The sequence below is a fragment of the Sus scrofa genome, chromosome 4 (genome assembly GCF_000003025.6).
Source record: "Sus scrofa isolate TJ Tabasco breed Duroc chromosome 4, Sscrofa11.1, whole genome shotgun sequence".
NCBI classification, from domain to species: Eukaryota; Metazoa; Chordata; class Mammalia; order Artiodactyla; family Suidae; genus Sus; species Sus scrofa.
This window is the reverse complement of record NC_010446.5, coordinates 122,502,414-122,646,012: the sequence shown is the minus strand read 5'-3', so window position 1 is coordinate 122,646,012 and position 143,599 is coordinate 122,502,414. Positions and strand designations below refer to the sequence as shown.

Below are 143,599 nucleotides of genomic sequence, written 5' to 3'. Positions count from 1 at the left end.
TTTTTTTTCCTTTTCCTCCAGTTTACATTTCTGAAATACCTCTTCCTATTACATAAAACCATATTCTCAAAACAATTATGTCTATTGTTGAATGTCCCCAGCTTGTAGAAGGCGGTGACAGTAAATTCAAGCTGCGGGAATGAAAAGAAAGCCGAGAGAGAGAGAGAGAGAGAGAGAGAGAGATCATATAATTCAAAGAATAAGCAGCCAATTCTAAAACTTCTTTTTTTTGCTATCATTTCTGCCCCAGGTTCTGCATTGAGGCAGTGTGGTGTTGCAAAAGAGCCTCGTCTATAATTAGCAAGATCCACAGAATTGCAAAGATCTGTGTGGGAACAGGCGCTCCATCACTTACCAACGGATCTTGCGCAAGATACTTCCTCCCTAGTGTCTCAATCCCTGCATCTGCAAAGTGGAGAAGAGTACCTCCCATACCAGGACCTTTGCACCTGGCACACAACAAGCACCGTGGAAAACCATCCAGTCGGATCCCTTCTCCTAGGTTTCCACGGGCTTTTGAGGAAGGAGTGGTGGGGAACAGTAAGAAGAAAAATGAAGAGTAGGAAATGAAAGGGCACCAACAGGAGGAAGTTTTGCCTGGTGACCTGCCTGACACGGAGGCCCTTCAAGTGCCGCCGCATTGGATGCCACATCTTTCCATCTTTGTGACACTGAGATCAAGCACCAGTCGTTTTTTCCACTCAATATGTTTGATGAGTCACAGGCTCTCATTTTTCACAGGTGAGCTGCAATACCAAAATGATGAGGGTGCCGTGGGCAAAGGCAAAAGGAAACCCACAACTCACTGTGTTGTGTAACTTAGGACTGCTGCTCTGTCTAGGAGCACCAAAAGTGCATCTGTCATTCTTTTTTAAAAAATCTCTTATACATGAATTTAGGTAAAACATAAAATATTTATGATGGGGAGTTCCCTTCGTGGCTCAGTGATTAACTATCCCCACTAGGAACCATGAGGTTGCAGGTTCAATCCCTGACTTTGCTCAGTGGGTTAAGGATCCAGCATTGCAGGAGCTGTGGTGTAGGCTGCAGATGTGGCTTGGATCCTGCATTGCTCTGGCTATGGCATAGGCCACCAGATGCAGCTCCAATTCAACCCTAGCTTGGGAACTTCCATATGCCATGGGTGTGGCCCTAAAAGGCAAAAAAAAAAAATTATAAATATATATATATACACATACATATACACACACATATATATTTGATGCATAAATAGGTTAAAATTGCATATCACAGGAATTAGAAGAGCATATGGACAAATAAAAACACATTTTTATTTTGGGCTAAAATGATATGCAGTATTTGTGTTAGATTTCCATTATTGAAAGTTTCTGGAATAAAAACGACATTACCCATGCATATCTCTTAGCACAGTCAATCTCATTCTTTTCCTTTGCTTTCTTTCTTTCTCTCTCTCTCTAAATGCCAAAACCTGAAATCACCAGGTGACAGGTAAAGCCTTCAGCAGCCCTACCTACCTGGAATGTTCCTCACAACTAGTGCAGTGCTGCATGGTTATCCTTAAGAGATCATTTCTGGAGCTCCCGTTGTGGCTCAGCAGTAATGAACCCAACTAGTATCCATGAGAATGTAGGTTCGATCCCTGGCCTCGCTCAGTGGGTTAAAGATCTGGCGTTGCTGTGAGCTGTGGCATAGGCCACAGTTGTGGCTTGGATCCAGGGGTGCTGTGGCTGTGGTGTAGACTGGTAGCTACAGCTCCCATTTGACCCCTAGCCTGGGAACTTCCTATGCCCAGGGTACTGCCCTGAAAAAAAAAAAAAAGCTAGAAACAATTTCCTAGGAATTGTGGCTCGCTTCCAGCACAATTACTTAACCAGAGACTCGAGGAAATTCAAGAGGGAAATTCAGCAAAGCACATGGTTTTTCAATCTTAAAGGCAGATTTTTAGGAATAGCAGTCCAGTGGTTGAAAGCACCCCTGTCTTAAATGTTTGATTTATCTTAGAAGCTCTTCAGCCTTGAGTTGCTGGATAACCCAGAGCTGGACGAGGCCTCCTCCTTCCTGAAGGACAGCAATCATCAGCATAAACCCCCAACTGCTTTCTCCCTGACCCCGCTCCCACGCAAAGCAGCCTGGAAACATTGCTTGATGATCGTCCTGAGTGAAGCACAGGGAGGAGGAGAGGAGCAGGAAGGGAAGAAGGTCGCTGAGAGCAGAGAAGAGAGAGAAAGGACCAGAAGGGACTTGTGCCCTTCCTGAGTCCAGGAAGCTCTTCTGGCAGCTGAGGCAGCTGAATCAAGGAGAGACAGGCTGTGCCTTGAAGCCCGGAGCGCGGGGCACCCGCAATTCCGCACGAGCCTGATGCCTCCCAGGCAATGTACTAAGGGCTTCCCAGGGCTGGGAAAACCCATCCTTCCCTTCGAGAAAGACGACGACACTCCTATTTCTGGACAAGATCCACAGTCTCCTGCTCCCAAGAACTGCCGTTGAGAATTCCCAACATTGCATTCCTATTCCTGCGGGAAACACCCAGAGCCCTAGTGACCAGTTCGGAGAAGGCAAATCGGATGTTCTACTTCCTACGGTTATAGATGGAGCACAGTCATCTGATAAAAAAAGTTGGCTTTTCGGTAGCATTATTTCACAAGAAGCTTGAGGTCTTTCAAAGTCATGATACATGGGCTTTGATTCACAGCGCCTTAAAAGAATTACACACCAAGACACACGTAGCATGCAAATGCCTTGTAAGCATCATGTTTTTCTAACCATCTTGGTCTGCTGCCCCACTTCCTGCCTTCGTGAACAGGATGTGACCCAACAGGATGTAGCTCTCCGTTGTTTTTCACTCTCCAGCTCTGAAAACCTCTTGTCTGAGTTTGATGACCTGACCATTGACCTCTAGTGACGATGGCCACAAAGGGGAAAACCCACCCTCCAATAATCTGAGCCTTGAGGACTATGAAACGTGCTCTTCTTTCCCTAGGTGACTCGTAGTCCCCGCTCCCCAGACAGGTGAGGAGCAGGTAAAAACTGAACAGCTGATTCGCCATCTGCCTGGATCCCTGACTGTCCTGCTACGTCTCTGCCCAGGCCTTTTGGCCTAAAGGCTGATCATTTTCCGCTGCAGGAGAAGATGGTAGGGATCGTACATGAACTTGCAGCCCACTCCCCATCCCCCGGCCCCCTTCCCGGACACTCCATTTGATCGTCTGAGATCAGCTGCATGTGTGCTCTGATCCTGGTCCTCAGAGCGGGCCCCTTCCAAAGGGCTGTGGTTCATCCAGTTTCAGGTGGGTTAACTGAGGCCCGGAAAGGCTGAGGAACCTGCTCAAAGACACAGCTTTTCCTGCTGCAGCACAGTAGAAAGGGAGCCAGAGTAAAGGAACCCCGAAAGCTGGGAACTGCCAAGAATGGCCAATAGCAGACTAAAGACGGCCACCATGGGAGCACACAAATGACCCTTCTCGACGTCAACCCCCCAGCTCCCCTGAGACACCGACTTGTGGAACACGAGGGAGTCGTCTGTATCTCTCACCCGTGCCAGCCCTCAGACGTGCTCCTCTGCTGGCTTCCCTGCCCCAGGACAGTCCTATGACCGGAGGCTGGTCCTGATGGCCCTCCGAGAGCCTCCTGTGGGTGTCCGTCCTCTCCTGCAGCCTCTCCACATATGAAGCAAAGACATGAAGATGGAGGAGGCAGAGGTGGGGGAAGGCCCCCCAGGCTGGCCTTCTTGGGGTTTCAGAGCTAGAATCTCAGTAGCCAGCCCTCCAGCCAGGGCTCAGGTCTGTAGACCATGCACGAGGCCCCAGCCTGCTTTGGGTCAGAGGGTGAGCCCTTTCTTTAACTGAGCAGATAGCATCAGCATCGTAAAGTAACCTCCGTCCTACTGCCGAGCACACCACTGTCCCCTGTGCCACAGGAAGAGGAGAGAAGATGGGTTTGGGAAGAGGCAGGAAGAAGTCTATTGGGCTCATCTATGGGGAGATGCCCTGAATTGGGGGTTTCAGAGGGCCAGCTAGGTGGACTGTCCAGCAGGCAATGGGAACTCTCCGTGGAACTCTGAAAAACTAAATGGCACTCTGGTTCTCCTTCAGCATGATTTGATTCATGAGAATCTAAACTATCTTGCATGAGTTTCCTTGCCATAAGCCACCACTAAATTAGACTTTAAAAAGCATAACTGTGATTTGTGCAGCTAACAGCTCCTAAGCCAAAATTAGAACCTTGTATAACTCCACACTTCAGATGCAGTGAAATCATACCTTCAGGTGACTATGAAATTTGAAAAACATGAACTGTTTAAAGGGCAAGCAGACTGAAATCCAGCTAAAAGAATTACTGAATTTTCCTGTTGCTTTTGATATATATAATGAAACTGTCATACATGAGCTAGGCTATGAGGATAGCAGAAACACAGGGTTTTAATGGTCTTATTTCTCACTTCATATGATTGTGAAATTACCACTCTCTTCCTGGCACTATAGTCATTTGTACGTTGAGGTTAGGGTACCTATTACACAGGGAGCTGCTGGCTCACCTTCTAACCCCACAGGTCTGATGCTATGCTCTGTACATAACAGGCTTGCAAAAAATATAGAGGACCTAAATAAAAGAGTGACCCTTGAAAGCGACATGTGCTTAATTGTCAGAACTCTTACAATTGAACAAAACATTTAAAAAGTTAATCATATTTCTTTGTTGAAATGCCTGTCGAGTAAAATTTGAAATCAATATCAAATTCAGGAGTTTCTGTTGTCGCTCAGTGGTTAGTGAACCCACTAGCATCCAAGAGGACACGGGTTCGATCCCTGGCCTCACTCAGTGGGTTAAGGATCTGGCATCGCCGTGAGCTGTGGTGTAGGCCAGGAGCTACAGCTCCGATTGGACCCTGGGCCTGGGGAACTTCCATGTGCCATGGGTGCAGCCCTAAAAAGACCAAAAAAAAAAAAAAAGTCGAATTGAAAAGGGAAATTCAAAGCCCAAATGCAGTTTTATAAAGTAACAATCCAGGTATGTCAAGAACAACATCATCATGCAAATGTTTCTCTAATTTACTAGAAACATCTACAGCATTTATTCTCAGCTGCGGCCACAAGTTTTGATACCTGGCCAATCTCTAGAGATTATTGGGTCCAGCAATTAATTCAGGGATGTGATTTTTTTTTTTTTTTGTCTTTTTGCCTTTTCTAGGGCCGCTTCCCGTGGCATATGGAGGTTCCCTGGCAAGGGGTCCAACCAGAGCTGTAGCTGCCGGCCTACGCCAGAGCCACAGCAACAGCAACTCGGGATCCGAGCCACGTCTGCGACCTACACCACAGCTCATGGCAACGCCAGATCCTTAATCCACTGAGCAAGGCCAGAGATCAAACCCGCAACCTCATGGTTCCTCATCAGATTCATTAACCACTGAGCCATGACGGGAACTCCCAGGGATGTGATTTTTTTTAAAAATTCTAACACGCCCTGGAAGTTGAGAAACAATGAACTATAGTTTACTCTCTTCAAAAACAAGATTTTCCAAAATGCTCAGCCTCTTGAGTAACTGAAGAAGACAGAAACAATAGCTTGCCATTATCTCAGATTATCAGATAGGCAAACTAAAAAAATAACGCTCATAGGCAGGCATTGTTTTTTCAAACTGTGCATTACTACTACCCATTCATGGATCATGTAATCAAGGCAGTGAATCATATCTGGTATTCAAGAAATTTTTGAAAAGGAAAGGAAAGAGAGGAGAGAAAAAGAAGTCACTGCATCTAGTCTAGAAAAAATGTTAATGTGTGTACTGAATCACTACAGAAAATGTACATCTTATAGGAAGTCAAGGTGCACAAGTTCAAAAAACACTCTAGAGTGTAGACAAAAACACACTCTCCTGTGCTGTCAAGGGGGAATGCAAATGAGCACAGTTGTTTTGGCAACAGGTATTTAAAGCCTTGAAAACCTTCGCTTTGACCCAGATATGTCTGATCTGAGAATTTATCCTAAGGAAACACTCTCTCAAAGGCATGCTTGCATGTGGGAATGTATATTCCTTTGCTGTTTACAATAGTAAAAAGTTTTAAATAGCCAACCAGATGGATTATAGTCAAATACATTATGAGATGCAATAAAATACAATGCAGCTATTAAAAATACTGACACAGATGAGTTCCCTTGTGGCACGGTGGGTTAAGGATCTGGCATTGTCACTGCAGTGGCCCTAGTTGCTGCTGTAGCACAGGTTTGATCCCTGACCTGGGAACTTCCACATGCTGTGGGCACAGCCAAAAACAAAAACAAAAAAACTCTGACACCGATTTATCTCTACTGACTAGGAATGACGCTTAGATACTTTAAAAAGAAAAAGCAGGTTAGAAGGTTAGGTGCTATAATCCCACTGCAGTAAATGTGGATTTATCAAGATGGTGAAGCCATGAGACAGATGTTAATTGCACAGACTCAGAGCAGAATGCCTGGTTTCCACACCCTGGTTCCACTACTTCCAAGCTGCGTGGTCTTGGCCAAGAAGCTGAACTTCACCAGTGCAGGATACATAATTATTGTACCTGCCTCAGAAGATCGCTGAGAAGGAACTTAGTTAACACATGTAAAATTCTCAAAGCACTTGCTAATTGCTCAAAAACAAACAAAACAAACGGGTAGCTCTCTCTAGACTAGAGAATGAGAAATTTCACGTGGTAAAACCTAACATTCTCTGGGTACTGGGATTGCCAATGAACTTCAGTCTTTAGTTTACACATTTCATACATTTAAAATTTATAATCCAAATGACAAGGCACCACATAAAAATGAAAAGTGTATAATTCTGTGTTCAGATTCTAAAACATCTTTATTTTTTTATTTATTTTTTGTCTTTTTGCCTTTTCTAGGGCCGCTCCCACAGCATATGGAGGTTCCCAGGCTAGGGGTCTAATCAGAGCTGTAGCCACCGGCCTACGCCAGAGCCACAGCAACGTGGGATCCAAGCCGTATCTGCGACCTACACCACAGCTCACGGCAACGCCAGATCCTTAATCCACTGAGCAAGGCCAGAGATCGAACCCACAAACTCATGGTTCCTCAGCGGATTCGTTAACCACTGAGCCACGACAGGAACTCCTTTTTTCTTTCTTTTTTTTTTTAAAATCTCTTTAATTTGATGACTTTAGGCTAAATAAATTTACTAGAACAGGAATGACAAGAACAACATGTTTCAATTCGATTTTGCTTACTTTTTTAAAGAGAAAATGTTTGACAACCCCCCCCCCCCAATCAGGCAAAGAATTCTGCTCTGGAATTCCATTTTCCTGATTTTCAATTTCTGTAACTTCTGTGACTGGTACAAAAAGTCTGCTTCCTCACTCTCTTATCTAAAGGTGCTCTGCTTTCTCTCATTCCATCCGTCTAAGAAAAGCCAACGGACAGAAATCCACATCAAGTTGCCCCCTGATACGGTCCCCCAGCCACTCCCCTGTTCAACAGCCTACCTTAGGCAACTGCCTTTCTAATGAGATAAAGATGCCGTCATGCCCAAAGAAAACAGTTCAAACTGAGCTGTCCTTTGCAATGATTGATCCATGAGTTATGAACAGGGGCCTTACATGGCATTGTGTGTGGGTAGGGGAGTCATTATTAGAGAAAACAGGTAATTACAGAAATGCATAGAAAAAAAGGATGTAAAAATCACCCATTGTTTTTCCACTCAAAATCCATTATGAACAAGCTGGTATATTTCCTTCCCATCTTTTTTTTAAATAAAATTTCACAGGTTGCTGTCATCATCTTGGAGACACAATCCAGTAAACTGCTTTTCCCCCTGGGTTGTACATCATAAGCATTTATCACACTATCATACTATTTTCAAAAACATTACTTTCATGACTGCATAAGGTTTGCTTGAGTGAATAATTTAACCATTTCTCTTTTAAAGGACATTCAGATTATTTGCAAGCTTTAGCTATTATTAGGACTGTGGGAAAAAAAAAACTATGAGCTTCACATATATATAAAATTGTTTTAACTTTTTTCCACATGTAGAGTCAAAAAATAAAATTATTATGTCAAAGGTTATGAACATTTTCAGTCTTAGGATAGATGCTGGCATATTGCAATTGACCCTGTGTCTAATTACTCTCTTACACTGGAGTTGTCACCATAAAGTACACAACTATTTAAGAAGCCCCTGGCAATACAGATTACTAATTTACAGGCAGCTTTGTTCCAAAAAGGATTTGAAACTGTTTACAAAAGCAAACAGCTAAACATCTTTTAAAGGTGGGAGAGTTAGGGTGAAGGATGAAAATAAGTAACAACTAAGATTTTTGGAATACATACTGTGTATCAGGCACTGTTTAAGTCCATCATATGTAATCTTATTTAATTCCCACAGCAAAGAGGTAGTTATTAATATGCCCATTGTACAGATAAGAAAACTGAGGCATGGAAAGTTAGCAACTTGCCCAATTTTGCCAAACCAGTCATAGGGTAATATTCAAACACCAGAATTTGAGCTTTTATGCTATATTTGAGGCCACACAGAGGTACGTTTATTAGGGGTGAGCCAAAAGAAGAGTCTGCCTTCCAGTGGTCTATGCAAGGACGGAGACAGGAGATATTAGGCATGAGAAGATTCCTAGTGTTCAAAAGATAAACACAGAGAAATTTCTTCTAAGTGTAAACATACCTGTTCCATCACACTCTCTCTAGCAAAGGATCATTTTATTTTTTATTTTATTACTCAATGAATTTTATTACATTTAGAGGTGTACAACAATCATCACAACCCAATTTTATAGCATTTCCATCCCAAACCCCAGCCCATCCCCTCAGCCCTCCGCAACCTATCTCATTTGGAAAACATAAGTTTTGCAAAGTCTATGAGTCAGCATCTGTTCTGCAAAGTTCACTATGACCTTTTTTTAGATTCCACATGTAAATGATCACATATGATGTTGGTGTCTCACTGTCTGACTGACTTCACTTAGCATGATAATTCCTAGGTCCATCCATGTTGCTAAAAATGCCATTCTTTCTTTCCTTTTAATGGCTGAGTAATATTCCGTTGTGTATAGGTAGCACATCTTCTTGATCCACTCCTCTGTCCGTGGACATTTAGGTGGTTTCCATGTCTTGGCTATTGGAAATAGTGCTGCAATGAACATTGGAGTACACGTATCTTTTCAAGTCATGGTTTTCTCTGGATAGATGCCCAGGAATGGGGTTGCTGGATCAAATGGTAATTCTATTTTTAGTTTTCTGAGGAATCTCCATACTGTTTTCCACAGTGGTTGCGCCAATTTATATTCCCGAAGGATCATTTTATTTTTAAATGCATACGTTTTAAATGTTTACTTCAGTGACTGCTCTGTCTTTGTTGCTTTATTTCAATATCAGGGCTTGGCATTTTCCCATATGCAAGTTTATTCTTGCATCTGTGTGTCTTCAAGTGACTTGGCCACTTCTTTGCTTTGTCCATTTTCCTCTACAGTCTCTATAATCATACTTTGGAATTAAGATATCAAGGTTTTTAGAAACCCTTTGCAGGAGTTCTCATTGTAGCTCAGGGGGTTATGGATCTGACTAGTATCCATGAGGATGCAGGTTCGATCCCTGGCCTCACTCAGTGGGTTAAGGATTCAGGGTTGCTGTGAGCTGTGGTGTAGGTCGCAGACATGGCTTGGATCCTGCATTGCTGCGGCTGTGGTGTAGGCCGGCAGGTGTAGCTCTGATTTGACCCCTAGCCTGGGAACCTCCATATGCCGTGGGTGCAGCTATTAAAAGAAAAGAAAACAAAAAAAGAAACACTTTGCAGCAAATATGACAATCTCTAATTTTGAAATCAGAAAAATCTGACATTCATTTATGTTCTGCAGTCAAGTTAACTTCCATTATATTTTCTTTCTACCCTTGGACATTTAGTTTTTTGTCTTCTAGAAGTTTGAGGAATATTAAAATTTATACCCACGAAGTTGTTCTGTGATGTATTATCTGTTTAATTCATCAGGAAAGTACTTAGGGCCATGGTGCGAGATGAGAATTTATACTGATTATTTTACTATTTATGTGCATCCTTGTTGCAACAAGGATTAATTTTATTTATTGCTGTTTATTTACTCTTTCTCTGTATAACCACATTGAACTCAAGTATGTGCCAGCATCAGCCCATAGATTGTGCCCAGGGGACAGTGGGATCTTCTATCCCCTTGCTACTTCCGTGCTCCCTCCGACAACGCCAGTGCTCCCTAAATGGCACAGTCTCACCCTGCTCTTCTTCAGAATCCCACGTGGTCTTCTCTGAATATACCCTGAGAAAAACTTTGAGACTTACATTTGTCAAGACTCCTCCCTCACAAATAATCCTACTGGATTCCGTCTGAAATTGTGTCAAGCCTGTGAATGAATTGACGTCACCTTCACGTGGGGGCCTCCTCTTTCTTCCAGCCTCCCTTGCGTTGCTGGGTAAAACTGAGGCTGTGATTTCTGTGCGTCATATTTGGGCCCCTTTCTGCCCCATCTCAGCATCACTCTGTGTGCTCCAGTTTCCTTGGGCACATCCATGCATAACACGAAAGGGTTTTGTTTTCCCCCGGATCAGTTCTCATTTACTGCAACAATCAGCCAACAAAGTGTTGCCTGAGAAGCCGACTGTAAGGAGAAGGGTGGCATTCTTGAAGCCGGCGTTCTAGCTGGTTAATAACCACTTAGACCGTGAGAGCGGTAGGTTCTTTTTTAAGTTACTTGGCTCCACCTTTAGAACGGGAATGGGGACAGCTGGGAGTCCCCAAAGCCGTGACAGGTGTGAGGCAGGTGAAGTGCAAACTTTCAGGAGGCGCTGGCTCCTGCACCCTAGTGCCTCCCTCTCCTCACCCTTGACCTGGCTCCACCCCGGTGGACTGGCTGTGGGTGCCAGGTAGTGACGGCACGCAGGTGGGAGGGGAGCCGCCCCCTACAGCATGGGGCCTGCAGGGGTGGAGCCATCTGTCACCATCTGCCTTAGCCTGCCTGCCAGATGGGCCCCGTCTGTGCTTATCCAGGTCACGGCTGCATTTTGCCAGCCAGCACTGCGGGGGAGCCTGACACCTACTGGCGGGCTGACAGCCTCCCCGAGGCCATCGACTGCAGTTGCACAAACACTGTCTAAACTGGTCGATGGAGTCGTGACCTGCACTCTGGCCTCTGCCACCTCAACTGTCCAGAACAGCCAATGACCCCGAAGCACCCAGAAAAGCCTTGAACATAAGAACAAGAGCCAGTTAAAAATCCAGGAAGAGCTGGAGATAAGCTGATGAAATCAGCTATAATAAAATACATTGTAAAATCGACATCTGGAACCCCAGATGTGTGAGGCCTGATTCTGTAGCCTTTGTAGGCTCTGCAAACGCAAACGGCAAAATAGCTATGATTTGGGGCAAGGAAAATGTATTTAACTGTCTTAGCAATACAGGACACTTTCTCATTGATTAGAAAAGGCTCCAAAAGCAAAGAATCTGTGGTAATAAGATTCAGAATGAGAGGAGTTCTCATTGCGGCTCAGTGGAAATGAAGCTGACTAATATCCATGAGGACACGAGTTCAATCCCTGGCCTCGCTCAGTGGGTTAAAGATCCGGCGTTGCTGTGAGCTGTGGTATAGGTCGCAGATACAGCTCGGATCCCGTGTTGCTGTGGCTGTGGTGTAGGCCGGCAGCTGTAGCTCTGATTCCACCCCTAGCCTGGGAACTTCCATATGCTGCAGGTACAGCTCTAAAAAGCAAAAAACAAACAAACAAACAAACAAACAAACAAAAAATCAGAATGAGAGAGGAAAGGAAAGAGGAGAGCAGAAGGAAGAGGATGTCAGAGGGCAGTAAGGGGCCAGGCGGGGCAGGAGGCTCCCACAGCAACAAGCAGGCCCCAGAATGGGAGTGGCACACAGCAGGCCGCAGCGCCAGGCCAGTGAGGGCTGCACCACTCGGTGTGGGGCAAAGGGGCCGGCCCCCAGCAGGCCCCCCCCCCACCCCCGCCCCCAGGCTGCTCCCTGTAAGTCCCAGGACCATCTCACAGTAGAACCACCCGTGTTCCTCACAGCAATCCTGTCATTAAGGAAGCTGAGCCACACGCCTCCATGCGAAGAGCCACCCACTCTGGTTCATGACGGTGCCATTTGCCTCTGCATCATAAGCTACCAAAATAAATAGAGATGCCCACCCCTAGAGGGGACGGCAGTGTAGATTCTCCAGCTCCCAGGGCCGCCGTGAGCTCTGGGACAGCGGCAGGGGTGCAGGCTCACGTCTGCAAATGCTCTCAGCCAGGAGCCCCCCCCCACCTCGGGCCCACTGGCATCAGCAGTGTGTGTGGCCTGCTCACCGTGGCCTCGTCTCCTGTCTGTTACCGTGTCTTAGAAAACAATTCTGACACGGGCTAGTAGATCAGGTGTGCACAAGTGGGCGTGTGCTGGACCAGCCACCCACGTGCACAGACACAGGCACGTGTGTGTACATACATACGTACATATATGTTGACAGATATGCATGTGGCTGCATCCCCAAGCTTTTTGGCACCTTAAATTGCCTCCAGTGAAAACATGCGAGGAGGAAGAAGATCAGTGGGCAACTTGATGCTTTGGGGGGCATCAGAATGTCACTGGAGCCACGGAAGGCTGCCCGACAACTGCCTGAAGGGCAGCAGGAAGAGCACACGTCCAGACACGGGCCGTGGGAGGGGCCGGAGGCTGGGAGGCCCTCTTCACCACAATGTCTCTGGAGAGCTGGCCCAGCCGGCTCTCCCAGCTCCAAATACCATGTGCTCTACGCCTGCGTTCAGTGTAATGACAAAGAGAACCTCAGCCCGGGACCTAAGAAGCCATCCGCAAGGTTTGCTGAAGAAATCATTTCCCTGCGAAATGTTAAGACGGGGTAGACATTTACGAAGCGAAACCTCAGTTATCTAGAACTGACACTCACCCATCTAGATTTACCCTTTCCTATTTCACACAACAGACGATGGCTTATTGCTGTCATGCGAGACCCATGTTTTCTTTGTTTAACATAGGCTGCAGGTCTTTATTGAGAAATACTTGACATGTACCACATGATCCAGCATTCTCAATCCCAACTGGACAAAACCATAATTTGAAAAGATACGTGCACCCCTATGTTCACTGCAGCACTATTTACAACAGCCAAGACCTGGAAACCACCAAAATGTCCATTGATAGAGAACTGGATAAAGAAGAAGTGGTATATGTACATAACGGAATATTAGCCATAAAAAAATGAAATAATGCCACTTACAGCAACATGGATGGACATGGAGATTCTCATACCAAGTGAAGCAAGTCAGACAGAGAAAGACAAATACCATATGATATCACCTATATGTAGAATCTAAAATAGGATACAGGAAGTTCTCGTCGTGGCTCAGCAGAAAAGGAACTGACTGGTACCCATGAGGTCACAGGTTTGATCCCTGCCCTTGATCACTGGGTTAAGGATCCAGCGTTGCTATGGTGTAGACTGCAGACACGGCTTGAATCTAGCATTGCTGTGGCTCTGGTGTAGGCCAGTGGCTACAGCTCCCATTCGACTCCTAGCCTGGGAAGCTCCATATGCCACAGGTGCAGCCCTAAAAAAATAAAAATAAAATAGGATACAAGTGAACTTATTTACAAAACAGAAACAGATTCATAGACTTAGAAAACAAACCTATGGTTACCACAGGGGAAAGATGGAGCGGAGGGATATATTAGGAGGCTGGGATTAAGATATAGGCATCACCATATATAAAATAGATACTCAACAAGGACCTACTGTTTGGCACAGGGAACTCTACTCAATATTCTGTAATAATCTACATGGGAAAAGAATCTGGAAAAGAATAGATACATGCATATGTATAACTGAATCACTTTTCTGTACACCTGAACCTAACACAACATTGTAAATCAATTCTACTCTAATATAAAATAGTATTTTTAAGTGTCCCATCATGGCTCAGCAGTAATGTGACCCCAACTAGCATCCATGGGATGCAGGTTCGATCTCTGACCTCGCTCAGTGGGTTGAGGATCTGGTGTGGCGTAGGTTGCAGACATAGCTCAGATCCCATGTTGCTGTGACCGTGGCTGTGCTGTAGGCCGGCAGCTATGGCTCTGATTTGATCCCTAGCCTGGAAACTTCCATATGCCGAGAGTGCGGCCCTAAAAATTAGCAAAAAAATAGTATTTTTAAAAAGACATAATTGACATCTAGCACTGTGTGAGTTAAGGTGTACCACATGCCGATCTGATACCTTTATACACTGCAATGTGGTTGTGATTGCGTGAGCTGCCCCTCTATCCAGCCACACAATTATTTTTGTGGTAAGAACATTTAAGGTCTAGTCTCTCAGCAACTTGGAAATACATAATCCATTATTGTTGGCTATAATCATACACCGTGCACTATTAGATCTCCAGAATGTATTCATCTTCTGGTTGCAAGTTCAAGACCCACTCAAGTGCAACTGATTTGTGAAAGATGAGTGACACGTGGAGAAAGAGAACAGAAGGAAGCAGAGCTGTCCTTTAGTTTTCCCAGCACCCAACAAACAAATTAAAATCGCCGTATCACTGAAGTACTACAGAAATTAAGCTGCATTAATATGATTCCAATGCCAGTCTGCAGGAAATCACACACTAGGTCAGAGTTTCCATATTTTTGTGTCCCTAAAATAGTACACAGAAAACACATTTTAAAGACCCATCTGGGCCCCACCTCCAGAGATTTTAAGTTAGTAGGTCTGGGTGGGCCCAGGAATCTGTGTGTTTAACAAACATCTCAGAAGACTCTGTTCTGGGACCCACTGGAGATGACAAAGCAATACCACCTGGCTGAGAGCTCAACAGGGACCCAATATCCACAGGCCCTGAGTCAATTAGCTGATTCCTGGATTAGCACAGGTGCACTCTCCCTATCTGCTGTAAATTAACAGGGGTCTGTTTCACATTTCATTATTAACCTCAGCTTTTTAAAATTACCTAACACTCGCTGAGGCTACTGAAACTATCTCGAGCCCAGGTATAGGGGAGGCTTATAATAACAATTTTTCAAATTAACCATTGTTATCACCGTCTTAAAGATGAGCAAATAAGATTAGAGAGGATAAGAAATTTGCCCAAGATCACGTAGCAAGGAAAGGTCGAACTGGATTTCAACTCCAGAGTCTGCCCAACCCCAAATCGAAAGTGAGCTCCAGACACTAAAGAATGCATCACTTTCAATTCTCAGTCAAAACCACGTTCAGTGATTGTGAAGAGTCTCTAGAGGTAATCAGTTCATTCCAGATTCACAGATTCATAACATACGGAATGTCCTCCATTCTAAGACAATATTAAGATTTAATAAGAAGCAACATCATTTGAGTAACAGATTTCACAGGCCATGAAACTCTACAGTAAATCCATATATTGAGTAAAAGATGCCTCACCATCTTGTAAATGTGAAAATGCAAATTAAATAAAGAAATAAGTACAAGCGAAGAAATCTTCGAATCAGTAGGGATAAAAAGATCTTACAATTTACGGCTGGTTTCCTACGCAGCCACCAGCTGACAGCGCCACCTCCTGTCAGAAAGTGGAACTGCATCAGCCCTCAACGCCAGGGCTTTGCCAGGAGAAAGGGTCATAATCTCTTTATTACCCAAGTTTCTAACCGAGCGAGCGCCGGTACCAGATATAATATGTGGATATGGAATAAAGGAGAAAATCTGAATAAAATTTAAAAATAAAGGAGGCAAACTAAAGAGAATGGAAGGAAAAAAGCGAAGCAGAGTCAGGAGGTGGTGTCGCATCCCCAATCACTGTGTCATTAGCATCTACCACTTGTTAGGTGTTGCGTAGTTGGTGTATCTTATCTGCAACCTTTTTATGATTTGTTTTCTACAAGATTACCCGTTTTTTTCTTTTTTCAGTGTTTTCAAAGACTAAGCTTATGTTTGCATTGATCTCTATTATATTTTCATTTCTACCTCACCTATTTCTGCTCATCTCTGCTACGTGGCTCCTTGTGCTTGCTTTGGCTTCTTACTTTCCATACCTCTGCCATGAAATTTTAAATCACAGACTTTCAGAGCTGGAAGGAAACAGACCCGCTCTCCCGCCTCGTTTTACAAAGAAGCCCAGAGGGGAAGGGCATGTGCCTGAAATCCTGCAGCTGGTAAGAGAGCATCCACATTCTCGATTCCGGCTTCTCCCCTTGCTCACCACCCTCCTCCACTCGTCACTCTCTCTCCTGCCCTGTTCCTCCTTCCCCTGACCCACAAGACAGCAAGATTGTCGGCTGACACAATTCAGAAGAAATAGGCAAACATCTCCCTCAAAAGAACATAAGAACTTAGGAGGAGGGGGCCAAGAATCCGACTGCAGCTGCTCAGGTGGCTGCAGAAGCCCAGGTTCAATGCTGGCCCCGCGCAGTGGGTTAAGGATCTGGTGTTGCTGCAGCTGGGGCTTGGATACAATCACTGGTCCAGGAACTCTATATGCCGTGGGTGCAGCTATTAAAAAAAAATAAATCAAAAGATGTATAAGAACTTAAAAATTAGAGCACATTTGTGCTGGAGGTTAATGATTTTCCTGTTTTTACCACAATATAGCATGTTTAATCCAAAGGGATTAAACAAACATGTTGTTGAGGGAGCAGAGGGAGATGTCAAGGTAATCAAATACAGGACAATTTTATAAAACAAAACTCAGGCTGCCTTCTAGAAGGTTGTGGTTGGATCTATTAAAAATTCTGATATTCACAGCAGTTATTTGGCAAGAAGCAAAAATAGATGGTATCTTAATGAACTGGGTATCGGTGTCAAATGCAAAGGTCGCCTTACATTTTAGGTTAAACAGATGAGCACGCCAGCCGTAAAATGTACTGAATTGTGTGTAAAAAGCACTGGCCCTGAGAGGGTGAAAGAGGAGCTGAGGTCTGACTTCTGGGCTCCCGTCCTGCCCTGTCTGGCCACCCCTGGGATGTCAGGACTCTAGTGGCCTTGAGATCCAGGGCTCTTCCTTTTCTAAAGACTGTGGCTAAGGAAGACTCTGATGTTGGTCACATCTAGTAAGCAGACATTGCTCAGGCGCCCTCTCCAGGGCATTTCTACTCAAAGTTTTCCTTCAGCGGGAGCTCAAAGGCTTTCTTTCGTGTCTTAAGAAATTTGAAGCAGAGTTGATAAGGTCGGTAGGTATGGGCAGGGGCTCCCCGGGTGCCCGGAAATCATTCCATCCGCACTAAGACCTGAACATTTCGGCACAAACTTACCATGTCCTTCAAAAAAAATCTATCTCGAGTTGTGGCGCAGTTAACGAAGACTAACATGAGTCTCGTCCTGCCCTCAGTGGAACGATCGGGTGAGTGGTGTAGGGCAGATCGTCGGATCCGTGCGGCCTGGTAGCGGCACAGCCGACAGCCAGCTGGAACCCATAGCGCAGAGCAAAAAACAACAAAAAAAAAAAAAAAAAAAAAAAAAAAAAAAAAAAAAAAAAAAAAAGTCTAGTCCCTAAGAGTGTGTGCACATGTGCGCACGCGCGCACACACACACACACACACTGGTCCAGTGTCTGAGATACTGATGCAGTGTGATGCGCTGAGAGAGGTCAAGAGAACAGTATTTCCAAGATGTATCCAACCACAAGACATTTTCTTCAAGTAGCATCCACAGGTCTGGGTTAAATAACGCCACCCCCCGAAGAAAAGAAAGACGCCTTTACCTGGAACCTCAGAATGTGACTTAGCTTGGAATGAAGGAAATTAAGAATCTTGAGATGAGACGATCCCGGATCGCTTAGGGTGGCCCTAAATCCCACAATGGGCATCCTTACAAGAGACAGAAAAGGAGAAGCCACTCGACAATCCAGAAAACAAGGCCATGTGAAGATGCAGGCAGGGACTGGAGCGACACAGCCACAAGCCAAAGGATGCCAGAGCCACTGGAAGCTGACAGGAAGGGTTATCCCCTCTGAGAGCCTTGGGCAGAGTGTGCCCCCGCCTGCCAACACCTCGACTGCAGGCTGCTAGCCTCCAGCACTGATGGAAAATGAATTTCTGTGGTTTGAAGCTACCAAGCGTGAGGTACTTGACTGCAGCAGCCGGGGAAACCACTACAAGGCTGATGTTCCTCGGAAGACCAGTCAGGTCATAAACTTCCTCCTCCACCAGCCCCATCAAAGAGCTGACCTAAAGGCTTTCCTAGGGCTTTGCTGTTAGAACGCTCATTATTTATGAAAAGACAAAAAAGAAGAAAATGGTTTCTGAAGACGGGTTGGTGTGGACATAAGAGGGTTTGGTAAGAGGTGCCCAAGAGATGGGTGCAAACGCTTGGTGACAGGAAGCAGGAGTGTCTTCAAGTCACTCACAGGAGGGCTCTGAACAAGTGCAGAACCTGGGAGGGAGGGAGTCTCATGAATACACAAATAACAGTGCAGTCCGAGGAAATGCAAGCGGTAGGAGAAAGGAATGCCAACAAAGGAGACGGAGCAGCCAGCCCCTAGCAACACAGGCATTTTGTCTTTAGAAGGATCTGAGAACTGGGGAGTCTGACTATTCAGTGCTTCCACATTAGTCAGAAAATCTGGGCTCAAACTGGCTGTCTGTGAAAACCAGCCTCAATTTTAAAACCAAGCATGAAAACAAAACAAACAAAAAAACCACCCAAAAAAACAATGGGTGAAAAAAGTTCTAAACCAGTCTATACCACATACCACCATTTGCTAAAAAGCAAACTAAATTATACCCCCTAAAGTATTAAATTATATTCCCTAAAAAGCAAATTAAATTATATTAAGGAAGAAGATACTATGAGGTAAGCATGCTTAAGCAAGAAACGTCTCAGTAAAATTCGGAAGAGTGGTTACCTGAGCTAGAAGGGTTGGCAGGGGATGCGTCCCCAGAGGAACATCATGGAAATATTCCAGCTCTTAGACTGAGAGGTGGGTTCAGAGGGTTCCGCTTAACCTGCCTTTTAACTCATCCATGTGACACGTATAATAACACACGTTAGGTACAATTTCACTATGCCGCACTTGATATATACAAAAGAATATATATTAACACAAATCTTGACATTTAACACAGATAACCTCTCTTAAGGAAAAAAAATCAAGCTGAAAGCCCCTTGGGGCCTGAGGAGAGCTGTGGTCCAAGGATCACAGGCAGGAGCCTGGTGGCGGCACTGAGCCCGTGTCTTGCTTCACGTTACTCTGGCTGCCCCCACCAGGCCCAGCCTCGAGACTGTCTCGTGGCTCTCCTGGCTCTCCCGTGCTGGAAGGACCCGAGCCCCTCCCCTTCCGGCCCACAAGCCCCTCCCCTTCCGGCCCACAAGCCCCTCCTCTTCCAGTTCCCTCGGCGTAGGCAGGGCCAAGGACCGTTCTGTGCAAGTTTTCCTCAGAGTGACACTGAGCAGGAACCACAGAACCACGGGCCAGGCGGCTCCTGAGTGCGGCCCACCCCACTCCAGGCCCGCTCCCTCCCCGGCTCACCCTCCTCCAACCACCTACACTGCTCAGGGGTGTCCGACGGGTCCATGCATCTGGGCCTTCCTGCCGTGGCCTCTGGCTGAAATGCCCTCCCCACCCTTCTCTGCTTCGACACCTCTTAGTCATGCTTCACCCCTCAACTCGGGCAGCCCTTCCCAGGAAGGTTTCGGGGACATCACACTGGCCAAAGAACCTTCACCACGTGTCTCATCACCAGCCCCCAAGTAAGCGTGACCTTGAAGGGGCAAATCTTCTCGGTATTTGTGCCCCTAGAGTTGGCCAAGTCCTGGCACACGGCAAATGCCCCATCAATCTTTGGTGAATGGAGATAAGCTAAAAATAATCAAGGTCCCAGAGGCCAGATTTCCATCCAAAGATTTCAAGGAAAAAAGACTTTTCTGAGCCTCCAACTGCCTCATCCTGAATTACCTCGATCCAGCTCCAAAGGGCTGGGATTCCTTTGCATACATACCTTCCTTGGCTCCCAACCCCTACTCCCTTCCCTGTCTTATGGCAAAGGGCCCCTTGCAGGCCATCTGCCTGTCAAGTGCCTCTTGGGCCATTCCTGGACCAACTACCAAGACCAAATTTCAAACCCCTTTGTATCCGTCTTATTTTGGGCTGCCAATTTAAGGGGAAATCTCCGTAACTGACAGGAAAGGCAAGATGATGAAAGATCTGGACCCACAGACCTGAGGTGATGTTCCTGACCCCTCCAGAGCCTATATTACCTGCCTCTCTAAGGTGAGCCCTAATTCCTGGAAGATAATTGCTATATCACAGTTCAGCATCACAGTATTTTAACCACAGGCTGTCGGGCTATGGTTCAAGGTATGCTGGGAGCTCAGCTGTAGGAGGTGAGGAGGGCACGGAAGATTTCGGGAAGTGGAATGAAGGGTGGAAAACCTGACTCAGGTGCTGGCCCCAAAGCACAGCATCAGTGAGACACACCAGCTGAAGCTTAGCTCCAGCCTTAGTCTGTACCTGGGAGCACTGACCCAAAGTTAAGGGTCAGTCCCTTGAAAGCAAAGCAGGTAACTTGAGTGGTTCTAGGTACATCTCTGGCTGGACTGGGACAGAAGCAAGAGTCCAGCACCTGTGGAGAGCAGCTGGAAGTTAAGGAAGGTACCGCTGGGCTTTGGAAATGAAAGAGATTAAAATATCAAAAAAAAGTCAAGTGTGAGAATCATGAGAAACCTAAGGATAGACGGCAGAAGATGCCGTGTGAGGGAGGGATGAAGAGATTCACAGAGGAGAGGAGACACTGTTACGGTCCAACTGCCATGGAAGTGTTGGTGCCCAGGTGGGGTCTGAGAGGAGGATGGGGGCAGGGAAGCCGTGAGGGCTGGCACTTGGGCTGTGCCAATGTGCTGGGGACACAACCACCCTGCAGCCCAGCCGGGACTGTTGCTCCTGAGGAATGGAGGGGTCAGGCTGAGCCTCAGGTTGAGGGTGAGGGGGGTGAAAAAGGAGAGAAGCCAAGTGGGTTCCATACAAGTACATGCAGGCAATAGGTGTTGGACCTTCCAAAGTGGAGGCTAGGGAGTCTTCTCGGTGTGAGTAACGTGTACAAGTAGAGAATATAGCTCAATGGACCCAACATATACCTCCCCCAACTTCAGCAACTATCAATTGGTCATCAATATTTTCTCCACATCTCCAGCCACTGCTCTTTGCCTTGGATTTTTTTTTTTTTTTTGTCTTTTTAGGGCCACACCTGCAGCATATGAAGGTTCCCAGGCTTAGGGGTCTAGTCAGAGCTATAGCTACCAGCCTACACTATAGCCACAGCAACACCAGATCTGAACCGAGTCTGCAACCTACACGACAGCTCACAGCAATGCCAGATCCTTAACCCACTGAATGAGGCCAAGGATTGAACCCACAACCTTATGGCTCCTGGTCAGATTCATTTCTGCTATGCCATGATGGGAACTCCCTGCCTTGGATTTTTTTAAAGGCAAATCCCAGACAGCATGTAATTTTATAGAAGTCTGAGTATGTGAATCTAAAAGTTAAGGACCCTCCCTTTTAAACCTAACCCCAATGACCTCATCAGATCTCCAGATTCCGTAATAAAAGTTACTTAAAGGTATTAAATATCCAGTCAGGATTCACATTTCCTAGATGGTCCTCTTGAAAGATTTTCTTTCCCTTTGCCTTTCCAGTTGGTTTCATCTAGATCTAAATAATGTCCACACATTGCCGTTAGTTAAAACCCCCCAAAACTCTTGTAATGTTTCACTTCTCTGTCTTTTTTCTTATAATCTTTTTGCTGCTGGTGATGAAATTGTTGACGATGTAAAACACTAGGTCATGTGTCTAAAGATGTTCCCAGTCTTGGTTTTGCAGATGGCATCCCTGTGGTGCCATTTGACTTGTTCCTCTATTCCCTAATATGTATCTTATCAACTGATAGATTCATGTGGACTTTCATGGCACAACTCTTCCAAAGGTGGCAGTGTGTTCTTCCCTGAGAGGAAGCCGATGTCTAATTGTCCTTTTCTGTGATGTTTGGAAAACTGTGAGATCCTAATTTCTATCATTCTTTCTGCCCTTAGAAGGCAAAATACTTTTAGAAACAGAAAGATCCTTCACCAATTACATGATTACCCTGAAGTACCATTGAGGTGGGAGAGACAGGCTATGTGCTTGATTATTTCCCTTTATTTACCAGGTTTTGAAATAATGAGTTTGGCCCCTAGAAGTTTCTAAAGGCAATGAATGAGGTTTTATTTTTATTTAGTATTAAAATTTATGGATATAAGTATATTTGATGTGTTTCAAGGATGGGATATTTATAAGATTTTTTTAAGGTCCGATGCAAGATGGGTCTTTCAATGCAGGGAGGCTCATTAGATTGGGCGGGTTTGTCATTAAATAGTTGAGGACTGGTGGGCACAGCCAGGTTTGAAGTGAGTCCTGAAAGATACAGTCATGTGACAACCCAACTGACGGACCTGTGGTTCTGACGAGGAGCCATTATTCTGATGAGAATTAGTTGGGTAGTCAGTCTATTGTTCTAATAAGTGGGTTTTTAGGAAATTCCCAAACAATAGATATTTGAAAAAAAATAGATATATATTTGAAATATGTATATGGCTTGAGACCTGCCCTTTCAATCTGAAGTTTATTTCCCTCTTTCAACCTTGAATTTTATCTCCATTATGCCTTCAAATATTTCCTCCTCTCCATTTTTATATCATGCTCTTTCTGTTCTAGTTCTTTTCTCGATATTGTCTTTGTCTTTTTTTTTTTGTCATTGTTGTTGTTGTTGCTATTTTTGGCGCTCCGCGCATATGAGGTTCCAGGCTAGGGGTTGAATCGGAACTGTAGCTGCCAGCCTACGCCAGAGCACAGCACACGGATCCGAGCCGCGTCTGCACCTACACCACAGCTCACGCACGCCGGATCGTTAACCACTGAGCAGGCAGGACCGACCCAACCTCATGTTCCTAGTCGATTCGTTACCACTGCGCCACGCCGGGAACTCCTTTTCTCGATATTAATTAGGAAATGTTAAAAATAAGCCACCTTGTTTTAACTTTTCCTGCTGCCTCTGGAGAGTTGCTGAAACTACTCTTTCCAATCACTGATTCCTCTTCAGCTGCATCTATTCTACTCTATATCCCATGTTATTAATAACTGGCATGGATACATATTCATCCCACTACCAAAATTTTCACGTTAATCATTTCTATTCATTATAGTTTCATGATATTTTTCCTGATTCACATTGCTATTGTCAGTCCTCACCTTCTTAAATGTATTATTTCTCATGCTTACTTAAAAATCTTGCTTCATCCGTCCTAGTAATGCAGTTTCGGATGGTATATACATTGTTCAGTTGTTGTTTTATAGTAGCTGTACACGGAGGTCTAGTTATTTGGACTGTGAATTCATGTTCCCTTGGAATTTCAGCTACTCTGATAAATAGGCAAGCAAAAGGCGGCGTGAGTTAGGGTGGGAGGGGACAATGAGGCCAGAATTGAAGTCTCAGGCACCAGAGAACCACTATCCGTCTCTCCCATCCTCTGACACTAAACCAGATCACTCCTCAGCCAGGTTCCTACCCTCAGGGCCAAGCAGGGCTGAAAACGGTAACGCAGCAGCCCTGGGACTGTGGATGCGGAGGAATAGCGACTGAAACGGGCCCAGCTTCAGATGTTTTCTCACCCAAACAGTACTTTTGTGCTGGTCGGCTATTACCCGGAGGATCCCCCCTCCATAAGTGGCTTCGTTGGTTGCTACCATTTCAGTAGCGAAAGGTGGCACGATTGTCCCAGGCCAACGTGGGAGAGAGGCGAGAGCAGAACCTGAAATTCTTTCATCTCCTCTACCTCGTCTTCTGCCGCCACCCCCCGCCTACACGCCCACAGATTTAGGCAGTCCTCAGCCTCCCCGGGGTTTTTTACTCTCGTTTTACCGCCTGGAACCCGCGGTTCCTCCAGCTGCTCTAGTTTCTCCAGGCCAGGCGTGGTGGGAGAGCCCCAGCCCCAGGCCCGCCCTCCTGGTGGAAAGAAAGCTTGCGGAGAACCACCTTGACAGCACCTCGAGTGTCGGGGTTCAATCCCTAGCTCTACACTTTGCTGGCTGCGTGTCCCCGAGCAAGTTACATCGCTGCTTCCATGCCTCAGTTTCCCTCGTCTGTAGACTGGGGATAATGGTAGTTTCTTGCCTTTTGGATTGGTTAAGACTGCTTGTAAAGCAGCTCGAACAGAATCCGGCGGGGTAAGGGCACTCACCTGTTGGCCATATGGGTATAATTCAGCACTCCACCGTCGTCCGCCCTCTGGAAGGGTTTGCAGAGACTTTATGCTTCCTGCTCCCTGCGGGGGCCGCCTCCTAATAAGGCCGAAGCGAGGAGCGCCCCGGGGGTCGTGGCAGGACCAGCGGGAACCCAGGTATCCCGGGAGCGGCACCGCGCGCTGTTTTGAGGCTGGCGGACGGGCAGGTGCCTCTCGTTCCGAGCCGGTTGAGACTTGCGCCGACTGCCCGAGAACCGCGCGGCAGGGGTGCGCGCGGAAGCCGGGGCCCGCCGGGGACGGCGCCCGGGGCGAAGTCCGTGGCGCTCGGAGGCGGCCGCGGGGCGGCGCTGCGCCCCTTCCCGCCGCTCGGCCGCGGGGCCCGGGGCTGGCCTGCCGCAGGCGGTGCGTGGGCTCCCAGTGCGCGGCCCCCGCCGCCGGGCGCAGGATGCAGTGTCTCGGCGCCGAGCACCTGGTAAGGCCCGCACCTGGCCGGGGAGGCGGGGGGAGGGCAGGGAGGCTCGGGCCCTGCACGCACCTGCCCCGCCGGGACGCTTCCGCCTCCTGGATCTCCGAGGCCCAAGACCCCCCCGGCCCGCGTGCCGGAGGCACCTGGCGGGGAGAACTTCGGACCCCCATTCGGGTGCTGGGGCGGAGGCGCGGGAGAGACTGGCCGCCCAGCACCAACCGGGGGGCCGCCTCCAGGTGCACCTCCAGGTAAGGACCTGGCGCCTGGGGACTTCCCCTCGCTCTGCACACAAGGCAGGTGTCCAAAGGCTCCATGAAAACTTGTGGCCACTTTACAAAAAAAAAAAAAAAAAAAAAAGGTTACTTTGAGCAGTCTTCGAGGAAGTTTGGGTTCATTTTCCAGGGTGGGATTCATATGGCTATTCATCCTCTTTCAACGCTCTTGTTTTTTCTGGAAGGTTTCCTCTGAGAGGAGCCCCAGGCCAAGAGCATGGCGACCTCAGATTTACAGGAAATGCACAGATACGGCCTGGTTGTTCCTGTTCTTTCTCTTTTGGACTGGTTTGGTAAGTGTGGGTGCCTGGCAGGGAAGAGGTCAGAGTGTGTGTGTCCGGATATAACTGTCCCAAATGTAAATCGTGTCCCCAGGGCCCTTCCTGGGGAGGGGGCTCCGGGTGGTACCAGGTTAAAGTTTGTGCTGCAGTGAGAGACCTCTGCCAGGGCTGAAGAGTAAACAGCAGTTCTGGGAAATTCCTGTTAGGTCTCTCTGAACCTTCTAGACTCTAAATCGGATCGGCTGGCTTCTTGCCGCAGGCCGCGTTCGAAGGCAAGACTCCCTTAGGAAATGAGAATCACTGCTTGCGATGGGATTGCTACCCACTAGGCCAATGTGTGGTCTCTCTTCCCAGCTCACCGAGGGGGCAGTTCTTTCACCATCTCATCTCAGCCCCTTCAAACAAACAAATAAAAACAACAAACTCCTCTAACAAGGAAATCCAGGATAACCCTGGAAATAAATTCCTCTTCCTTTAACTGAGTGTAGCATGTTCTTGGTATGTTGTGTTTAGCAGCTAAGAGGTAAACCCGCCTTTGCCGTAAACCCTGTAGCTTGGTAGGTAGTGAGATCCCCACCCACTCTAGTGTCCAGATGTGTCTGATGGCCATTTTGGTCCTGGGAGAGTCTCTTTTATACTTATTTTAGAGTTGGGGGAAGCAGCAGAAAAAGGCTCACTCATCTTCAAAGATCCTGTTCATGAAATCATTCTAGATTGAGGCATACTATTTGCTGGGAGGTAAATGATTAATCTCTACAGCCTGACAAGAGCGACAACATAATTACCTTTGTTGAAAAGAATTAAATTTGAATAAATCCTAAATGAGGCAAGTAAGAAGGGCACTTCCTGTTGAATTACCCACCGGTTTCACATAGACAGATGCGTAACAGGCACAGTGGAAGGTTGGGCCTTAACAGCATAACTAAATATTCTGGGTTGCCTCTATTTTGACCCTTAGAGCTCTTCTCTAGGAGCTGGGAGAAATGGTACCTGCCGTACCTCCTCCTAAACTTCTCTGCAGATGCTGGCATATCTTTTTGAGTCTGCATATTAATGGAACCGTCGTTCGAGGTGAAATTTCAAATAATCTACATTGATTATGGAGTTGGACAAAAATGACGATAGACGGCAAGATACTCTTGTCCAGCAGAATTCCTGAGATTCTTTTTCTGGTTGTTGTTGCCATGGTATAGCTTTATATTTGACCCATACAGTGAATGATGCCACAAGTACATGGCAGACGTATCTTCAGTTTTACCAGATACTTTCAGGTTCCTTTCTGACCCCAGCCCCCTTCTCCACCGAGATTCTTTCCTTTGTGTATTTTAAGCCCTTCTTCCAAAACGCCGTTTTCTCACTTGCTGTGAACAGAATTTCAGTACATATCAGCTCTGTTGCCTGTACCACTGAGGGTCACACTCCCCTAAATATAACACGGAAAGAGAAGTGGGGGAAGAAGGAGTAGGGATAGAGGAAGGAAGAATGGAAACCTCAGGAAAAGAAGTGGCATCGTCTTGGTGCCCTTTGATCAAATAAGAACCTAAAGGGGGGGAGTTCCCATCGTGGCGCAGTGGTTAACAATCCAACTAGCAGACTAGAAACCATGAGGTTGCAAGTTCAATCCCTGGCCTTGCTCAGTGGGTTAAGGATCCGATGTTGCCATGAGCTGTGGTGTAGGTCGCAGACATGGCTCGGATCCCATGTTCCTATGGCTGTGGTGTAGGCTGGCGGCTACAGCTCCAATTAGACCCCTTGCCTGGGAACCTCCATATGCCGCAGGTGCGGCCCTAGAAAAGACAAAAAAACAAAAAAAAAAGAACCTAAAGGGGGGAAATATGAGTTATCCTGGGGAGCTTATGCCAAGGAGAAGAGGAAAAAAAAACAGTATACATATATATCTATAAATACATAAATATAAATGTATATATATAAAAAATACGTTTTTGGAGAAGGTGAGACGTACAGAGAGAGGTGAGAAAACAGAGAGGAATCTGTTTCAGCATCTTAGACTGTTTTCCCCACCTAACCTATTACAGCGACTACTAGAGAAGCAGCCCCTGACTGATCAGAATTGCCCCTGGCTGAAGGAGGGAAGCTCAGTGATGCCAGGGAGATGGCGTTTTTACCTGGTGCTGTTTTATGTCAGCATTTCAGGATGTGGGCACGGTTTTCTGCCCTCTGGCCCCGCTCTCACGCGCCTCTGGGTTTTGCCAGGTGTTCATCATGGGCTACTCGGTGGCGGCTGGAGCCACAGGCCGACTCCTCTTCGGCTACGACAGCTTCGGCAACGTGTGTGGCAGGAAGAACTCCCCCGTGGAAGGGGCCCCTCTTTCAGGGCAGGACATGACCCTAAAAAGTAAGTGTTCCAATAAGTCCCCAACCGACAGAGGCTGGGTTTCAAGACTTTGTATGAGTTAGTCATTTTGAGCCTGAAAACTGTTTTCCCACTCAAAACTCTCTCAGCCCATCTCATTAAAAGGGAGGCGTTGTGTGTGTGGTAGTAGGACACAGGTTTAGAATCGGCCAGTCCTAAGTTTATTTATTTTGCTTTTGAGGGCCATGCCCACGGCATATGGAAGTTCCCAGGCTAGGGGTCAAATCGGAGCCGCAGCTGCCGGCCTACACCAGAGCCACAGCAACGCAGGATCCGAGTTCAGTCTGCAACCTACACCACAGCTCGCAGCAACACCAGATCCTTAACCCACTGAGCGAGGCCAGGGATCCTAGTTGGGTTTGTAACTGCTAAGCCACAATGGGAGCTCCCACTCGTAAATTTTAATTCAGCCTCGCTACTTTTCAGCTGTGTGATCTTGGGCAGGGTACTTAATCTCTCTGAGCTTTCATCTTTTAACGCTGGTTCTGAAACATCACAAGAGTGTTTGTAAGAATGCCCAGTTGTATCAGCAGCACGACATCGTAGTGCTGTTCCATGTGGAAACCTGAATCCACGGAATGCTGCAGGCGGTCCATTCGGGCCTGCACGCCATAGGCACGTGGTGACATACTCTCCTCCATAGAGACAACGGGATGAGAGACAGGAGGGGAGGGAACTCCCTGGCCATGATTTTCTCAGATGGAGTTTCTTGTCGTATTTTTGAGACCTGATGATTAAAAACAGCTTCTAGGAAAAAAGGCTTAAGGGTCTATATAGGTCCTGGGAGCGGCGTGGGGGATGGGGCTGTCCGGATGCAGCTGTGCTCCTGGTGGGCAGTGCAGGGCTGGGAAATGTCCTCCGGTTGAAGTGAAGAGTATGTATTTTACGGTTCTCAGTGGCCAAAAGGTAGAAGCACCCAAGGAGATGAGTGGATACACTGCGTGTATGTGTGTGTATATGTGTACATATATATGTATGTATATGTATATATGTGTGTGTACGTATGTATAAAACGGGATATAGTTCAGCATTAAAAAGGAAGGAAGTACTGGAGTTCCCAAGTGGCCCAGCAGTTAAAGGATTTGGCATTGTCACTGCTGTGGCTCGGGTCACTGCTATGGTGTGGATTCGATCCCTGGCCCACAAACTTCCCCAAGCTATGGGCTCAGCCAAAAGAAAAAAAGGAAGTTCTGAGAGTTCCCATCGTGGCTCAGTGGAAACGAATCTGACTAGTATCCATGAGGACACAGGTTCGATTCCTGGCCTTGCTCACTGGGTTAAGATCTAGTATGACCATCAGCTGTGGTGTAGGTCACAGACGCGGCTTGGATCTGGCATGGCCATAGCTGTGGTGTAGGCCAGTGGCTACAGCTCCAATTCAGCCCCTAGCCTGGGAACCTCCATGTGCCGTGGGTGAGGCTCTAAAAAGCAAAAAAAAAAAGTCCTGATAAGGAAGTCCTAATACCTGCCACAACATAGATTAATCTTGAGGATCTTACAAGTGAGGATTTTTTTTTTCTTTTGCCATTTTTTGGGCCGCTCCTGCGGCATATGGAGGTTCCCAGGCTAGGGGTCGAATCGGAGCTGTAGCCACCGCCTACACCAGAGCCACAGCAACTCGGGATCCGAGCCACATCTGCAACCTACACCACAGCTCACGGCAACGCCGGATCGTTAACCCACTGAGCAAGGCAGGGATCGAACCCGCAACCTCATGGTTCCTAGTCGATTCGTTAACCACTGTGCCACGACGGAATTCCATAAGTGAGGATTTATTTAGTGAAAAAAAAGCCAGTCACAAAAAGAAAAATGTTTTGTGACCCCACTGACATGGGGCATCTGGAGTGTGGTCAGATTCATGCAGGCAGACAGCTGAGATTCAGCTGCCAGGCAGGGTGCCGAGTTACTATTACCTGGGCCCAGAGGTGAGAAGTTCCGGGGCGGATGCTGGTGACGGCAGCGCAACAATGTCAGTGTCCTACCTAAGGCCACTTCACATCAACACCCCAGAAAATGCTAAATCTGGAACAGGGAAGTTTTGTTAAGATTCGAGTATGGCTCCCAAACTGCACAACCCCGCTGATGACCCCAGGTAGCCATAGTGCATGTTAAATTATGCTGAGGATTTGATTATGAAAGTTTGCCTTAATTATTTTCACATTTGGTGGCATGTGGATATTGTTTAAGGCCCCCGATTAAACGCAAGGACAGACGTTCCCTGTGGCCCAGTGGGTTAAGGATCCAGCGTGGTCACTGCAGCAGCTCAGGTTGCTGCTGTGGCAGGGGTTCAATTCCTGGCCCAGGAACTTCCACATGCCATGGGTGAGGCCAAAGAAAAAAAAGTACAAGAAATGTGCTACCACCTTCTTCCGTTTCGTCTGTCTGCTAGACACGTGTTTTTTATGAATTCCTGCAACCTGGAGGTCAGAGACATGAGGCTCGGATCCATTGTCCTCTGCGTGTCCAGCTGTCCTGAAGAGCAGCTCAACACCCTGGAAGAGGTCCAGCTCTTTGCGAACACCAGTGGTGGGTACCGAGGGCCAGGCACCCCAGCGGGGCACCTGTGCTCACCTGGATGGGCTAACGTGCCCTGACCTTGCTTCTTCTGCAAGGCGGGAGATCGTCCTTCCTCCTGGCTGCCTTGGCTCGTGTGGAAAAGGCCGTGCACAGTTTCCCCTGAGCTCGTTCAGTTTCATTCAGGTTTATCTGGAATTCATCAGAAACCCTAGCTGTTCTCTGCTCACTGCCAGGGCCTGCAAGGGAGAGGGGGGAGCAGACCGCAGACGTTTCGGCCCGAAGGCGGGGTCAGGTGGAGGGCAGAGAGCTGGGCGCACGGGGTCTGTCCAGCCCCCGAGAGGCGCCCACAGGCTTTGGGTCGAATTGCCAGCAGGTCTGTTCTTTCGTTAAATGTTTGGGCCGTGGATGCTTTCTGTGACCAGTGGGAGAGGCTTAAGTTCCAAAAGCATTTGGTAACTGAAGTACCGTGCTCCGAGCCCGCTTTTCAGATTGATGTTATAAAGATTAAGCAAGCAAAGGAAGGTAAAAGAGATTTGAGGCACCCCTCTGCAAATTTCATCTGCCTATGAAATGGGGTGCTGGATTTTTAAAAAATTATTTAAAAGACTGGGTTAAAAATATCCAACCTGTATAATAAATCATCTTCAAATAACCTTCAAATCCTTTTAGAGCCAATCATATAACATTCAGTTTGGGATTTGGGGTTTGGGAGAGAGAGTGAAAGAGAAAGACCTAAATCTCAGATTGAGATGCTTATTCTTTTTGTCTTTAAGTCACCCCGTTAGAGACCTGTTTTCTAAATCAGTGATTGATTTGGTTTTTTTCCCAGTTTGGTTAAATGATGATGGTTTTCTTTTTTCTTTCTCTCTCTCTTTTTTTTTTTTTTCCTGTCTTTTTAATGCCACACCCTTGGCATATGGAAGTTCCTAGGCTAGGGGTCAAATCAGAGTTGCAGCCCCCAGCCTACACCACAGCCACAGAAACACGGGATCCAAGCCTTCTCTGTGACCTACACCACAGCTCACGGTAATGCCAGATCCTTAACCCACTGAGCAAGGCCAGGGATCGAACCTGTGTCCTGATGGATACTAGTCAGATTTGTTTCCACTGAGCCACGACAGGAACTCCCATGATTATGGTTTCTTATTGGCTCTGCTAGAAAGATAAATACAACGTAGGAAGATGGTACAGTACAGCCTGTGTGTCTTCTGCTTCCAGGGTCTTCCTGTGTGTTTATAGCTTGAATTCCTTCAACTACACCCAGAATCCAAATGCAGACTCCCTGTGCCCCAAGCTGCCAGTTCCTCCAAGGTAAAAGCTTCCGTACATTTTTATCCATTGACAAATGTTACCGGGTACTCGGCGGGAAGGTGCTACTCTTCTGGGTATCGTGGGAAGCGGCACAGAGGAGATCTCCAGTAGAGCCCTGCCTGCGGGGGGCTTACAGTTTGCAGCAGGCCAGGGATAAGCAAGGAGGGACTTGTGAACTTGTGAATATCCATACTGGTTTAGGATGAGGGATTAGGAACCAGGCTAATAAGAGAAAACACAATCATCAGTAAAGATACACATAGTCTTCCAACGACAGCCCCTGAAATGGCAAAAGGTCATATGGGAATTATTACCAAATGAATGATTTTGTTTTGGGAGGGTTGCATTTTTTGGCCACACCTGCAGCGTGTGGACGTTCCCAGGCCAGGGATCGAACCCGTGCCGCAGCAGCGACCCAGGCTGCTGCAGTGACAGCGCTGGATCTTGAACCCTCTGCGCCATGAGAGAACCCTCTGAATTGTTTTATAAAATAGTTGGAGTGTGTTTTTTCTATTCCAACGCTCTATGACGCAGTAAGAATCACATTTTCTTGCAACCAGACACTGTGAGTTTTTAGAGCTCTGCGTTTCTCCGTAAGAAACTGGCCTTGGTGGGCAAGGCCAAGGGGCCACCACTGCTTTCTTCTCGATGAGAATAGAAAACAAGTCTTTTCTCAAGAAAGCCATGCAGCGAACTGCTCTCAGGGTCTCATTCATCCCCATCAAGCAGGGCAGTACCTGGCACCGAGGAGGCCCCTAATAATCAAAGCTGTAATAGTCAGTAGTTGCACTGTCGTGGTAAATGGCTTTTGTGGGAGCCACTGAGAAGGCAAAAGGGGGAAATATAATTAATAACCATGGCCACCATTAGGATGCTGAGGTGTCCTCAAGAAGAACCTGGGTTTTTTGTTTGTTTGTTTGCATTACCACTCTTTTGGAAAGTTTAGGTATGTTTACAGTGAATGAGACCGCTACGCAAAATCCCTCTGAGATCATGACAATGTAAGTAGAAGCAAGGCATCATGCCAGCTCCCTAGTAAATGTTCATCACACTTGAAGAAAGTGAGAAAGGTGTCACGTCACAGCCCCAGGACACACATACCTTCGTACATGCTTATTTGTATCGAACAGAAATAAAAGTCTCGAAAACAAGACTTCTCCTTACTGCGTATGATTCACAGTAATAGTTCCTATTCTATTTCACTTTCTTAAAGAGTATTTCATAATCTTCTAACGGGTTGCAAATGCAACTTGAAAAATGCTGAGATAGCAGGTGCTAAAAAAAAAAAAGGGTAGATTTTAACAGAATAGAAGGAAGAATAGGAGTTCCTGTTGTGGCTCAGTGGTAATGAACCTAATATCCATGAGGATGCGGGTTCGATCCCTGGCCTTACTCAGTGGGTTAAAGATCCGGCATTACCATGAGCTGTGGTGTAGGCCACAGACGCGGCTTGGATCTGGCGTAACTGTGGCTGTGTTATAGGCCAGCAGCCACAGCTCTGATTAGACCCCTAGCCTAGGAACTTCCATATGCTGCAGGTGCAGCCCTAAAAAAACAAACAAACAAACAAAAAAAAAAAAACCACAAAAAAAACCAAAAAAGGAAAGACTATAACCATCCTCCTATACTTCTTTTCTGAAATAAATACTTTGTGTTGTAAGTAATTGAAGAGAGAATTCTGTCCAAAGGAGAATACCATACCATTTTTCTTTATCTTATTTTTAAATTTTTGATTTTTGTTAGATGTTATAAACATGTCTCAGTGAAACATAACTAATTCCAGGAAAAAAAAAAAAAAACCTAAAATGAGTTAGAAACTTGAAAATTATTCGACATGTGGAGAAGAGATTTTTTTTTTTAACGTTTTTGCTCTTTGAGCAGCATCTCCCCATTTCCCTCTTCCCCCGAATCCACGACCACTCTGTTCTCTGCTTCTGTGAGATGGACTCTGGTAGACTCCACATATAAGTGAGGTCATGCTGCCTTTGTCTTCTGAGCAGGATTTTTAAAAAGAACACTGTGACTGGGCCTGCAGAAGCAATTGAAAGAGAGTAGAATTTGTAAGGCCGTGGTAATTTAACCAGAGTTGGATCAACTCTTCTCTTGCCATAAAGGGCACGGTAACTGTAGTTCAGGGGAAGCTGGTGTCTGCATGTCGATGACGATACTGGCAGACATCTCTTGAGCTCTGATCCTTGCCAGGTACTTTTCTAAGCTCTTGACACCTCTTAATTTATTCCGACCTTATAAAATCTCTGTGTGGTAGATACCGTCTTATCCCTACTTTACTGCTGCGAGAGCTGATGCGGGAGCAGGTTAAGGGTGCACAGCAGCAGAGCTGGCATTCAGACCCAAGCAGTGCCTCTATTTGTTTGTAACCCCAGACAAAGAGTCAAGGCTTTGATGGTTTTGTCCTGCCCGGCAGACGGCCTCTTTAGGCTCCCACCAGGCCGCAGGCACAGTCCTTTCCCGTGTGTCACCATCTTTTCTCCTCTCCCGCCAACCCCAGTCCTTTCATCCCTCAACGGAGGCCTTTCCAACACCAACTTTTCAAGTGAAGACAAAACTGCGGATTGACTGGTTTTTCTTGGATGCAGTCAGGGAGATAGAAATAGCCTCAAGGGCTCTGTTTCCTTTCCCTACACAAGCAAGCATTTGTTTTAAGATGGAAATTATCATATTTATCATGGAAGAGCAGTGCCAAGAGTGAAAAGCTTGAAAACATGAGAAGTGTGGCTATACAGCCAAAGGACATTTTCTAAATACCTCTTTTTGACTAAAGCAGTTGTTTCTTCTTTGGGGGTTGACCACGTGGGGTATAACATACCCTTTTAAAGCAACGACTGAATATCAAGAAGGTTTGTGTACCTAGGAATGGGCTTCTAAATGCAGTGAAAAAACACTGCAGAAGATAACAAGCAAGCATATCTTTTTCCTTTCCTTGTTCAATGTAATATTGTGTTTTGAGTCCTCCATGTATTTAAAATCTGAAAAGCTTGAGTTTTCTCCCCCCAGTGAATTCTAGTTCTAGCTGCCCCGTGCATGTCACTGCATCGTTTGAATATATTTAGTATGTAGGGTCATCCAGATATATAGTCAGCTCTCCAAATTACTTCCTGTAAAGTTGAATGGCTTTGCTGGGGGAGACGAAAGCAGAAGTGGGGGAGAAACCGCAATCTGTGGCCAGTAGAAGCACACGCAGCCCGTGGGTGGCTAGCTGGTCGCCTCCTCTCTCCACCACACTCTGGGCTAAGATGGGTCATGCTTTAATTCCCAGCTCAGGGAAATTAAATGCCTAAAAATCGCTGTATCTAACAAACTATGTTGGCAAAATTACGGTCTTAACAGAGAATTGTGTTTGGGCAGAAGAAACAAATAAAATGACACTAAGTCTATATCTGACTCTGTTTCACAGAAACACTAAATGAAAGTCCAAAAAGCATTTTCTTTGAAAACAATTTAGATTCTTCAGTGTTAAGACCATTTCGTGGTAAAAACGAACAAGAAATGCGATGTTTAAAAATTGGAAAGCGACAGGGAGTTCGTGGCGCAGTGGTTAACAAATCCAACTAGGAACCATGGGGCTGTGGGTTCGATCCCTGTCCTCGCTCAGTGGGTTAAGGTCACAGATGTGGCTCGGATCACATGTTGCCGTGGCTCTGGTGTAGGCTGGCAGCTGTAGCTCTGATTAGACCTGTAGCCTGGGAATGTCCATATGCCATGGGAGCAGCCCTAGAAAAGGAAAAAAAAAAAAAAAAATTGGAAAGCAACAGGTAAAATTACTACTCTGTAGGTGATAAGAAAATTAACTGAAAAACTACAAATGTTAAGAAAACTTAGGTGTCAGGGAACAAGATTAATATACTGAAATCTGTAGCATTTGTATGTTTTTTAAAAGACTCCTTTTACCATGGCAAGAAAAAGTACATACAAAACGACAAAAGTGCCTAAAAATAAATTAAAAGAAATGTACAAGAACCACAGGAAGAAAACTTTAATACATTTCTGAAGTATGAAGCAAGCTTTAACACAGACTTCTTGACATACAATGTATGACTCAACATTATAAAGGCATCACTTCTCCCTGCATTATTAAGATGTTATTTCTGTCTAAATTGAGCCATAGGTTTATCATGATTACAATAAAAATAACAACAGCATTTTTTTAGTAACTCGACAAGCTGATTTAAAATTTTTTAAGTGGAGTTCCCATTGTGGCTCAGCACCAGTGAACCTGACTGGTATGCATGAGGATGAGGGTTCGATCCCTGGCCTTGCTCAGTGGCTAAAGGATCCAGTGTTGCTGTGAGCTGTGACATAGGTCGCACACGTGCTCCGATCCTACGTTGCTCTGGCTTTAGCGCAGACCAGCAGCTGCAGCTCCAATTCAACTGCTAGCCTGGGAACTTCCACATGCCGCCGGTGTGGCCCTAAAAATAAAAAAATTATAAGGAAAAAAAAATGTTAAGGGCCAAGAAAAAATTGAAACAATGAGGAAAACCAGCCCTTCCAGTTTTTAAAATATAACATTTAATAATTAAAATACTGTAGTACTAGTTCATATATAGAAAAATCTGTAAAAGATAAGTAGATAATCCAGGAACAGGCCCAAATTCTGATTTTGGTATATAATTTAAAAATTGGCTCCTCAAATCAGTGACAAAAAGACTATTCAACAGGTGGTGTTGGAAGAGCTAGGTGGTGCTTCAGGGGGAAAAGCTGGATCCATACCTTGTGACTTATATGGATAAATTCCAAATGGATTAGGTTTTAATTTATAAAGTGAAACCAGGAAGCACTAGAAGCTGTGGGAGAATTCTTTTATAACCTGGACGTGAGAAAGGCTTCTAGCCATGACTTAAACCTCTGGAGATATATAATGATTAAGTTATTTTTCTGACTGTCTTCCATTATAGGTTATTACAAAATACTAACATAATTCCCTATGCTATACAGTGAGTCCTTCTTGTGTATTTATTTTATGTACAGTAGCTTGTCTCTGTTAATCCTAAACTCCAAATTTAGGTGCCTCCCCACCTTGGTAACCATAAATTGGTTTCCTATGTCTGTGAGTTTGTTTCTGTTTTGTGTATAGATACATATGTATTATTTTTTAGATTCCACATGTAAGTGATACCATGTAGTATTTGTGTTTCTCTGACTGACTTCACCAAGTATGATGTTGTCTGGGCTCCTCCATGTTGACAATATTTCATTGTTTTTTATGGCTGAATAGTATTCTTGTGTGTGTGTACGTGTGTACACACCACATCTTAATAAGCCAGTCATCTGTTGATGGGCATTGGGTTGTTACTGTGTTTGGGCAATGGTAAATAGTGCTGCTATTAACATTGGGGTGCAGGTATCTGTTTGAATTAGAGTTTTCATTTTTTATGGATGTATGCTCAGGAGCGGAATTGCTGGATCTTATGGTAGCTCTGTTTTTAACTTTTTAAGGAACCTCCATAGTGTTCTCTGTAGTGGCTACACCCATTTACATTCCCACCAACAGTGTTCACTGAATATAATTTCCTATGCTTCACAGGGTTCCCTTTTCTCCACACCCTCTGCAACATTTATTATTTACAGACTTTTTGATTATGGCCATTCTGACTGGTGTGAAGTGCTACCTAATTGTGGTTTTCATTTGCATTTTTATAATAATTAGCAATGTTGGGCATCTTTTCATGTGTCTATTGGCATCAATGTGACCTCTTTTGAAAAATGTCTTTGAGGTCTTCCTACGTTTTGATTGGGTTGTTTGAGTTCTATAAGCTGTTTGTATAATTTGGATATTAACGCCTTGTCAGTTGCATCATTTGCAAATATTTTCTCCCATTTCATAGGCTGTTTGTTTTTGGTTATGTGCGAAAGCTTTTAAGTTTGATTAGGTCCAGTTTGTTTCTTTGTGCTTTCATTTCTTTTGCCTTAGGAAATTGATCTTAAAAAAAATATTGCTATAATTAATGTCCAAGAATGTTTTGCCTATATTTTCTTCTAGGAGTTTTATGGTATCATGTCTTATTTTTAGGTCTTTCAACCATTTTGCATTTATTTTTGCGTATGGTGTGGGTGTTCTAATTTCATTGATTTTCATGTAGCTGTCCAACTTTTCCAACACAGCTTGGTGAAGAAATTGTCATTTCTCCATTGTATACTCTTACGAGTTTATTTTTGGATTCTATTCTGCTCCGTTGACCTATGGAATAGTCTGTTTTTATATCAGTACCATGCTATTTTTATTACTGTAGCTTTGTAACATAACATGAAGTCTAAAAGGGTCGTACCTTCAGCTTTTCTTTTTTCTAAGGATTGCTTTGTCAATTCAGGGTCTTCTGTGGTTTTGGATAAAATCCATAAATTTTAGTATTGTTTGTTCTGGTTCTGTGGAAAATGTCATAGACATTTGATAAGGATTGCAATAAATCTGTAGATTACTTGGGGTAGTATGGCCATTTTAATGATATTAATTCTTCTAATCCAAGAGCATGGGATATCTTTTATTTCTTTGAATCATCTTCAGTTTCTTTTATCAATGTTTTATTCTGTTTAATATATAGGTCTTTCATCTCTTTGGCTAAGTTTATCCCTAGGGTTTTTGGGGTTTGTTTGTTTGTTTGTCTTTTGCTTTTTTACGGCTGCACCTGTAGCATATGGAGGTTCCCAGGCTAGGGGTCTAATCGCTACAGCCACAGCAAGGCAGGATCCGAGCTACGTCTGTGACCTACACCACAGCTCATGGCAATGCCAGATGCTTAACCCACTGAGTGAGGCCAGGGGTCAAACCTGCAACCTCATGGTTCCTAGTCTGATTTGTTTCTGGTGTGCCAAGAAGGGAACTCCATATTCCTAGGGGGTTTTTTAAATGCAATTTTTAAATGTGATTTTTTAACTTCCTCCTTCTTATAGTTCCTTATTATTGCAAAGAAATACAACAGATTACTGTATGTTAATCTTGTATCTTGCTTGCTACCTTGCTGGATTCATTTATTATTTCTAGCAATTTTTGTGTGAAGACTTTAGAGTTCTCTATATAGGGTAGCATGTCATCTGCAAATAGTGAATTTTACCTCTTTCCTTCTAATTTGGGTGCCTTTAATTTCTTTTTTCTTGTCTGATTGCTATAGCTCAGACTCCCAATAGTATGTTGAATAGAAGTGTTGAGAGTGGGCAACATGTCTTGTTCCTGAATTTAGCAGGAAGGCTTTTAGTATTTTACTGTTAAGTATTATGTTGGCTGTGAATTTGTTGTAAATGGCTTTTATTATGTTGAGATACGTTCCCTATACACCCACTTTGGTGAGTGTTTTTATCATGAATGAATGTCGAATTTTGTCAAATACTTTTTCTACATCTGTTGAGGCGAGCATGTGGTTTTTGCTTTCCTTTTGTTAACGTGATGTATCACATTGATTGATTTGCACCGGTTGAACCATCCTTGCAACCCTGGGATCAATCCTGCTTGGTTGTGGTGTTACAATTCTTTTTATGTATTGTTGGATTTGGGTTGCTAATGTTTCGTTGAGGATTTTTATGTCTATATTCATCAAAGATATTGGCCTATAATTTTCTTTTCTTGTAGTATCTTTGGTTTTGGTATCAAGATGATGGTACCCTCATAAAATAAATTTGTGAGTGTCCCCCTCCTTCAGTTGTTTGGGAATTTTTTAAGGATAAGTTATTCTTTATGAATAACATATTGTATGCCTGGTAGAATTTCCTAGTGAAGCTGTCCAGTCTTGGACTTTTGTTTTTAGGGAGGTTTTTTTTTTTTAATTATTATTATTACAGATTCCATTTCACTTCTACTGATCAGTCTGTTCAAATTATCTGTTTCTTTTTGACTGGGTTTTGGCAGGCTGTATGTTTCTAGAAACATATTCATTTCTTCTAGGTTGTCCAATTTGTAGGCACATGACTGTTCATAGTATTCTCTTACTATTTTTTGTATTTCTGTGGTGTTACTTGTTATTATATTTCTCCTCTTTCATTTCCTATTTTATTTGGGTCCTCTCAATTTCTTGTTGATGAGCCTGACTAAAGGTTTGTTGATTTTTTTTAACCTTTTCCAAAATCCAGTTTTATTTTTCTTTCTTATTTTTTTAAAACTCTATTTCATTTATTTCCTTATTATTGCCTTATTTCTGCTGACTTGGGGTTTCATTTGTTTTTGTTTTGTTTTGTTTTGTTTTGGCTGCACCTATAGCATGCAGAAGTTTCTGGACCAGGGAGTAAACCCAAGCAACAGCAGTAACAACAAGCTACAGCAGTGACAATGTCAAATCCTTAACTGCTAGGCCACCAGGGAATTCCTCTTTTTCTAATTCCTTTAGGAGTTAGGTTATTTATTTGAGATTTTTCTTGTTTCTTGAGGAAGGCCTGTATCAGAAACAACAAGAAAGCAGGGGAATTTATATGAACTTCCTTTTCAGAACTGCTTTTCCTATATTTCATAGATTTCAAAAGGCTGTTTTCATTTCGATTTGTCTTGAAGTATTTTCTGATTTCTTCTTTGATTCATCATTGACCTATTGGTTTTTTAGTAGCATGTTGTTTAGTCCTTTCCTATTTTTCTTTCTGTGGTTGATTTCTAGTTTCATACCATTGTGGTCAGAAAAGATGCTTAAAATAATTTCTATCCTCTTACATTTGTTGAAGCTTGTATTGTGACCTAGTACATGATCTATCCTAGACAACATCCCATGTAGGCTTGAAAAGAATGTGTATTCTGAGGTTTTTGTTTTGTTTTGTTTTTAATGTAGTATCCTATACATATCAATTAGGTCCAGGTGGTTTGTTGTGTCATTTAGGACCTCTGTTGCCTTATGATTTTCTGTCTGGACGTCCATTGATGTTAGTGGGGTGTTAAAGTCTCCTACTATTATTGTATCATTGTTAACCTCTCCTTTTATGTCTATTAGTATTTGTTTTCTATATTTAGGTGCTCCTATATTGGATGTGTATTTATTAACAAGTGTAATATTGTCTTATATGGATCCCTTTATCATTATTTAATATCTTTCTCTATGGCCTTTGTTTTAAAGACTATTTTGTCTGATATGAGTATTGCTACTTCTGCTTTCTCATTGTTTCCATTTGCATGAAATAGCTTTTTCCATCCCCTTATGTTCAGTCTGTGTGTCTTTTGCCCTGAAGTGAGTCTCTTGTAGGCAGCATATAGTAGGTTCTTGTTTTTTTATCCAATCGACCGCTCTATGTCCTTTGACCAAAGCATTTGATCCTTGACATTTAAAGTAATAATCGATAGATAGGTACTTATTGCTGTTTTATCCTTGTTTTGCAATTGTTTTTATAATTATTCTTTGTTCATTTCTTCTTTTTGTTTTTCCTTTTGGGGTGTGATGATTTTTTTTTGTAGTATGCTTGAGTTCCTTTCTTTTCGGTTTTTTTGAGTCTATTGTATGTTTTTGATTTGTGGTTACCATGGAGTTCAAGTATGTTTACCTATAACTATATCTACTTGCTTTAAACTGATAGTCATTTGAGTTTAAAAGCATTCTAAAAGATCTACATTTTATACTCTCCTCCCCCATACTTTGTGTTTTTGATGCCCTCTTATACATTTTCATGCCTATACTTTTAGTATGTTTTTTTCTGTCTTTTTGCCTTTTCTAGAGCTGCTCTCATGGCATGTGGAGGTTCCCAGGCTAGGGGTCCAATTGGAGCTGTAGCTGCCAGCCTACACCAGAGCCACAGCAACTCCGGATCCAAGCCGCGTCTATGACCCACACCACAGCCCATGGCAATGCTGGATCCTTAACCCACTGAACAAGGCCAGGGATCAAACCCTCAACCCCATTGTTCCTAGTCAGATTCGTTAACCACTGAGTCACGATGGGAACTCCTCCTTTTAGTATTTATTGTAGTTATAATTGCTTCTAAAATTTTTCTGACTGTTTTTTAATCTATGTACTGGCTTATTTAAGTGATCTTAAATACGTCTTTCTAATTGCCTTTCCTACTATGATTTTCCCTTTCCTGGATTCTTGCTTCTTTTCTGTTTAGAGAAGACCATTCAATATTTTCTTTAGGGTACTGGTATTGCTGGATTCTTTTTGTTTTTGTTTGTCTGAGAAATTCCTTATCTCTCTTTCTATTCTAAATGATGTTCTTATGGATAGAGTATTCTCGGTTGCAGGTTTTTCCCTTTCAGGACTTTGACTATATCTTGATACTTCTTTCTGACCTGTAAAGTTTCTGTAGAAAAATCAATTCATAGCCTTATGGGGGTTTTCTTGTAACTGACACTTTGTTTTTCTCTGGCTGCCTTTAGAATGCTCTATTTCTTTAATTTTTGCCGTCTTAATTATGATTTGTCATGGTGTGGGTCTTTTTGAATTCATACTGTTTGGGACCCTCTGTGATTCTTGTACCCAGATATCTGCTTCCTTTGAGGTTTGGGAAATTTTTAGCCATGATTTCTTTAAACATTTTTTCACACGCACACCCTTTTTCCTTCTGGAACCCCCATTATGTATAGGTTGGCACATTTTATATTATCCATAGATCTCATAGGTTGCTTTCATTTTTTTTTTCATTTGTCTTTGGTGTCCTGTTCTGATGGGTTAGTTTCCGCTATTCTGTCTTACAGATCACATTCATTCTTCTGTGTCAGTCTGCTATTCATTGCTTCTAGATTGGTTTTTGTCTTGGCAATTGAATTGTCTATTTTTGACTGATTCATCTTTATGGTTTCTAGTTCCTTTTTACAGCAATCTTTATTTCAATAATCTTTCTTAATAGAATTAGTGTGGTTTTTTTAACCACTTTTTTTTTTTTTTTTTTTTGGTCTTTTTGCCATTTCTTGGGCCACTCCCAGGGCATATGGAGATGCCCAGGCTAGGAGTGGAATCGGAGCTGTAGCCACCGGCCTACGCCAGAGCCACAGCAACGCGGGATCCGAGCCGCGTCTGCAACCTACACCACAGCTCACGGCAACGCCAGATCCTTAACCCACTGAGCAGGGCCAGGGATTGAACCCGCAACCTCATGGTTCCTAGTTGGATTCGTTAACCGCTGAGCCATGACGGGAACTCCTAACCACCTTTTTAAACTTGTAGTATAGTAGACTGAAGAGGTCTATTTCATTATTTGCTCTTTCAAGGGATTTCTCTTGTTCATTTAATTGGGAGTCATTCCTCTGCCTTTTCATTTTACTTAACTCTCTATGAATTTAGGAGAAACGGTTATCTACTGTGATTTTTGACAGTGTTTTTATGTGGAAGCATGTCTCTGTGAATTGTGCGTGTCCAGTATTTTGGTGGAAGGGCTGGTTTAGGTAAGGACAGTAGCCAGTTCTTTCCACAGAGTTTGCTGGACATTATCCTCTTGATAGGGGGTGTGGTCGGTATTGTAATTTCTGGAGCCCATGCAGGATGTGAGATGGGGCTTCCTTTATGTTCCATGGCTGTCACTGCACTGTCAGGGCAGGGTCTGCTCCCCAGTTGTTGGGTTAGAAGCCCTGAGGGTCAGGTTCAGTAGGGTGTCATTTCCCTTGAGTGCATTCCTTGCCCCAAAGGAAGTGATTGCTGAAGCAAATGAGGTTGTGCAATTACAGAGGACTTACATGTTGCCTGTGCAGGCTTTGCTCAGAAGCAGTCCAAGGTCTTTTTTCTCCCTTGTGTTTACCCTAGATCTTGTGCAAGGCTAGGGCTGGGCCACCAGATGTGGCCGCATGAATTGAGGTGGCTGTATTCCCACCTGAGACCTGTCCTGCCTCTGTGGTGGTCTTCTTCCAGGACCATTTTGCCCAAGATCTAGGGCTAAACTGTAGTATGAAATGGGAAGAGTCAGGGCACTCTTGCCAGGAGACAAACCACTATTCCTGAGTTCACTGACAATGACCATGACTGCCCCTGCCCAGCCTACATTCTAAGACTTCGGGGCTGTTTCTGTGTAGCTAGATAAGTCCCAGGGCCTCTCTGCCCAAGATTCAGTGCTTTGCCACCCTGTGCTCCTGTTGCCCCAGCCCAAGTGCACGTGCTGACAGTGACCCCTCTGGCCCCATCCACCCCATGTATGCACGGACAGTGGCCTCCATGGATCGCTTGGATCACATCCGAGATGTCCTGCTCTGTCTCTGCGTAGCTGGACTGAACCTTTGCCCAGTTCCTTCACCAGGCGGTGGTGTGGAGTGAACAAGCCAGAGCCTTTCCCACTTTGGACTGAGAAGTGTGGCAAGGCGGTGGCTTCCTGTGCTCAGCTCTCTGCCTTGACTGTCAGCAAGCCAGCACACACGCACTCCTTGCGAGTAGACATCTCCAGCCCTCCTGTCTGTCTCAGCAGATTTCCCATCAGGCAGAAGGGCTTATCTCCTCCACACAGGACCCCGGACTGGGATGGCCAGATCGTGGCTCACCGAGCTCACTCCCTCGGGTGAGGGTTTGCCTGTGCACATCTTCTGTTCCTTGCAGATCCCTCTCAGGGGCCAAGTCCCAACCTCATGCATTTTTTTTCATCCCACCCACTTACATGGAGATCTTTCTTGCAGCTTTGGTGGCACAGGAGTTCTGCCAGTTTCCTTAGTTTTCCATGAGAATTGTTCCACATGTAAATGTGCTTTTGAGGTGTTTTTCAGGGGAGGTTAGCCCCACATTCTCCTGCTCTGCTGTCTTGAACCCTCTCCCTACAGTCATCACATTTTTTAAGTTTTATGCCCACATCCATGTCATATGGAAGTTCCCAGGCCAGGGATTGCATCCGAGCTGCAGCTATGACCTACAGCACAGCTGCAGCAATGCTGGCTCTTTACACCCATTGCACCAGGCCAGGAATCTAATCTGTGCCTCCAGCAGCAACCCAAGCTGCTGCAGTCAGATTCTTAGGAATTCCCATTCATCACTTTCTTTTTAGAGCCGCATGTGCAGCATATGGAGTTTCCAGGCTAGGGGTCGAATCAGAGCTGCAGCTGCCGGCCTCCGCCACAGCAACACCAGATCTAAGCCACATCTGCAACCTGCACCACAGCTCATGGCAATGCCAGATCCTTAACCCACTGAGCGGGGTGCAGGATCGAACCCACATCCTCACGGGTAGTAGTTTAGTTTGTTACCACTGAGCCACAATGGGAATGCCCTCATCACTTTTTTCAATCTTTTAATAATTTTTGTTTTTTCCATTACAGTTGGTTTACCTCATCACTTTTTAGTCAGAAATTTGATGTGTAGGTATACCTGTACTGGTATGAAATGACATTTTTGCAGAGCTATTCACTGCAGCATTTATAACAGCAGAATAATTAAAACAATGTAAATGGCCGTCAATACCAAAAAAAATTTAAATGGATCTCAATAGAGGGCTACTTAAGTAAATTATGATGTATCACTTAATATAACACTATTGTACTCTTCTTTAAATAAAAGACTATCAAAATAGCAATAGCGGGAAATGTTCTCAGTCTAATAAAGGGCATCTCTGAGAAATCTATAGTTAATATTCTACTTAATGGTGAACTATTGAATGCTTTCCACCTCAGATTAGAAACCAGGGAAGGACATATGCTCCTACCACGTCTGCCCAACGTTGTAATAGAGGTCCTAGGGATTGCAATTAAGTAAAGAACAGAAATAGAAAAGAGGAAGCAGATCTACTTTATTATCAGATGACCTAATTGTTCACATAGAAAATCCAAAGGAGTCTACAGAATGATTACTAGGTGAATTTAGAAAATTTGCAAAATACAAAGTCACACTGCCTCTCTGTATATTAGCAGCAAACAATTAGGAAATAATTTTAAGTCCATGGTCAGCACTATCAAGACATTGCTGAGGGAAATTAAAACACACCCAAATTAGTAGAGAAATATACCTTATTAGCAAATTGGGAGTTTTAATGTTGTTAAGATGTTACTTCTCCCCCGATTATTTTATAGATTCAACACAGCACCCCAATATAATTTTTGCAGAAAATATAGAAAATCTAAAGACCTAGGTTCACAAAAAAAATTTTTTATAAAGAACAAAGTCAGAGAGCTCATACCACCTGTTTCCAAAATTATTATGAAGTTACATTGATGAATACAGTGTGTATTGGAATGATAAACAAATAGACAAATGGATCAGAATAGAGAGCCCAGAAGTGGAGCAACATATGATCAGTTGATTTTTTTTTTTTTTTTTTTCTTTTTAGGGCTGCACCTGCAGCATGTGGAAGTTCCCAGGCTAGGGGTCAAATTGGAGCTACAGCTGCCAGCCTACACCACAGCCACAGCAACACAGGATCCAAGCAGCGTCTGTGAGCTACACCATAGCTCAGGGCAACACTGGATCCTTAACCCACTGGGCGAGGCCAGAGATCAAACACATATCCTCATGGATACTAGTCGGGTTTATAACCTGCCGAGCTGCAGCAGGAACTCTTGTCAAGTGATTTTTTTAAATGAAAGTGGCAAGGCAATTGTATAGGGAAAAGAAGTCTTTTCAACAAATGGTGCTAAAATAAGTGGAAAGACATGGGCGGGGGGGAATGACTTGGTCATTTTGTAGAAGGACTCTTATACCACACACAAAAACTAACTTGAGATAGATTTTAGACGTAAACATAAGAAGCTAAAATTGTAAAGTTTCTAGAAGAAAAATGGAAGGCTATCTTTACCACCTTGAAGTAGGCAAAGATTTCTTTGAGAGGACACCCAAAGCACTATGCATAAAAGAAAAAATGATACATTGGATTTTCTCAAAATTAAAAACATCTATTCATGTAAAGACACTATTTAGGAGTTCCCGTCATGGCTCAACAAACCCGGCTAGTATCCATGAGGGCGCAGGTTCAATCCCTGTCCTTGCTCCATGGGTTAAGGATCCCGCCTTGCCGTGCGCTATGGTGTAGGTCACAGATGCTGCTCAGATCCTGCGTTCCTGTGGCTGTGGTGAAGCCTGGCAGCTGCAGCTCTGATTTGACCCCGAGCCTGGGAACTTAACATATGTTGCAGGTGCAGCCCTAAAAACAAACAAACAATTTTTTTCAAAAGACACTATTTTAAAATGCCCCAAAAGCGCAATAGATTTGGAGAAGATATTCATAGTACTCATATATGACACATGCTTAAATCCAGAACATGTGAAGAATTTCTTTAAATGAAGGTCTGCAGTCTTTTTCTTTAAAAGGACACCTAGTAGATGCTTTAGACTTTGTGGACATTATCATCTCAGATAATGTGTGTAAATATTTCTCCTCCAGAAGATGGAGCTTCATTTCCCTCCCACTGAGAGTGGGCTGGACTGAGGGACTCACTTCTAAAAAGGAATGTAGAGAGAGAAGACTAGCAGCCTCCTAGTGGAGAAACAGGGCAATTACCAAGCACCTTCGCCCAGCGATGGAGGTCGGAGGTCCACGTGGGCCGTGGTGTCATGGCTGCCCTCCTGTCCGCTGATGGGATCAGCCGGGAACAGCGATTCCTTCTGAGTTGTTCTTCCTCGGATCCCATCAAGGGTCATGAGAAAATGTGAGGGTCGTTCTACAACTCGAGAGACGTTTTATAAAATACCTGCCCATGAACCTTCAAAAGCGTCAGTGGCATTTGAACCGAGGAAAAACTCGGCCACCATGACAGACCAAGAGAGACCCAACACATAAGCGCAGCATGGGATCCTGGAACACAGAAAGGAATTAGTGGGAAGTGGTGACTTCCCAGGGAAGACGCTCGTTCAGCTCCTAGTCTAGCATCAATGTCAATCGCTTAATTTTCACAAATGCACCGTGGTTCTGGCAGAGGTTAACATCAGGCAGAGGTGCATGGAAGTTCATGGGAACTCTCTGTACCATCTTTGGAATTTTCTTTTAATTTTATGGCTGCACCCATGGCGTATGAAGTTCCCGGGCCAGGGGCTGAATGCCAGCCACAGCTATAACCTACGCCACAGCCATGGCAATGCTGGATCCTCCAACCCACTGACTGGGCCACGGATGGTACCACACCTCTGCAGGGACCCACGTCAGGTTCAGTCGAATTTTTAACCCATTGCACCATGGCAGGAACTCCCTTTCTTTGCATTTGTTGAGTAACACTAAAGTTATTCTGAAATTAAAAGTTTATTTCTCGAAACACTCTCCTCATCTCCATCTTCCCACACTCTTACATTCATGTGGGTGAGGGGCTTAAGTTTCTCTTACCTCTTTTTTGATGAGCCCTGCATGGTGGGGCCCGGCCCTGCACCATAAATCTCTTTTGAGAATATAATTTTTTATTGTCTTTGAGCCTTAGCCACAGACTCCCATTTAAATTCTGTATTATATTCATATATGCTAAAAATATCTCTCGAATGATATACAAGAAACTGAAATAATTGCTTATGGGAAAATGTAATTTGGTGCCTCAAGAAGAAGAAAAGGCCCTTTCTCACAGTTTATGCTATTGTACCTTTTGGAATCTGAGCCACGTGAATGTATCCGAACTTCAGTTTTCTTAATTTATAAAAACAAGGGTTCGATTGTACTTGAATCAGTCTTGAGCGACTCAGGGACCACTGCTGTGCCACGGGGACTCCCGAGAAAGATCCTCCTCTGTTCTGGGTTGAGCTGCTCCCCGGGTTCCGGAAGCCATGTTTCCTTCCTGGCAGCGTAGTTTGGGGACGGCCTGATGTTTCAGCAAGTCGTCAGATAATTGGGCACGTCTTGGGTCAGGATTATTTCCACGGTTTGGGGCCCGCAGAAGGAAAGAGCAGGACCCCGTGAAAGCGTTGGTGGCTTCACTTATTACGATGAACCTTCCTGAGCAGTTTTACATTTCAGGAAGGGACCTGGCTGGCAAAGGTCCGCTGTCCCAGCGACCCAAGGTCATTATCAACCCCAGCCTCCTTCATCCACTTATCACCCATTTCTCAAGCCCTCACTCTGTCCATAGCACAACCTCAAGCCTTATCTGTCCTCCAGAGGAGAGAATAAAGCTGGTGGCTTCGTTAGGATGGCTTCCGATTGAGCCAGGCTATGGCTCTGACAGTTCTTAGAGAAATGCGTTCCTTGTGTTGCACTTGGTCGTTTGTATCTAAGAAGGGCCAAGACACGAGCGTCAGAAATGTGACTCGTCAGCTTGGGGATTCTGGTCGCCATGGGTCCCCATCATCAGTTTCCCGCCCAGGCGTCCGCTGAACACTGCGGCAGCGCGATGCCTGGCTTTCGGAGGTGCGCTCTGCACGCAGGATGCTAAAGCTGTTTTTATTACGGCAGATCCGATGCTGTTTTGGTCACTGAGAATTTTAAATGAGCCTTTTTTAAGATAAGTAATTAAACATCTCTGTCACTTATTCTTTTATTTTTAGCAAGTCTTTTCCCTTGTTTAACCGATGCGTCCCTCAAACGCCTGAGTGCTATTCCCTGTTTGCATCTGTTTTGATCAATGATGCTGACACCCTCCACCGAATCCTAAGTGGAATAATGTCAGGAAGAGACACCATCCTCGGCCTCTGTATCCTCGCATTCGGTAATTTTCAATTAATTTTATTTCAGTGATTTTCCCAAAGTTTCCGTCACTTACGAATGTTGTGCAATGAAAATTAGCCTCTTGACCTAAATATAAAATCCCCTTTTATGTTTACCTTATAGGTATTCTCGAGTTTTAGGTTCGAGTAGGGGTGGGGGCACAAGAGTGGGGGAGACCAGCTGGCTCTCTGCCAAGAGGCCTCATAGGCAGGGGTCCCCCTGGTGTAGTGACCATGTCATTCCAAGTCCTGCTTCCAGCTCTGCACAAGGCTGCATGTGCAAAGCAGATTTCCAGCTTGTGGCCTGGCCATGAAACCTCTGTCGGAGGGACCAGACACACAGGTCCTCTGGCCAGTGTGCCCTCTTCCCAGAGGCAAGCTACATCAGAAGGCTGCTCAGTGAGCAGGGGAGGAGGGGTGTGCATCCATGTGAAACAGATTCAGAGAGCAGTGGCCTGATGCATCCAGCTCCTCCTGGAAACAGGCCTGCTGGGTTGTAAGCGGGTCAAGGCCTTCAGCTGGATGGTGCCTCTTTCAGGCCTTTCTGGAAGCAGCCCCCCACCTGCTCAGGACCATTTGACTTCCCATTTGCTGCTTCAGCCCAGTGAGCCTCTTGAAGAGTCAACCTCCCCTTTGAACAAGTTAGTGCTCTCCACTGCTGTCGGCAAGAGTCGTGGCCTGCCGTTTACCACCGGTGTTTACAGGGGCTGCCTCCCAACCTCTTGGTTGGAACCCTTTGATCAGCCGTTAACACAATTTTGCCAGTTTACAAACTGAGTTTTCCATAATTTCCTTACCCAAAGGTCACCAATCCTTGAGTGCTTGGGATGCTTAACTAGCCATCGTCATGTAACTTCTGGACTTCTCATGACCCAAATGTGCCAGGCACTGTGCTTGCGCTTAACTCATTAAACCTCAACAGAATCCTATCGTCATTTGTAGGAGAGGAAACTGAGGCTTAGAGAGGCCTGAGGCTTGGCCAAGGTCACATGCCTAGTGCAGGTGACAGAGCGAAGACACAGCCCAGACCTGTTTGATTCCAAACCCATGTTCTTAACCACTGCACTGAAATATCTCTATGTAACCCTGGATTCTTATTTAGAAGAAAATAAAATAGTATTCATAAATTCCTGAAATCCTTAGCATGAACTCATAAGTTCAACTGCCCCCCCAACTGGAAAATAATATGCACATTTTTATGTATACAGTTTATCATATAGTTAGAATCTTAATGTTTTCTTTTCTTTCTTTCTTTTTTTTTTTTTTTTTTTTTCTGTCTTTTTAGGGCTGCACCCGCAGCATATGGAGCTTCCAGGCTAGGGGTCAAATCAGAGCTGTAGCCGCTGGCCTACACCACAGCCACAACAATGCCAGATCTGAGCTGCGTCTGCAACCTATATACCACAGCTCACAACAAGCACAGATCCTTAACCCACTGAGAAAGGCCGGGATCAAACCTGCCTTGTCATGGATGCTAGTCAGATTCATTTCTGCCGAGCCACAACAGGAACGCCAATGTTTTCGTTTTTAGAAAGCATTCATCTTTCATATTTAATAAGACTATCTAGGACACAAAGTTAGAGCGTTACATAAGCTTGGTATGAAATCAAAAGAGTTTGATTTTTTAAAAAAAAGAACTTTAAAAGGTTCATTTGAAATTAAAAGAAAAAAGTTTAGGGTATTAGGGAATAATACCTGCTTTCGTTTTTTTTCTTTTTTTTTGTCTTTTTGCTATTTCTTGGGCCGCTCCCGCAGCATATGAAGGTTCCCAGGCTAGGGGTTGAATCGGAGCTGTAGCCACCGGCCTACGCCAGAGCCACAGCAACGCGGGATCCGAGCCGCGTCTGCAGCCTACACCACAGCTCACGGCAATGCCAGATCGTTAACCCACTGAGCAAGGGCAGGGACCGATCCCGCAACCTCATGGTTCCTAGTTGGATTCGTTAACCACTGCGCCACGACGGGAACTTCCTCGGTTTTTTTCTTTTTTTTTTTTTTTTTTTTTTTGTCTTTTTTTGTTGTTGTTGTTGTTGTTGTTGCTATTTCTTGGGCCACTCCCGCGGCATATGGAGGTTCCCAGGCTAGGGGTCGAATCGGAGCTGTAGCCACTGGCCTACGCCAGAGCCACAGCAACGCGGGATCCGAGCCGCGTCTGCAGCCTACACCACAGCTCACGGCAACGCCAGATCGTTAACCCACTGAGCAAGGGCAGGGACCGAACCCGCAACCTCATGGTTCCTAGTCGGATTCGTTAACCACTGCGCCATGACGGGAACTCCCCCTCGTTTTTTTTCTAATTCAAGAAGAATTCTAGCACTTCCAGAAAGAGGCTTCCTCTAGCCGACTGAACTTGTATCTGCTTCAGAGAGTGGCCTGGGACGTCTTGTTATTTCGTGTGGTGGACGTGCAGGATACTTAGGATCCAAGAAAATCCTCAGCCCGCCCCCTTTTGGACGGTTTAGTCATTACAGCCCCGTCATCGCTACCCTCGCGCCTTGGCGGTTGTTAGAATGTATATGTTTTGCTTACGTTTCCAGCCTTGTCTTTGGCCCTCGTGTTCACCTTCCGACTCGTCAGCACCCTCCTGGTTCACATTTTCATCGCCCTGGTTGTTTCGGGATTGCTGTGTAAGTCTTTCCATTTGATTGCTTTCTTCTCGATTAAAGGAGAAGCCTTTCCACTCAGTGTAGAACTTAAGAGTTGGACTTTTTGAGCTCCGTGAGGTCTTGGGGAGCCTCTCGTCCACCTCCTTCATTTCATAGATGAGGCGACTCGGGCCCAGAGGACATGGGCTTGCTTCTGCCTCACAGGTAAGAGCAAAGCGCGCGCCCAGCCTGTTGTCTCTTCTGCACTAGGCTGCCTCAGATGCACCCGCCTGGTTGAGTGGTGCTGGTTTCCATACCATTAAAAGGCAATTCCAGTGCCTGCTGGAAGCCCTGTAAAGATTTCTTCTGAATTTTCACGTCACCCGTTGGGTACCCACATTGTCACACAAAGGCTCCGGCCAGTCTGAAGAGACGGGGCCCTAAGCTGGGGCAGGAACCCAGAGACCCTGCCCTGTACCCACCATTTCCTCTTCAGTGCTGGATGCCAGGTCCCTCCCAGAGCTGGCGGGGAGAGGGTCCGAGGGGCACCAGCTATTTTCCATCCTGCAGAGGCTGTTTCAGCTTAACCATTGGCATATGACCAAAGAAATCAACCCTCCACCAGCCACAGTGTTTCTCCCTGGATGATCTGCTCTGCCCTCGGCAGCTTGGAGCCCTGCAGCTGACAGGCGCCCCTCCCGTCCTCCAGCTAGTAAAGACGGCTGTGACTCCTGCAGTCACCGTGGATGTGGTGCAGGTGGCATTTAGTACCTGAGTGCTGAGCATTTGCAATGTCAGGGCATCTGACCAGCTTTGCAGGAGCCAAGCCAATACCCAGGCTCCGGCTGGAGTTGTCACCCGCAGAGCTCCCTGGGAAATGGGAGACTCTGGACTCTAATGTTCTTCTCACCATCCTGCCGGTTCCTCCCTGCTCGCACCCAGCCTGTGGGCCAGGCCGACGGGACACACCTGTGTTCCGGAGTCACCTCCCTGTGTCTCCCACAGACACGTGGCCACCCCACATCTGGCAAGTCCACAGGGGACCGCCCTGGCCCTGCCCCGCTCCTCCAGAGGGCGGGTCATTGCCTGGAAAGCCTAGGGACTTGGGACTCACTGCCTGAGCAGGGCCGCCGGTGTGTGGGGAAGGGCGGCCGCTTCATGGCTTCTGGGCTGAGTTCCGCTGGTGTCTGCTTTCCAGTTGTCTGCGGCGTCTTGTGGTGGCTGTATCACGACTACACCAATGACCTCAGCGTAGAATTGGACAACGAAAGGGAAAACATGCAGTGTGTGCTGGGGTTTGCTCTCGTGTCTACAGTATTCACGGTAAGAAACGCCCCTTCCAGCAGCAGCAGCAGTGGCCGCTGTTAACTCTGCAGTCCAAGGCGTTGGATTTTACCCCCAAACAACAAGCACTTGTTTTCCTCTCCCCACAGAATGTGCATGCGTGTTAGCATCATGAGTGCACACACACTTGTGCGTTTCTGGCTTGGCTGAGATGCCCACATAGGGATGCACTGGTGTGGTCAACAAATATGAAGAAGGTCTCACTTCTTTCTGAGTCATTTCTGCCACCTCTGAGGCTGGCTTATCACACTGGCTGATTTGTCGTCTTCGAATACAGTCAAACCACTTCCCCACCACCAGGTGGCTGACGGTGGACACTCTAGAGCAGAGAGGGAGGCAGACCTACAACTGTTCCTATTTTACTGTTTGGGGAGAGGCCCCCAGCCTCCCGCCAGCGGGTGCCCGGCCCTCTCGAGGGTGTAACAGCTCCACTGCCCTGGAACTCACAGAGCCCCTGGTGCCCAGAGCTGCCGGCCGCTGGACTCATTCAGTTTGCTGAGAAGCTGCCGCCGCCTCAGTGAGCTCCCTTGTTGAGAGCAGGTGAACATAGGATGTGGAGCCTGGAGAAACTGGTTGTTGGGGGGGGGGGCACCGAAAATCATCCAGGTCCCCTCCTGGGTGCTGGTAGCAGGGCTGGAATCTCATGCCCTGGAGGGGACTGGAGCTGCCCTCAGGCAGACCTGTGGGCATCTGTTAGTGTGTTGCTCACTAACCCCTTTACAGAGGAGCCACAGCCGGGACGTCCCACAAGCCCACAGGATCTTTGAGCAAATGCAGATCCACTCGCCAGCTCAATTCTCTCCTCTCAGGAAACCCCAGGTTCTCACATTTGACCCAGGCCTTGTATTTTCTCCTTCCACACGAGACGTCACATAAGCTGCATCCCAGGGAGAAGTACACGCTAAAGCTGTTGGGTGTGAGGGGCAGAGGGGCGCAGGGCAGGAGGCTGGGAGAGCTGGCCTCCCCCGAGCCGCCCACCTCCACAGCTCCCCACGAATGGCCTTGCGATGCCAGGGTTGGGGGTGCTCTTCCCTGAGGGTTAGGCTGGCAAAGGAGAGAATGTGGGAGCCGAGGGGGGCTGTTCTCACCTGTGTCCAGGGGGAGCGGGAGGGCTGGTACAGAGGGTAGGACCGCACCGCAGCTCACATACCGTTTATCCGGCCGGTGTGCCACTGCTCCTTACTGAGTTCCTACCAAGTACCGGTTGCTGATGAGCTTATTCTCAGAAGAGCCCTGGCTTCTCTGTCGCCATCACCATGGACTGAGCACCTGTTAAGGGGGGCCGCGCACCAGGGGATAGAGCTGGCGAGTCCTAATGCACAGACCGCACAGGCCCCACGGTGAGGTGGGTTACAAGGCCAGCAGTGCTGTGACACGGAGCACAGGGAAAGACTGCCTTTGCAATCTCGAGCCTAGACCTGTGCCACCCCACCCATTGTGTGACCTTGGAGAAAGGACTTGACCTCGTAGCCCATCTGTCACTGGGAATTCTGCTGCAAGGTTGCCCTCGGGGTATGGATCCCAGGGGGGCATCCACCACCCAGGCTCAGCATCCCCAGCAGAGAGCCCGCCCTGTTGCTCCCTGGCCCCCAGTGGGGAGGAGGGCCCTGCTGGGACCACTGCCCACCCTGCTTCTCCCTTCTCCCCACCCCAGTCTCAGCCGCCACAGCCGCCCTCGAGCTGAGCAGGGCCAGGGGCAGAAAGCACCCCACCCGCCCCCAGCGCTGGAGCCCCTTCCCCTCCCCCCTTTGTCACTCCTGCTTTCCCAGGGGAGGGAAAGGGGGTGGGTGTTAGCAGGAGAGAACGGAAGCAGGAGAGTCGCATCCCTCCACCCTCGCCCCTTCTTCCTCCCCTTCTCACCTGCCTTCCCCCCGTCGCATGTTGGAGCCCAGGAGACCCCAAGCATCCCCCCCAGGGGCCCAAGTCCCAGGGAGACCCTTGTCTGCCACCAGGACCACTTGGGTGAGGACGTGTTCTGTCCTGGGTGCCCAGCAGCTGCCTTATGAATCAACTCGAAAACATTGCTCTGGGCTGCCCGCGAGTGTTATTTAAATGGTTTCCGTGTCACCACTAGCAGCCGTGAACAAGTGGAAAGGTGACGAAATGCTCAGCTCAGGGTGTCAGCCGGGGGCCTCAGCTGAGAGGCAGCACCTGGCATCTCAGAGGCCAGAAAGGTGAGGTCGGGCTTGAGCCCTGCAGTGAGTGGGCTCTGCTGCCCACCCCGCTCGGCTGCACCCGGCACCGTCCCCAGGAGGTCACGCTGATCTCCCTTGAGGCCCGGGAAGTGGCGGTTTCTGATCAGTGTCCTCCTGGTGGACCTTGAACAGGAGGGGACGTTTTATATGCATGCTCCTGCACACACACACATTGCAAGACACACATGCGTTTATTTTATTTTTTAATGATTTTTATTTTTTCCGTTATAGCTGGCTGACAGTGTGCTGTCAATTTTCTACTATATACCAAGGTGACCCAGTCACACACACATATATATGTACATTCTTTTTCTCCCATTTTCATGCTCCATCACAAGTGACTGGATATAGTTTCCAGTGCTACCCAGCAGGATCTCATTGCTTCTCCATTCCAAAGGCAATAGTTTGCATCTATTAACCCCGGATTCCCAAATCGTCCCACTCTCTCCCCCACCCCCTTAGCAACCACAAGTCTGTTCTCCAAGTCCATGAGTTTCTTTTCTGTGGAAAGGTTCATTTGTACCGAATATTAGATTCCAGATATATGGTATTTGTCTTTCTCTTTCTGACTAGACTGCACTTAGGATGAGAGTCTCTAGTTCCCTCCATGTTGCTGCAGATGGCATTCGTTTGTTCTTTTTTATGGCTGAGTAGTATTTCATTGCACACACACGTTTAAATACACTCGTATTTTAGCATTCCACTCAGGAGCTAGAAACCAGCTTTATTTGCCTAAGGATTATATCATTTTACTTCATTAAAATTTGTAGTAAAAAACGAAAGTCCCCCTTCCCTGTCGATTGGGCTGGGCACTGAGGACAGGAGATGGAAGTTCCTACAGACTTGCCAACTCCTGTGTTTCCTCTGGCACCTCAGCTTGTCCCCACAGCTGAGGCAGGAGGCTCCGCCCCCGCTGTCCTCTGAACCAGCCGACCATGAGATCCTTGAGGGCAGCAGTGCCCGAGCCCAGCTGGAAGAGGAAGGGCCTCTTGGGTCAAGGGAGCCGCATGTGTGGGGACGTGAGAGGAGCAGCAGGAAGGGCCGTGCCAGGAGGGTCCTGACTGGCAGTGACGATGGTTTCCATCCTGGTCCAGGAGCTTTGGGGACATGTCAAAGGACTGGGGGCAGGGAGATGATGTCCTTGACCACTTTTCACGAAGATCCCCTTAGCGATGGGTTGGAGGAGGGATTGGGGCGGGGTGGGGGGTCAGAAGGATTACAGCAGAAGGTCGTGAGGAGGTTATTGGGGTCTAGATGAGAGAGGATAGGACTTCAGCTATGGCGCCAACAGTGGGAAGAGAGGGGAGAGGGAGACTGAGAGATCCACTGGGTGACTGGGCTTGTGCTGTGTGCACCAGGCACTCTGCCAGCCCTGGACATTGAGGGACGGCCCTGCCCTCGAGGAGCTTGAGGGGATGTGACAGTCAGACAATAAACTTCTACCGTAGAGCCTGTTGAGCGAGACGGTAGGGTAAGTATGGACAAAATGAAGCACGCAAGGAAGGAACTTAATTTGTTTTTGAAGAGTCCAGAAAAAATGGGGCCCCTGGCGTAGGGAATACAAGGGCAATCAATAGATTTGTACGTGAAGGTAACGAATCTGGTTCAGGACAACTTGAGTTTGACACACTGCGTGACACCCACGGCCTGGTCCGTCACTGATGTGCTTACTCATCCAGCACCTAGAGACAGGTGAGGCTGGAGATTTTCATTTGATGGTTATCAGCATCTAGGAAGGATGCTAAAACCCACAACGGTGAGAGAGACCCCCTTAAAAAAATCCCAAGAAACCGAAACGGAAGAAGTAGTAGGAGAGTCGGACGCAAGAGCAGCACAAGAGTCAAAGGGGAAAGTTTTCAGAAAGAGGAGCGGACGGGAGACCCACACACCATGCTGAGGTCAAGCAAGGCCTGGCATGTTTCATGGGGTTTCATGTTTGGAAGGCCAGTTGAGGTGACCTCAGCGAGACCAGTTGCAGGAGAGTAGGGGGGTCTGGAGGCTTACAGGTAGCTGAGGACGCGTGGGGGTACTGCCGTGTGGACTGGTCCTCAAAGAAGCTCGCCTGTGAAGGGAGTGACAGGTGGCAGTGGCTGGGCTGGGATGGGGTAGAGGGAGCTTTGTTTCTTCATGTGACATTTTTATGCAAGGAGGCCAAAGCCAGTAGAGGGGCAGCAGAGGTTCCTTTGAAGCAACTTGTCCCTCATGTCCCCTTGCCCTTCTGCATCTGTCCAGGATGCACTGAGTGTCTTGGGTGCTGAGGAGGGAAAACGAAATAGAACACAGTCCCTGACCCCAGAGGACCTCATTCTCATTTCCTCCTGCTCTCTGACCAGACTGGAAGCTCCTTCAGGGCAGGTGCCATGTCTTGTCCACTGCTACAGCTGCAGGAACAAGGAGTTCTGTCGTGGCGCAGTGGTTAACGAATCCGACTAGGAACCATGAGGTTGCTGGTTCGATCCTTGGCCTCGCTCAGTGGGTTAAGGATCCGGTATTGCCACGAGCTGTGGTGTAGGTTGAAGATGCAGCTCAGATCTGGCGTTGCTGTGGCTCTCGCCTAGGCCAGCGGCTACAGCTCCAATTAGACCCCTAGTCTGGGAACCTCCATATGCTGCGGGTGTGGTCCTAGAAAAGACTAAAAAATTTAAAAAAATAAATAGCTGCAGGAACTAGCACAGTAGTCCGCACACATAGTAGATGTTCAATTAGTATCTGAGACTGTACCTATTCCATTATAGTAAAAGTAGCTGTCTTAAAAGAGCTGTTTGTGAAGATGTCAGTAAAATGGTAGGATTTGCTTTAAACTCATCTCAGTTCTTCATTATTTTGAATATTCTAACCCCTTTCTCCCCAGGTAGTTCTGCTCGTCTTGATTTTTATCCTCAGAAAGAGAATCAAATTGACAGTTGAACTTCTCCAAGTCACAAATAAAGCCATCAGCACCTCCCCTTTGCTGCTGTTCCAGCCGCTGTGGACACTGGCCATCCTCATTGTCTTCTGGGTCCTCTGGGTGGCGGTGCTCCTGAGCCTGGGGACGGCAGGTAAGGACGGCTGGGGACAGCAGGTAAGGGGACGCCCGTCCCCTTGGAGTCATGCACAGAAGCCTCACCTTTTGGGAACCATTGGCCTGTTTTTGTAGGGGCCAACTTCCCAGATGCAGCTAGAGGCACCTGATGGCAGCAGTGACAGTGCTGGGGACTCTGTCATGGGGCAAAGCAGGAAATTCTTCCTCTTTTTTTATTGGTTTTAAAGAAGCTGGGTTTATGTGTCATGAGAAAGTAAATTCAGTAAGAATTGAAAGAGCTGTGATATGAACCAAAGTCTATAGAAAGAATATTATCAAATATCTCTGGATTTAAATGTGCCAACTCCTACCAACTCGGTAGGTGATGGAATGAACTCAGAAAGAACGTCTTAAATGTTCTTGTGGGCGTTCCCGTCGTGGCTCAGCAGTAACGAACCCAACTAGTAATGAGGATGCAGGTTTGGTCCCTGGCCTCACTCAGTGGGTTAGGATCCAGCGTTGCTGTGGCTGTGGTGTAGGCCAGCAGTCGCACCTCTGATTCGACCCCTAGCCTGGGAGCTTCCATAGGCCATAGGCGCGGCCATTAAAAAAGGGAAAAGTTCCTGTGCTCAGAAGCAGCAGCTTAAGTTTAAAGCGAGTGCACACGATTCCTGTTGCTCTGCTCCTCTGTCGTAGCTCCGCTCCGCCTTTCTTGCCAGAAAGAGTCCTCAGCATCAGCTATGGCACGTCATCAAATACAGGTGCCTGGGCCCCATCCTCAGATTCTGACCCACTTGGTTTCCGGTGGGGCTAAGTATCTGCATTTTTTGTTTGTTTGCTTTGAATCCCCATAAGAGAACAACCACAGTCCAGAGCGATGCTGTGCAAAGGGCTCTGAAACCGGATAAGGTGCTTGTGCCAGAACCTATCATCCGCCATTGCTTCCTCCATCTGGAAAGTCTTGCTGTGAAAAAAAAAGAATGTCAGCGGAAGGAAGCAGGGGGCCTAGGGATGCAGTTGCCCCCTGCTTCTGACACAAGCTCCTCATCTCCTCACGGACCAGCCACAAACAGGGTGAGCCAGCCCGCTGGTCCGTGGACCCCACTTTGAGTGGGACTGTTCGAGACCTTCTCTCATCCACTCCTCTCTTGCTTTGGTTCCATCCCAAACTCCCATTCTGATGCGGGTACGAAAGAGTGAGTTCCTTTCTGAGACTGTCACCGGGCAGATCAGGACGACAGCAGATGTCAGAGCAGCAAGGCGAACGTGCTTCCTTAACGGTGTATCAAGTTTATTTGGCTCCAGTCGTATCCGCGGGAACATCTGCTGTGTCGTAGATTCTCAGTCCACTGGGTTCCCCTCCACCTCGCCGTCTCCCCGGAGTAAACCCGCCCCTTGGAAATTATTTCAAGATGAGCAGCCAGGGCCGGGCGGGGTCTCTGAAAGCTTGCTGCGGGCCCTGCAGTGCACTTGCACTGGTTATCCTCAGGGAACCTCGCTCGGACAGGTCCAGGACAGTCCTCATTCAGGACGCGTGTATGTGACAGTGACTGAACGCTCAAAAACAGTGGCTGAAACAAGATGAAAGGTAATGTCTCTGCAAGGGGGCGACCTTGTGCCCATGTGACGGGGTCACAGCCCACGCCCCTTCTTTCTCCTTCCACAGCCTCACGTGCCTGCTTCCGCCTCGCAGCTGAAGTAGATACTCGTGATCCGGCCACCGTGTCTTATTCCGGCCTTAGGAAGGAGCAGGGAGGACGGGGAGCCCCTCACTCACCCCCCTGCCCCCAGAGTCATGACTCTACTTCCACCTGCACCCACTGGCCAAAGCCTGGCTACAGGCCACCCCTACCTGCAGGGAGGGCAGGAAGTGTCATCTGGGCAGCCAGGCACCGTTTAAAACTTACAGGTGCTGTTACCAAGAAAAGATGAAGATGGAAGAGCAGAAATTGCAGGGCAGGTGGAAGTCTCAGCCAGGGTAGCACCGGGGAGTTGTCTTCTCGCTCATTCTCTGAACGTGGTCTCTGGCCTGGTCCGAAAGGAAGGCAGTGGCATTTGCTGAAAATTTCCTAACATCTGAGGTCTGTGCTGGGTGCTGTCTGATGTTCTCTCCGCTAAGCATTGCAGCCCCCTTTTGAGCCCGTGTTACGTTCAAGTTATGGGCCGGAACACTGAGTTCCCGAGAGAGCTGTTTGCTGGAGGTCATCCAGCCGGGACGTGAGCCCTGGACCAGAGCCTGTGCTCTGCCCCTTCCTCCTGTGTCCCCATCCCTTCCTTGTGTGTCCCTTGAGTCTGGAGTTCAAAGCCCTGACATCAGCTGAGGCCTTCTGAGGTGTGTAGGTCCAAGTTGAAGCAGTACTGTGACCTCAGCAGCTGGCTGGTGGGCGCAGAATGGGTCTGTGAGGTGCTGTCTGGGGGCCCGGGGCAGTGCGGCAGGGCCAGGGGCTGGGGTCAGAGCAGCCGGGAGGAGGGTGGCGGGAGGCACGTTCTCTGGGCCGCGGACTGTGGCTGAGTTCTGGCACTGAACAATCACAGAGGCTGGGTGAGGCCTCAGGAGGCATGGCCAGGACCAGGGAGGGACCTTCCGCCAGCCTCCAGGGCGCTGCCACAGCCCACGGTCGTTGTGGACCCTGGGTCTGTATGAAGGGAATGGGCTCTGTGGTTAAACCTCCACGCTTTGGAGCAGGACACATCCTTTGATTCTTCAGTGCACGGATGTTGGGTGCGCGCCGTGGGGAGAGGCCCTGGGCCGGGCACTGGGACGAGTGGGGTGCTCTCTGCAAAGGATGGCAAAGGCTGAGGACCGAGCATCGCAGTAGCAGGACTTTGGGAGCTATGAGAGCGCTGAAATGAGCCCACCCCGCCCCTGCCCCATAAGTCAGGGAATGCCTCTCAGGATGGGCTAGAAACTACCAGAAGATCGGAAAGTATAGAAAGAAGCAAAGGGGATTTAGTGGGGTCAGAGCCAAGCACAGAAGAGGTCCTGGCCACAGAGGACAAGGCTGAGAGCTGCAGGCACAGTCCGAGAGGAACGCGCCCCAAGGGCAGCTCAGCGGGGGCAGGGGGGTGGGGAAGCTGCTAGCAGGGCCTCTTCAGGTCCTGCTCTTAGGCCCCACTGGGCCCAGGGCCTGGGGGCTGTTAAATAGCCTCGGCCCCAGGACTGGGAGTAGGGGGGGCACCGAGACAGTCGGCTACACTGCAGGCCCAAGGCAGCACGCCGGAAGGTCATGTATTAGAACGTGTTCTTTCTCTATCAGTGGCAGGAGCAAAACGAGCAGAAGTGAGAGTAACGGAGGGCAGGAGAGAAAGCCAGGGGCCCAGGACTCTCCAAGCAGGTGGATGCCAGACTCCGCAGGAGAGAGGGTGTCGCAGAGGGACGGCCTGCCGTCCTCCTGGGGCTTGGCCATCCCAGAAACCCGACCGGCACCTGCCTCTCCTCCCACTCGCCTGCGGGCCGGCTGGGTGCACCGGCCTCCCTTTGTCTTCAGGGGCCTCTTTGAGCAGAGCCCGAGGGACGGGCTCTGGGCCCCGGCGGGTCCGCTGCTCCATGTTTTGATCTCAGCGGATGCCCAGGTGATGGGTGCTGAGAGACCCCTGCAGGGCACCTGACTGTCCCACTTCCTGTCCCCTCAGACTGTCACATACCCTCGGGCTCTCTCTTCAGTCTCCACCCAGTGTCCCCAGTGTTGTGGGGGTGTCCTCAGTGGGTAAATACTTGTGCGATTGTTATTGCGTCAGATGGTTGAATGCGTTAATATTTTCATGTGTAAAAAAGAAAACAAGCAGAAAAAGCGAACTGAGGTTGGTCGGGTTTTGCCCAGATGAGCTCTTTGGTGATTGTTAACCAGTCTCTTCTGACTTGTCGGGGGATTGTCTCAATATCAAGGCCCCCCACTAATGACAGTAGTCAGTTGGGACTTGTCTGCTATCAGCAATTGTGACAGTGACTACTCAGGTCCCGGGGGAAAACATCAGTACAGGAAAACGGTGATAACCTGGGGAACCTGGTAGGTGCCCTTGGCAGGTTGGCAAGAGCCCAGCTGGTAGGATGGCCCCCAGTTACAGCAGGTGGGCGGGAAGCCCCGGGGCTTCAACAGTGGAGGAGGCCCATTGGTGGGGGGGTTCCTGTCCTGGCGGTACTGCCCTTAGAAGAGGCCAGCACTGGGGTGTGCTCAGCGCTCTAAGCCAAAGGACTGTGTTGGCAAGGAGGCAGCAGCCTCAGACAGTTTCCCACCCAGGGACCCAGGACCCGGCTGGCTCTCAGCTTCCGTGTGTGTTCCCCCTCCAGGCTTCCTGTCTCCCGTCTCTGCATCTAGGCTGCCTCTAGGAGATGTGAGAGGGCTGCCCTGAGACCAGAGCTTCCGTTTGCAGATAGGGGGCCGTACGTGTTCCTTATATCAGGACCTAATGTAACTAAGGGGTTGTTAGCACCAGCATTGCTTTGGTGGTTTATCCTCTGCTCCACGTGGCTTATTTGAGAACAGAGTCTAAAAGAAAATTGTCTTTTTTTCTTTTTAAGTTATCAGCCATCTAGAAGATAACTGAATTATTTTACAAAAGCCTGCTAGTGGGAGTTCCTGTTGAGGCTCAGCGGAAATGAATCTGACTCACGTCCATGAGAATGCAGGTTCAATCCCTGACCTCGCTCAGTGGGTTAAGGATCCAGCGTTGCCGGGAGCTGTGGTGTGGGTTATAGATGTGGCTCGGATCCCACATTGCCATGGCTGTGGCATAGGCCCACGGCTACAGCTCCGATTCAACCCCTAGCCTGGGAACCTCCGTATGCTGCAGGTGCGACCCTAAAAAAAAAAAGAAAAAAAAAAAAAAAGACCAGAAAAAGACTGCTAGTGCCCAGCCCTGTTCTAGGAATGACTGTGGAGGGAGATTGCATAAGAGAGATTTGAAACAGCCCCCGCTTTTCAAATTTATGGCTCCTGTGGGAAAGTCAAAGGAAAACCGTCTCCATGAACATCTCAGTGCCTTTGCACCTGCTGTGACTTTGGAATCGGCTCTCTTTCTAACTCTCAGCCCAACTTTCTACCCCAAACTGCTTGGAAAACTAGGCATTATTCAAGATTGGTGTTGAGTGTTACACTTCTTTGACAATCTCCTGTAAATTCCCCAGGCATACTTACATATTTCTTCTTTATTTTTCCATGCATTTTTAATATGATTCGGTCTTGCAGCAAATATTCATCGAATGCCTGCTGTGTGGCTTGGGTACTGGAGATACAGCATTGAACAGCTAAAGGCACTAGTGAGTCGGGAGAGAGGACATAAACAGCAAATATATTATGTCAGGTGGTGGTAAGCCTGGAAAGAACAGCGGTGCAATGTATCGGCTTGTGTGTTGTCATCCCTCAGAGAAGGAACATTTGGAGGACAGGGACCGTGTCTTTTCGTTTCTAAGCTCAGTGCACAGCCCTCGAGTGCGTTCAGTGTGCGCTGAGTCAGTGAATGTATTCACTTTGGTGTTGTATTAAATGAGATGTATACCAGGAGTTCCCCTCAAGGCTTAGCGGAAACGAATCTGACTAGCATCTGTGAGGACGCAGGTTCAACCCCTGGCCTCGCTCAGTAGGTTAAGGATCCAGTGTTGCCGTGAGCTGTGGTGTAGGTTGCAGACTCAGCTTGGATCTGGCATTGCTGTGACTGTGGTGTAGGCTGGCGGCTACAGCTCCAATTAGACCTCCAGCCTGGGAATCTCCGTATGCCTTGGGTGCAGCCCTAAAAAAAAGACACACACACACACACACACACAACACACACAAAAAAAAAAAAAAGAGAGAGAGAGAGAAAGAAAAGAAATGAGATGTATACACAGAAAGAATTGGGTAAATTGCAGCTTCAATGCCAATGAGATTTTCTTCTCTTTTTCCCTAATCGTTGTGCTGTCAGAGCAGGAGCTGAGCCAGTGGGAGGCAGAGGCAGGATGGGTGTCAGCAGAACATTGAGCCAGTTCGCTGTAAGAGCCCAAGGCCACAGAATGTGCTAGAACATAGAACCTTTTGAAGTCGAGCCTGTATCCTTGGAGAAATTATCCCAACCAGCTGGACTACCTTTTGCATTGATCGTTAGCATCATTTCAAAAATGCTTTAAAGCTTGCGTGTAATACCCGTATTTACAGCTGGCTGCGTGATGAATTTCCTCCGGGTCACAATGATGATGTCTAGGAAGACTTCTGGAAAACTGGCCTCATGCCTTGATTTTTAAAATAGCATTATTATTTTCATTATTTCTCTCTTTTTTATTAAAGTATAGTCGGTTTGCAATGTGTCTTCAATTTCTGTTGTACAGAAGAGTGACCCAGTCATACATATATGTACATTCTTTTTTTTTTTTTCATACTTCCGTCATATTCCAACCCAAAAGACTGGACCTAGTTCCCTGTGCTGTACAGCAGGACCCCATTGCTTACCCATTCCAAACATAACAGTTTGCATCTACGAACCCCAAACTCCCCATCCATCCCACTCCCTGCTCTCCCCGGCAACCACATGGCTGCTCTCCATGAGCATAATCTGTTTCTGTTTTGTAGACAGGATCATTCGTGCCACGTTTTAGACTGCACATGTAAGTGATAGCATGGGGTATTTGTCTTTCTTTCTGACTTACTCCACTTAGTATGAGAATCTCTAGTTGCTTCCATGTTGCTGCAAACGGCATTATTTTGTTCTTTTTTATGGTTGAGTAATATTCCATTGTGTATATATACCACATCGTCTTAGTCCATTCATCTGTTGATGGACATTTAAGTTGTTTCTGTGTCTTGGCTAATGTGAATAGTGCTGCAGTGAACATAGGGGTGCATGTGTCTCTTTGAATTGTAGCTTTGTCTGGATATGTGCCCAGCAGTGGGGTTGCTGGATCAACTGGGTTGTTGTGTATTTAGTTTTCTGGAGTACCACCCTACTGTTTTCTACAGTGTTGTTCCAATTTGCATTCCTCTCTTTATGACAGGACATATCACTTGAGGAAGGTTGGTTCATTCTCTCATGCAGTCATTCATTCAACAAATATTTATTGAATATTTACTGTCTCAGACCCTATTATGGATGCTAGAGATACAGCTTTCCTTCCAATTTGAAAGCCAGAGGAAGGCTTTAAATACAATAAGTAAGTGAATTTTATAGTATATTAGAAGTCGCTAAGTGGTATGGAGAAAAATGGAGCAGAGGAGAGTAATAGGAAATGCTTAGGAAGGGATGTGATTTTATTTTATTTTATTAATTTTTTTTTTTTTCCTTTTCTAGGGCCGCTCCCACTGCACGTGGAGGTAACCAGGCCAGGGGTCCAATTGGAGCTGTAGCCGCTGGCCCACACCAGAGCCACAGCAACATGGGATCCAAGCTGCATCTGCGACCCACACCACAGCTCACGGCAATGCCGGATCCTCAACCCACTGAGCGAGGCCGGGGATCTAACCCACAACCCCACGGTTCTTAGTAGGATTCACTAACCACTGCGCCATGATGGGAACTCCATGATTTTAAACTTAGTGACTGGGGAGGCCTCACTGAGCAGATCATTTGTGAGCAAAGATTAGAAGGAGTGAGGGCAGAGCCCTGGGGCTCTATAAAGGAAGGGAAAATGCTCTAAGCCAAGGGGACCGCACAGAGCAGAGGTGCTGGGGATACAGCACGGAGGCCCGTTCAGCCCGAGGGGGCAGAACGGTGTGGGCAGGGGTCAGAGAGAGCACAAGGTTGGATCCTGGGCCTTGGAGGCCGTTGTGGGAACTTTGTTCCTGAGATGGGAAGTCCTTACAGCACTTGAAGCAGCGTAGTGATGTGTCTGACTTCCAGTGTAGTGGCGGTGGTCCCGAGAGGAGCGGATGGGGGCTTAGAAGGGGGTTTGATGGTGGGCGTGGTGTGGGGTTTGATGGTGGGCGTGGTGTGGCACGTCGGATTCCGCGTCTGTGCTGAAGGACTTCCGGAGGCATGGGGGCCGCGAAAGAAAGGAGAAGGGCGTGACACTGGGGCTTTTTAGCTTCAGCAAATGGGAGATGGGACGGCCATCGCTGAGAGGGGACAAGACTTTGGAGTGTTTTAGGGGGAGATAAGAAGTTCGATTTTAGTGGTGTCGACTGAGATGTCTTGGGCAGCGGCTGGAGAGGTCAAGTGGGCAGTTAGCTGTTTGAGTCCGAAGTTTCTGGAGAAGGCCCAGCTGGAAATCTACATTCGGGAATTGGAAGCATATAAATAGTACTTTAAAACATTAGATTCGAATGCGTGTAGAGAGAAAAGAAATCCGAGGACTGTGCTTTGGGGCGTGTCCCTGTCATGAGGTCCTGGAGACGCGGCACAGTGAGGAAAGGAAGCGGAAGGGAGCGGCCAGTGGTGCCGTCCTGGGATGGGGTGAAGAGTCCAGCACATCAGAGGAGACCTAAGCGTTGACCATTGAAGTTGGCAGCATGGATGTGAGACAAGGTTTCAGAGACGTGTGGGGAGTGGATCATGGTAAGAGAAAGGCAGAGGGGAAGACGTGGAGAGAATAAGACACGATCTTGAGAAATGTGGCTGAAAAGGAACAGGGAAGCAGGAAGTGGAGGCAGAAAGGCAGTCAGGCATCGTGAGCTGATGAACCATGGTTCAGCAGAGGGGAATATTTTGATGGAGCAAGAAAGGGAGAACTTCTAAGTGGTGTCTTCACGTAGGTGAGGAAGGGGATCTAGCAGGTTGGCTCACGGACAGTTTCTCACGTTAAGGGGGTTCGACTGTGGACTCCTGTTCATGGGCAGAGGTGTCAGCAGAGGTTTTCTGATTGCTTCACTTTCTCAAAGAAACGGGAAGCGAGGTCATGACCCAGTGAGGAAGGGGAAAAGCTCCTAGAGGCTGGAGGAGAAATTGTAAACAGCCCAGAAGCCAGAGGAATAGAGGAACGTAGGGACATGTAAGTTCCTGGTGTTCACACTGATGGTTTCTTTGTTCTTTTTCCTTTCTTTTTTTTTCTTTTTGCTTTTTGGGGCTGCCCCTGCGGCATATGGAAGTTCCCAGCTAGGGGCTGAATCGGAGCTGCAGCTACTGGCCCACGCCACAGCGACAGCAATGCCAGATCCGAGCCGCATCTGCAGCCTACACCACAGCTCGCGGCAACGCTGGATCCTTACCCCACGGAGCAAGGCCAGGGATCGAACCCACAACCTCATGGTTCCTAGTCGGATTTGTTCCCACTGCACTGCAACAGGAGCACCCACTCTGATGGTTTCTTGATGTTTTTTTATTTGTCTTTTTCACCCCCTCCCCCCAGTAATTACTGTCCAGCATGACCCTAGCATGCAGTATATGCTAAATAAATATTTGTTGATTTCAGAATCAGAGTCATAGCCACCTATATCTCAGTTACAGCTAACTCTCTACTGACCTTATAGTTCCTCAGCACCTACCTGTTTAACCCCCATAGCAGCTCCATGTACGGCATTTAGAACCATGAGAGCTCATGGAATCAACAAGGAGTGAGAAGTAGGTAAGCCTTCAGATCTCAGATGATGACACAGAGGTTTTCAAAGGTCCCATAACCTCACAACCTGCCCGAGGCCGGTCTGCCATAGGGGACAGTGCAGAGATTTGAATCTCAGTCCCCAAGCCTGTAAGCTCTGTTCCTGGGCTCAGCTTGTCTTCCCTCCTCATCTTTGCAGGGAGAGAACTCAGGCCCAGGTCGCTTAGCACGTGTGTCAAAGCTGAGATGGGAACCAAGCCCTCTCCCAGTTCAGTGCCCTTCCCACCCCCATGCCCCGGGCACCCTGGTGGTGGGAGCTGTGTTGTGAAGGTCCTCGGTAACAAAGCAGCTGCTCTTTGGACGCGAGGGGCTCTTGCCTGCACTGGCCCGGCCGTCCAGGAGAGGGCAGCCGTGCGCACCAACACCCCCGACACACCACCCCCCCAAAGGCTGCTGCTTCCTAAGCCTTCACCCGGAAGCCAGAGCAACCGATTCCTCCCAGAATGTTTGCTTAAAGCAGTGGTTCTCAAGCAGCGGTTTTGTCCCCCAGGTGGCATTTGGCAATGTTTGGAGACATTTGGGGTTGTCAAAACTGGAGGATGGGAGGGAGGAAGCTCCTGGCATCTAGTGGGTAGAGGCCAGGGAAGCTGCTAAACATGCTACAAATGCACAGCACAGCCCCCACGCCCACCCCCCAGCAACGAATGATCTGATCCAAAATGCCAGCTGCCGTGTGGGGAGGATGAAAAACCCTGACCTAAAGGAAGGTCTGTAAATAGCCTGGTATCACTGCACTGGAAGAATAGGGAGGCGATGCTTTCGCCAAGGATGTTCAGAAGCAAGAACAGCTTGTGGGTTCAGCGTCTCTGGGGAGGGCCGCGGGTCCAAGGGTGCACGGACCGTGAGTTATCCCTTTAGCCCCGCTCTGCTGGCTGACTGTCACCATCAGCGTGCCAGGCTGGGATGTGGGCCAATGTGCCGTTGGCTGCAGAGGTCAGACTCGATGCAGGATGCGCCCCCCCTTAGCACTCTCTGTTTTTACCTGCCTTTCATCTGTCGAGGAAGTCAGCCGTCCTCCACCCCCACCAACCCAAGTCGGATGCCGTAGACCTGTTCCTACAAAGTGCAGTCTGTCCCGGGCACTGTGGCCACCTGGGGGCAGCAGTGTGCGTGTTGGCTCTTCCACTCACCTCATTTACCTTTGCATGAGAGGTCACCTCCTTTGGGGCTGGGAATGCTTTTCTGAAACACACCCATTTTGGAAAAGCATCAGGATTGGTCAGTGCCTTACCTGACACCGAGATTGCCTCCAAGCCAGAATGAGCCCAGTGTTGAATAAAATATTAACTTCTCTCTGCACACCAGGCTGCTGCACCGCTTCTCACAATGTGACTCTTGTTCAGAGGACACAGAGTGTAAGTTACTGAGACCGGCCTCTGTCTGTGGCATCAGCTTGCCCTGCAGCCTGATTAGCTTCTCCCACTTCCTTTGCCCAGGCCCTTACTGTGCATGTCACAGACACAGGAGTTAGGAGCCTAAATGAACTGTATAGTTATGAAAGGAAATATGAAACTGTGTTTAACTGGTCTTCAAGTGGTAGGTCTTGCCATTTTTTTTTTTTTTTTTTTTTTTTTTTTTGGCTGCAACTGCAGCATATAGAAATTCTAGGCCAGGGATTGAACCCATACCACAGCAGTGACAATGCCAGGTCCTTCACCTACTGAGCCACGAGGGAACTCCTAAGTATCATCTTCTTATAGTAGTTTATTTAAAATATACAGTAGAAGACATCTAGAAATCAAATGCAGTCTCAGAGCATTTGGGATTTGGTTTATATCAGACCCAGATGGAAGGGAATTGAATTGCAGAGCTATTCAAGGGCTTTTTTTTTTTTTTTTTTTGCTTTTTAGGCCACACCTGTAGCGTATGGAATGGAAGTTCCCAGGCTAGGGATTGAATCAGAACTGTTGCTGCCGGCCTACATCACAGCCACAGCAACACCAGATCCTTAACCCACTGATCAAGGCCTAGGATCAAACCCACGTCCTCATGGATACTAGTTGCTTTGTTACCACTGAGCCACGATGGGAACTCCCCGGTAGGCATTATAAATGCACTGGAAGAGTTTGCTCTTGAAGTGGAATCTGAGATGGACCCCTTTGAAATCAGTGAAGATCTTTGTCTCTTACAAATTTTTGGTGAGGTAGGGGTCTCTCATGCAGTCCTGATGGCTTTGTGTGCCTTCGTCAACATAAGTTTTGTTGGAATCACAAGGTGGTGTGGTGGAATGACCATGGGTTTTAGAGTCCATTGTGCCCAGTCGTACATTCTCCCTCCATGGATCGTGAGCAGTGAGACTTTGCAACAGTCGCTTGACTCTTCCAAACCTCAGTTTTCACATCTGTAAAGTGGGGTGAGTATTAGAGTGAGGATCGGATGTCTTGCAGATTGCCTACCACTCAGTCATCGTAAGTATCCCTGTTGACATTATCCATAAGCTAAATACAACGTAGGTTCTCAAGTTTTACTTTTGCTGTGAGGGTCTTAAATTATGGTGGGTGCTTCAAGCTTGACTTTGGCATCTGTGTTTCATGTAATGCCCAGGCACGAGGCAGCATGGCCCGTTGAATCTTCTTCCAGGTTTAGGAAAGCAGGTGTAAAATATGTTTGTGTTTTAAATTTTAGGAGCTGCACAAGTTGTCGAAGGCGGCCAAGTGGAATACAAGCCTCTTTCGGGCATTCGGTATATGTGGTGGTACCATTTAATTGGCCTCATCTGGACTAGCGAATTCATCCTGGTGTGCCAGCAGATGACCATAGCTGGGGCAGTGGTTACGTGTTATTTCAACAGGTAGGTCTAGCGGGCTGCTCTTATTGGTTTGTCTGTGTGCTTCATGTTGTGTATCTCAAAGACGATTTAGAGCTTTGGCGTGACCCCTCCAAACGGGATTGGCCAAGAGACTGTGCTCCAATAGGCAGGGTACTCATTCGGCAGTAAAGTGAAGTGTTATGTCTAAAATCTAACACATTTCCAGCCTCTTCTGTGTTAAGTTAGAAAATCCAGGGAGTTCCTATCCCAGCTCAGCGAAAATGAACCTCACTAGTATCCATGAGGACGTAGGTTCAACCCCTGGCCTCACTCAGTGGGTTAAGGATCTGGTGTTGCCGTGAGCTGTGGTGTAGGTCACAGACACGGCTTGGATCCTGCATTGCTGTGGCTGTGGTGTAGGCTGGCAGCTGTGGCTCCGATTTGACCCCTAGCCTGGGAACCTCCATATGCTGCGGGTGTGGCCCTAGAAAAACACACACAAAAAAAAGAGAGAGGGAGAAAGAAAGAAAAAGAAGGAAGAGAGGGAGGAAAGGAAAGGAAAGGAAAGGAAAGAAAGGAAGGAAGGAAGGAAGGAAGGAAGGAAGGAAGGAAGGAAGGAAGAAAGGAAAAAAAGAAAGAAAGAAAGAAAGAAAGAAAGAAAGAAAGAGAAAGAAAGAAAAGGAGGGAGGGAAGGAAGAAACAAAGAAAGAAAGGAAAGAAAGAAAGAAAAAGAAAATCCAGAAGGAAGCCAAACAGGGAAGTAATCATCCTGCTTAGAATTGAAAGACATGGGAAGGGTTGACTCCTCTGTCAATATCCGTTCTTACTGACTTCAGTCTTTGTAAACTTACTCATCTGTTTGGAACACACTTCAGTAAATTCTATGAGCATCATTTTATCCCATATGAAATGAGGAGAATATTTGCTTAGAAAATAATTTGAAATCCGAAGGGAATTGTATGTGGCTATAAAATATCGTTTGTGTTCATATAGTTAAGTACGAGTGAATTAATTACTTGCTTCTCCGTTCAGTATAGTACTTATTTAAGTGTTTACCCTCCATTGTCTTGATGAGATAGGGGAGGACAGAAGTGTAAACACACACACACACACACACAACCTCAACCCTTTACCCCTTGTGTGTGTATGACTCTCCATGGGGCAAAGATAAAACCACAGACAAGACGAGCACAGCCAGTACAATGACAGGGTCAGACTTAGAACAGGAAGTTTACTCCCGATGGGGCTGTTCCTCCTCTAATCTCTCAGACTAAATGAGTAGAAAAACAAGAGGGTTTGTGGGGGCAACAAAGTCAACCAGGGATGATTCACGCCCTAGAGCAATTATCTCCCAAAGATAAGGAGCACTGTGGGTTTTATTAAGAGGGGCTTTTGGGGCACCTCCATCATTAGAGACCCTGTAGGATGCCCAGAGGCCTGGAGCCCTTGGCACTGAGAACCTTCAAGCCGCTGGAGGGGGTGGTGTGTGTGCTTGCTCCTGGGTAGAGGAGCAAAAATTACTCTAACAGCAGGTCACATCCCTCTGACAGCAGTGATTTTGGACAATTTTAGAACCACAAAATCAAAGCATTTTCAATGAGGGCTTTTGACTTAACTTCCAGTGAAGTGTATCTATGTACCGCCTAACCCTCCTCCCATTCCAATGCCTCTTCCCAAATCATGAAAGAACAAAAAAAGCATAAACATGCAACAGCAGCAGGAAACAGAGGCCATGATAGCAGATAAGTAACATCATCCAAGCCTTGAAAGCTGAAGAGAGGATGGGTGAGTAATGACTCTGAGCAGACTGGAGAAACCTAGAATCGTTTATCTCTGTGTGTTCCGGGGGAGAGGAGGCTGGTTTGAGCCACAGAAACCTAGAGAGGCTCAGGAATTTGAGTGTAAAATGTGCTTCCAGAGATGAGTTAAGGATCTTCCCAGGGCCCTCCTCTGCACCAGCAGGAGATGGGAGCTTTGCTCTCTGGAGAGGTCATCAGAGAGGGTCTGGATGTGTGGCACCTGGCACAGCTGAGGCTGGAGCAAGGCTCTGTGCTGAAAGAAGGGGAAGCGAATAAAAGTCTAAATACTGAATAGTATTCTACCTACTACCAAGCTGCACTCCACACCTCAGCCCCTAGGATGTGGACAGCCAGGCAGGAGATCATTGGATTCTTCTTTGAATAAATTGTCTAATCCGAGGAAAAGACCTACAGGTGGTGCCATGTGGGGGTCTCCCAATGAAATGACCTGGTTCCCTGACTCTGAACCAGCTAGTAAAACCAGTCAACAGTCACCAGTCAATAGTCACCCTTGCATAGAAACTCCAACTCACTCTTCAGTGTCTCACTCTTAAATATGAACTGGTAATCAGTAATTATTAAATATTTGAAGAAGCCTTTAGTGAAAGAAAAAGGTCAAAATGAACAAAACAAACAAAAATAGTTTAGGGAAATAGGTACAATGCAGGTGACAGAAAGAAACTGCAAACAAACAAGCAAACAAACAAAACACCACCAACAACAGTTATAATATACTCAGAGAACCAAGAAATTCTTACTTAAATTCCATAAAGAATTAAAAATTGTGAAAGAACAAGAAGTACCTCTTTGTAATTAAAAATATGATTGCAAAGGTGAAGATTTTCTATTAGAGGATTAAAATATAAAGTTGAAGAAGTCTTCTAGAAGGTAATACAAAAAGAGATGGAAAATAGGAGAGATTTACAAGTTAAAGGATAATATAGGACACTCAGCAGCTGACTAGTAGGAGTTCCAGAAATAGAGAACAAAGGAGAAAGACAGGAAGAAATTAGCAAACTTTCCCAGTTTACAAGTTAAAGGATAATATAGGACACTCAGCAGCTGACTAGTAGGAGTTCCAGAAATAGAGAACAAAGGAGAAAGAAGGGAAGAAATTAACAAACTTTCCCAGAGCTAGAGGACATGAGTAAAGAGAAGATCCCAAAAACTTTAGAGAGAAAAACAGATGACAGGCTAGAAGAAGAACTAGAATGGGTAAAAGACCTATATTCTGAAACTATAAAACACTGAAGGAAATTAAAACTGATACAAAGAAATGGAAAGATATCCTGTGTTCATGGGTTGGAAGAATTAATATTGTTAAAATGTCCATACTGCCCGAAGCAATCTACAGCTTTAATGCAATTCCTATCAAAATATCCATGACATTTTTCATAGAAATAGAAGAAATAACCCTAAAATTTATATGGAACCACCAAAAATCCAAAATAGCCAGAGTACTCTTGGAAAAAAAGAACAAAGCTGGAGGTATCACACTCCTGACTTCAGATTATACTACAAAACTACAGTAGTTAAAACTACAAAGCTACGATGGCACAAAAATGGATATATAGTTCAATGGAACAAAATAGAAAGCCTAGAAATAAACCCATGCACTTATAGGCAATTCATCTATGACAAAGGGGGCAATATACAATGGGGAAAAGAGAGTCTCTGATAATTGGTGCTGGGAAAACTGGACAAGAAGATGTCAGAGAATGAAATTAGAACATTTTTTTCATACCATAGCAAAAATAAACTCAAAATGGATTAAAAATCCAAATGTCAGACTGGAAACCATAAAACTTCTAGAAGAAACCATAGGCATAACATTCTGACATAGGTTGTAATAATACGTATTTTTTTGGATCTGTCTCCTCAGAAGAAGGAGACAAAAGCAAAAATAAACAAAGGGGACCTAATTAGACTTAAAAGCTTCTGCACAGCAAAGGAAATAAAATAAAAAGACAACCTACTGAATAGGAGAAAATATTTGCAGATCCTATGACTGATAAAAAGTTAATATCCAAAATATATCAAGAACTCATACAATTCAATATAAAAAAAAAGTTAAAAATGGGCAGATGACCTAAATAAACATTCTTCCAAAGAAGACATACAGATGGCATCAGGCACATGAAACGATGCTCAACATCTCTAGTCATCAGAGAAATGCAAATCAAAACCACAGTGAGATATCATCTCACAACATTCAGAATGGCTGTTGTCAAAAAGACCACAAATGATAAATGTTGGTAAGGATATGGAGAAAAGAGAACCCAAGTACACTGTTGGTGGGAATGTAAATTGATGCAGCCACTATGGAAAAAAAGTATGGAGGCTCTTTAAAAAACTAAAAATAGAACTACCATATGACTCACAGTTCCACTGTGGGGTATATATCCAAAGAAAATGAAAACACTAATTTGAAAAGATATATGCATCCCAATGTTCAAGCAGCATTATTTACAACAGCCAAGATATGGAAGCAACCTAAGTGTCCAGAAACATATGAATAAGTAAAGAATGTATGTAAACACGGCACACACACACACAATGGAATATTACCCATAATAAAACACAGATTTTGCCATTTGCAACAATATGGTGGACCTGGAGGGCATTATGCTTAGTGAAATAATTTAGAGAAAGGCAAATATTGTACGTTATCACATATCTATAATATGAAAAATAAAATAATGAATATAACTGTTAGAAACAGACTTACAGATAGAACAAACTAGTGGCTATCAGGAAAGGGAAGGGGAGAGGAGTAAGATGGGTTATGGGATTAAGTACAAACTATTATGTATAAAATAAGTAGGCTACAAGGATATATCCTACAGCACAGGAAATATAGCCAATGTTTTATAATAACATAAGTGGAGTATAATCGATAAAATATTGAATCACTATGTTGTATGCTTAAAACTAATATAATATTGTAAATCATATGTATTTCAATTAAAATTTTATAATGGTGTTTATTTTTTCCATTATAGCTTGTTTACAGTGTTCTGTCAGTTTTCCACTATACAACATAGTGACCCAGTTACACATACATATATACATTCTTTTTTCTCACATTATCATGCTCCATCATAAGTGACTAGATATAGTTCCCAGTGTACACAGCAGGATCTCATTGCTTATCCATTCCAAAGGCAATAGTTTGCATCTATTAACCCCAAATTCCCAGTCCATCCCACTCCCTCCCCCTTCGCCTTGGCAACCACAAGTCTATTCTCCATGTCCATGATTTTCTTTTCTGTGGAAAGGTTCATTTGTGCTATATATTAGATTCCAGATATAAGTGATGTCATATGGTATTTGTCTTTCTCTTTCACTTAGTATGAGAGTCTCTAATTCCATCCATGTTGCTGCAAATGGCATTATTTTGTTCTTTTTTATGGCTGAGTAGTAGTCCATTGTGTATGCATATACCACTTCTTCCCAATCCATTCATCTGTCGATGAACATTTAGGTTGTTTCCATCTCTTGGCTCTTGTGAATGGTGATACAATGAAAATGAGGGTGCATGTGTCTTTTTCAGGGAAAGTTTTGTCCAGACATATGCCCAAGAGTGGGATTGCTAGGTCATATGGTAGTTCTATGCATAGATTTCTAAGGTACCTCCATACTGTTCTCCATAGTGGTTGTACCAGCTTACATTCCGACCAAGAGTGCAGGAGGGTTCCCTTTTCTCCACACCCCCAACAGCATTTGCTATTTGTGGACTTGTTAATGATGGCCATTCTGACGGGTGTGAGGTGGTACCTCATAGCAGTTTTGATTTGCATTTCTCTAATAATCAGTGATGTTGAACATTTTTTCCTGTGCTTGTTGGCTATCTGTATATCCCCTTGGGAGAAATGTCTATTCAGGTCTTGTGCCCATTTTTCCGTTGGCTTGTTGGCTTTTTTGCTGTTGAGTTGTATAAATTGTTTGTATATTTTAGAGGTTAAGCCCTTGTCCGTTGCATCATTCGAAGCTATTCTCTCCCATTCCATAAGTTGTCTTTTTTTTTTTTTTTATGGTTTCCTTTGCTGTGCAAAAGCTTGTCAGTTTGATGAGGTCCCATTTCTTTTTATTTCTGTTTATTTTTGCTTTTATTTCTGCTTTTATTTCTGTTGCCTTGGGAGAGTGACCTGAGGAAACACTTGAAAGGTTGATGTCAGAGGATGTTTTGCTGATGTTCTCTTCTAGGAGTTTGATGGTGTCCTGTCTTACGTTTAAGTCTTAAAGCCATTTTGAGTTCATTTTCGGGCATGGTGTGTGGGTGCGTTCTAGTTTCATTGATTTGCATGCAGCTGTCCAGTTTTCCCAGCACCACTTGCTGAAAAGGCTGTCTTTTTCCTATTTTATATTTTTGCCTCCTTTGTCAAAGATTAATTGACTGTAGGTGTCTACTTCAATTAAAATGCAATTCAATTTAAAAAGAACCAGAATGGGGTCTGATGTTCAACAGCAAATCTAAACCAGGAGGACAGCAGGACAAGGCTGTCAAAAGTCTAAGGAAGAATTATTTCCAACCTAGAATTCTATATCTATTCATACTGTCAGCCAAGGGTAAAGAGGAATAAAGTCCTGTTCATGTTAACATCCCAACAGATTTTCTCCCCACATCCTTTTTTCCACTAAAACTAAGTAAGCCAAGGAGGAAGATATGAGTTTCAGGAAAAGTGCTCTAGCACAGTGAAGAAGAAAAGGATATTCCCAGGAGGGTACATATGATCAAGTGTAGAAAACATCCAGTCCATGGAGGAGCAGAAGAACAGTGGGCTCCAGCAGGAATGTCTCCAAGGGGGAAAAAAAGGAAACTGAGAAGATATCAGATGTGTTCAAACATGTAGAGAAAAGATTTTATACTTCTGTGAAGCATTTGGTGAAGCCCATGGAAAACCAAGCAAAGAAAAACCATGAAACAATTAATCATTAACCTCAGAAAAAACCAGAAGTTGCATAGAAAAGGAAGTATAATCAGAATACACTCCTTGGATCAGTTGTGAATATTATTTATGTACTGATTATGTAAACGCTAAGCATTAAAACATACTCAATGGTGAAAGAGTAAAAGTTTTTTGTTTAAGATTAGGAACAAGACTGGAGTGCCCATTCTTACCATTCCTGTTCAACATAGTATTGGGAGGTCCTAGCCAGAACAACCAAGTGAGCAAAAGAAAAAAATGCATCTAAATCAGAAGGGAAGAAGTAGAATTGTTTTTGTTTGCAGATGACATGATCTTAAATATAGAAAACCCTAAAGACTCCCCCGCCCCAAAATTGTTAGACTAATCAATGAATTCAGTAAAGTTGCAGGATACAACTTTATGAAGAAAACAGTTGCATTTCTATACTCCAACAACAAAAAATCTGAAAATAAAGAAAACCATCCCATTCACAATAGCATTGACAACAAAATACTGAGGATTAAATTAACCAAGGAGATGAAGGATCTGTGTACCGAAAACTGTAAGACTCTGATGAAAGAAATGAAATTCACAAACAAATGGAAAGATATCCTGTGTTCATGGATTAGAAGAATTAATATTGTTAAAGTATCCGTATTACCCAAAGCCACCTATAGATTCAATGCATTCCCTATCAAAATTCCAATTACATTTTCCACAGAAATAGAAAAAAAATCCTAAAAATTGTATGGAATCACAAAAGATCCCAAATAGCCAAAGCAATCTTGAGAAAGAAGAGTCCACGTGGAAGCATCACACTTCCTGATTTCAAACTATACCACAAAGCTAAAATAATCCCAACAGTATGATGCTGGCATAAAAATTGACCCATAGCTCAATGGAAGAGAATTGAGATCCTGGAAGGGGAAAGGAGATAATCTCTTTAATAAACAGTTCTGGAGAAACTGGATAACCACATGAAGAAGAATGAAATTAGACCCCTATGTTACACCACTGACAAAAATTTTTTCAAAGTGGTTTAAAGACTTAAACATAAGACCTGAAACCATAAAACTCCTAGAAGAAAACATAAAGGAAAATCTCCTTGACATCAGTTCTTAGAAACAATTTTTTGAATATGATACCAAAAGTATAAGCAACAAAAGCAAACATTAATGAGACTACATCAAGCATAAAGCTCTACACAGTTAAAGAAAAATCAACAAAATGAAAAAGCAACCTATGGAATGGGAGAAAATATTTACAAATCATATCTGAGAAGCGTTAATATCCATAATATATAAAGAACCCATACAACTCAATAGCAAAAAAAAAGAAAAAAATCCAGTTAAAAGTTTGGCAGAGGAACTGAATAGACATTTTTTGAAGAGACATACAAATGGCCAACAGGTACGCAAAAAGGTGGTCAGCATCACTGCCCATCAGGGAAACGCTGACCAGAACTGCAGTGTGATAACACCTCATGCCTGGTAGAATGGCTGTCATCCAAAACACCAGAGAGGAGTTCCTGCTGTGGCTCAGCAGTAATGAACCTGACTAGGAACCATGAGGATGAGGTTTGCTCCTTGGCCTCGCTCAGGGGGCTAAGTATCTGGCACTGCTGGGAGCTGTGGTGAGGGGGCAGAAGCAGCTCAGATATGGCGTTGCTGTGGCTGTGGTGTGGGCCAGCAGCTGTAGCTCCAATTCAGCCCCTAGCCTAGGAACTTTCATGTGCCGCACATTCAGCGCCAACAAGCAAAAACAAACAAAAACAAAAACCCACAAGAGATATGAATTATCACAACATTATAAATCAACTAGGCTTCAGGAATCACTGAAGAAGAAATATATCTCATAGTAAATAAGCGCATAATCCACCATGAAGGGGGTCATTTGACATCATCCTTGGAATGCTGAAGTCTTCTTAGAACTGATTCTGATTTCCTCTCCATCAAAGAATTTATGATTATAATTAAATAATGCAACTGTACAATTAAATAATACAGTTCTACAGTTGTATTATTAATAACCATTTCTCTCCATGGTACAATGTAAAGTCTATAATGTCTTGTTTAGCACATCACCTGGAATAGTGTAATGCCTATATTGAAGAAACAATAAGATGTAACAAATTGTGAGGACCTGTTTATATCGTTACACTGTTTTTTAACCAATTTATGCGTTTTATATTTTACTTATTTTCAGAGAGTGTATTATTTTTGTCATTCTTACCAGTTGTTATTCTTTTTATTATGCTATATAAAATATTCAATGGTAAAAATAAATAAATAAATAAATCAACGATGCTTCAATAACACTTTAAACACAGACAGCAAGTGAGGACTAGGATGGAGAGAGACAGCAATTATGGAAAACGGTGTAACCGTATGGAAGTCCCTATAAAAGTTAAAAGTAGAACTGCCGTACTGTCTGGGAATCCCACTTCTGGGTATATATCCAAAGGAAATGAAGAAAGGATCGGAAAAAATATCTTCACCCCCATGTTCCTTGAAGCATTGTTCACAATAGCCAAGATATGGGAACAACTAGGTGTCCACTGACAGGGGGTGTATATATAATGGAGTATTTTTCCGCCATGAGAAAGAAGGGAATCTTGCCATTTGCAACAACACGGATGGGCCTTGAGGGCATTCTGCAGAGCGGTATGTCATAAAAAAAATCAAATACTGGATGATATCACGTCTGTGTGGAATCTAAAAAGCTGGCCTTATAGGAGCAGAGTCGAATGATATTTACCAGGGCTGAGGGATCATAGAAAGGGGAGGTATTGGGTCAAAGGTACAGACCTCCAGTTTAACGCTGAGTAAGTTCAGGGGATCTAATGTACAGCGTGATGATTATGGTTCTGAGACTGCATCATATACTTGAAAGTTACCAAAAGATCTGAAATGTTCTCACCGCAAAAAAGAAACGGTAATGATAAGGGATGGAGGTGTTAGCTCAGGCTATGGCAGTAAGCACCTTGCCAACACAGAAGTGTGTCAAATCCGTCCATCATACACCTCGGACTTACATAATGTTCTGTGTCAATTATGTCTCGGTAAAGCTCGGAGGAAAACATTTACAATTTCAGTGTCATCATGAGAAGGGGAGGGTTGGAAATTGAGTGTGCTGGGGTGTTTGGGCTGGGTAGGAGAAAGACACCAGCAGCGTCCTTAGTGGGAAGTCGGCAGACCGTCTCTGAGGCAGAAAGAGCAAGAGATACCAGTAAAATCGTGTAATTTACAAGCGTAAGGGTGGAGTTCACGCTGCGGCGCAGTGGGTCAAGAACCCGACTGCAGCAGCTGGGGTCGATGTGGAGACACGGATTTGATCCAGGCCCTGAACAATGGGTTAAGGATCTGGTGTTGTCACAGCTGCAGCTGGGGTTCAGTCCCTGGCCCAGGAACTTCCAGGTGTCATGGGTGAGACCATTAAAAAAAAAAAAAAAAAAAAAAGAGGTAAGAATGAGTTCCAGAAGAATCAGCTAAAATATTACCTCTAGGGAGTAAAATTAGCAGTGGGGAAAGGAAACTGCTGTTTTTCCTGTTACTCCTAGCAGTAGTCCTTGACTTTTTAAGATATTTCACATAGTTGATAAAAATAAACTAAACTAAAATGCAAGATGATTTATTTTTAGCACTTCTTCATGTAAGACCATTAAAGAGCTGCGCATGTTTTCTGTGTGCCTGATTTTGAAACCTCCAAGATTTTCCTTATCTCAGGGTTCACAATTCTTTAATCGCTCGTTCAGGCCTGCTCCCGGGGTGAGAATTAAATATAGCCGGAGCGCATTCATCTCTGTCATTCGTTTAAGCCGTAAGAGGGCTGAAGAGTTCACCCAAAGACCATCGAGGGCCGGGACATGGGCAACCTGTATAATTTCCCCTTTGCAACCATTTGCCGGAAGCCCGGTAACTAAGAGCCGTAAGGACGTGGCTGCGGTGTTACAGGAAAGAGCCAGGGGTGCTCCGTTTGGAGAAGGGACCCACGGAGGCAGGACTTCACAGTCTGCAAATACGCAGAAGATGGTTTCCAGCTGCTGCGGATTCGCCGAGGAAGAAGTCAGGGAGCGGATCACAGCTGAGCCGACGGCGTTCCGGTGGGAGACAGATGTGTTTCCTAACCTCGGCAGGAGCTGCCCAGGACCTGTTCTCCAGAACAAAGACTGCCGGTTTTCTGTGGGATTGGAAGGCTGAACCTCACGGCTTCCCCACAGACCTCCCCCAACCCCATCTTGCAGGGATTTTTCTGGAAGACTCATCAGGAAAAGACAGGGTCTCTGCAGGGACCCGATCGTGCGCCTTCGCTCAGGACTGGATTTTCACTGGAGAACATCCATTCTGTGCCGCTGGTCCTTGTCCAGGAGCCTCAGAACAAAAGTCACTTTCCGTACTGTTAGAGTGCTTCCTGAGCCCTAGGCTGGATCTAACCAGAGCTACAACCCGCCCCTGGGCCCCTGAAGTTGCTGGCTTTGACTTACGCCCATTGTCCAAGCAAGTTACATATTCTGACCACAAAGGTGTTACAGATGCAGACTTGATGGACGGGACCATTAAACCCTTGGCCCAGCGACTTGAGCTGGCCTGGTGTCCTGGGGCCCTGGCTCCATCACACAGGGCCCCGGCACTCAGGACAGCCACTTGTTTAAAAGAGGGGGAGCTGGGCAAGCTGGGTGCATCCTGAAGTCTCCTGCCATCTCACACGACCCAAAGTCTTCCTACTGCCACCACCCACAGAAGCCAGGGCAAGGTGCTCAGCACACGGCACTCCCTGTAGAGACCTGGCCTGATGGGAGGCCCCAGCGTCCTTCTAAGCCCATCACCGAGCTGCCCTACATGCCCCTCGCTGCCCTGCGGTCCTGAATGCCAATTCTCAAAACATGGTGAAGCATTGGTTTAAGCCTCACCAGGTGTGATCAGATCCCCTTCCTGAAGGCAGGCTTTGCTGGTTGTGGCGGAAGCAGAGATGAAGGCCCAGCCACACTCACAGCAGAGGAGGGGTGACGAGGCGATGTTACCTTTGACCATAAAGGGGTCCAGGAAGAGAAGGTGGGGGCTCAAAGACCCTGCACTGTGGGCAGTGTTGAGTTCTCAGGGAGGGTATGGAGTAATCCTAGCTCTGCAAACTGGCTTGCTTTGGGAGCTGGCCTTCTTTTCAGGCTTTCTCCCATCACGTGGAAACTCAGCTTCTGGAACCTCTGCCTCTTCTTCTAGCCAAGCCCTAGACTCATCATCAGGATGCAGCATGGACAAAGGCAGCCGAGACAGTGCAGGCACTCCCCTGCCTGAAATGATGAATCCCATCCCGGCCAACCTCAGAAGGCTGATGCCCAACCCCAGTCTTCAGGACCTGGAGGACCAGCGGGGCCCCCAAGGCCCCATTCACAGTGGCCCGTGAATCCTTTGTCTACAATGGCAGGCAGGCCCCGCCCCCTTCTCCCTGCATCCCTGCCTGAGCACCATAGTATGTCCAAAGGCCCATAAATCTCATGAAGGGGAAAGTGAATATTCTTCCTTTTAAAAAATTTGAGGAAAAGGAAAAAACGTGTCAGATTTTCCTGGCTCTGCCGCTCTTGTAGTTTATCAGATCTAAATGAATTCGTATCAGGAACAGACTCCCTGGCATTTCCTATTTTCAACAATATTGAGTGGAGACACACGTCGCCCTCACTGTGGGACAACTGGATTGCAGTTATTCTGCTCCCGATATTACTTTAGGGTTCTCTCTCCCTTCCTGCATGATTTAAGTCACAGCAAAACACAGCGCTTGCCAACACTTGAAACATTTCTGGCCGCATTCCTTCTCCTCCCTCAAAACTGGGCTCTTGTCAAAGCCTTAACTCGCGGGACTTAGCAACCCGAGCAAGCCGTAGAATAATCCATTATGAAGAAAGCAAGCTTCACTTGGAATCAGTGAAGGAGCTTCTCGGAAAGGGCCTGATTTTCTGGAACGGGCCGCCGAGGGCCGAGGGCCGGGGCCGAGGTTGCCCTTGTTTTATCTCTAAGGTTTGGGGGGGGCTGAAGCTGTACCCGTTCTCTTGTTTTCCCCTTTTTTTCCTGCCTGTGAAACGGACTCTTGCATTCTTGGGAGCTGTGTCATGACAGTCCCATAAGTGATTCACAGTGAAGTGACCTTTAAAGAGCAGAGGAGGCATCCGCTGGATTTCAGGAGCCAGAACCGCGCCCCCTTCCCGGCAAGCCCACCGCTCTCTGGTGGCCAGCCCCAGTCACGTGATTCGGTGGCGCTCTTACTGGCAGTGTTTACATATGCACGTGTGTGGCTTAAACCTTGGGGCATGTTACGTAATTAAGCTTCTGAAAATGAACATGGGATCTAGGTGCAATTGAAAGGTTTGGTAGATGTGGTAAAGAGGAAAACGTGTTCATTTTAATTCATCGTTTTTTGTTTTTTGTCTTTGTAATTCTCTTTTCCATGTCATAACACTTGAGTGCCACCAAAAGCAGTGAACTTAGTCCAAGAAATCATTGAACCTTAGCTACCAAGGAGTAAAAAGATTTTGCCAAATGCAAATGGCATCACTGCTTTCTAAACTGTTAGTACCAGAGACGATTTGAACCAGAGAGAAGTTTTGTATTTCTTTGTAAATAGTGGGGGGTTTTTTTGGCCAGGCCCAGGGTATGCACAAGTTCCCGGGCCAGCGGTTAGTTCTGTGCTTTGTCCCCTTCGTGTACCTACAAAATGCCTTTCCCCTGGGCATTTGTTCATTGGCATTCACCAGCACTGAGCTTAATGGTCCAAGGAGCAAATGCTGACTAGAAGCCTGGGAAGTTACCCTCTTTTATACCATCTAAAAGTCTCAAAGAATCAGAGTTCCCATTGTGGCACAGCAGAAACAAATCCGACTAGGAACCATGAGGTTGTGGGTTCGATCCCTGGCCTCGCTCAGTGAGTTAAGGATCCGGCATTGCCCTGAGCTGTGGTGTAGGTCACAGACACGGCTCGGATCTGGCGTTGCTGCGGCTGTGGTGTAGGCCAGTGGCTACAGCTCCGATTGGACCCCTAGCCTGGGAAGTTCCATATGCTGGGGTACAGCCCTAAAAAGACAAAAAGACAAAAAAAAAAAAAAAGTATCAAAGACTCTTACTCAAGCAACTTGCTCTGAGTGAGTACATGTACATGTCAGCAGCATCACATTATTGTAAAGCCAGACTTGTTTTTTTTCTTTTTCTGTTATTGGAAAAAAATTGTTTTATATATAATGATTTTTATTTTTTTCCATTATAGCTGCTTTACAGTGTTCTGTCAGTTTTCTACTGTACAGCAAGGTGACCCAGTTACACATACACATATACATTTTTTTCCTCACATTATCATGCTCCATCATAAGTGACTAGATATAGTTCCCAGTGTACACAGCAGGATCTCATTGCTTATCCATTCCAAAGGCAATAGTTTGCATCTATTAACCCCAAATTCCCAGTCCATCCCACTCTCTCCCCCTCAGCAACCACAAGTCTATTCTCCATGTCCATGATTTTCTTTTCTGTGGAAAGGTTCATTTGTGCTATATATTAGATTCCAGATATAAGTGATGTCATATGGTATTTGTCTTTCTCTTCCTGACTTACTTCACTCAGTAGGAGAGTCTCTAGTTCCACCTATGTTGCTCAAATGGCATTATTTTGTTCTTTTTTATGGCTGAGTAGTAGTCCATTGTGTATGCATATACCATTCTTCCCAATCCATTCATCTGTCGATGGACATTTGGGTTGTTTCCATCTCTTGGCTCTTGTGAATGGTGCTACAATGAACATGTGGGTGCATGTGTCTTTTTCAGGGAAAGTTTTGTCCAGACATATGCCCAAGAGTGGGATTGCTAGGTCATATGGTAGTTCTATGCATAGATTTCTAAGGTACCTCCATACCGTTCTCCATAGTGGTTGTACCAGCTTACATTCCGACCAAGAGTGCAGGAGGGTTCCCTTTTCTCCACACCCCCAACAGCATTTGCTATTTGTGGACTTGTTAATGATGGCCATTCTGACGGGTGTGAGGTGGTACCTCATAGCAGTTTTGATTTGCATTTCTCTAATAATCAGTGATGTTGAACATTTTTTCATGTGCTTGTTGGCTATCTGTATATCTCCTTGGGAGAAATGTCTATTCCGGTCTTGTGCGCATTTTTCCGTTGGCTTGTTGGCTTTTTTGTTGTTGAGTTGTATAAATTGTTTGTATATTTTAGAGGTTAAGCCCTTGTCAGTTGCATCATTCGAAGCTATTTTCTCCCATTCCATAAGTTGTCTTTTTTTTTTTTTTTATGGTTTCCTTTGCTGTGCAAAAGCTTGTCAGTTTGATGAGGTCCCATTGGTTTATTTTTGCTTTTGTTTCTGTTGCCTTGGGAGAGTGACCTGAGGAAACACTTGTAAGGTTGATATCAGAGAATGTTTTGCTGATGTTCTCTTCTAGGAGTTTGATGGTGTCTTGTCTTACATTTAAGTCTTTAATCCATTTCAAGTTTATTTTTGTGCATGGTGTAAGGGTGTGTTCCAGTTTCATGATTTGCATGCAGCTGTCCATTTTCCCAGCATCACTTGCTGAAAGGGCTGTCTTTTTCCTATTTTATATTTTTGCCTCCTTTGTCAGAGATTAATTGAACATAGGTGTCTGGGTTTATTTCTGGGTCCTCTATTCTGTTGCATTGTTCTGTTTGTTTTGGTACCCATACCACACTGTCTTGATGACTGTGGCTCTGTAATAGTGCCCGAAGTCTGAGAGAGTTAGGTCTCCTGCTTGGTGTTTGTTCCTCAGGATTGCTTTGGCAATTCTGGGTCTTTTGTGGTTGCATATAAATTTTTGGATTGTTTGTTCTAGTTCTGTGAAAAATGTCATGGGTAATTTGGTAGGGATTGCATTGAATCTGTAGATTGCTTTGGGTAGTATGACCATTTTTGCAATATTAATTTTTCCAACCCAGGAGCATGGAATCTTTTCCATTTCTTTGAATCCTCTTTAATTTCCTTGATGAATGTTTTATAGTTCTCAGCATATAAATCTTTCACTTCCTTGGTCAGGTGTATTCCCAGGTATTTGATTTTTGGGGTGCAATTTTAAAAGGTATTGTATTGTTGTATTCCTTTCTAGTATTTCATTGTTAGTATGCAGAAATGCGACTTATTTCTGAATGTTAATCTTATATCCAAACTTGTTATTTTGTACTCTCATCTTCAGGGTTTTGGATTTTTTTTTTTTTCTTTTGAGAAAATCTTTCTGATAAAGTTAATGGAATAAATCATAAGCTATATCCATGTTGGCAAGGTAGTGTGGCACCTGGCACTCTCCTGTATGACTAGCTAAAGTTCATACTGGTGTTTTAAAAAAAAAAGGTTCCCAGGGGAGTTCCTGTCGTGGCGCAACAGAAACAAATCCAACTAGGAACCATGAGGTTGCGGGTGCAATCCCTGGCCTCCCTGGGTTAAGGATCCACCATTGCTGTGAGCTGTGGTGTAGGTCACAGACTCGGCTCGGATCCCACATTGCTGTGGCTCTGGTGTAGGCCAGCAGCTGTAGCTCCGATTGGACCCCTAGCCTGGGAACCTCCATATGACGAGGGTGCAGCTGTAAAAAGACAAAAAAAAAAGTTCCCAGGGATCAAACCCTACCCGTAGCAGCAACAGCACTGACTCCTTAACACACTAGGCCACCAGGGAACTCCCTAAGCAGTGTTTTCTTAAATGCTCTCTCTTTTGTTTCTCTTTGTCCAGAAATAAAAATGACCCTCCTGATCACCCGATCCTGTCATCGCTCTCCACTCTTTTCTGCTACCATCAGGGAACAGTGGTCAAGGGGTCCTTGCTGATCCCTGTGGTGAGCATTCCGAGAGCCGTTCTGAGGTCCCTCTCGCACGCTCTGCAGGAGAAGGTAAGGCAGCACCTTAAAACATGTGCGCCCCGCGTCCAATTTGCAGAAAAGTTAATCCCTGGCAAACTACTCTGAGTCCCAGGAGAGGAATGTGACCTGTGACAGTGGCCTTTCAGAAAGCCCCAGTGTTCTTCAGGTCCCATCCCCCACCCCCAGCAGACTTTTTGTCCCAGTCCCTGTTTTGTTTAGAGTTCAGTTTGTTGGGTTTTCTCCAACGTGGTGGCAGCATTGGGGTAGGGAGAGTTAGTTCTGAGTTAGCTGGTTTTCCTTCTTATTTAAATGCTGGAGAAATAGGAGGAATTCTTAAGATGAAATTGAGACAGGTTTTTTTTAAGACATTTATCATGCATGCTTTTTTTTAAAAAAAAAAAGAAAAATACACTAAAAGATAAGAATAGCATGTGTTTGTTTCTGTTTTAATACTAAAATATTCCCTGCCTTGTGTGTTTCCTGGAGGGTGCCATGGGAAGTTGCTGGTGTGTGTGTGTGTGCATGCACGTGCACACATGCTTACCAGTGAGAAATGGGCAAGCTGACCTGCGTCTCAGCTCAAAAGACGGAAAACTGTGGGGCTTTTGTGCCTGGGGGTTTCTCTCCTCGCTGCTTTTTATTTCCATGCACATTTGGTTATGAATGCCAGTGGAAACCAAAACACCAGGAAGACAGCTGTTCTCATGGTGTTCCCGGCCTCCAAACAAGGGAAGGTTGGATTTTCCCCAGCTTTTCTGTTCTCACCCAGTGCTAATCTCCCACACCCCGACCTCCGCACGGGTGACTGGGTCGCAGTTTCACAGACATAAATACGTCCGGTCTTTTGGGTCTAGGTATGTGCTCTGAGTGAATTGGGAAGGTTTTACATGTGTTATGCTTTTTACATAATTAGGTAATTATGCTTTAGAAGTGTTTTTGTTTGCTCTTTTAAGTAGAAACCTGAACCGTTGATAATTAAGTCCGTAATCAAGATTTAAGATTAGTTTATCAATTAGGAGCAATTGATTGCATTTCACCTAAAATTATCTAGCTCCCTTATCCTGAAATGCAGGCCAAGCAGTTCCCCGGTCATAGAATATATTCTTGTGTTTCTGTTGAAATTTTGCTGAGCTCCAGGCTGGTGACTTGGGCATTTCCACATGCAGCACAAACCTAGCTATTCTGGTGCCTGCATTTTGAAGTTGATCCTTCAATCTTAGGAAACTTGCAGAAGGATGACTTGAAGAACAGATTCATAGAGTTAACATATGGTAAATGTATTTATGCATGTGCATGTATGTCACATATGCCTTAGTGATAGATAATCATAAATTAACGAGCAGTGGGGAACTAGCTATCCCCCCCAGAGCTAGGTACCTTAAACTCTCTGGTCAAACAGCCTCCATAAATCTAAAAGCACCCAGTGGTTCAGCCTCTCTGGCAGAGCTCTAAAAGGTCATTTATCACTCCCGGGATCCCCTGAGGACCGGGAGCCCAACTCCCTTCTCGTGATGTCTCTGTTGGAGAAATGGTCCTTTCTTAGGTGAAAAAAGGGGTCTTCCTCCACAGCCTTTCGGGCCTGTGCTGTGTCTACAATTAAACATTTCTCGCGGCCACTGTGAGGTCCTTCTTACATTAAACGGCTCATTCACCCACCGCAGCGAGGCTGAAAAGCATCCAGATCAAGTTTCATCCCATTGAATTAACACTGGGACAAGAAAATGTCCGTATAAGGCTGAGGTATTCCTGGGGTCCTCCTGGAGAACTATTTCAGGATTGTTTGCAGGGATTTTTTTTTTTTTTTTTGAGGGGGTGTCTGGGCAGTGGGTAAGATGCATTCAGTCACCCCTCCCACCTCCCAAGTTTGTTCAGTTATTCATTCTTGAGTTATACACAGGCTCAAGTTATATTTCAAAAGACTAATTTATCCCTGGAAATTTAGCCCTGAGAGTCTCACTGTAGGATTTATTTCCAAAATAAATACGTAAATAATCTTGAATCTTTTTTTTTCTTGTGGGCACATAATCAGTATTTACAATGCATTCATTTTGTTGTCTCTGGGATATGAATTTTTCATGAATATAAACTTTGGTTTGAAAGAGCACGTTTATAATTTCGGACACTGGGGAAAATGAAAGAGAAGAGAGATTTTTTTGTTTGTTTGTTCCCTTAACTAGAACCAGAAGGTCTGCTTCACCTTTACTAGTAAACATGGACTAACCCACTTCCCTTTCTGCTGAAAACAACAGCAGTTCTAACAGGTGAGCCCGCAGGAGAGAAAGCCTGCTGGTGACCAGTAGTGATGATAGAATGTAGCAGAAAGAGTAGCAGGTGCAAAACGAGACCTTCCGCAGAAGGGAGTGGGCGTTGCCCTGCTTCTCCGGGCACACAGGTCTCCAAGTAGAAACAGCGTGTGTTCACAGAAACCGCCAACTTTCCATTTTCCTGTCACTTCTGACTCTGTTCCCTTGGTTCTCAACCTGATCCCAGCAGCGTGGTCGAGCTGGTGCCTGGTCGAGCTTCGTGCTCCGGTGCTGCTCCTGCTGTCTCCAGCGTCTTGACGGATGCCTGCGCCATCTCAACCAGGTACCTCTCTCCCACCACGTGCCCAGGGACTCCGAGGGGCCTGCGTGGGGGCACTGTCTCTTAAGTCAGGGCCAATAGTTCTGTAAAAGGCCGGCTTGTGTAAATACGTTCAGCTTTGGGGCCATTCCGTCTCGGTCTGGCCCATGCAGCTCTGCTGAGATAGCAGGAAAGGCAGCCGTAGACCGTGGGTGAACATGACCATGGATGAACGTGACCGTGTTCCAGGAAAAGTTTCTTACCGGCACTGACGTTTGAACGTTATATTTTTCATGTCTCGAGAGAGAGTCTTCTTATTTTGATTTTTTTTTTCAAATATTTTAGAAATGCGAACATTATTCGTAGCTCTGGCCAGAGGGAAACGGGCTATCTCATAGACCTGGTTCCGGCCTGTAAATCTCATAGACCTGGTTCCGGCCTGTAGTCTGCAGACCCTTGACTACCTTCCAGGGGTCATCAAGGCCATGCTTCAACGTCACCTGAAAGAGATGCGTGTCTCTTCTCAGACGTGAAAAGGGGAGGAGGCCTTAGAAGCCCTGACACAATGCTCGTACGTCATCAGAGAGCTCATTTTCAATGTCTTCTCCAAGAACTGTAATTTTCCTGAAATAGGAAAAGAATCGACTCCCTAATTTTCATGAGTTTCACCAGCCTTTCCCTTTCAAGCTATAAATATTCCTTTAAAAATCAGAAAAATTATATACTTGTGATTGTTTGCATTTCAGATTTTTTTTTCTCCTGAGTCTTTCAAATTGATGGTAATTTGGGTGTGTGTTTTATTTTCCTGGAGATAATTTAAGAAATTTTAATAACCCTTAGTCAGATTTACACAAAGCAGTATTTTTATAAGTCGGCAGGCTGTTTTATAATTTAAATGTTCCCAGAAGCCTCACTTAGAAAAGTACTTATTATTGCTCCTCTTCCTAATAAATGTACCAGCAGAAGTAAAGGGACTAATGAGACCGTCTATGTTTCATGTCTTGGAAGTGGGATTAAGAATACCTTTCATTGTTCAGGGGAGATGGTACCCTTCTTATAGGAACCCTCTCTTTAAGGCTCTTCTCAAGAATCTTGGAATACATTTCACAGTGTATCTAGTTCTCACTTGGATTGCTTCAAACCTGCGTTCATAAAACACAGTAAAATACCATAGCACCTCTCAGAACGCTGGGTCCTGTAGCGAGTCAAGCCGGACCCCATGGATGTCCTGTGACAGTGTAACATGCCAGCCTTTCTCTCCTAGAACTGTGTGCACATGTCTAGACACCAGTTTATTCCACAAAGATTTTGAGATGTGTTACAGAAATGTACTAACTGATGAACACGTATACGTGAAAATCAAGCTAAGAACTCAGACTAGAAAGACAAAGCAGTGGGACTGTTGATATACGAATGTATTGGCCACATGGTCTTTAAGGTCCTAAAGTTGAGTTGCCGTCCTCTCTTTGCATTTTCTTTTTTTCACGTTTTAAAGCGTTTTTATTTGCGGAGTTCCCATGGTGGCTTAGTGGTAATGAACCCAACCAGTGTACATGAGGACTCGGGTTCAATCCCTGGCCTTGCTCAGTGGGTTAAGGATCCAGCATTGCCATGAGCTGTGATGTAGGTCACAGATGCAGCTCGGATCCCGTGTTGCTGTGGCTGAGGTGTAGGCTGGTAGCTGCAGCTCCAATTCCACCCCTAGCCTGGGAACTTCCATGTGCCGCAAGTGCAGCCCTGAAAAGACGAAAAACCAAAACCTTTTTATTTGCATATTTTTAAAAATGTACATTCCAATAATTAAAATCATTTTAACAACAAAAAAAATGGCACTCTGATTAAACTGCGTTTTACAGGCCCCGGAACACCTTGGACCAGCTTGCTTTTCACTCTAGATTCCACCCCGCTCCCACCCTCACCAACATGCGGGTTCTTTTTCCTTCCCTGCCGACCGCACCGGCACATGGCAGAGGCAGGCTGAGGCTTCGTGTCGGTAGTCCTGATTCTTTGATGTGAAAGGGGGCAGCAGAATCATTTAAACTTGATCCACCCTCTTTGCATCTTACACAGCTCAGCAGCTAGAAGTAAAATAAAAAGGCAAGGCTCGTGGCAGGTACAGTGCGTGTTGGCTGCACACGCCTCCTTACAACTCACCTGCTCACTGCTCCTGTCCCGTCGTTCCTTTTGAAGGCGGTAGATTCTTCTCCCCTTGCGTTTCTGTCTTCAGTTCTGACTTAAGGACTGTCTCGGACTCAGCCCCATCGGGCTTGTCAGATATGGTTGCAGAGGGAGCGGAGCGAGGCGCCAGGGAGCAGACCCTGGTCTCTGCGGTGGCCAACGCCGCGCGCCCCCTCGTTGTATCACGTCAATTCAGCTTCTTTGCGTGCCCCTCTTTCACTGCCCCACCAAAGCCCAGGGGCTCCTGTGGGTCGTGCAGGGACCACTGCCTCCTCCTGCGGTGCAGGGGAGAGAAATGGGGGGAAGGAGGAGGAGGGCGGGGGCCCACCCCGCCTTCCAACCAGAGCAGCCCACATTCATCTGGTTCAGGAGAGAGATTCCACTGACGCTTTCGTTTGGAGAGAAGACTCTGCTGCTCAAACGTCTTGGAAAGGCACTGTCCGCACCATGGTTGTTTGCTTTCTCTGCCCTCTTATCCTAAGGGACGTACTTCTGCATTCTGAAGGCTCAGCACCTTTATTAACCCAGTAGCTTTTCCTTTAGGGGCTTTCCGTGTCTCCACGATAAGTATGTATGAATTGCGCTGTGATTGCCATTATAAAGGAAGGGTCCTCGTGACAGGTGTCCAGTGGGAGTGACCGTCCCTGATCACAGGAAGGCTCAGCTAACCTCCTCGGGGAGCCAGCTCCTAGTGAATCGGTGTTGCACACAGGGCTGGGTCCTTTGGATTCTGATCATGGGGCAGGTGCACTAGGCCCTGGCCTAAACCAGCTGTCAGAGCAGCTTTATTGTGCGGTGACTCCTGCAGGGCTGGGTGATGCCAGCTGGTGTGGGCCCTGCTGGGAGGCCTGAAGTTTAGGAGATGGAGAAAGAGGAGGAGGAAGAATGGGGAAGGAGGAGAAAGAATGGTTGGTTGGTTGTCTTTTTAGGACCACATTTGCGGCATATGGAGGTTCCCAGGCTAGGGGTCAAATTAGAGCCAGCCTACACCACAGCCACAGCAACGAGGGGTCAAGCCGATTCTGCAACCTACACCACAGCTCATGACAACGCCGGATCATTAACCCACTGAGCGAGGCCAGGGATCGAACCCGAATCCTCATGGATCCTAGTCAGGTTCATTACTGCTGAGCCACGGCAGGAACTCCAGAAGCGATGTGAATATCGATGGGGAGGGAAAGGTCCCCCTCGTCGAAATCAACTGCTGAAGAACAGAGTGAAATAAAGGCTTGTAAGAATAAAGATAATTAGGAGTTCCCGTCCTGGCGCAGCGGTTAACGAATCCGACTAGGAACTATGAGGTGTGGGTTCGATCCCTGCCCTGCTCAGTGGGTTAACGATCCGGCGTTGCCGTGAGCTGTGGCGTAGGTTGCAGACGCGGCTCGGATCCCGCATTGCTGTGGCTCTGGCGTAGGCCAGCGGCTGTGGCTCCGATTAGACCCCTAGCCTGGGAACCTCCATATGCCACAGAAGTGGCCCCCAAAAATAGCAAAAAGACAACAAAAAAAAAGAATAAAGATAATTATCGTTTAAGGGTGGTCGGAGCTATTGTGGTTCTCATCAGGCAGTGGACAAAGGAAAGTGAGCTTAAAGGGAGAGTAGGAATTTGGATTCGGCTTTTGAAAAATGTCCTGGCCCTGGAATGTGTTGCTAGGGGGAGAGTCTCTCTGGAAATCAGATTTAAAGGAGTTGAGGCTTATTTTTTATTTTGCTAGTTTTGTGCAAAAGGAGCTGGGAAATGGCCAGAAGAGAAGGCGATCCACTTGCTACCATCCGAACCCACATCTCTTCCTTACCTAACACGGAGGAGCTGATGGTGTTTCACCACTGCTGCTGAAAAGCTTAATCCGTCTTCCCTGGTCCCGGGGGAGGCAGGTGGCAGATGCCGCATTCTGTGACACCCCGCCTAAGGCTGTGCGGTGATTTACTTGCAGGGCAGAGGGTGAGACCCCACCCCTCCTCATTTCTCATTGCCTGTCTGTCTGCATCGTAAATACCAAATGTGTGCGTAGCTGAAAAGATTATGTGTGTACACCTCCCACGTTTATTTATCCAACAAGTGTTTCTGTTGCATTCGAACCATGTGACCCAGGCATAACGGGGGAGGGGACTGTGGGGCAACAGCGTCAATATCAAGCAAGCCAGGCCTGCAGAGAGCTGACAGGCTAGCGCGGGAAGTGCGAGGAGCGTGAGGCAGGTGCACAGGACGGTCGTGTAATAGTCTTCGTCACACACTGCATCCAGGACTGCGGAGTTCGGAAAGGAGCCTTGGGGATCCGGGAGGCAGGCTGACCTGATGACTGGAGAGCGGTCACAGAGGAGGTTGGGTTTGCCAGGCGAGAGCAGGGCGCCATGGAGGTCGCCAGCCAATAGCAGCGACAGCAGCTGGGCCCTCGAGACACTCACTGTACGGCTAGTCGTGTGCCAGGCACACCACCTGCATTCGGTCCGTTGTGGGTGTTCACTGCAGCCCGTTGAGATCATTCTCTCCAGTTTACAGATGAGGAAGCTGAGGCTTAGCGAGGGTGCGTGGGTCGTGGCAGAACCAGGATTGGAGGCTGTATCTGTTTGTTCCCTGGAACCCAAGCCCTGAACCACTGTGTGTTTTGAAAGAGCCAGGAAGGGTGCCACAAGCTTTGGTTGGTGGTCGGGGGGTCCAGACAAGGCAGGTTTTTGTGGAGGACAGGAAAGGCATGGGCAGAGTGAAGGGGTGAAGGCTGAATCATGCAGTTGTAAAGCCAGAGAAGCCCAGGTGGGGCTCAGGGCCCATTTCCTCCCCTCTAGCAGGTAGGTGTCAGAGCTTCTAGGAGGCCGGCTGGCCATGCCCAGCGGTCTCCAGGGGAGGCGATCCTGTGGCCACCCCCTCTCGCCCCTGCCGCACTTTGCAGGCCTGACCGAGAGCCCAGTGGGCCCTGGGCACACCCCTCAGCAGGTACAGCCTGCCCCTTGTTTCTGTGGTCACACACGGCTCCTCGAGGAAGTGTCTCCTGGGTGTGCTTGTCTCGTCCGTGGAGGACACTAACGTCTGTCCCGGCGCCGACGTGACGTTAGATCAAGTTGAAACCCACGAATGAGCCACAGGACTCTTCCTGATGGTTCCAAACTGGTTGAACATTCCAGAAGGCTCTTTCTTCAATTCTTAGAAGCCAATGACAGAGCTTCCATGGATTTTCATTTTCCCGTACAACCAAAGGCTTTTTACCAATCAACAGAGGGCATCGAGTGTCAGTCGAGCTCACTGAAGTGTGTCGTTTATGCACCAAACTGGCGTTTGACTCAGTTCCCTAAGGACTCAAATTCATAATTCTTGTAAGCTGTCTGACCACCACAGTGATGCCTGGTGACCCTCCAAGTCCTGTGACTGGACCCGGGCAGAGCTGGAGTTTGTGGACCAGGGGAGAACCCTTCACGACGGATGCAGCTCCAGCATCTCCTTGGGTCGGCTGTTCAGTGTTGTTCAGTGCAGTTTTTTTTTTTTTTTTTTTTTTTTTTTTTTTGGTCTTTTTGCCATTTCTTGGGCCGCTCCCGGGGCATATGGAGGTTCCCAGGCTAGGGCTCGAATTGGAGCTGTAGCCTCCGGCCTACACCAGAGCCACAGCAACGTGGGATCCGAGCCGCGTCTGCAACCTACACAGCTCACGGCAACGCCAGATCGTCAACCCACTGAGCAGGGGCAGGGACCGAACCCGCCACCTCATGGTTCCTAGTCGGGTTCGTTAACCACTGCGCCACAACGGAACTCCGCAGTTATTCTTATTTACCACTTTTCTTCTGTTGAGTATTTGGTTCTTGTTTAACACATTATATTTTCATCGTATTGAGCACTGCGTTCCTTTTCAATCCTCTTTCCTTCCAGCCGAAGGTGAACTCTGGGCTGAGGTTGAACACCTCTGAGAAGGAGAACAGGCTTCTGGCTTCTTTGTGGGACTTGGGTGACTCCCTCCACCTGCCTGGGCCTCCGCAGAGGCAGAGGGTCCGCTTAAATGACCCGTGTCCTCACGGGGCATGTGCAGCCTTGCTGTGGTGCCCGCCGAGAGCTGGGGCACACAGGGGCCACAGTGCCATGTCGCAGCTGCGACTCGCTTTGTGTGGGAAGCGGGCAGGATGAAAACCGTGAACTTCGTGTCCTCCCATCGCGTTCCGAGTGGCAGGATCATTTTTTTGCGGTGTTCTTCTCATCGAAGGCGAGGACTTGCCCCGGATCACAGGGTCAGTGATGCTCTCTGTTGCCCTGATCTCAGGCCTCCACGGTGTCGTCAAGGAGACTGAGAAGGTGAGCGGACCTCCATCTGCGTCCGCGTCCAGCGGTTCTCCCCCCGCCGCTGCTGCAGTGCCCGCACGCTGTGCGTTCACCTGGGGACGAGAGGCTGGCAACATGACCGTCGTCTCGGTCACTCTCAGCCGTGGAGAATGATGTCCAGCAGCGCTCCCCTCCCGCTGCTGCTGCGGGCCGTGATGCAGGGTGGCCGGGCGCCCCGGGGACTCTGGGCTGCGTCTCCTAGTCGGCCCTTGAGGAGAGGCAGGCTGGCTCAGATCTGCCCTCGTGCCGCCCGCCACGTGCGGCCACCTAGAGACGAGATAGCAATGAACGCAGAGATGGTGGCCTCTGGGCATTCGGCTGGAAGTGCCCATGGCTTCCGTCTTCCTAACAAATATACTGTCAGAAAGGCTCCAGATAACCTTGTCAGAGCATCCACTGCAGAGAAAACTCTGCTGCTCCTCAGCAAATATATCCCTCTCTCCCCCGCCTACTTCAGAGTCCAGCCCCCTGCCTCACCCGCAGTCCACACTGCCTGCCATGACTGGTTTCTCAGGGCACATGATGCTGATCTCTGTCTCCTAAGCCTCTGTGGCAGACTTGCCTCAGTAACACCCCTGAGCCTTCTCTCCCCTCCGCACTCCGTGCAGTGAGCTCGATTTCAGGGGTTCTCGTTCTCACGGTCCATCAAGAGCAAAGGGACTCAGTGACTTGGCCGCGTCTGATTTTGGTTCGTCCTCAGCCAGCTGGCAGCCCGCCGGGGACCCCTCTTCTCCCCTCTCCCGGAGCACCATGTGCAGCTCAGAAGAGAAAAGAACACGGAGCAGTTTCTCCCTCTAGATTATGAATAGGGGTCAGGGTTCTTAAGGGGACACAGTTCTTGGGGTGGTTGACTTTGCCTCATCCCAGAGCATCCAGACAGCTGTCCTGTCCTTGACAGCCGCGGATCTGAATCCCGCCACCCCGCTGACTGGTCTAGAGCTATTCTGGGGCAGCCGGCCGAGGACGAGGGCTGGGGAGAGGCCTCTGTGTGTGCGGGTTGTAGCGGGAAACTCACACGTGTGTCAACAGGATAGTTTACTTGAAGGCCCATTTATAGATGACGGTAATCCACACGGCCCAGCTGTTTTGTGGCAGATGCTACTGTCCTGACTTTAGATAGAAAGGAATTGAGACTCCTATTTGTCAGGGGCCCCAGACTGTCTGGGAGAAAACTGACTGTATCCTCACGTTTCCTGGAGCATGGCTGGGAACCTGCTGAGCTGGGACGGGGCTTTACGTGGCTTCCTGGGGACAGCCTCCCCGGGGCCCAGCTTCCACCTGCTGTGGGCCTGTCGGCTCAGGAGGGTGTGGCTCTAACGCCCTACCCCCAGGGGCCCCTGCAGCCTCTCCTCCTTCTGGGGAAAGGCCCAGGGAGCAGCTGGCATCTTAGGTTGGACTCTGAAGTCCTTCTTGACTTGAAATTCTTCTCCCTTCTCAGAGAAGCAGTTAATGTTTGTTGACTGAATAATTGCCTCTCTATAGGGAAGGGAGGGTGAGTTATGCAAGGGCCCTCAGCTAATCTGAAAATCCTCTTGGGAGGCAACTGTTACGCTCCCTCCAAGATGTGCGGGTCCTGAAGACAGGAACACCTGCCACTTCTCTGGTACGCACGTGTGCCAAGCGCCATGCTCACTGCTTTACGTGTATTTACTTCCTTTAGTCTCACAAAAAATCCTGTAAGGAGGCATGATTCTCACCCTTTTCTTTCTCTTTTCTTTTTCTTTTTTTCTTTTTCTTTTTTCTTTTTTTGCTTGTTAGGGCTGCACTTGCAGCCTATGGAAGTTCCCAGACTAGGGGTCGAATCGGAGCTGGAGCTGCTGGCCTACACCACAGCCACAGCAATGCCGGATCCTTAACCCACTGAACAAGGCCAGGGATTGAACCTGCATCCTCATGGATACTAGTCAGGTTCTTAACCACTGAGCTGCAATGGGAACTCCTTTTTTCTTTTTTTAATAGAAGAGGACACTTGGGTTCAGGGAGGTTAATAGCAACCTGCCCTGGGTTAGACAGCAGGAAGGCAGCAGGGCTGAGCGCTAAGATGTGGGGCACACAGTAAGTCACCCCTCTTCCTTGCCCACATTCTGAATACCTAAGAGACCCAAGAGACAGCAGAGGAAGATTAAAATTATCTCCTCGAACAACCAGTCGCCGGGTTGGAAAACACACATAGGGAGAGCTCGTTAATGTTTCACCCTGGAAACTGGAGAGGGCCAGTTCACGCTCTCCCAGGCCCAGCCAGCAGTGTAGACCTGCCCTGGGGTCTCCCCTGGCAATTTAGCCGACAGCGGAGAAGGTGTGCTTCCGGTGGCAGGTGGATCCCAAGAGAACCGCAAGGGGCCAGCCAGCCTGTGTGGCCTGCTCCTGCCTCCAGACTCACCCAGGCCCTCGAGTCGGCCGCCTCTGCTGGGAAGGAGTGCGAGGTATCAGCTGAAGGAGGTCCCTGGTCACAGAAATACGCACATGGGGTTACCCCACTGGGACTTGAACACAGGGCTTCCCCAGCCCACAGGCACCCTTGCACAAGAGGAGCTCAGACCCAGAGCTTTAGAGACCATGGGGCGCCTGCCCTTCAGGCCAGAAGAATCTGGGGTCCGGAGGGCTCGGGTGCTTCCAGCAGGGTCCCAGTGGGCAGGGCTTCCTGACTCTCCTCTTCTCTCCCCGTGTCCTCTCTCCAGCATCACTGAGCCTCGGGCCAGACGAGTCCATCCCATTACACAGAAGGCCGCTGTGAGCCGCCCAGGCCCGCCTTGCAAGCAGAACTATGTGCAGATCCCCCATCCTTTGGGCGACATGCAGGTCGGGCCCAGTCTCACAAGGCAGAGGTGGGCACCCCGGAACCTCGGAAGGGCGGGATCTCGCCTCTTACCAACGGTACCGAGGCCCTAGCTTTCTTCTCCAGGCGTCCGCTCTTCTCCCTACACCTCAGCCCTTGCCTTTCTTCTGGAAGAGATTTGCCTGCTTCCTAAGAGGGCTCCTTCTTCCTCTCCCCCCCCCCCCGCCCCTGCCCAGACCTGGACCACATGTCCATCCCCCCCCCCGCAGAGCGATGGCGTGGGAAGGAGGCAGCAGGTCTGGGTTGGGATCGTAGCTCCTGCATGTACTGTGCCCGGTTGGACAGGTGACGTCATCTTCCTGCTCAGCTCGGTGTCCCCACATATAAAGCACAGTCCTTCACACCTACGTCGTGGGCAGCTGCAGGGCTCCTTGAACTAATATACGGAAGCAGAGCGTGGGGTCGGGCTCTTAGCCCTTGCTCCACAAATGGCAGTTTCTTCTGTCAGGGGAAGGAGGGCGAGTAGCCGCTTGGTTCATCCTCATGTTCTCCAGATATTGCAGGTCTGCCATTTGCCAGACAGACTGGGTGTGACGATGCCCGTCTCCCAGGATGATTCTAAACCACGAAGGAGATAATGTTATAGCCAAGATCTGGGTGTTGTGCCCAGCACGTCGAGGTACGTGCTGAATGAGGGGAGTCACTGTCGTTATTATCAACCCGCGAAGCGTATGAGCTCTGAGTCTGTCCTGGTCGCTGGGAGCGGTGCTGGGTTCCTGGGCTGTTGGGGGCGTATCAGCCTCCACGGAGACGTGCTCCTCCCGCTACGCCTTCCTCTTCCACACCCACCCTCAGCCAGAAGCACTGCGCTAGTGACTTGCTGGGGGGCGCTGAGTTGCTCAGAGTGGCCCTTCTGGTCCTTGCAGTCCAGAATGATGCCCAGGTCTCCCCTCGAGAAGGGTGATGGTGAGGGAAGGCCAGCACTCAGATCCAAGCCCCGGACCAGGAGACAAAAGTGACCGTGGCCCGAGGTTAAGGAAACAGGCCCCGCACAGCTCATCCATCCGGCCCCGGCTTTTCTGCACCTGGCACTTGTATTCTTCCCCTTCGCTCTGTTTTCAGCAGTCAAGGGTGGTCGTGTCACTGCCTGGGGAAGTCAACCCGGGCTCTTTCCAACACCCCCGTTTCAGAACGTCATCCGATCCAAGGAAACACCCGTTGCTTCTCTGTCAGGCTCCTTTCGCAGGTCTGAGCTTCATGCAGGACATGAAGCAAACCCCTGATGTCCTTTGTCCCTTCTCGTCATAATGTGGTCTGCGTACGCTGCAAATGTGCTAAGGGAGCTGGCCTGTGTTTTTAGCTTTGACCTGTGAAAACTTAGATGGAGGCAGCAAAACCCAATTTCCCTGTGAATAAGGAAGCAGGTGACACGGGCGCACACTGTGCTCTGATGAGCAGTGGTCGATGTGGGGCTGAAGCAGCTGCCCACCGACTCCTCCCGTGTTCTCCTCATCCGCAGGCTGGTGTCTGCTGTGGACGCCTTGCTGCCCACGGAGCCTGGACTGTCATCCGTGATGTTGGGGGGAGGGTGGCAGGACGGTTCAAATGGAGGCTAGACCTCTCAGAGTCCAAGTTCTCAGCTTTATCCTACATGCTCAAGACATGCGAAGATGATCACAGATTACGTGCGACATGGCCCAGGTTCATCTAGTGTGTGGGCAATGAAACGAAACCATTAAGTAGCTCTGACTCCAAGTCGAATCTTCTTCCTGCGGCAGCGCAGGTTTCCTCATGCCATTTCTCTTCTTCTGCATCTGCTTCTGGAACAGGGTCATGGTCCGAGGCTCAGCGGGGCCACCTCTGAAGCTCAGGGCCTCCCTCCTCCCTTCGGAGCCTCTGAGCCCCACGGCAGTGCAGTCCTCAGCGGCCGCTCCCCCACTGTCTTGTCTTCGACATTAGACGCCGTGGGAGAAGGAAGTGATTTTGGTCAGGGACTAGAGGATGCATAAAAGGTGAAAAAGAGAGAGAGAGGAGGTGTGAGTCACAGTGGTTGAGGGAATAAAAGCGACTCTGCCACGGCAGCTGCTGGCTCCGTGTTCTGCCCCAAGCTAGAGGCCGGCGGCGCTCTGGGCTGCGCTCCTCAGCGTTGGCTTTGACTGTGAGGCCTTTGCCTTGCACAGGGTGTGAATCAGCCACAGTCTTAGATGCGCAAGAAATGCGGTATCGGAGTTGCCTCCGTGATGCAGCGGGTTATGAATCCTACTGCAGTGGCTTGGGTCACTGGGGAATGGGAGTTCGATCCCTGGCTGGGCTCAGTGGGCTAAAGGATCTGGCATTGCTGCAGCTGTAACTCACAGTCAGTCCCTGGCCCAGGAACATCTGTATGCTGCAGATGCACCTGTTAAAATTACATCTATGTACTGTATGATGTTCCTCAGCCTAATTTCTGGCTCTGGGCCCCCATTCCATGGGACCAGGAGGACGTGCAGTCTGTTTTTCGTGCCCCGCCCCCACCGCCCCATGGAGGTACCGGAGTCGGGTAGCCCAGACACGAGGGCACTCAGGCCGCCCTTGAGAGATCCATCTTCGCATCTGCATGGCTCCTTCAGGCCCTGCTTGGGAAGCTGGAGTCTTCTGAAGGCATCTGTGGTCCTGGTAACCACAGGGGTCAGGTAACCAGCCCTCCTGCTTTGTCTGAGGCTGTTCTGGTTTCAGCAGGAACACCCCACGTCTCTGGAACCCCCTCACTCCTGGCAAACCCAGACCCTGGGAGCCAGCCCGTCCCCTTGGAGACTTGCCCCTCCTCTGTGCACTGCTAAAAAAAAAAAAAAAAGGAAGTAGCAGAAGTTCCCATAGTGGCTCATCAGGTTAAGAACCCAACTCCAGCTAGTATCCATGAGGATGCAGGTTCGATCCCTGGCCTCGCTCAGGTTAAGGGTCCGGCGCTGCCGCAAGCTGCTGCCTAGGTCACAGACATGGCACAGATCTGGTACTGCTGTCACTGTGGTGTAGGCTGGCAGCTCTAGCTCCAATGGACGCCTGGCCCTGGAACTTCCATATGCTGCAGGCGCAGTCTTAAAAAGAAGAAAAAAAAAAAGCAGAGGCCTAGTCAGGACCCCCAGCTCTGTAGAGACTCACGCTCTCATCGGGGGAGGGGAGACCTTCATGCCCACCTGCTACTCCCAGACCCCTGGGTCACGGCAGGAACCCCCTTCCCGCACCTTCTCCTCAGGTAGGAAGGGGCCTGAGAGCCTACAGTTTCAGAAATCACAAAGCCAGGGAGACGTGCGGACTGGGTGTCCTCTTGCCTGCACCCCCCATCTGCTCTGTCCCCTCACTGGGGGATCAGCACACAGCCCCCGTCCTGCTGGAATGAGGCCTCTGGAGATGAAAGAAGGAGCAGACACAGAAGCAAAGAGACACAGAGGTCAGGGGAGCAAAGCAAGCCACCCACACTCTCAGCAGAGAGGGACAGTCCTGCTTCCACTGGGAGTCTCATCTCTGCGACACGGGAGGAAGGCGGTCGGGAAAAACAGGAGAGGACTGAGAACTGTGGCTCGTGGCATTCCTGTCTGGCGGGGCCAGAAAGTTCCTAAACGTTTCAGCGGGTGGATGCGGAATCCGAAGTCCTTCGAGCTCTCCCCTCCTTTGGCCTTTTACGGGGGCCCAGCTGGCGCAGGGCTGGGGCAGGGAGAAGCATTTGCTAGACTTGGGTTCACCTGCGAGCGAGACAGCTGAGGCCAGATGACTTCATCAGGAGGCATCTCAGTGGGGTGCAGAGCCCTCCGGGCCTGGTCGCCGTGCCTGTGTCTTCCTCCATCGAGGTGGCCACAAGGAAACTCAGCGAGATCCAAGAACCCAAGCCTGTTGGCCTGACTCAGTGCACCCCCCCCACTTCTGTGGATGGAGGCCCCCCTCCCCTACTGCTGCGGATGGAAGGGTGACTGAGTACAAGCCCCTCCTTTCTCAGCACCTGCCCTGGTTCCTGCCACCTCCCCACAGCCTGGAGCATCTGCTAAGAGGAGCAAGGCAGCAGGACAAAAAGAAATACAAGCTCAGAAGAGCTGCCCTTTCTTGTTGGGGCGGCCCTGACGGTAGCACCGAGGACTGACGACATTCTCCTAAGGAGCAGATGCACCAATGAACTGAAGTGGGCTTTGTCGGAAGAAATACCATGTGGAGGTCGTTCTTGGTTTGCCAAGAGCATCTTCCTTTCTCCATTCAAAGGGCATGAGCCGCACAGGGTGAGTGTCAGTGTGGCCGGCCCAGAGCAGGGGCAGCTGTGCTGGGGACTCTCCGTTAAGGACCCAGCACTGTCATCACTAAAGAGGCTGGAAATGTTCAAAGTCCCGACAAAGTTGGAGTAATAATGAAACGCACAAACTGAGGAGGCAGGAGGAAGTGTGAGAGGACTCATCCTTCACTGTCCATGCTGCCAAAACTTAAGCCACAGTGTTAAAAAAAAATAAGCACTCTGAGTTCCCATCGTGGTGCAGTGGTTAATGAATCTGACTAGGAACCATGAGGTTGCGGGTTCGGTCCCTGCCCTTGCTCAGTGGGTTGACGATCCGGCATTGTCGTGAGCTGTGGTGTAGGTTGCAGACGCGGCTTGGATCCAGCGTTGCTGTGGCTCTGGCATAGGCCAGTGGCTACAGCTCCGATTAGACCCCTAGCCTGGGAATCTCCATATGCGTGGGAGCGGCCCAAGAAATAGCAAAAAAAAAAAAGACAAAAAAAAAAATAAATAAATAAGCACTTAACCTCTGAACAGCATCGGATCCGAGCGGTCTGAACCCACACACTCACGCAAGCGATCGTTAACCACTGACAGGCAGGATGAAGAACTCATGTTTAGTCGATTCGTTACCGCTGCCACGACCTCTGAACGTTTCTCATGGTAATTTTAGAAAGTTTTTTTTAGAACCCTAAGTGTGTAAAGGTACGTTTATCAGACATTCTGGTGTTTCTCCAGTTTCATTTGTTGAAGTCGAATTCATGTTCATGCTTTAATTTACCTATTTATTTTGTCTTTTTAGGGCTGCACCCACGGCATATGGAGGTTCCCGAGCTACGGGTCGAATCAGAGCTGCAGCTGCCAGCCTTATACCACAGCCACAGCCGTTCCTGTGACCTATACCACAGCTCACGGCAATGCCGGATCATTAACCCACTGAGCGAGGCCAGGGATGGAACCTGCGTCCTCATGGATACTAGTCAGATTTGTTTCCACTGTGCCACGGCAGGAACTCCTCATGCTTTAATTTGAGCAGTTCTTTTAAGTTCCATTTTTACAGCTGACGTGTCCCCATTCCTCTCCCCGTCTCCCTTCTATGTATCTTTGCAGGAAACATCTGGGTGAGGTCCGTGTGATGTGAGCAATGCTTACTTCTGAGAGGTGGGATCAGAGTGGTTTTCCAGCTTTCTTCTTAGTCTCTGTCGATATTGTTTGACTTTCTTTAATGATGAGCATGAAAATGATAAAGTCATTATTTAAAAAAAAAAAAAAAAGGGCAAAAAGTCAAGACATTTTAACAGAGCAAACAGGATATCACGGCTAAGTGCCTGGCTTTCACTGGCAGCGTCAGGCCTTAGCCCAGGGCGAGTTCCTGCCTCCAGCCCACCTCCTTGCCTGCTCCCAACCCCAGAGGCGCCTGGCTGGTTTCACCACTCGCCCTCGCACCGGACTTTTGCAGCTGGGGAGCCGTGAACTCTGGGATGGATCCGAGCGGCAAGCAGGTCCGGAGGTCGGGTGTGTGATCAAAACCTGATCCGAGATGAAACTAGCTTGTGGGTCCCCGCAGGTGTTAACTAGAAAAGACTCTCGGCTGCCTGGGGATGGGTCTGGGCTCGGCCTTGCCTGTATTTTCCTTCGGTTCCGAGCAAAGTATGAATGGCGGTGTTATTTATTCATCATCCGGTTTCTCGGGTTTGTTTTCATGGTTCTTGTTTTATTTTGAGTTCACAAATATCAGAACTTTGTTAGGAAGGCCTTCCAGAAATAAAGCTGGCTATTCACGGCCTGGCTGCTGGCAAATGCCTTTCCTCCGGTGCCGCCGAGGGAAGCTGTTTACCTTTGGAAGAGTCAACAGAAGCTCGGGTTCACAGCTCCGCCACCAGAAGAAGGGCCGCCTCAGTTTAGTGGGTGGAGGAGCAGCCGGCCCTGCTGGTGGAGGCCCCGCTGCTGGAGGAGCAAAGCTGGTCTTTCTGTGTGAGATGCAACGAACATTCTTGGACCACTCTCAAAGTAAATTAAAGAGGTAATCCGGCGTTTCTGCTACCTAGAAGTACACTTAAATCTTTTCTTTCTCTACAAAAATTGGAATTTTCTATAGAATGGGAATAATGCAGCCACAGTGACGATTTCACTGGGTGGTGGCCAACAGACGAGACCAGATAATTCGGTAACAGCCAGGTCCCCTCCCACGTACTGCGCAGACGCGATGCGTCTTTCCAGGGACCCGAGGGCTGGCGTGGGGGTGCCGTCACTCAGCGGTGGCGGCGGCGGCGGTTCAGCCCGTCTAAGTAACGGATTGGAAACCCGCCTCTTCCTACCCAACCGTCATCCTGCCACCTCCTTGGCTCTTTTCAATGACGTGGCTCCTGAAAGCACCGCTTTCTTACTTTGAGCCTTAGGAAGGAAAAACAGAGTGTGGCTCAAAGTAAATCTTTTCCTGCAGAAGGGCCCGAGTGAGTCAGAGGTCCCCTTCGTGTAAGGGGTGCCGCGCCGGGCGCAGGTGTGTGACGGGGTGCCCCCCTGACCTCCCTGTGCTCTCGTTTCCACAACCCCTCATCATCCAGGTGTGGTCGTTAAGAGGATTCAGTGCACTCGGGGGAACGTGGAATAGCGCCTGGCAGAGAGTACGTACCCGGCGAGTGCGTGCCATCATTCGTGGTGGTTGATATTTACTTACACATGGAAGTGGCACACCTGCCTATGGACAGCAAAAGCGAAACCAAAAAAAAAAAGCCACAGGAACAAATTAGGAAGCTACCGCCAGGCCTGTGGCAGGCCACTCGGGACCATCACTAAGGCCTCTCTTGGAGGGGTGGAGGGGAGCAGAGCACCCGGAAAGAGTTCCGGTTCCTCATCTTTTTACTTTCTCCCCAGAGGAGAGCTCCTTCTCATCGGGCCTGACGCCCCGCTTATGGCTGCTCAGGCACCCAGGTGCTCCATGGACGGGTGGTCACAGGGCCTTCCGCACGACTCAGCAGAGCCCAGGAGGCCCGGTCAGGGTGCCTGGGGGCTCCGCAAAGGCTTTGGTGACAATTAGCCCTGGGACGCGTAGGGCTGTGATGAAGCTGGAGCTGAGAGAGCTGCCCTGAACCTTCCTGGGTGGGGGTGGGCGTCGGGAAGCACAGGCTGGACCTTCCCGTCAGTCCCTCTGTTCCGCAGCCCAGCGTTTGAGCCCCGCCAAAGTCAGGGCTGGGGGAATCTCATCCCACTCCTGTGCTTGAGCTCCGAGTCCACCTCAGCGCCTCACCCATCCTCGTGCCCTGCGGGGGACCAGCTGAATGCCACTCTCTGAAGGCTTCTACCCACCCCGCCCCGTGCCCCATCCTCCGCTCCGGCTGGGCTCCCTCCGGCGGCTCTCTCTCCTGTGCTGGCGTTGAGTTGCAGCTCATGCTTTCGCTGTCAAGTGGAGAATCCTTCCTCGTATCCATCTGGTGTTTTCAGACATTCACGTTCAAGACACAGACGTGTCTCCTTGTTTGGTGATGCTAAAGAAACACGCACACTGAGTTTTGTCTGGTCATAAATTAAAAGCCTGGTGCCACTGGCTCCTTTTTCCTTGCTTCAGGATCTCCCGATTAACCCCCACAACCAATGTCTTTGCTGTTCCTCATCATGTCCAGTCCTTCCCAGGAACCGGTGGCACCTGCAGGTGGCCTTAGCATCTTCGCCCGCCTTCCGTCAGCCAGGCAAGCTGGGACGCCCAGCACTGAGCACTCAGCACCACACTCAGGCTGAAAGGGCGCCAGTGCTCCATGCATCCCTGTACTCCGTGCATGCCCTGTGCCCCGTGCATGCCCTGTGCCCCAAGCCAGCCTCCCCTCCTCCGGCTCTTCATTCAGACATTAATGCTAGGCCTCTCCAGGTGCTCGGCGTGGACCCTGTGGTAAAATATCAGTGTCCGGTAGCTACAGGAAGGATCTAGAGCATTTCTGTGTCGGGGCAGTTATAATGTCCTCTTTCTGAGCACAATTCATGAACAAAGATGAACGGCTGTGGCCCGGAGATCTGTGGCATCAACACATGCGGGAGGAAGTGCCATCTTTTTTTTTTTTTTTTTTTTTACACCTCCTATCCCATCGTCAAGCTTAGCCCCCCCAGCCACAACGCCGCGCGCCCCCACACCATGCCTATCTTAACCCTGAGCAAGCCTGCCTCATTTCTTCGTTTGTTACCTTGCCACACTCGGTCCTCCCTCTCGTTGAGCCAAGGGCCAATCTTCTTGCCTTGCTTAGGATCCGGCGTGTTCAGCTGACTGGGAGGCCGGGCTCGGTAGGAAAGGCCGGCCCGCAGGAGCTGTATCCCAGTAGGAGGCAGGAGCCCCAGCCCAGGGGCAGAGGGGCGGGGGGGGGCTGGCGACCGGACCCAAAGCAGAGGCGGAGGCGCGTGGCCTGTGGGGTGAAATACCAGCGGTGCGGAGGGGTGGAGCGGCCTCTGCGAGGCGGGCCCGGTGGGCCCGGGCTGCGCTCTGGAAAGCGGGCCCTGCCCCTCCTGGGTCCCCGTGAGCACGAGGGAGTGGCGCCTGTGGATGGAGAAACAGAGGGCCCGGCTGCCCCTCCTGGCCGGTCTCTGCTGCTTAGAGAGCGGCCCGGTTTCCCGGGTGTAAATGAGATCATCGCTGGCGAGGGGCTGCAGGAAAAGGCCACCCTTTATTATGTGCTTGCTGGGCCTGCGCTCTGCTCCGTGCTTCATAGGGAACCTGTTCTTTTTTTTTTTTTGTGTTTTTGCTTTTCTAGGGCCTCTCCCGAGGCATATGGAGGTTCCCAAGCTAGGGGTCGAATCAGAGCTGTAGCCTCCCGCCTACGCCAGAGCCACAGCAACGCAGGATCCAAGCCGCGTCTGTGACCTACACCACAGCAACGCCAGATCTTCACCCGCTGAGTGAGGCCAGGGATCAAACCTGCAACCTCATGGTTCCTAGTTGGATTCATTAACCACTGCGCCACAATGGGAACTCCGGCAACCTGGTCTTTAATCCTCCCAACGTCCCTTTGCAGTAGGTGCTATAACTCACATTACAGGTGAGGACATTAAAGTCTGAGAGGAGTTAAATCATCTGCCCACAACTGCTCAGGCAGTTGGTGGTAAGAATTAGGATTGGAGCCTAACACTAAGAAGGGCCTGTGCTTATTACCTGAACCACTGTGACTTTTTTTTTTTTGGATTTTATAGGGCCACGCCTGTGGCACATGGATGTTCCATATGGCTAGGACGTGTCATCGGGACTAAAGCTGCCGGTGTACACCACAGCTATGGCAACGCCGAGTACTTAACCTGCTGAGCAAGGCCAGGGATCAAACCCGCATCTTCGTGGATACTAGCCAGGTTTGTTACCGCTGAGCCATGAGGGGAAGTCCTTGACCACTGCGCCTTTAAACAGCTTTTAAATAATAATTGATAGTGTCATGTCCAGAAAGTTAGAATGAAGAACAAAAAGGAGCTCCCTGATGTTCCAGAGCATGTGGGCAATGCCCTTGACCTTGGATTCCAGTCTGTAAAGAAAGATTACGTCATCCTCTGCCTGCCCGCCCCGCATTGTGTCGTCAGGGGGAGACTCGGAGGCCCGGCTCTGAGAGCCTTAGGTGATCAGAGATGCTTAATCATTAATGAGCAGTGAGTTTCCCCATCCCTCCTCCAGACTTAAGTCCTGACACTGGGGGACCTAAGTCCACCAACAGCCAGTTTGGGGGCTTTTCTTTTTTTTTTTTTTTTTGTCTTTTTGCCATTTCTTGGGCCGCTCCCATGGCATATGAGGTTCCCAGGCTAGGGGTTGAATCGGAGCTGTAGCTGCTGGCCTACACCAGAGCCACAGTGACGCGGGATCCGAGCCACCTCTGTGACCTACACCACAGCTCACAGCAACACCGGATCTCAACCCACTGAGCAAGGCCAGGGACCGAACCCGAGACCTCATGGTTCCTAGTCGGATCATTGACCACTGAGCCACGACAGGAACTCCCCAGTTTGGGGTTTTAAAGCAAATTGTCAGAAACCAAGCGCTCCTGTGGAATATCATTAAGGCACTTCGGCAAGGACCTCATCTGGCTCAGAATATCCCCTCTGAGGGAGGCAAGCAGGGAGCCCCGTGGGGGAGGGGGTACCCAGCTTTTCATCTTTGAGAACCAAATATTTGCCTCTCGTGGGCCGTGGGGAGGAGGGAGTTAAGAAGGAGGATTCTGTCATTGTGTGACTCACACCCCGCACTCCTCCTACCCCCACCACGTTCCCTCTGCCTCACACCCCGATTCAGACCTGCTCATGGGGGGCTGGATCCCTGCAATGGGCTCCACACGGGTTTCTTTACAATGGTTGTGAATGGGTGTATCAAAGGATTAGTTTTATACCATGAGATTTAAAAAAAAAAACCTTTCATCCTTTAAGCCAAAAGGAAAGGCAAAACCCAAGCAGGTAGCATTCCAGTGTATTTTCCCAGGGAAGGCATACATTCTTTGTTAGAAACTGCAGTGCAAGTAGCAGTTTAAGGATTTCAAGGGAAATATAAGACATAGGTGGTTTTGAAATTATAGAGTTAGAAGGTGTTTTGAAAAAATGACCCAAGAAATCTCACATGATACACACAACCACTCGTCCTCTTAGAGTTAGTAATCTCATTTCTGGAAATTTATCCTTAAAAATTATCCCAAATCAGGAAATTAAGATTTTAATTGCATCGTTATTTATAACAGCAAAATATTTGAAGTAGTCTAAACATGCCCTAGCTACACATGTGCACACACACACTCCTGATAAACATGTATTTATTAAAAATTAGAATTATAGGAGTTCCCATTGTGTCTCAGCGGTTAACGAACCCGACTAGTAACCATGCGGGTTCGATCCCTGGCCTCGCTGCTCAGTGGGTTGAGGATCTGGCATTGTTGTGAGCTATGGTGTAGGTCGCAGTCGAGGCTTGGATCCCGAATTGCTGTGGCTGTGGTGTAGGCTGGCAGCTACAGCTCCAATTCGACCCTTAGCCCGGGAACCTCCATGTGTCGTGGTTAGGGCCCTAAAAAGACCAAAAAAAAAAAAAAGTAGAATTAGAAAAAATAGAGAGCAACATGAAATGCTTATTATTTCCTATTTAAAGGAAAATAACTCATATATAGCAATGACACTGCACCATTTAAGTTGTATATCTGTTCATTCCTAGAATTTCTATTCTGTGTTCTACTCTGCTTCATTTTTCATACAAGCTGTTTTTTTTTTTTTTTTTTTTTTTTTTTTGGCTTTTTAGGGCCTACCTACAGCATATGGAGGCTCCCAGGCTAGGGGTCACATTGGAGCTACAGCTGCCGACCTACACCACAGCCACAACAACATGGGATCCAAGCCACATCTGTGACCTATACCACAGCTTGTGACAACGCCGGATCTTTAACCCGCTGAGCAAGGCCAGGGATCAAACTCTCATCCTCTTGGATACTAGTCGGGTTTGTAACGCGCTGAGCCACGACGGGAACTCCCACTGTTCATTCCTCGTAGTCACTGTTTCTTCCCATCTTATTTATTTATTTCTAATTAAAGTATAGTTAATTTACAGGGCTGTGCAACTTCTCCTGTGTAGCAGAGTGACCCAGTCATACATATATATGTACATTCTTTTGCTCATACTGTCTTCCAGCATGTTCTATCCAAGGGATTGTGTATAGTTCTATACAGCAGGACCTCATTGCTTATCCTTTTTTATGGCTGCATCTGTGGCGTATAGAAGTTCTCAGGCCAGGGGTGGAATTGGAGCTGCAGCTGCAGGCCTACACCACAACCACAGCAACACTGGATCTGAGCCCAACTGCAACCTACACCGCAGCTTGCAGCAACACAGATCCTTAACCCACTGAGTGAGGCCAGGGATCGAACCCGCATCCTCATGGAGACTACGTTGGGTTCTTAACCACTGAGCCACAATGGGAGCTCATTTATCCATTCTAAATGTAGTAGTTTGCATCTACCAACACCAAACTCCCCATCCATCCCACTCCTCCTTGGCAACCACAGTCTGTTCTCCATGTCTGTGAGTCTGTTTCTGCTTTGTACGTAAGTTCATTTGTGCCGTATTTTAGATTCCACATGTAAGTGATATCATATGGTATTTGTCTCTCTTGCTGACTTACTTCACTTAGCATAAGATCTAGTTGCATCTGTGTTGCTGCAAATGCCATTATTTTGTTCTTTTAGTGGCTGAGTAGTATTCCATTGTGTATATGTACCACATCTTCTTAAATCCGTTCGTCTGTCAGTGGACATTTCGGTTGTTTCCATGTCTTGGCTAACGTGAGCAGTGCTGCGGTGCCTGGGGGTGCATGTGTCTTTTTGAAACATAATTTTGTCTGGATATGTGCCCAGCAGTGGGATGGCCGGATCATATGGTCGTTCTGCAGTTTCCTGAGGAACCTGCATACTGCCTTCCACGGTGGTTGTACCAATTCGCTTTCCCACCAAGAGTGCAGGAGGGCTCCCTTTTCTCCACACCCTCTCCAGCCTCTGTCGTTTATAGACTCTGATGACGGCCATTCTGACCAGTTCCTTTACACCTTCCACATACGTCCTTGAAGGCTTTGTTTGAGACTGTTTTCAGGGTACAGTTCCTCCTGTTTGATGTGCTGTTCATGTCCTTGAGCCATCTGTAAATTTTTCCTGTGGCCCCTTCTCCGTCTTCTTCAAGGGCTGTTGTCTGGGCTTCCACCTTCCTTCACTTGGAGGGATGTGGATTTGCTTTGCCTCCACGCAGACCTCGTAATTGCGGTTTTTCCGGGACATTTCTTTACCAGTTTCCTGGGATGGCCGGTTGAGTTTGAGGGTAGAGTCTGAATTTGTGCAGACAGCTCATTTTCCTGGGCGTTGTTTCTTCCCCTCATGGGGTTAAATCCCTAGCCCTCACCCCTGAGGCTTTTATTGAGCCTGTGGGTTCAGCTCTTGCCACTACCTAGGGTCCCGCTTTGTTTCTAGCACCTAAACCTCCTGTCCCGCCCTTAAACCCTGCTGTGCCTTAAATTAGTTTATGCTTTACTCATCATTTCCATGTTTGTAAAGAGGTGTTCAACCCATATTGGCCAGAAATACTTACTTATCTTTTCCACATACTACAATCACGTGACAGCACATGTGCATATACTCCAGAGCCTGGAAGCGACTTTGAAAATGACGTGACTTGTTATGGGTGTAGATAGTGGTTTATAGTAACTCTTTTCCTCTATGTTGATACTACTCTGTATTGGCCTTATATTGTCCTTGAAGAGTAAGACTCATCATCTTTTTAACGATTGTCTTTTGTTTCAGAATGCCTACACTGCAACTGCCATTAATGGGACAGATTTTTGTACATCAGCACAAGATGCTCTCAAACTCTTCTCCAAGAATTCAAGTCACTTTACATCTGTTAACTGCTTTGGAGACTTCATCATTTTCCTTGGAAAGGTGAGATGTCTTCCCTAAAACAATAAAGGAACTTGGGATCCAAAAATGAAGCCACCTGACAAGACTCTGAAAGAGGACGGCTGTTTCCTGATTGCTTCTGGCAGATGTCTCGTCCTCTCATTTAAATCCTCAGTCCTATAAAGTATCCTTATTTCGCGGATGAGGAAACAAAGGTTTAATAACTTGTCCAGGAGCCCACAACAGGCAGAGCCATGATTCAAAGCCTGGTCTTATCTTAGCTGTGCTCCATTCTTTCTTCCATTCTGAACCCCACTTTCTCATATCTTCTAGGGGTTGTTTGTCATAAACATATACGAAATAGTACTGACACCTGATGGAATGTCTACGTTATTTAAGGGCATTAAATCCATAAAGACAGCATTGTTCATGCCCAGTGGAGCCAGTTACATTTCTGCTGTCTTTTTCCAAGGAGTTGTATGAAATCTTATGAAAACCTCATTTTTCATTCTATGAACTAAATAGAACATGCCTCCTTTCTGGGTTGTAGGGAAGCGACCGGAAATATTAGTCAAAGAGGTGCTCCAGCCCTCACTTGACCCTGCCTCAAGCTGAGTTTCTTTACACTCTGCTAGTGTGTGTGTCTCGTGGGGTTGTCACCCACTGGGTTTGCCTGGTCCTGCTTCGACTTGTCTGCCCTTCCAATTCTTGGCCACAGACATCCTGACCCTCCCTCTACCCCTTGCCTCTTCCAGCCATTCCTCCACGTAGGACTTGCGTGCTGGGGACTTCGTGGTGCCCCAAAGTGAACAAGATCTCAGCTCCAGTTGTGGCCTGGCCATTGCCAAAGATAGGGACTCTTAGCTCCTCATTTAGCATTTTGTGCTTCTGTGGCATTTGATGTATGTCCCTGGTGCATTACTATCAGAGCTAGCTGTCAGTAACAAGTTAGAACAGGCTTGGATTTCACGGGTGTGTGCTAATTGCACGTGTATTTTAGGGCTCAGCTGGGCCCGAGACTTTTCCTGTGACAGAAACTCTAGAAGAACCATCTGATTCCGCCTCTCAAGGCAGCCTAAATAACCTAAGTCGTGGCTGTATTTAAACCCGTAATGTTGCCTGCGTGAGCTCCGTAGGATTGTGGATCATGTATTTTCTAATAACTACTTGCAGAAATTTTTGGAATGAGGTTTCATTTTTATAACACACTTGTTTTATTTTAGGCAGCAATTCCTTTTCCTCTGTTTCCCAAGAGGAACAGAGTTGCTAACGAGCTTCTAATGAACATGCAACACCCAGGGCTGGCTGGCTGCCTTTTGAGTGAAGTAGCAGGCAGACCTTCATGTCCATTGTCATGGATACTGTGGTGCAATGGACGCTCCAGATGGGCTCCATTGTGTCTATTAAAGAATTAGGTACCTCCTGGCTGGTAATCATATTCCTGGAAGTATAATAATTACTATAGCCAAAGACTATTATCCTATTATCTCCCTAGACCAGCACTGGAAAACCCACCCACTTTAATCCCCTGGGTGAAAGTAATCAATATTAAACTACAGTGTCTCCACTCAATGGATTGTTGCACTGTTGTTTTTAAAAATGGCCTTTATTAAAAAAAATCTTTAAGGAGTTCCCATCGTGGCTCAGTGGTTAATGGATCCGACTAGGAACCGCGAGGTTATGGGTTCATCCCTGGCCTCGCTCAGTGAGTTGGGGATCTGGTGTTGCCGTGAGCTGTGGTGTAGGTCACAGATGCGGCTCAGATCCCGTGTTGCTGTGGCTCTGGGTAGGCCAGAGGCTACAGTTCCGATTTGACCCCTAGCCTGGGAACCTCCCTATGCCGCGGGAGTGGCCCAAGAAATGGCAAAAAATAAAAAAATTATAAAAAATTTTTAAATGACGATTCTAGTGTTCAGCAGGGAAAAAAAAAAGACCAAGATTTTTATGAGGTATCATTACACCTACGTAAATACAAAAATTAGGCACAGTTAAAATGAGAATGTATATACGCTTCCCATCCTCCAAATTAACTGGGCTTTCTTTTGGTATCATAGCTTTTCATTTTTTTCCTTCCTATTTCATTTTACCAAATTTCTGCCAAGAGTGCTCCATGAGGCACATGCACACTCACACCGATGCGTGTATGTGTGCCTTTTACTGCAAAGAACTATTGCTCATTACCGACAAAATCGTTTCTAAAATAACCCAACCAACCGACTGATGATTTGCAACCACCTCTTGTTTTGAACAGGTCTTGGTGGTGTGTTTCACTGTTTTCGGAGGCCTGATGGCATTTAACTACAACCGTGTGCTCCAGGTGTGGGCAATCCCACTGCTTTTGGTTGCTTTTTTTGCCTACTTAGTAGCCCATAGTTTTTTATCTGTGTTTGAAACTGTGCTGGATGCACTTTTCCTGTGTTTTGCTGCGGACCTGGAAACAAACGATGGATCAGCGGAAAAGCCCTACTTTATGGACCAAGAGTTTTTGGTAAGTAAACATTTCATTTCCTGTTTCAACCTCCATCTTCACAGCCGCCACTGTGGAAGGCTCACAGCAGGAGGAGGCTCGCACCCAGCCCTGGAGGGCTCGGGGAGCGTCTGCCCCCTGCCCCACATGTCCTGAGGGTGAGGCATGGGTTGCATTTCCTAAAGGTGAGATCCCGTCTCCCTGAGGGAAACCTTCTCCCTGCAGAGACATGAAGCTCAACAGTTAACACTAACCCAGCGACCCGAGGTAGACGCGGTTCTGGCCCTTTGACCGTGTGGAGATTTCACAGTTGCTCTTTTTCTAAGACATTTTTGCATCCCGAGCATCATTTTAGGGAACACCTACCTGATCACCTCCTGTGCCCGTATGGACAGCACTGCGATTCTTCGGCCCTTTGTTAACCAGGGCACAACAGTGCTGAGCCGCACCTGCTGTCTGGAAATAGCAGGCAGCTGTTTCCAGCAGCTTTGGCAACACAGTTGTTGCTCGTTTGCCTTATCCTTTGCAGACAGGGATATTTTAACAGCTGAACGACGTCTCTCATCTCTTTCCATGGTCTGGGTCAAATGCCATTTTAACAATTTTCTCTCATTCTACTGCCACAGAACCTAGGAATTAAAGCCTTTTTGCCTTTAAACAGAGCATGCAAAGCACCCCTTGGTCCAGCCAGGCACTGAAGTTTAACAAGCATTTCTATAGTTTTATAATTAAATGTATCCCCATTCTTCCCCACATAAAACATAAAAATACCAAAGAAAATATTTCTGACGGCGGTAGGAAGTTAAACTAGGTCTTCTTTCCCCGATTCACACTATTCTGATTTTTAATTTACAAACTCACTTTGAGTTCCCGTCGTGGCTCAATGGTTAACGAATCCAACTAGGAACCATGAGGTTGCGGGTTCGATCTCTGACCTTGCTCAGTGGGTTAAGGATCCCGGGTTGCCGTGAGCTGTGGTGTAGGTCGCAGACGCGACTTCGACCCCACGTTGCCTGTGGCTCTGGTGTAGGCCGGCGGCTACAGCTCCAATGAGACCCCTAGCCTGGGAACCTCCATATGCTGCGGGTGTAGGCCTAGAAAAGACAAAAAGACAAAAAACAAAACAAACAAACCTCACTTTGAAATCTACCCCCTGGGATATTTTAATTCAACAGGGAAACTTTAAATTCCCCAAAATGATGTGGCCAAACTAATGATTACCAGTCGGTGCAGATACAGAACACTGGTCTCTCTTTTTTTTTTTCTCCAGAGTTTTGTAAAAAGGATCAATACCTTGAACAACACAAGGACACAGAGAGGCCCGAACTCAGTAACGAACGAAGAGGGAACAGAACTCCGGCCGCTGTGAGATAAGCACCGCTTAGGTATTTGTACCTGGAGAAAGTTTCCTTCTCCTAAAAGCCAGGCACAGAATGAATGATAAGGCCTGATATGGACCCTGTTCGCTGGGTTTGCCCCCGTTGTTTGATCAGGTTACAATATTAGAACCATCAGCGTATACCACTTTTTTTTTTTCCGTACCAACTGGTGCAAAAACTCTTTTAAATCGTGTTTATAAGGTCATTTAAAAAGCCTGCTCTGTAAAACCTCAGGTAAGGGCACCAATGAAAAGGACATTCCTCAGGACTGATAAGTAAACCTTAGCAGACATCTCTGGAATGTGGCCCTCAGCACAGAGGACGTGCCTTCCTGGAAACATGCTAAATAGATGAGAGCTTTTCCTTAGATTTGGTGACAATTAAGGCTGAAACTACTACCTGAAGGGTGAGGTATAAAACAGAGGCAGCAATTTAAACAGATGTGAAAAGTTAAATTGTGTTCACAGTATAAGGCTGCCTCTTAGGACTGAGCGGACATCCTGCCCAAGTGGTTTCCAGCCACAGCCTCCGGAGGAAGATTCTGCCTGGACCCCATCCCCAGATTGGGAGTCAGTGATGGGTCGGAGGAGTTTGTGGGGGCTCTTCCTCCTTTTAAAGCTTTAAACAAATAGAACAGCTATCATGCTGATTGGCAGCCTCAGAGCAACTCAATGAGCAGGTGAACAGAATTACCCGCTGTCTTAACAGGACACTCAGTCTGGCTTATTTGGCCGCGGGCAGCGCACTATGAGGTTCCCCTCAACGCTTCTTCTTCTTCGAGGAGGAGGGCATGTCAGCTCAGGTCTCCTTTAACAAACGCAGATTACGACTTTTTTCTTAAATGGCATCACTGAACTAGTCGAGCCCCCCAGTCTCCTTTAGGAGAGGGACTGACCAGCAGTTTCTCCGAAGCCTTAAGCTCAGGCACTGAGGCTTGATGAGCGAGTCGAGTGCACTTTGATGGGTGCATCCAAGCCCCCTATGTCCATTATCAGCCCCAGCAAAAAACGACTGGCCACACTGCACCCCCCAAGGCCTAAGAGGGCCAAGTCCTATCAGGGGCAATCACTTGGCTGAAAAAAATGTCAGAAAGTGGATCTTTTAGTGATGAGACTCTTTCATCATTACAGCACCCAGCTGTTTGACCTTCTCTGTCCTAACTGAAGGTTAGGCTCTGCTCACTCTTCAAGCTGTAAATCCTAGCTGATCATCAAGCAGCATGTCCTAGTCCTGATCCAGTAGGTTACTCTTTATTCACCCTAGAACATGAATATGAAATCCCCCCACTCGTTTCCCGAGGATGATTTTAAGAGTATTCCAGATTGGATTTAGGCTGCATTGGGGGCCGCTGAGTCACAATGGAATAAGCAAGGGTCAAATGAATAGTTTGAATCCTGGCTGGCATTTACTGGGTGCAAAGGCCAGGTCCCTTCATTTTTCTGAGCCTCCGCCTCAAGCGCTAGGTCTCAGCGCATGCTGTGTAGACTCGGTAAAGAACTGTTAAAGTACCTTACCACAGTACCTGGGAAAGAGTACTTTAACCAAAAAAAAAAAAAAAAAAAAAAAATCTGACTCTACCCAGCTGGAAGTAAGCCAGAAAATAATCAGCCTGTGGCTCATGTGAATGTTCAAAAAAAATATTTATTTATAAAAAATACAATGGGATAAGTTTATGCTGAGAAATGCAGCAATAAATACAGTGGAAGAAAACAGAGCAACTCTACAGCGATACATTGGCACAAACAGGAAGAGCACACGCACCCCTAGACCTCGACGTCTGCGGGCTGGTTTTGTACACGCTCCTTCGAAACACCCCTCAGAAAGGGTCTTGTCGGCTTAGGTAAGAGAATGAGTACACGTGTAATCACAAATGCACGCTGATCAGGACTTTATTTAAAAATTAGCAAACAATACTGTAGAAACATTGATACGTAAATTTCTAAAAATGCTGCATCTTAAATTTAGCTGGCAAAGACCACATTTAACTCTAAGCATGAGTTTAGTCTTCCATGTAGAAACCAGATACGAAACTGTAAGAAAAAAAAAAAAAACGAACAAACCAGGACGCTTCCTATTGTTTGAAAATACCAGTTTTAAGTAGAGGACTGTAAAAATGCATAGATTTTTTTTTCAATAAAAGAATTGACTGTACAAGAGTCCTCCCTTTCACAGTCTTCCTTTTTACTTCATATGCGAGTTATCGGTTATGCTGTAGGATTTAACTGTTACAGCACTAGAAGGCAACTATTTAGGGAAGAGGCTGAAAAAGGAAAAAGGAATGTATGTAAGGCAATATTTCCTTTAGGTAGAATAAGCATAATAGTGTTTTAGGAAGACGAGATTAAAAACTTACTCAAGGCTAGCTTGGTTCTCACTGAATAAGACAACGGGCTACACGCTGAGCTCCCCCGTGAACCTAATAATCAATGCCCTGGTCGCCGTATTGATAATCTCTGGGGTAGTCATCCGGGTACTCGCCATGATACTCATCGGGGTACTCTGCCTGATAATCGCTATCGCTGATTTCCGACCCATTCGTTCCCGTTCCTTGGCTTCCGTTGTGAATGACCGGTTCGGTGGGAGCAGCGCAGTATTTGGGGTCGTACACTTGCCGCCCAAGCCCGTACACGCTCATGCCTTTCTGGGAAGCGACTTTGTTGGTGCCCATCTGGAGCGAAATCGTCGAGTTGTCCACGGGTTGTAGTGTTAGCTTCTGATCGTAGATGTCTCTCCGGGTGCCTGGTGCCAACATGCCCGCCTGGTGGGGGGACACCGGAGAGAAGTTACAAGAGCGGCTGGCAGCGATTGCATCTTATGAATGATGAGCCTCACGTGGACCGGGAGCGCTCCTGTAATAACTGCCCTTCAGTGCCAGGGGGAGGCCAGCCCGCCTGGTGTGCGCTGAGGCTGAATCCCTTTCAGAGCAGTAGGCCCTGGCTTTCCAGCGCGGTCGGCCCTTCCTCTGCTGTCAGACTGCTCCGTGGCCTCACACCAGGTAACTTACCCTCACTCTGAGGTTTCTCGTGGGCAAAACGGAGACAGCATCCGCTGCTCTGGATTAAGGAGAAGACTGGCCATAAAGAACAGCAAAGCAAAGCATGATGCTGGCTCCCCTGAAAGCACGCCTGAAGGCCTCTTTACGACCAGACGTGCCACCTAGTTACCAGTTTCCAAGTCCATGAGACATTCAACAAAAACCTAAGCAGTCCTGATTAAAAGGCTCCGGGGCACCCAAAAGCCGGCCGTCTCTGAACTCCCCGCCCCTTCAGAGGCATCACTGTGCCTCGTCGCCTGGGGCCCAAAGGAGCTACAGAATCCGCAGACTTTTCAATCTAAGGAAGACGATGTCCACCAGGAGGTACGAGAACGCCCCGAAACAGAGACGGTGAGAAACCAAAGCCCCCGAGACCCGGCGTCTTGTTACCCCACGTGTCCTGCGACACAGCAGACGGCGCGTTGCTCTGAACAAACAGCGTCCCCTCCTCCCTCCACCGACGCCACGCACCCGCGTCCTGACTGAACGGGTCAAAAAGCAAACCCGAGGGGCAGCTAGGAGCCAGTGCCCGGTGTGGCAGGACGCGGTCCTCACGGGCGACAACCACGCGGCTCGTGAGGCCCTGGAGAGAGAGCCGCTTCCAGCCGCAGCCCCACTCTCGCTGCGACGGGAGACCCGACCTGCCCGCACGTGGTCCTGGCACCTCCTTGTGCAGCGCTGCCTTTCACAGGAGACGCTCCCCTTGTGGGGGCTGCATTCTCACCTGTGCCCCCCAGCGACGTGGAGCCACGTACTTCCTAGGATGCTGGCTAGTGTTCTCAGGGAAACGCCAGGTAATCAATTCTACCCACCAAGCTAGTTGAGGGCTCCTTTAAAAAGTCAGCGTTAGACGCATGAGGATGAGCAATCCGCTCGGATTTGGAGCAAGAGCCCGGCACTAACTACATCCTTTTCTCCTGGTTAGGTGGCAAGGCCAGCTTTTCTGCCAGGAAAAGCCGTGGGCCACACCTTACTTGTGTGGCTACAGAAAAGCCCTTTGATTCTTTTGCTTTCTCAGCAGATCTGACTTTCCTGAGGGAATAGTCTCTCTCTATACATAGCATCCAAAATTAACCACTGGACACTCAGTTAATGAGAAGAAGGTTAAGTGTGAACTTACACAGCCCTTGTGTGCTCTTTGAACACGTATAAAAAGCGGCTGCTTACCTGGCTGGCTCCTTTGTTGGTGCCCATCTGCAGACTAATCGTGGTCTGATCAAAAGGTTTGTCGGTTTGCATTTTGGGATCATAAAGATGCCTCCGCGTCCCGTAGGCTGTCATACCTGCTTGGCTGGCGCATTTGTTGGTTCCCATCTTGGGTGTTCAAAATAAAATCAGCACTGATTAGCAGAAGTCAACATATATGACACAAACAAAACTTTCTGTTCTACTAAAAACAAATCTTAGAAAGGGCACACTTGACAAATCCCTTCCAGTGCTGACTGGGGTCGAATGGACCGAAAATCCCTGTGCTTTTTACAAAAAAAAGCTTCAGGTGCTCACTTTAAAAGGAAAAGAAATTCACTGGATCTAAAACCCCACAACATAGTTAGATAAAAACACGTACATAAGAGAAGGATAGGAGTTCCCGCTGTGGCTCAGTGGGTTAAGAATCCAGCTACGATCCATGAGGATACAGGTTCGATCCCTGGCCTCGCTCAGTGGGTTAAGGATCCAGCGTTGCCATGAGCTGTGGTGTAGGTTGCAGATGTGGCTCAGATCTGGTGTGGCTGTGAACTTCCATATGCTTCAGGAGCAGCCCTAAAAAGTAAGGAGAAAAAAAAAAAAAAAAAAAAGGACAGACACAGTGTGTGTGGCTACTCTTTCCCCTGCTCTCTGCAGCACTGATCACCAAATGAAGGCGGGCAGACCTGCTGCAGCCATTCGAAGGGACAGAGCGTAATCTCTGGCGGAACAATGTGCTTTTTCTACTCCAGACCTGCTTTGCATAAAACATGACAGTAAATGCCAGGTGTCTTCCCTGGCAATGTAGCAAAAAGCAAGGGCTTACATTTCACTAAAATTAACATTTTCATGGGAAAAGAACCATGTGTTATTCCTCCAATTCTCATGTCACCAGACAGAGTCAGGGAGAGACAGAAGGCAGAATCTGGCCTCCACCACGGTCAGGGGTAAGAGTCAACTTTCTTCCCACTGCAAATATCATGGCTTCAGGACCAGCCAGTATACCTTGTTCTACTGGTTGGGGACACATTTCCACTGCTGGTCTTTTTTCCTTAAAAACAAGACTTATCAAAGGAAAACTTTACTACTAAAAGCCAAACCTGTTCATTAGAGAAGATAAAAAAATATATAAGCAATAAGGGAGCAAAAAAATCATTGTAATCGTACCCTTTAGACATTCATTGTAAACTCTGGTGTACAACCATCTAGCCTTTTACCTTACGCTTCTGTGTCCACGTCTAGATCACATACGTATAAATACACAGACATACAAAAACATGCATGTGCACTTTAAAAATAAAAGTGGGATCACAGTGGCCATAGTAGTATTTTATAGCCTGATTTGTTTTCCTTCATCTTTGAACTCTTATAAACCATTTTTTTCATTACTAGTTCCGTTTATGGAGTTATAATTTAAACAACTGACTACTGTTTGGAAATTCAGTTTCCAGTGTCTCACCACTGATACAATTTTGTACTTCATACAAATAAATCCGCATGTCAATCATATTCCATAAAGCAGAAATAAGCAAATAAATCCACCTCACACAGACTCAGGCAACAGAGAGGCCCTGTACCGAGCAGGTGTCAGAGAGTAAAGCCCTTAGCAGGCCGGGCCTTTGGCAGTGCTGTTTCATGATGCTCTGCAAAGGGAACAACATGAAGGGGAAAAACAAATACCTGAACTAAGTATTCCCTCGGACTGGCAAATCGTGCTTTACTGAGGTAAGTAAATAAGTTACCCTGGCACCGATGCTTTAGAAAATGGCTTCACTGAGTCGGTGACATTTAGGAAGTTATAAAGCACATTTTCTTTAAAAAAAAAAAAAAACAAAAGGACAGTATAATTAGGAAGGGGAAAAAAATCATTTCCTAGAGAAATAATTACCATGTCAGATGGCACGCCTGAGGCTTCTTCTAAACCATCATCCCTGTGTCGTGGGCTTTAGATGGACGAAAACTGTAAAACCGCAAATCCATCCCATTGCGCATTCCAGCGTCTCTCTCTCTTGCTTACTGACGAGAGAGGCCTCGCGTAATGACACTGAATAAGCAACTGATCAGCAACCCCACATCACCTACCTGCAAGCCAATTACACTCTGGCCGGCTTTTAATTTTCCTTCATCGAAACGTCTTGTTTGTTTTTCTGCGTACTTCACGCCAATGTCAATGGTGGTGTGGAATCCTTTTGTTTTAGCCTAGACAGGAATAGGCACACCAACTGAAAAGAAACACCTCCACAGACGTTTCACAGAGAAACAGCCAAGAAATGATACCGTCCCCAGACGAACGGTACCACGGGTTCTGTCAAGACCCAAGCGAGGGGTGAAAAACATCTCTAAGGCCACTCAAAAAATACTGTGTACCTGGTGCAACGTATTCTAAGGAAGCTCTCCAGCACGAGGCAGCTGATGTGTCAGCAGCCTCTCGGCAAAGCTAATAATTACTGGAGAGACAGGCTCCTCCCTGCCTCGTCTGAACTCCCACAAGAGAGCAAAGATGCAATTAATCACCAACATAGTGGGGATTTGTTTTTAACCAGCCATGAGCGACATATACGTACCAGGCCTGCCAGGGCCACCAGCGTCGTCTGAACCTGGGTCATGTTCCCATTCTCAAAAAGATCATTGGCTTCAAATATGTCATGTGGCTTCATACCATAAGCCTGAATAGCTTTAATAAAATTACCAATATTCTCCAGCTGTAAAGAAAAGGAAAAAAAAAGCATATAACTTTTGGAGCTAAAGATGGACATTCACGTTATCTAAGAATTCCAAGTCTTCACGAGTGGTACAAAATGCCAGGCAGAAAGCTCCTGGCAAGGACTCCTGACCAGACACACACTGCGTGCAGCTCTTTCTGGAAGAGAGTCGAAAGAAACGGTGTTTTACAGTGGGTCACATAATCCTCTTTTTCATATTTTAAGGAGTCAGGTTTTTTTTGTTTGTTTGTTTTTTGTCTTTTTGCTATTTCTTTGGGCCACTCCCGCGGCATATGGAGGTTCCCAGGCTAGGGGTCTAATCAGAGCTGTAGCCACCAGCCTACACCAGAGCCACAGCAACGTGGGATCTGAGCGTCTGCAACCTACACCACAGCTCACAGCAACGCACTGAGCAAGGGCAGGGACCGAACCCGCAACCTCATGGTTCCTAGTCAGATTCGTTAACCACTGCGCCACAACGGGGACTCCTGGAGTCAGGGTTTTTTTCAGGTTCTTTAAAGGCAAGATCTTCCTTACATGTTTTTTAAGAATTCTGTGTCAGAGGCATCTATGGTTGGAATTTGCTTTGTCAAAAGCTACAAAGTTAGTACACGATTTATGTGTTAATTTTAAACTAAGTTTGTGGTTATAAATAAGCATTGTCTTATATCCCTCTTATACCTCAAAACAGACACTCAAGAGAAAATACCCAATTTACCTAACCAGACACACTGAGGAAGTAAGACCATGCCTCCCCAGTGTTCTGCAGTCAACCCACAGTTGACTTTTTCCCCTTGTTTAGCCCATGGTCTGGGTTGTATTTCTCTGTGTGAGTTCTGTCCGATCCTCTCAGAATACTCAGACTAAATACAGGATATTTAGTAAAACTAAGAATACTAAGCTAAATGCCTAATAATCACAGAACTAATTCTAAGTATTTATGGAAACGTTACAAATAAAACCATAAAAAACAAAATACAGTCATGTGCACGAATTTCTGCTGCAATGTCCGTTTCAGAACGGCAGTCAGGTGCCTGCTGCATCAAGAGGAACCAGCTGGAGTCGGGTGATGCCGGTCTGGCTGTTACCTGAGGCCAGTTTAATGAGGACTCGTTCACCTTCTTCACGGAGCCGGGCTGCAGCTTGTTTATGAGCCTGAAAAAGAAATGCACAAGTGACCCTGTAGTGTCCGTCGGTCACACAAGCAAGGACTGGGCTGTGGACTTGGCTCCCCGAACACGGGTAAAGGGAGGGCATGACAAGCATTTGCAGAAGGTCAAGGTGTGGCGCCCTGGACCGGAAGGAGGGCAGGACGGAGGCCCGCGGAACGGCCCGGAGGGGCGGCCCCTTCGGGACCCAGACTTACTCGCAGAGGATTATGCCATCTTTCAGGCCCAGCTGAAAGCTGGTGCCAATGCTCATGCCTGTCACCTCTCTATCCAGTTGCGAAGATCTTCTTCCGCCTGGTGGTCATACTTGGAGGCGATCTGAAATACAAGGGAACGACCCTCGCACGGTTCACTCAGGCACCCAAACTGCTGGCTTCCGACGGGCTCTGCTCCAATTATCCCGAAGGCCCCGGCTGGCCCCCCAGTACATGAGCCTCCCTGGGGTTCCCGGACGACCCTAACCAACGACTGCAGCTCCAGAAACCAATGAACATTCTTGCTTAAGGAGGTGTCGCACAAAAGTTTGAGCCACACATGGAGAGAAGCTGGGACTGAGGAGGAGACACTGGATCGAGGTCCAACAGATGCCCATTCCTGACCCACAGAAGAGTCCAGAGCTAACGGTCTGTGAGGGCACAGCCCCAGCCATAGCAAAGCGTTAAAGATGAAGGCACCGGTTACCAGATTTCAAACAAGAGAGCAAGTGAGAGTGGCAGATTCTTATACGGGCAACTATTTTACACCGTATTGCAACCGGCCAAGACCCATCCGTCTATAGCTGTGTCGCCTGGAAAGTTCTGGCGTCTCTCCGCCTTCTGTTCAGCCAAATACACAGTGTGCCTGACACATACACACGCTTTCCTCAGTAACACCTGCTGTACTGACACGAGACTACTGAGACTGTTTATGAATGGTCTCTATCAGACTCCTCCCTGGAAGGAAAGGCATTTAATTCACTTTTGGACCCTAGAACCCAGCACTGCATCTAACACCCAAACATTTAATAAAACTGAGAACATTGGTGGCGCTTTCTTCCAGAGCCCTTCCATAAAGGCAGCACGCCCAACACAGATGCTTTACTCGTGTATGTGCAAAAAAAATGGCAGTTCCACACAGGGTTTTGAAAGATGTCCTTCGTCCTAAGACCATAAACCCCAATTTAAAAAAAAATAATAAAATTGCAATATTGTTACAGATCACACGCTCAAGTTCTTAAGTTATCCCTTGTCCCCAGGCCAGTCCTTCAAGATGCTGGTCAGAGTTATTGCTGAGGAGAAGAACTCAGCGGGGAAGAAGGAAAGATGACGTGTCATTTCCTTCTCTTCGGCACAGGTGGAAATGCCAGCAGCACGCAGACAACGCCCAGGGGGTGGCGGTCACGTGAGCGCGGGCGTCTGCTGCAGCCCCGCTGGAGATGGACATGAAAGCAAGAGTGTTTGCTTCTACAACACCCGATTAGGTTTAATTACTGAAAGGAATGAAGGGCACGACCACAGTTGTGTCACGTACCCGTCGGCTCCGGTCAAAGCGGACGCTCCCCTCCCCCGCCACCAAGGGGGCGGCGTCTGCGCCACCCAAGGGCCAGCGACCTCACTAATTGCGGCATCGTTTCAGGGGCCAGCGGTCCTGATCTTCTGCACTGCTTCCCAACTTAGAGGAACGGCTGCCACACTTGGGTAGAATAAGGGATCATGTGTTTAAGCAGTAGATTTGCTTAATCAGGATCAAAAATGGAAATGCAGTGAGTTATGTTTTCATGTTAAGATAATGAACGCTGGGCGTTCACTTGTGGCGCGGCAGGTCAGGGGTCCGGCGTTGTCACTGCAGTGGCTCAGGTTCCATCCCTGGCCTGGGAACTTCCACATGCCATGCCGGAGGTGCGTCAAAAGTAAGATAAGTAACACCATGCAGTTTGCTGGATCAAGCTGTGGCTTGGAGGTTTATTTGAGATGGTTTAGGGACAATGCTGTAGGTTAACTTAACTGCCTGCCCCCGGCACCCCTGTCCCCTGAAAAGCACACATCTATCCTGACTTCCTGCCAGTCTGCGTTACAGGGGCAATGATGTGGGAACAGGGAAGGAGGGGTGCTGATCCCGGACGTTTCTGCCACAGGAACCCAGGCCTCTGGCGGAGCCGTCACCCCTTCACACCTCAGACCCGAGTTCTCGGAGAGGGGTCTCCGCCAGCATGTCAGCAAACCAGAGCCATTTACACGCGGCGCCTTCAGAAGATGGAATCATAAGTTAGAAGATGTTAGGGCTTGCTGTCTTTTCCCACTGGCGGCGTGTTCTAGGTGGCTAGAAAAAGAAACCCTCTCTAAGTTTGGGCGAGGTGGTGGGGAGGGACCAGACAAAAGGAAACAGGCAAAGCAGCAGCAAGTGGAAAGCATCAACCAAGAAAAGCATCGGCTAAGAGTGAGCTGCATTTTTATCACAAGCAAAGCATCCTCAGTGAGAAGGCGCATTTCAATAAATACAAAGAAGCCCGATTGTAAAGGAACCCTCTCTCTCCATTTCTTCAAATGCAGAGATGGAACTGAGGTGCTGGAGGAGTTTTGTATTTCTTGAGGCATGGTGCTGGTGGTGCTTCTTAACCAAATGGGACCAATTTCTGTCCAACCCAAAGAATACAAAGCGTATTTATATTTCCTTTGTTCCAAAGGGGTCTGACAGGTCCAGGGCCGTGCCCCACACCACAGAGGGATCCCAGATCTGATGTGAACAGCCGAGGAGGAAGGCCAGAGAGACTTTGCCGTCTCCTCTGTCGCCTGTTCTAATCAAGGGGAGTGAGGAGAGGAGGACCAAGGCCTGGAGTCAGAGGGCCCGGGGTTCAAACCCTGACGCTGACTGGTCACAGAGTGGGCTCGGGAGGGCTGCTCCTGTCTCGGAGACTTAATGTAATAGCACAGACATGCAAAGCTCAAGACCCCAAGTGATAAACTAAAAATGGAAACTAAGTATGCACCCACATTATGTAACTATTGGTTTGGGGGAGGTTTTTGGGGGGCCTGGCTTGTGGCTTGTGAAACTGCTCAGGTCAGGGATCGAACCCATGCCACGGCAAAGACACAAGCTGCTGCAGTGACAATGCCAGATCCTTAACCTGCTGCACCACAAGGGAACTTCGCAACTATTAGTTTTGACTTAGCTTTCCTTTAAGTGAAGCAAGGATTTTTCTACCCAAATACTGCTATTTTTTTTTTTTTAAATATATAAGTAAGCTCTCTGTAGTCAAGCCAGCTAAAGAGAATTCAAGATTTAGGAATGTGTATTTTTTTAAGTTTAAAAAAAATTTTTTTTTGATCTTTTGTCTTTTTAGGGCCACACTCACAGCACATGGAGGTTCCCAGGCTAGGGGTCTAATTAGAACTGTGGCTGCCTGCCTACACCACAGTCACAGCAACGCCGGATCCCTAACCCACTGAGTGAGGCCATGGATCCAACCCACATACTCATGGATGCTAGTGGGGTTTGTTAACCACTCAGCCACGACAGGAACTCCAAAAAAATTTTTAAATTTCTTATGAAATCATCTAGGGGAAAAAATCTATTTCAACTTGGTGCTTAGCTTCTGGCCTGTAGCACTGTTCCACAGTATGTAGAACTTAAGCTTCCTTTGAAAGTGTTAACAGAATACAAACCGAGCAAATATAATTATATTCTTTAACTACACAGGTTATTTTTAAACTGTTACACACATCTTTTAAAAACAAGGGACTGAGAGTAATTAAAAGTAAAAAGTGAGCTTTGGCCAACAAAATTTCTTTACTCCTTTCATCTAAAAAGCTTTAGTTTCTGAATATCGGGCACTAAGCAAATGCTGACATTTTCGCCCTTGCAACAAGAAAAGTTGGCTTAAAAAATTAATTGTATCTCAGTAATACCTCATGGAAATTTCACTCCAGTGGGTTTAAAAATCGCTCTTCCAAGACGCTGATAAACATCATTCCTTTGCTCTTGTTTAGGATGTGTTTTATTTGCCCTTCCTACGTGGCTTTCAGAATTCCTGCCTGCTCCTTTCAAGTCCACAGCAGCCCTGGTTCCTCAGACGGTCCTGCCTCCTTCCCTAAACCCCACAGCGGGGCCTCCCAGCGCTTCTCATCAAGACACACTGGCAACCAACTTCTATACTAGAAGCTTCTCACTAAAGCTCATCCAACAGCCCCCTAGGCAATCGCCATCAAAAAAGGAACCAAACGAAGGCTAAGAAAAAAGCCTGTGGGGCCTTCGGTGGGGCTGACGTCCTCCTGCCCCTGGGGGCTTCCTGAGCCCAGGGCAGCCAGAGAGACTTTGGCCTCCGCTCCTTCCTGTCCGGCCTCAGAGTAGCTAGAGCGCCAGTGCGGTGTCACCCTCCAGTTCAAGGCAGCTCAGTCCTTTCTAGCCGTGTGGCCTTTCTTGCAGATTCTAAAATAACACTTGCAAAAGAAAAAAAAAAAAAAAAAAAAAAGAAAAAGAAAATCATGGACTTGGAGAGAATAGACGTGTGGCTGCCGCCCGCCCCCACCCCCAGGGGAGGGGGGGAGGGGGAGGGATCAGGAGCTTGGGGTTAAGGGATGCAAACTATTGCTCTTGGAATGGATTTACAATGAGATCCTGCTGAGTAGCATTGAGAACGATGTCTAGATACTTACATCCCAACACGACATTGGGAGGAAAAAGTATGTATACATGTATGTGTAACTGGGTCCCCATGCTGTACAGCGGAAAAAATAAAAATTAAAAATAAAATAACACTTGCATGTTTCAAAGCAATTAAATGGTGTAAATATGCAGAACCAGCATTCTCCCCCAGAGCCATGCCCCCCCCAAGGGTGAAAACAGCCTCAGACACTACAGTCATGTGACCTTCAACACACACAGCAGAGAACACCTCAAATAAACCTGGGCAGGACCGGAGGCAATTAGGAAAAAGGCCTAAAAAGACACTTTGGGAAACTGATGAAAACAAAGCTGAGAAATGCCAGACAGAGCAGCTAAAAGTATAGGGGTCTTCAGGCCCCGCCCAAATCCTGCTCCCTGGCACCTGCCCAGAGGCGGGCTCCGTGCAGCCAGGTCTCCTGGACCGTGGGCATATCACTACCAAACAGCACCGGAAAAAGATCCTCTACAAAACACAGGCCCCAAGGGCCTGAAATTCCTCGCAGCAAAGGGAGACACTCACCAGATGAGAAGCCTGCGCCTGCCGCTGTTCGGCAGCCCGGCCCTTCCTGGCCCTGAGATGGGAGCAGCTTCCATCTCAGAATCCAGAATCGCTCAGAGGGGTTACTGCTAAGGAGGGCCAGTCAGTGCAGCAACGGGGCTGGACCTGGCAGGAGCAAGAGCCTGGATGTCCCACAGCCTGCTCACACCTGGGATGTTTCAGAATCTTCTAAAGAGAGAGTCTTTCCCCCATAGTCCATCTCACAAGACTGTTCTAGCACAGCACCTGCTAAAACCTAGGCAGACAGGTCAATGTCTGCAGGGGTCACGACAGGGTCCCCCAATTTCAGTCCTGCCTGGAGCCCCCGGGATAATCCAGCACTACCCCCAAACTCTCTAAGTCAAATCTTAGCCAGAGTCAGCTCCCCTCTTCCAAAGGATGCTTGTGGGCCCTGGATTCTTCAGCTTCTTTCTCCTCCTCCCTCCTGTCCCTCCTACCAAGAGCTGCCATCCAACAGGCGTGGCTCAGAGGGGAAGGCTCTGCCCCGAGAAGCTCACACGGAAGCTAGAGAGACAAAAACAAAGGTGGGTGAAGACATTTGCCCAAAAAAGAATAAAGCAGGGCGCTGAGATTCAAGGGAGAATAAAAGCCTGCGGCCACCACAGTCTCGAAAGCAGAAACACAAGGTAAATTTCCATGGGGAATCTCAAGTAGCCTCTGCCCTGCCTTTATCACGTGTCCTTGTGGATACCACACGCCAGGCAATGAACACGCTTTAACAGGATTTACCCACCACAAATCCCTCCCACAAAGGAGCCACCACGCCAGGGTACTCACACTGGGACACAACAGCCCAAAGGTCACATGCTTGCAAGTCAAACTTCAGAAACTTCCAGAATCCGTGTTCCCAACTCCACAGTGACCTAAGCGAGTAACCTAACTCAGGGGACCTCGTTTCTTGCAAGCAGTCCCCTTCCTTCCAGGGCCACTGCGAGGAGGAAGCCCACCTCCGTGCGGGGCATGTGCTGGAATTAACTCTGCACTTCTGGCAGCAGGAGCATAGAATCGCTAGGACTCGAACCCACCTGCCAGCTGTTGCCTGCGTGGCAGACAATTCCAAGAGGACGTTCCCCTGAGCTGGGCTCATCCGACACAGCCCATCACCGCAGACCGCTCCTGTCTCTCACATCTCCTCCCTCCTGCCTGCCTGTCTCTGCACCCCAAATTCTCCTTCTAGGGCATCAACTTGCTACATATTTAACAGCAAACGACGGCATGTTCCAAAGCTATGGAGAATCATCACAGTGCCTGGGGTAAAGGGAGTGACATCTAAGGGCATTTTAAATTCAGGCTCTTCTCTGAGATCTTGCTCTGGATCTTGAGATCAAGGTAGCAGCACGCGGCACCAGGACACATTTCCCCCCCAAATACGAACTGTTAAAAAAATACACAGATAGGACGACTCCGTGTAGGACTACTGTGAAACTGATAAGAAATTTAAGATTTTGAAATAACTTAAGAAGAGCTGGTCCAATGTTGAAAGCAAACGTGGAGGCGTAGCTAACAAATGGCAGGAAAAAATGCAGAAACAGGATTTAACGGTGTCTTCTCTACCTAGAAAATGACCTTCAGAGGAGGCAGTTTGGAACTCAGAGTGGTGAAAGTGGATTTTGAAAGTTGAAGTTTAAACAAGGAGGAAGTGGCCACATCCCAGAAAAATCTAGACTCAGAAACAATGATCAAATAGCTCGGCAGTACTGCTTCCTGTTGTCCTTCCTTCAAAGAGCTACCCCCCAACAGGTCTTGATCAATGTACTAATTCAGAAAAACGCACACTGAATAGCTCACCACGTGAGCACACTGGCAGGCCGGAGGAAGAGGAGCCCACTCCCACCAACAGCCCAGGGCCTCTCCATCCCAGGCCGCAGAGCCTGGCTGGCGTGCGGGAGTGGACTCGAGAGGCTGGCCGGGCACCGGGGGTCAGGGCCATCATAGCAGGGGCCAGGGTGGGTGGGTGAGGCGTATCCACACCTGCCTGTGTTCTCGAGGGCAGGAGAGGCTCTGCTGTCTTTGTGCCACTAGAGTGCCTGCCTGGCCGGGAGTGGGTACTTGAGAAATTATTCCATCCACCGACAGTGCGCCAGCGGAGGGAGAAGCCAAGCTGTGGGGAATCTATCTCACTCCGGTAACGCATCTGTATCTGAATGCCCACTTTTCTTGGGCGTCACATCCACCGTCTGGCAATCTTAGATGCGTCACCAGGGACAGAGTTGTTTTACTTTCTGATAAGAGTGCTCTGTGTCTGTGGCACGCCCCAAGTCCAGTGTCGTAACCCTGAAGCAGGGCCTGGCCAGAAGGAACCCCCGTGCCCACCACTGATCCCCGGCAAGGCGGGAGGAGCTCCCTCGGATGGGGACCCAGAGACTTCGTTCACCTCTCTGCCCTTCGCTTTTGGTAATGACGGATTTGAAACTACTGGGCAAACCTATCAAACTTACAGAAGATAAACTGGGAATAGCTAAAAAGAAACAAAACCCAGATTCAGAAAGAGCCTAGCTGAAAAAACAAATTCTTCGAGATATATGTAAAATCCTGCCCCACAGTTCTAGAACTAACTAGTAGTGCTTTTTCAGTGAGCCTAAAAAAGCTCATGCTGGAGTTCCTTGTGGCTCAGCGGGTTAAGGACCTGGCGCTGTCCCTGCTGTGGCTCTGGGGACAGCAGTGGTGTGGGTATATCAATCCCTGGTCCAGGAACTTTTGCATGGCATGCATGCAGCCAGGGGAAAAAAAAAAAGCTAATGCTGTCTTGGTCTGCAGGTCTACAGTATTTACAAAATACTATGGTTTGTCTTATTTGATGGAAAGTGTCTTATGACATAACCAAGGAAAGGATCATTTAAATGAACCAGGTGTGAGGGGGGCATGTGAACTGTAAAACCTCAGGCAATTATCCTCACCCCTCCCTCAGAGACAAGGACAGTCAGCTTGCCAGAGCAAGGACTGGAGTCCCCCTTGGACCCACGTCACCAGCTGAGGACACTGATCAACACAGTGGTTGGTGCTTTGCAGTCCAACAAAGGAGCTGGTTACCAAGCCCACTGCACCCTGGTAGTCCATTCGGAGGGCTACGCTCTGCAAGCGGACACTGACAAACTGGCGTCAGCTTCCAGAAGGAGCAAACTGGGCAGAGACAAGATGAGGAAAATCATACACGAGCCTCCTGCGAGGGTCTGGTCAGCCAGGAGTCGCTACACAGGACCCGAAGGGACTCTGGGGCGGGAGAAGCAAACCAGCACCTCCCGACTCTTTAGAGGGAAGACGGAGAGAAGAGGGAGGGACTTATTCTCAAGGCCACCGGAGGGCAGACCCCGGAGGGCAGGGGAAATCCTAGGGAGCTCCTGGCAGCAGGAGGGGGTGAACAGGCAGCAGGTGTGACGCAGGGAAGCCCCGGCGGGAAGGGGACCACGAGAAGCTCGTGGGAAGAGGCCGGCCGGGTCCTGGAGGTTATGTGGCTGCAGAGATGGTGCTGAAAGGGGGTGTTACGGACGCCCCACAGGTCAAATAAATGAAAACAGAGACGCTCCTCCAGTTTTGTTTGCTTTGCCTCGCCTCTGGACGGCTGAGGGTCGATGCCTCGGCCCTCCCAGCATTTGCAGTATCCAGATTTTTGCTGCCATCCAGATTTTGAGGCACCTGTCTCCTCAGCAGGGCTCCAGATGCTCCTAAAGAACCTGAGTCCTCCTCCTCACTCTGAACGATGCCATGTGAACAAAACGGAAAAATTGTCCTATTTCCACAATTACAAGGACTATCCCGACAGGAACTTTTCAGGAGCCTGGGGACGCAGGCTCATTCCCCAGGGCTCCTCTGCTTCAGGGATGCGGGTTGGAATCCAGAGGGGACCCGAGGAAGAGGCATGATCCAGCCCCACCGCCAGAAGTGTCAGCTGTGACTCACCTCCCCCAACCGGGAAACGCTCTGCGCCCAGACCACCGGCCACCTTCATCCAAGCTCCCAGCTGCCTCCCCCAGAACGGAGTCAAAACAGAGCCCCCTTGCTATGAGCTACCGATGGGACGGGGGAGGAAAGAAAGAAGGCCGAGGGGCAACGGCTGGCAGCAGCCTGGTCAGCCTTGGGTGAATCTGGAGCTCCTCCTGGGGACCAGTCTTCCAGGACCAGGGACGCCTTTTCCGCTTAGGACGGTGGAGCCTGCCCTTCGGGGAGGTAGCTTTATACAACCAGCCAAGAACAGAGTTGAAATCCCTTGTTTTACGTGTGGGGTGGATGCTGGCTAGAGAGACTGCACAGGATGTATGCCTGTGCCTCTTCTCCCCAGTGCAAATGAGAGGGTGGGACATTTCATGGGTCACCCCCCCGCCCCCCGGCTCAACAGGGAAAACTAACCCCGCATTTCACCCACAATCCGAGAGCGCAGACAGGCAGGCAGGCGTCGAGGTCCTGTGGAGGCCCCCCATCCCCCATCAGCACGCTGCTCCCCTGCGCCAAGGTCTCTTAGACACGGTGGCACGAAGGTCGGCGTGCTATGGACACCTGGGCCCAAAGGACAAAATAAGCCCAACTTCACATCCTTTCCGGATCAACGGCCAGAGGAATGAGGAAAGCGCGGGCCCCAGCGGGCAGAGGGGCCCCGGCAGGACGCGGCAGAGAGAAGCAGCTGAATCGACAGGGTATCCCGCAGGCAGGCCCCCCCTTCCTACCCTTGCTGCAAACGCCACCAGCCACCCCTGGCTCCATGAGAAGAGGAACACGGCACGCAACAGAAAAGGAGGGGTCCTACCCGCCTGGTTCTGTTTGCCTGGTCCTCGCCCCTCTGCCTTCCGGCTCTTCCTTCTGCAGCTCTGCCCCCGCTACCAGGTGTCCCGAGCCCTCCCTTGTGTGGTCCATCAGGGAGCACAGACCACCCATCGTGTCTGAAACAAGCGCATCTTCGACTGAACCCGCTGCCAGCCTCACCCTCTGTTTCTCTTTTACTTCAAGACAAACCTCTCCATGCCCTCACTTAGTTACCCCTCCCCCCGCCCCCAGAAATGTGCTCTACTGAAAATGATCTTTTTAAGGGCCACACCCGTGGCATACGACGTTCCTGGGCCAGAGACAGAACCGGAGCTGGAGCCGAGCCCCACGCTGGGTCCATTCACTCACTGCTCCCAGCTGGGGATCAAACCTGTGTCTCTGCTGCGACTTGAGCTGCTGCGGTTGGATTCTTAACCCACTGCACCACAGTGGGAACTCCTGAAAATGATCTCTTACAAGGCCACCAGTGCCCTCTGGGGCCAGATCCAGTGGCCCGGTCCTCCTCCTGGCCCCTCACTGCCGGGGCCCCTCCCAGCTCTCTTCCTCCAGCCTCCTGTTAAAGGACCTGGCGCTTCCCTCTCTGCTCTGTCTTCTCCCTCTGAATGATACCAATTCCCCCTCAGTCCTGGCCTCAAATTTAAAAGGTTAGGAGTGGAGCTCCCTTTGTGGCTCAGCAGGTTAAGAACCCCACCCAGTGTCCGTGAGGATGCCTGGCCTCGCTCAGTGGGTTAAGGATCCAGCACTGCCGCAAGCACAGCGTGTTGTTGCTGCTGTGGCTCTGGTTACAGTTGTGACTCGAGTTTGATCCCTGGCCCGGGAGCTTCCCCATGCCTCAGGTACGGCCAAAAAAAAAGCAAACAAAGCAAATGGCCTGAATTTGGACAAGGCTGCTCTGATCATTTTACTTTGAACACCAAGAGGAGATCTCCCTTCTCTTTTGAACCACTGGTGGAACCAGACAGGTGTTTCTAGAAAGCAAGTTGGTGATACCTATAGACACAGCCCAACATTAGGTCAGAAGTTACACACTCTTCCGCACAAGTACTTCTTAAGGAAGGATCACTGGTAGGGAAATAATGAAGAGATAACGGAAATCCATACAACTGGCAATAATTCCGTTTCTAAGATGTTCAGACAACATTCAAAACTGTACAGGCAGCTGGTGGGGTTAAGGGTACAGGACACTTTCTCTCCTTTACTTGCCTGTTTGGGGACTTGTTTGCATTCTTGCTGACAACTATCTCGTCCTCAAAACAAAGACCGACAAAGCGACGGGGTGTTCCTGGGCAAGGGAGACAGCATCCCAACGTAGATGCACTGTCTTCTCACAGAGATGACTTGTCCAAAGGTCACAGGCTCAGCAGGAGTTCGGGCCCAGGTCTGGCTCCAAAGTCTACGTCTCTTCCAGCACCGGACGCCCTCCCACCCCCAGCCTCTAAGCGAGCTGAGACAGGAAGGCAGCTCCGCACCGCACACACAGGCTCCAGCCGGAGGGCTGCCGAGGACCCAGGATGAAGAGCAGAGGGCAGGGTGGCGGCTTAGACGGCGGCTTAACGTCACCCTCCCAAGTCACTGAGAAGGCGCATCCAAAGCGATAGCATCCAAAAGCGATCACAGCCGCGGCGGCGGCACTGATTCCAGCCCGCCCCGGAATCTGCAGTCTCAAAGGGTGTCGCCAGCATGGTTCAAAAGTTCACAGGAAGGGATCTGGCAGAGATGCCCAGACTAAAAACACTCTCATCCGCCACTGGTCCCTACAAAAAGGAGTCTCCCATCACATGTATGTTTTAGAAAATGTTGGGAGATGGACTGCAGGAAAGGATGTTAATAGCAGGCTTGTCACTGAAAGGAGAGAAAGAAGAAATGAAAACACAGAGCCCAGGGAAGAGGAAACAGAAACAAAAGAAACTTGGAAACAAAGCCCACACCTCTGTGTGTGTGTGTGTGTGTGAGTGTGTGTGTGTGTGTGTGTGTGGTGTGTGTGTGTGGCCAAGGTGAGGCCGGGGGAGGTGTTTTCTTCGACCTCCAGGCCTCCAAAGGGGAAAGGGTGCAGGGCCGCCTTCAGGGGCGGGGCAGGGATTCTGAAGAGCAGCCCCAAGGTTCCAGCTCAACTGCTCAGGGCCAAGGACTCTGATAAAGCTCAAAACACGCTATATACTCCACGTATAATTCCTATACGCGACTGGAAGTCTGACGGCTGCTGCTCATTTTGCATCCAAAGTAGAATCACGTGTGGGACTCTGGAGAGACTGCCTACACCCGGTATCCATTACTTCCGCCCTTTCCGCCCACGTGAAACAAAGGGAGGGGAGGGCGGCGGCAGGAATAAAGCCCTCTCTCCAGCCATCTGTGGAGCCTCTGGAGCATGAGCAGGCGGGGAAGCTTAGGACAACGAAGAAGGATTCGTGTGCAAACATTTGAGAAGGGGCGCGAAGAAACGACAATGATATCATAGCCCGAGTGCCTAGCCCCCCATGAACCGCTGGCCGGGGGCGGGGAGGAGGAAAAGGGCCAGAAATGCTTCGGGAATGACTCGCCCAGAGGCCTCCTCTTTCCTCCGCCCTCCATCCCTGCCTCCTGCCTTCCCTGCGAGGCACTCAAACCCCGCAGCTTCCTGGTCCTGGGACAAGGGACCATGTGGAGGGTCCCTTCCTCCTGCCTGGGGCAAAGCCTGGAATCAGTCTCCTCCGCTGGAGGACTGGCTGCGCACAGGTCCAGGCAGAGTCCTCCTAAGACCACGCAAGACTGAAGGCCTCCAGCGACAACCTGCTGAGGTAAATATGATTATCGGTCCGCTGGGGAGGAGGACAAGCCCTGTCTGAAATCAAGAAATGAAAGACGCCTCTTGTTTAACCGAAATTGATCACTCAGGAAGGAAAAGCCAAACAATGCCATGCCCAGCAAGCAAGGCCTCCAGCAGCTGTGCCCAGGAGTCCGGGGCCCTGGGGGCAAGGGGGCCAGGCGGCACGGGGCGGGGGGGCCAGTCCTGACACAGAAGCCCAACAGAGAGGGATCACCTGGCTCGGGGGCGCCCCTCCACCAGAAGCCCCACTCAGATACAAACGGATGCGCGCCTGAAGTCCAAGACCTGGAGGGCCTCTCACATCTGGGATATGAAGCAACTGGGGAGAGCATAGCCCTGCACGACCGGCAGAGCAGCGTGGAACAGCGGCTGACATTTACACAATGTGCATTATCTGAAACACGGCACTTGGACTGTCTGTCTTGCTTATTTCCCCCCAAAACCCTACACAGAGTAGGTACTAGCACATCCTCACTTTACACACGAGGCACAGGTTATTTGCTCAAGGTCAGAGGGTGAAAGGACAACCCAGCCAGTCTCCATGGCCAGCAGGTTCCACCTTCTCACCTACAGGAACCTGGACGGGGGGGCCCTACCAAACATCTTCCAGTTCACAAGGATTCCCACGGTCACGGTTTAGGAAACAGGCAAGATATGTTTGCACGCTTCGTAATGACGAGCCCTAAACTGAAGAAGCTTCAGGCCCACGAAGCTGCGGGTCAACCGCAGGCTCAAAAGCCAGAAGCCCTTAACAAAAACTTGAGCACAAATACATAGAATAACAGCTAATGCTTCACTGCATCCTGGGCTTTACAAGAACCTACCCCGACTCCACCGTCTCGTTCCCAGCCAAGTGTCAGGAAATGCTGTGCTTCCTTTTGGGACCCGTCCCGTTTCCTCGGGGCTTATAAAGCACAGGCGTGTTTGCCGTTGGTCCTCGAGATGAAGTCAAGGGCATGGCTCAAGCTGTGTGATGCATGTAAGATCTGACGACCTCACTTTGCAGCCTTCCCTGATCTACATGGGCTGCTGGACGTACCTTGACCTTCTACTGCAGCATACATTCTGTAGGGTGAAAGTTACGGACCTCTTCCTCGTTATTAGAGAGACCTGTTTATGCGGCGGGCTGAAACAGCCTACCTTTCAAGGCTGTTTGCAAACATTTTCCTGCCTGTTTTTTTTTTTTTTTAAAAGTAAGTTCCTATGTTCTGTGATGTACTATCTTGTCAAACAAGTATCTTAAGTTTACTGATTTTCTCCCCCCCCCGAAATTTTACTAATTAAAAGTATCCAAGATTAAAGACTTCCTCAATTGATTGATGAACTGCTTTCACAGCTCAAATATAAAAAAAGACCAAAGGCTTTTTAAATAGAAATAGCATACTGAAAGAGGCAGGGATACTACCATTAACTAATTTTCCACTACTAAGAACAGCTGGAGTTCTCTTTGGTGCAGCGGGGTTAAGGATTTGGTGTTGTCAATGCAGCCGCTCTGGTTACTACTGTGGCATGGGTTCGATCCTTGGCCCAGGAATGTCCACATGTTGTGGGCAGGGCCCCCCAAAAAATAAAAGAAAAAAAAGACTAGCTACAACACAGTCATTGAATACTGCTGCAAGCCAGACACATCTCAGAGTTTAGAGGTGGTCACTCTCAGTTCCCCCAGTCTACTGATTAGGAAACTAGGACAGAAATATCAAATAACTTGCCCGACAATAGTCAAGGCATTATGTGCCTGACTCCAAGGTCCATTCCACACTACCTCCCCAGGAAGTTTGTACTTTTACCACTTTGTTAAATGAGGTTTTAAGAAAAAAGAAAAAAAAAATCGTATTTAGGCAACAGATCGGTTGTGCAATGCACAAAGAAAAGCAGGAAGGGATCAAAGGTGTTCAAACCAAGCACTGCTGAAGTTCATGTTTCATAGCCCCACGCATCAAGTGGGTCTGATGAGTCTTCAGTGGAAATGCAGTGTCTCACACAAAGGACGATCAAACATGGACATTTGATTTCCAAGCCCAGGGGAGCTTAAAACAGCATTAAATGAATAATCACAATGCTAAGAAGTGACAGGTGGGCAGCAAAAATAGCAGGGTGGGGCGGGAGATAACAGCGACTTGTAGCAGAACACCCTTAAGTATTCCACTAAGCTAAGGCATCGCTCTTGGAGTTCAAATTCTTGGAATATTCCAACTCCTTCTGTGATCTTGAGCAAATCGCAGCTTTCTGAGCTCCAGCGTCCTGAGCTGTAAATGCTGTTGGGTAATCCCAGGCATCTTCTCCAGCTCACAGGGCTGCTCTGCTCTCGAGATCAAAAGATTTCCTATGAAAGGATACTGTATGAAGGGACCATATAAACGAAAGGGGTTATTAGAGGATGGTTCGATGCTTAACGGGATAAACCCAGTCACATAAACACAAAGTTAAAACTAACTCTCCAAAGGTTCTGAAAAGCTGGGGTTTTACTATTTTAAAAACCACAATAATTACAGCGATCTAGGCTCAGTCTATGCATTTCCTTCAGTGTGCTGCAATAATGAGCAGGAAAAGGGCAGAAGCTGCTTCATTCGTCAGCAGACAGAAATTAACAGGGATATTAACATCCAAGAGAAGTCAGTCATCTGAAGGACTGCCAAAGTTATCTGAACCTCATTTACAATGCAAAAGGTAGAGGCTCAACAGCTGCCAGCCAAGAATCACAAGCTTGAATTTAAATGAATGCGCACACGCCAGGCCAGGGTATCGCTTCCAGCAGTTTGGATGTTGTGTGTCTTCTGAAAGGATTCCTAAAGCTCTGCTTGTAAACCTTGGAAAGAACAGAGCAGTATTTTGCACGTTTTCAAATCGTGGGCTTGGTAATCCATCATACACAAACCACTCACTTTTCTGCTCTTTAAAGAAAACCGTTTTCTCACATGGGTGAGGAACACACTTGACAAGGTAAAAGACCGAAACTTTTCGCTTTTAGAGACAGAGACTAAAATCAGCTCCTTGGCTTCAAAGATGTTTAGAATTTATGAACAGCGGGATTACAATCTGATGGAAAACTATGCAGCAGGGGCGATATGCAGGGCATATGTACAGTCTCTACACATAAGCCATAATTCCTCCATTCCCTAGGGTGTGACAGTGGTGCCCTCCCTGGCTTTTATCTAACCCACTCCGCACCGCGAACACTGGGATGGCACAGCTCTGACAATGCCAGTGCATTCTACCAGCGGTAGGACGGTGCGGTGGCCATCCTGACATGCTTCGGCTCCCGGATGGTTAATGGGAATGAAACCACAGCAGCCCTCCTTTGTGGCGCTTTGGCCAGAACAGCAGAAAGGAGACAATGAGCGTTCTGTGCGCAGTGCCGCGCCGATTGGCCGGTCTCTCCCCCCAGAAACCCCTGATGTCATGGGCTTGGAATGCAGGGAGGGAGGAAGGAAAGAGAGGATTTGGGGAGGGGGACGCCTCTCATCTCTTTCCCAGACCAAAAGTCCCAAGGATAAACCCAACGGTGGGCAAAGGGGCAAAACCAAGCGTTACCAAAGCCCAGTCACTCCAAACTACAGCCCGCCTCAGCAAGGAACCCGAAACAAAAGCAGCCCACGAAGCTTTCCCTGACGTCGTTAGAGGCTAAAGTACTACAAACTTCTCGGCGTTTTATTAAAACAAAACCCCTCAAGTCTACAGCAGATATGCCCAAAGCGGCGCGCTCAGGCTTTGTCTCCGCAGCCCGCAGAAGCAGCAGGGCAGCAACAAGCGCCTTAGGGATTCGAAAACCGCCCAGGGTCCTGGACGGCTTCCGTTGCCCCGGTGGCCCCTGAAGTCCGTGGGACGCTCGGCGATCTCCCACCCCGGGAAGACGCGAGGAACAATGGGAGACCCAGCTCCGCCACGTAACCGCCTAACTTTACTCAAGGCTTTGAATTCCGCCCGGAGGCTGCAGTGGGAGAAGGTGCAGGGTCGGCCAGGGGCCCGGGCCGAGGTGGATGGCGGAGGCTGCTCGCTGGGTCCCCAGCCGCGCCGACCGGCCCCACCTAAGGGCGAATGGCCACGCAGGAGCGCCCTCTTCCCGGAGGGGTGCGTCCTGCAGCCGCGATCCGCTCCTGGAGCCGAGGGCCGGCGTTGCGGGATTCCAGGAGCCCGGGAACCCACCGCCCGCCGCCAGTCGTGGCCCGCGGCGCTGGAACAAAGCCAGGAGAGCGCCTGGGAGCCGGCGCTTCGAGCGAGGGCACAGGACCGGGACGCGCAGCAACTCTCACGCCGCCCCGACATCTCCTCTCCACGAAGCCCGCCAGCCAAGGCGCGCGGGGCGAAGCGCGGCCCAGCGGCGCCCCGGTCCCATGGTCCCTCGGGCGGTGCCTTGCATCCCACCTCTCGCCCCAGGATCCCGCCCCACGCTAGCCCAGGCGTACCTTGTTCTTGACCTCGGCCGAGAGCCCGTAGGAAGGGCCCTTGTTGAAGTGGGTCATGATGATTCGGGCGGCGGGAAGAGGCTGAGCTCGGGTCCGGAGGTTCCTAGCACTTGGCTTCCACGCTCCTGGCCCCGAGGAGTGGCCGCACCCCGAGATGCTCGGAGCTCGTTCCCCTGGGCGGTGCAGGAGTCGTCCGGACGCGACGGCGGGCGCGGGGCGGTGCCTCGGCTGCTCGGTCGGAGGAGGTCCCGCAGAGGCTCCCAGTCGGCGCCGGAGTCCCGCACGAACTGCCCCCCGCCGCCTCCCCCGGCCCTTCAGGGATTGGCCGGCGAGCCCGACCAATGGAGGGCCGCCCCCTCCCGCCTCTCCCGCGAGGGGGCGGCGCGGCCAATTGAAGGGCGGAGGGCGCCGCGCTCCCTCCTCGCGCGGGTCCCGGGCCCCCGTCCCCGCCCTCACGCCACCGAGGCCCGAGGCGAGGCGGCCCCTCCTCCGGGCCTGGCCCGCCGAGGCCCGCCCGACCGTGGGAGCCGGCCCTCCCCTGCGCCCGGTGGCTTCCCGGCGGCGCAGCGTTCAGGTCCTCTTCCAGGCATCCGCTCCGGGCCGGCGGAGAGGAGGGAAGCCCACCAGGGCCGGCCCGCCGCGGACCCCCCCGCCTGCTTCGGCCGGCTTCCCGGCTGCAGGCCCGGCGCGCGCAGGTGGCAGGCAGGGTCCCTCCACCCGCAGCGGGAAACACCGGGAGCAGGCTTAGAGGCCCTGTGCCCGAGAAAAGGGGTTGTGGGGGGGGGGTCGCTCCCGTGGCACCTGCTTCTCGTCCCTAACCTCGCAGCTTCCCACACCTGTTGGTCTGACCTCTGCCCTGCTGCCGCCATGGGAACAGTCAAGGCTTTTAGCCAAATTCGAGCTCACTCTGGGTATGCTGCGCGGAAAAAAAAAACCTGGCAAAGCCTGGGCATTTCAAGACCTTTTCTGGATCCGCACCAGCTCGTTTTTACAAGCATCTTTATCCGGGGTTCAGCTAATCCAAAAACCCAGGTGGCTGTTCTACTTTTTTTTTTTTTTTTTTTTTTTTTTTTTTTTTAATCTGGAGGCTTCTTTGAACCAGATCTTTGTATACCAGTATCCTTGTATCCTTTAGGCCGGAAGCGACCTCCATTCTTTCATGGTCGGGCTTCCTACTTTCTTTCCCTCTCATTTTAAAGAAATTTGATAGAAGGGAACAGAACTTCCCTCACTTACTTGCCTGGGCGCGGGGCACTGTACTAGATGCCTTCCCAACCTTATCACATTTACTCCCCTCAAACAACCGGTGGCTGGACATCATACCCCTTGCGAGAAAGCGGCAAGTCAGAGACCTAAGTATCCTGCCTGAGGTCAGCCCGCTCCCAAAGCTTTGCCTCTTTCCATCACTTTCTCAGGCATGCTTTTCCACCCCTGAGATCCTCCTAGGAGAGTTCTGTTTAGCTCTCAGAACAGATCCTGGAACCAGGTGTGGCGACGTGCTGAAGAAGAGAGCCAAATATCTTACCGAAGCTGAGCCATCCTGGAACGGAAATGAATAAGGCAACTTTAAAGGAAAAAGTCCCAAACTGCTATTAGCTTTTCAGACTTTTGAATGGAGGGAGGAATGGAGCGGAGAGGGCTAACTGGTAGGAAAATGAATGACTTACAAGTGATATGCTACTTTAGTCAGCAGGTAGGAATGATAATTAGGTCACTCTTCCCACACAAAGATGACACAATTGACCTGCGATTAGTGAAGCAAGGAGTTTGGGCTGTTTTTCCGGTAGTGTGATAGTGGCCCGGGTGTCATGGATAAGACCTCACCTACTTTTCTTTGTGTGTAAGGAGTGTGGGAAATGGCAGCCAGATTTGAGGTACAAATCACAGCTCTATCATATGCCATGCCCGCTATGATGTAAGCCTGACCATTTCATCACAGTGGAGACGGAGAACTTAGGGTCAGAATCATTTTCATCTAAAGTTCATTCCTTGTAGAATATATAAGAATCATATTTGAGTTTAGCATGAAAACTTTTGGACAAAAATGTGAGTTTTGTTTAATAGGAGTTGTTTAATGGGTACAAAGGTTTGGTTTGGGCTGATGGAAAAAGTTCTGGAAATGGACAGTGGCGAGAGTCACAAAACAAAGCAAATTTGCTTAATGCCACTATAGACTTAAAAATGAGTCTTTTTTTTAACCCCTGCCTCATTTTCCTCCTTGCTACCCAACCTGACCAGGCAACCACTGATACATATTCTGTCTCTCCATAACAGTTTGTTTCCTAGAATTTTATATAAATGGAACCAC

General features: G+C 47.9%; 2 protein-coding genes across 2 annotated transcripts; one reads left to right on the top strand and one right to left on the bottom strand.

Moving 5' to 3' along the window:
* Nucleotides 24,366-118,091, top strand: SLC44A3 (solute carrier family 44 member 3). The gene is made up of 15 exons (XM_021090183.1): nt 24,366-24,660; nt 25,112-25,219; nt 27,422-27,567; nt 29,971-30,111; nt 31,317-31,409; nt 48,686-48,846; nt 51,382-51,471; nt 52,628-52,752; nt 57,820-58,006; nt 70,091-70,256; nt 86,649-86,805; nt 89,266-89,361; nt 112,099-112,236; nt 114,446-114,682; nt 115,932-118,091. The coding sequence occupies exons 1-15, from the start codon at nt 24,634-24,636 to the stop codon at nt 116,028-116,030; spliced, it is 1,971 nt and encodes a 656-aa protein (XP_020945842.1). The 5' UTR covers nt 24,366-24,633; the 3' UTR covers nt 116,031-118,091.
* On the bottom strand, nt 117,662-141,563 carry CNN3 (calponin 3). Its single transcript, XM_003125902.5, is given in 8 exon segments — nt 117,662-118,798; nt 120,242-120,388; nt 122,342-122,458; nt 122,824-122,961; nt 124,050-124,116; nt 124,328-124,394; nt 124,397-124,448; nt 141,292-141,563. Coding segments are annotated over 8 exon segments (987 nt in total). The 5' UTR covers nt 141,349-141,563; the 3' UTR covers nt 117,662-118,456.

Bases quoted from the DNA above. Each gene is read 5' to 3' on its own strand.
- SLC44A3 (XM_021090183.1), top strand. From the start codon at position 24,634: ATGCAGTGTCTCGGCGCCGAGCACCTG. The intron at 24,661-25,111 runs GTAAGGCCCGCA...TTTTTCTGGAAG, and splicing joins GTCTCGGCGCCGAGCACCTG to GTTTCCTCTGAGAGGAGCCC. The intron at 25,220-27,421 runs GTAAGTGTGGGT...GGGTTTTGCCAG, and splicing joins TTCTCTTTTGGACTGGTTTG to GTGTTCATCATGGGCTACTC.